A 144,179-nucleotide genomic window follows, 5' to 3' on the forward strand; every position below is an offset into this window, starting at 1 on the left:
GCTTTACAGAAACGGACTATGTTATTAGAATACTTCGATTTAAATAGGCGTGATCCACAAGCTAGACAATATATATATATGCAGAAATTCCATGTTATTATGTTTTTAAGAAAGAACGTGGTGAAAATACATTAAAATGGGTGAAGCGTAAAGGGTCATTTAATGTCATTGGACGGATGTATTCAATTTCGCCCAGTCAATCAAAACTGTTTCATCTTAGATTACTTTTAATAGTAGTTAAAGGCGCTACAAGTTATGATCATCTGCGAACTGTCAACAATATTGTACATGACACTTTTCGTAGTGCATGTTTAGCATTAGGCCTTATTGAAGATGATGAAGAATGGGAACGTGCTTTGACAGAAGGAGAAGTATGGATGATGCCACAACAATTAAGACGTTTATTTGTGCGTATTTTAATTTATTGCCATCCAGTTCATCCAAACGAACTTTGGGAAAAGTTTAAAGAGGCTATGTCTGAAGATTATCAGAAAAATTATCCATCTAATGAAGCTCATAAAAGAGCATATAATGATATAATTAACTTTCTGTTGCATGAAGGATCAAATATTCGCAATTTTTTTTGAAATGATACAGTTAAATGAAATAAGTATTGAAACAGAAAATCAAACGAACAACAAAATGTCATTACAACAACATAAAGAGATTGGTGAAATGCAATATGTGAAACTGAATTCCAAACAGAAGGATATTGTTGATGAAGTATTAAATGTAGTTATCCAAGATAAAAGAATACCATCTTCTTCATGTTATTACATTGATGGACTAGGTGGATCCGGAAAAACTTTTGTTTATACAACTTTATACCATTTGTTAAGAAGTAAAGGAAAATGTGTTTGTACTATGGCATTTACAGGCATTGCCGCAATATTACTTCCCCGTGGTAAAACTGTACATAAAACGTTTGGGATGCCTGTTCCATTGTTCTATGATTCTACATCAAATATTAAAAGTCAATCTAAGGAAGCTACATTTTTTAAAGAGGTTGATGTCTTTATTTGGGATGAAGCTCCAATGGCGCTAAGATATGCTATGGAATTAATTGATAGAACATTACGCGATTTTATGAATGTTGATATGCCATTTGGTGGAAAAACTATGCTTTTGGGTGGCGATTTTAGACAATTATTGCCTGTTAAAGTTAATGCTACTAGAAGCGAATTAGTTAATTTATCTATTAAATCTAGCACATTATGGAGTCATTTTAAGGTAATATCATTAACAGAAAATATGAGAATTTTACCTGGTGAAATAGAATTTTCAGAATATTTATTATCAGTTGGAAATGGTACTTTAAATGATAATGATAATAATATACTAGCACCAGAGCAATGTGTAGAGAATGGTGATATCATTCATAAAATATTTGGAGAATTAATTATCAATAAAAAATACGATGATTTAGCAAAAGTAGCAATATTGTCTGGTCGAAATGTTGACGTTGATGAAATTAACAACAAGGTACTCGAACTGTTTGATAATAAAAGTGAGCGAATTTATACAACTGTTGATAGTACCGAAAATTGTGATAATGGAAGTATAAATGATGCTATTTTAACAGAGTATTTGAATACTTTAAATCCATCAAATTTCCTGCCTTATGAATTACGATTAAGAGCCAATTGTATTGTCATGCTACTTCGAAATCTTAGTATTAATGAAGGTTTATGTAATGGAACGCGAATGCAGGTATTAGAACTATCAAACAATCTGCTACGTTGTCGTATGTTAACAGGTGATAAGGTTGGAGATATTGTATTTATAAATCGTATTACGCTGTATTGTGAGGATATTTATCCTTTACTTTCAAACGACGGCAATTTCCTATAAAATTAGCATTCGCAATGACAATAAATAAAAGCCAAGGACAAATTTTGACAAGATTGGTGTAGACCTTCGTAAAAATGTATTTAATCATGGGCAAGTATATGTTGCATTTTTACGAGTTAAATCTTGGGAATCATCAATTATATATTTAGGAAATCAAAGACCTAATTTACTAATCAAGAATTATGTTTACACTGAATTATTGAAATAAAAGTAAATATTTTTTCTATAAAAATGTCTGAGTCGTTATATATTTTTTTTTCTTAAAAAAGGAGTGTGTCTCAGTATGGCTGTCTTTACGCGTGAGACTTTCTTCGACGCTTCTTATTGGTAAATTGCGTCATTTTTTTGTAATAAGATTCACACGTAAGATTTCTTTACACGTTTCTTTCTTATCAATTGGTCAAAGACGTTTTAATTTCCTAATTTCAAATAATAGTTTAAACTTCAGATAATTAACACACTTATTTGTACGTATTTTAATGTACGAAATGAATAGAGTGGGGAGTTAAACTGTCTCTCTCACTCTCACTGCCCCACTCTTGTAAGCGGCCCGGTAAACTTTTAACCAGAGCCAGCAGCGCGACTAATACCTTAAAAATTTTAAACATATTTTAAACATATAACTTCTCAGATAAATTATCTAGGGAAGTACACACGCTTTTTAAGATTCATAAATAATTAAGATTGTTATAAACAATTTAAAGTCGATTTTTAGTTAGGGGATGGTAGGCTACATTGAACCGGATTTTTTTCTAAAGTCCAAGAACTAATTAAATTTGACAAATTTTGATCAGGTTTTTGTATCAAAATAAAACCGAAGTACTCCTTTAGTTAATACACATGTTACAAATACAAATTATTATGATTAAATAATAAAATTTAATTTTTTTCTAACCAGTTACACTTTTCTTATTTTGAAGGATCTGTGTCTATATTGAACCACCTCTAATAAAACACTACAATTTATTTCGAAAATAATATTTGCACTTACATATTGTAAAAAATCTTATTTTTCACTCAAAAAAATAAAAAATTGTTGTGAAATAGTTATTATTTGTTAATATAGGATATTAATATATTTCGATGTCAGATTTCGTAGCAGAAAAGACAGTTTAAGTTTATCTCGTTGACAATTGTGATGAAAGCATGTCTTCCAGTATTTTTCTTACTAATTAGTAGAGCAGACAACTTTACAATTCTTAAAATTAAAAATTCTTTGCTTTTTCGGGTGGTTCAATGATGCCGCACTCACTGTATACACATGACATTCACAACAAAAATTGTTTATAATAAATTTATTTAAGATTTTAAATTCTTTATTACATCGGAATATTGAAGTTGACACCCTAAGCGAAATAAATCACAAGTTTATTAATTTTTTAAACTTCCTATTTAAAAAAAAACTTGATTATATTTCCACAAAATTTTTTGTTTTGTACGTGAAAAACAGTTTTTTTAGTTATTCTTTATAAATAATAAACCTACGTGCCGGAAATTTTTGGACATAGTCTGCTTCGGTAATACTAAGTTACATATTGAATAAGAAAAAATTTCACTCAGTCATTTCTCAGAAAATTAAAGTAGTTCACTGTTTACGCTGGTTCAATGTAGCCTACTCTCCCCTAAACAATTTTAAAAAATGTTAAAAATGATGCCAGTTTGAGAATTTTTCGTAAAAACTTATAATCGTGGGTACTTCTTTAGCAAAAGTAATGTAGATTAAGGGGGAGTGAAATAATACTTTATGACGTGTGAAATAGAAATTATAAACCGACAGATTAGCTCAGTCGGATAGATGCCTCGCATTGGCGGTCGTTTAAGGACCAAGGGTATAAGTATCCTTGGTTTGCGCCCACTTGGCTTGGTATTTTTCCGGCACGTGAGACAATCTGAGCGGGAGGTTTGACGTCGAGGTATAATGATGTGCACCGTCGATTATTGTCCGGTACACACCATTAGAACTCGACTGTCGATAAACCGGTTGTACTCAGGAGAGGTTTTCTACAGTTTCCCTCTTTTCTGGCGAGAAAACCCATTGACGGGTGGTCCAGGCGGAATGCGAGTACTCCTAATAAAGTCGGCTGTAGACGCAAATTAGGTTAATATACAGAAAATTTCTAAGTAGAATGGTTATGCTTAATCCAAAAAGTATTTCTCGGGGACTCTTGTCGAAGTGCGTAAGGCCAATAGGGCAGGAGTATAAACAATAAAAAAAAAAAAAAATAGAAATTATATCATCAGAAGTAATTTCGAAGTTATTAAATGTAGAATAAAATCAAAATCTACAGAATATGTCCAAGAGCGCTTCGAGTGTTTTTCAGCGCTATCGGCTATTTTTTTCAAGAATACTGCTCAACAGTATTGAAAACAGCTTTAAATTGCTTAAAAGTATGGAAATGATGGAAACATTAATGTAGAAAGTCTCTTATATGGTGCAGGCATCAAAGGTGCCTAAAGCATTTACTAATGCTTCAGAGTACCTAGTGGATTTTTTTTTTGGTTTGTTTTTTTGACATTAATTTTTTTGAAAAATTGTAGCCCTAAAAATCGACTTTTTTCTTTAAATAGCTGTCAAATACACAAAAAATAATATTTTTGAAATATCATACGTACTCTAAAGCTAAATCTATCACAGATTCAGAAAAAGTTTGCATTTCTGATTTGGATTGAACGGTCTAGCCAGAATCTTGTCAACCGATTTGCACAGCAGAAAAACGAGATCAACTTTAGCGACCTCTATAGACAACAAATTGAAACTGTTTTATGTATAAATATATTTTCGTAAACTTAAAAAGTTAATAAGAAAAGCGCTCGAAATCAAGTTTTGTTTACTTTCTTCCTGTGTCTTGAAAAAATTCATGAAAAACAGGTTAAAAAGACACCTTAAAGGTGTTACTCCCTCTTAAAACGACAAATTTCGTTTTTTGTTCTTGGTGCTGGTTGGAAAATATTATGTTGTACGCAGATTCACTTCTCGAAAAAAACTCATTTTCCGTTTATCATTAGTCAAGACCCTATTTCGTATCAAAAGTTATAAATAAAAATTTTTTTATCCCACATGCACAAAAATGGCGCTTTTAGATAGCTGACGACAGGGAGTAAAGTCACTCATTTGTTCGACCATATGAAAATGGCGTCAATTTTCTCCCATGTGCAAACATAACCGCTGATCCCATGCGTTATTTTTGCCCAAGGGAGAAAACGGCCGCCATTTTCATATAAGTCGAACAAGTGACTGACTTTTATTCATTTTTTAGTGCGCCTACACGGAGAGAAATCTGTTAGGATTAATGCTCGAAACTTTTTATATACTTTTTCCATAGATTCTTTGATGCTAAAATCATACTATTTATTGCTCGAGTCCGCCTGAATATTAGGCGGACCTCTTATACCTTTCGCTAGTAAGTGCTTATGCTATATTCATAACCTCTACTCTATGCATTATTCGCAACAGATTTCTCTTCGTGTAGGTAATATATCCCCTTAATATGACAATGAAATTAAAATAAAAGTCTGTCAAAATAAAACTAAAAATAGAAATGTGTCAGAGTGAATGTGAAAATGAAGGAGAAAATATAAATGTCAAAGTAAAATGTACAATAAAAATCTGTCACAGTGAAAGTTCAAGTGACAATAAAAATATATCAAAGTAAAAGTGAAAATAAAAATCTGTGAAAGTGAAAATAAAAATCTATAAAAGTGAAAATAAAAATCTTTGAAAGTGAGAATATCTATTGAGAGTTAAGGAGGTTCTCCGGCTGCTACTCTTGAAAAAATCGATTTTCTTCCAATTTTATTTAAATTTTGAGGAAATGTTTCTTCGAGTGCGCTCTAAATGTGGTAGAAATTTTAGAACCCTTTGCCATGCTAAATTTTGAAATATTCAAGTTCAAACTTCAGCTTCTACATGCGATTACTTTGAAAATGAAAAATGCCAACTACGATATTTCGTTTTTTGACATGGCAAAGGGATCTGAAATTTCTACCACATTTAGAGCGCACTCGAAGAAACATTTCCTCAAAATTTAAATAAAATTGTAAGAAAATCGATTTTTTCAAGAGTAGCAGCCGGAGAACCTCCTTAACGTGAGAGTAAAAGTAAAAATCTATAAAACTGATAGTGAAAATCCATGACAGTGAAAGCAAAAGTGAAAATCTGTTGAAGTGAATGTAAAAGTGAAAGGGAAAGTTAAGTGAAAATTTGTGAAAGTGAATGTAAAATTAAAAATCTGTGAATGTGAAAGTAAAAGTGAAATTGAAAATCTGTGAAAGTAAAAATGAAAATCTATGAATGTGAAAGTGTAAGTAAAAGTGAAAATCTGTGAATGTGAAAGTGAAATTGATAGTAAAAGTGAAATTACGTAATCGACCTGGTTTGTTATTACAATCTTGTCCATCGCCTAACGAATCTCTTAACGACCTGTTAGCTGCGAATTATGAGGGATTAACTTGCATTTACACTGATGGATCACATGATCCCATTACTTGCCGTTCAGGATCTAGCTTTACGATTCCATCAATCAATTTTCATTTTGCTGTAAGAAACAGCGGAATTATGTCTAATGCCTCATGTGAATTTTACGCCATTCTTTCGGCCTTGAAGCAATCCATTACCTTAAACCTAGACAAAGTAATCATTATTACAGACTCACGCTCATCCTTACAGAATATCAATGAAAGGCTGTCCAATTCTAGACCACATCCATTTGTTTTGAAAATCATTAAACTCACCCTAAATCTTCTAGAGATAAATAGTTTGGTTCTCTTTTTGTGGGTACCTACTCATCGAGGAATAAAAGGTAATGAGGCTGCGGATAAATGGGCTAAATAATCCCTCTCGATGGAATATGGGAACTTTGCAACGATACCTGCATTGGATTTAATCCCTATTATAAAAAAGGACTTTGAGGACTGGAGGAAAATCCTCTGGCCTCACCTTGAAAACCAGTTGTCCACTAATAAATATTTTGAATGGGTAAATGTGAAAACGAAGCGTCCTTGGTTTCGGGGCATCAATGCACCACGACGTTATATTAATACTATAACTAGATTGAGAACAAATCACGTGAGAACTGGCGAACATTTCCTCAGGATGCATTGGACTCTCCCCGTGGGCTGTGAATGCGGCTCCGAATTTAAGGGGGGAAACCTAATTGTAACTTTCAAAAAATTTATTTTTTATTTTTTTTACCTAAAATGAGGTTCATATTCTTAGAAAATAAGTTAAGAATGTAAGAAAATTTTTTTTAATTTTAGTTAAAAATAAAAATTGCTACACGTCACGCAAGTCGAGAAAAAATATCAGGACCATCAGTGGTTACGACAGCATGTCTGCCTTATTTCTGGTTAAAATAAATCAAAAGAATTTATAAACATTGTTCAAAACACTAATAAAAAGATGCCTAAATGTAATTGAATTTTAATTTATATTTCCCCCCCAAAAATTTTTTTAAAAAATCCATAAAAATGAGCCACCTAATGTGGTTTCCCCTCTTGAGGACCTCAAACACCTCTTCGGCGAATGCCCGATTTTCTCACTGGGGAGGCTAAGATTGTTCTCGTTTTTGTCAACAAAAATCTCCAATATTAACCCAGACCACTTTGATCTGGATAATTTAGTGTACAACCCGAGCGATGAATTGCCCAAAGAAATTGTCCAGTTCTTCTCGAGGGGAAACATAATCATATAACTGTAATATCATTTGACTCCTTCTGGGGGATGTCTGAATGTTGTAGGGGAGGGGCGGGGGTGCTTGGTCTCTTCCGTGACTGACGCGGACTTGGTTGGGACTCGGTTTAATCAAGAGATAAGCAATTTATGGTTGCAAGTGTAAAGCAGGTGAAGCCTTGGTTGATATTGTAACGAAAGATATATAAAAAAATAAATAAAATTAAATTAATAAATAAATAAAAATAAAACTAAATAAAAAATAAACCAATACATTCACCCGCCTTAAGTTTCACGAGCAATCCTAATCATATTATAATAATAATCACAAAGTTAATAATCGATGAGTCGACTAACGACATGTTCAAATCCTAAAAGCCCGGCAGAGGGAAGCATTTGAATTTGAATCCTTTCCCGCCACTCCAACATTCAACTAAACCATAAACTATACTCACACAGAAGATGTGAAATCCCAGACACAACTGGAAATATATGCTTGAATCAACGAATAGCGGAACAATAGAACAACGGAATCTACAACATACGTACAAACTATATCACCGAATATTTTATGTACTGGCTATATGTAATATACACTTAATAACATATATATGCTGTCCTTCCAGTTTGGACAACTTTTTGAAAAGTGGTGTGCCTTCTATAAGAATTTTTTAAGTCTATGGCTTAAGTCTGTGGTTTAAGTCCATAGACTTAAAAAATTCTTATAGAAGGCACACCACTTTTCAAAAAGTTGTCCAAACCGGAAGAAAACGCGTTTGTGGCCGAGGAGACGGCTATATTTGATTTTCATTCTCGTTCTGGCCACAGTAGAGTGTACGTCACAATTGTGACATTTTAATTTAACGTTAAAAAAATTAATAGTTGTGTCGAACATGAGTCGTGGGTCGTTCCGAGGCAGACGGCGAATCGATGGTAAGTCCCCTTAATATTCAAATTAGCTGTTCCTCTGACCAGTCTCAAGTTAAATTGTCAAAACAGTAAAGTCGAGTTTTGTTTAGGCGGCTTGCCGCCGGCTAATGTTCACACTTATTGTTGTCTAAATAAAATAAATCAGTGTCAATTAGATTAACTAAGTTTTGTTCAGTGATCATCCTTACTTCCACCCTTTCAGCGGTCATGAATAATTTAATTAACAATTAATGAGCAGTCGGTGTAGTGTAAACATCTCGTGGTTTGGTCATTCCATGTCAAAATATCCTGGTACTATGGGCAAATCCATACTTTATGAATAATCGAACAAGCTAACAGGTTTTTTATTAATCTAATTTACCCTTGTGATTTCCAAAAAAAACTAAGTCAAAAATAATTATTAAAAGTTAGTTCAAAATTTAAAATTAAATTAAATAATAATCAAAAACCTGTTACAATGGTTACGATTCCGCAGCGGATGAACGTGCTTTCATTCGTCGGGCTTAACAAACCCGGAGTACCTAAATTTCAACGCCTGCTCTTAATGTTGTTGATTCGAATGGGGCTCACTAACTGCCGGGACATGTTTACTTGGTAAAGAGAATGGGTAATCCTAAAGCCACGGCGTGTAGTAAGAAGCCACTAAGTGGTACTTTATTTTTTTTCATTGGAACGCATTACACCTATTTAGATTGGGTATTATCGGAGTCAATGCGAATGCAACAAACTGCTTCTCTGTTTCGTCAGGCACAAATCTTCTTGCATTCTGGACATAGACTATCTTGTTGTGCTAGCATCCGTGGAGGGAATTTATTCCCTCTGCTAGGATCTTAAAAAAGGTCCTACAGGAGGCTCCGACCTCTTATTTAAGTAAGAGTATATGTATACCTAAGTAAAAGTATGGAACACATTTTGACATCAATGATATAGGTATTATGTTTTAGACTTCTTGATTGATATGGATTTTGAGATTTTAAATCAGTGTAATGAACCAACTTTTCTTACTGTTAACTGTGAATAGAAAATGTTAAATATCACGACCTGTTCTAAATCTGTGAGAGACTGGAGGGTGTCTCATGAACAGGGACTTTCACGAAAAATTCGTGTCGTGTCCGTGTCGTGCCTTGACACGACACAAAGAACGCTTAGTAATTCGTGTCGTGCCTTGACACGACACAACGTTCACACGACACAAATAACGCTTGCAAGATTCTAAAGTGTTTCATGCGTGTTCTTAAAACGTGTTTTGATACGACACGAATTACCAGGCGTACTTTGTGTCGTGTCAAGGCACGACACTGACACGACACGAATTTTCGTTTTTTTTCGCATCCGTGTAGGTCCCAGCTCATGAATATTCTCTTTTTGACCACAAACTCGTTATATTCAGAATAGAATCAAATGGAAAGGCATAGGCAAACAGAGAGAAAGCTTTCTAATAAAGGCAAGAAGCATAAAAATCAGCAAGCGTGGGATACATACAATGATGCTCGCAATTCTTGTAAGAAGAAGGTAAGAAGGCATGGGGCATCACCTGAACGAGTTTTTGCGAAAGAATTGAAGATGGTTAAGCTGTTTGCACATTTTTTGATATGTAGGGTACATTCCTTAATACCACAAGCAAAGCCATCAACAAGTCAGCCAGAAAACGAGGTATGCCTGAGCAGATGATGGAGTGGAATGGGCTGTAGCGTAAATGCGAAATATGGTGAGATAATACACCCTGATGCTTTAATGCCTTCCTTCCGGTTTTGACCGCGTTTTAAAAAGTCGTAACACATCTATAAAAATGTTGTTAGTTCGTGACGTATAAGTTCGTTCATACGTCACGGAGTAACTAAATTTTGATAGACATGTCACAACTTATTAAAACGGCGTCAAAACCGGAAGGAAGGCATTAAAGCATCAGGGTGTAATAAATAAAGTCGTAAATAAGGACACTCTATTGAGACTCTCTTGGACATTAAAGAAAGTGCACTTGAGATTGTCTAAAATTTGTGCAATCAAGCGGGACTAGTGAAAAAAATCTGAATCCACCCCAGTCAAAATTTAAGCCCTACTTTCACCCTGAATTTTCAGGGTCTGTTGAGTGTTAGGAGTAGTAAAGTAGGGTCTAATTCTAATACAATTAGATCCTACTTTGACTCCAAAAATAGGCGGAAATTTGCAAATCTTCCATTCGGAGAAACAAAGGAGGGTCTACTTCTAATAAACCTATACCGTACTGTCAAACCTCGTAGACCCTACTTTCATACTCCTAGACCCTACAATTAGAAAAAGAAAAATTTGAAGATTTGCTCAGATTCAAATAAAGCTCTTGGGATGAGTAAAAGTGGAATTTTATGTGTCAATTTATGTATCAATTTGGATTACTTTTTGCATTCGCAGTGTTTCAAGTAATGCATTAAAAAATAATTCAAAATTTTCTTTTAGAATGTAGGGTCTAGGAGTATGAAAGTAGGGACTACGAGGTTTATAAAATAAGGTATATTTTTTCGAATTAGACCCTACTTTACTTCTCCAAATGGAAGATTGGCAAATTTCCGCCTGTATTGGGAGTCAAAGTAGGGTCTAATTGTATTAAAATTAGACCCTACTTTACTACTCCTATCACTCAACAGACCCTAAAAATTCAGGGTGAAAGTAGGGCTTAAATTTCGACTCGGGTAGTGCATTGTCGCTTTCCAACTTTACGGAACTAGTCCGGAATTTATCCCATGATCTATCGTGACGAACGCTAGTAAGACGTGCACTCTGAAGAGATGATCTGCCTTCATTAAAACAGAACTAAACTCAAATATCGGGACGCTATCGATATTTTGTCGATATTCTTGCACTCTGAGACAAGAAATCATCTCCATGTCTTAGACGCATGTGTAAGAGTAGGACCTTTATACACCGGATGTGCAAAGCAGAAAGGAAGACTGGTTTCGCATTCTCTCGCAGTAGCACTTACAGAGAAACGCAAAAACCGGGAGTTCATGACGCAGAAAGTCCTACATTCAGGTGTACGATCCTTACTTCATCGATATTGCTCAACAATAAGTAGCACCTTGAGTAAACGTATTGAGGCATAGGGAGTGAGTTCATAACCTTCCTTCCCGAGGAGCTCCTCGAAGCATGGCAGGTCACGAAGACACGAACTAAATAGCTGAAAACGTTCAGCGCGATATAAAAGTCCGCTCTGTAGCCACACGAGTAGTGGGGACGAAGGCAGATGGCGCAAGTTTCGTGCGCTGTCGTTACTCTCTCTTTGCGTTCAAGTTGTACGCGACTGCGATAGCTGTGCTATATAGTGCATGTTATTGCTATATTAAGGCCAACGCAGAATAGATCTGTAACCGGAACCGCAATCGTAAGCGTAACCGTAAGAATGAGTTAAAGAAGGATAGGTATATTGTTTATCCTTCTCTAACTCATTCTTACGCTTACTCTTCTATGCATTGTCACACAAATCTTAATTTCGCGTTGGACCTTCTGCCGTAACATTCCATAATTACTAAAATCAGGATTTTCATTTATTGCAGTAGTCAACTTGTGCCTGTAAACAATAAATATTTGTAAATTACCTTAAACAAAAAAACTATGTTTATTCGAATCGCATTTCAGATGCAAATTAACAAATTAAACTTGCAACCTAAATGAAATTGAAGACTTTAAAATTTTTTAACTGTTTGTGAAATTTAAAAGAGTTAGTTAGGTATACCCTATAATTTCAAATATCCCACAAGCATGTCCAAGGAACATGAAAAGAATATTATCTCCATTTACTATGACAACAGCACAAACAAATCCAGTTAAATGACCATAAAGAAGTATCCAATAGTAGTATTTTTCTGAATCTACACCAAGCTCAAGAAGAAAAAGGAGCGGTTTAGGTTCGTCAGTATTTTTTATAAGCTTAATTGTCAGAGGAATTAAATGTGCCAATAAATAAATTATAAGATTTCCGAAGAATCCAACTGAAAAATAATAGTAATGAACAAACTGACAAATATTTTCTAATAAAACAAAACAAATTATATATTCAACTACAGAAACTCAAAAATTATTTGGAAAGTTTATAAATATTGAAATTAATATTTTAATAAAAAAATATTTACAAGCATAAATCATAGTATAAATTCTGCACTTTCTGCCATGTTTGTGTAAAATATCACTGTCACATTTTGATGTTAATGTACCCCAGTCATTTTGAATTTTCCCGATAATCACGTTTATCTACAATGAATTTGTATTTATTTTTATTACTCGTAGATAATTATAAAGGGGAAGAGTCCCTAAGGTCCATATTCAATCCCTAAAAATTTTTATTTAAATTATTAATATGCATTTCTCGGCAAATAAAAAGTAAATTTTTAATAGTTTTAGATAAAACGAACATTTTTAATCAAATTAACCCTTAAATAATAAAGAGTTTGTTAAAAAAAAATTGTCGAACATTTCGCTTGACACTTTGTGTTTGGGGGTTTTCGAGATCGATGATTACGAATCTGTTGTCAAATTTCAAAAATTAAAAATAGCGAATCTTGTAAAGCAGGCGAATTTATATAAAACTGTTAAACTTCTATGAAATGCCGACAATAACATTTGAATATTTTTAATCAAACTTTCAACAGAACAGACTATAGGCTTAGAGACTTTCCTTCTTATTATTGAAATAAAAGCATAATTATGCCAATGTTTAAAAATTGCTTTCCCTTAACATAATTTACTTTTATGTGTTCGTCTTCTTAATCAGACAAAATCAGAATAAAAAATCTAATCTGATTACTTGTTTTACTTGCAGATTTGTATTTGTATAAATAACTGCACCTATTGAAGCATAACAGGTGGGTGGAATGCATTCCAAAACCAAATCTATATTATCCTTTCGTTTTATCATTCCTGCAATCTAATTAAAAAGTTTTCTGTAATAATGTAAAAATAATTGTGAAATATAATATTACCTGAGCACAAATAAAAGAAAAAATTATACCAAACGTTAATGATTTAATTATAACTTTTATCATAATCGGTTGATTGCGACTTTGTCCTGACGAACTTACAAAATATCTAATAAGATTATAATCTGGATTCTTTAGCATCTCCATTTTCTCGTTGCTTAAACAATATTAACAAATACAGTGTAAGTTTTCGTTCCTTTCATGCATTCTCTATATTTTCGTAGAAGTCAAAAGCAAGCATTTAAATATTAACGTTGTCTTCAAATGTTTCCCACTAACTGTTGTATCTATCTATAATTGCGGTAATTATTATGTTTTCATATTCACAAGAAAGGTAGACAGTGTCTGCTATTATAATAATAACCGCTTGAAAAGCTTTATACTATACATGAAAAAGTATAATATAATCAATAAAATTGTACTGTAGTGACATAAAATTCAAAATATATAACTAAAGAATGGATTAGTATGCTTTCATATTTTGCAGCGCACCAATGCATTGATGAATGTCTTTAGTATCTTAGTTCTGAGACTACATTTAGATCGCTTTTCAAATGTCAAAAATTATTAGTATCTTTATGATATCAATATAAATTGTAGTAAAGATGTAAACTTGTTTTTGGATTTTTTTAAATTTAGTAAAGATTTTGAAGGTTGATTTTGTTCATAATCCACATTTATTTCAATTTAAAAATGTTAAGCTTTTCGTCTATCGAGGACAGACCTCTTCAGACACATTTCAGAAAACTGAAAAATATAAATTATTACTATGCACCTGATGGTCAAAATCTTATAACAAAAGTATGTAAAGAACAATTCATGTGTAACAGTAAAAAGATTTTTAAATATGAAAAACGAAAACAAATGTACATTTATTCTTACAGGTGGCTTTCATTTTTGGTATAGCGGGTGCGTGCAGAGGAGGTGAATTAATTTACGTAAAAGAAACGGTCATGGAAAATAGGGACAATTTATTATTTACTCACATTCCTAATACGAAAACCAACATTTCCTGTTTTTTATACGATCGATGGCCAATTTGTGGAAATAGTCATGAAATATGCTGCTCTGATTAAAAAAAAACTTTGGAAAAAGACTGGTTGGAATCTATAAAAAATTAAATTTACGAAATTTCACCAGCCAACGAAGTTGACGTGCGCATTATGTCACAGAATTCTCAAAATTTTTATCGGATTGCTTAGGTCTAGCGTTATCTAACTTACCGACGTTAAATCAGCTGACCTTCACGAGGCACGTTACAACTTCCTAAAAACTATTTCACGAATTATCAGTCGAGAAGAAATGACCAACCAGAATCTATTAAACATTAAGTATACTCACTAGAAGTATTTAGAAGATATCAACATTTACACAAAAGTAAATTGATAATTTGATTAAAAATGAAAAAATATATGGCACATCAACGCGAATGTAAAAAAGTAATTAATTTTGTCATAGATGATACAAAAGAAGAACCATGTTTTATTAGTTTTGGCTATGTTACTATGACAAATGTTTTCACTGGTTACGTTGCAACACTCATCGAACGTATTAAAAAACGTTTTCTAGATCGTGCCAGAATTTTAGGTGAAAATCAATTAAAAATTGTGACAGTTAATGAATTTCACACATGTTCCAGAAATTGTTTGAAATTCATTAAAAAATTAAAAACTCCACATAGATTTATTTGATGTAAAAATTGCAAAACTACATGAGAGAGTGATGTTAATAATGGAAGGAACATTCTAAATATAGGATTGATAGATGAAGAAACAATCCCTCTATATGGACCATTTGAGAATTGCACATTCAGATTTAATATTAATTGAAAAACAACTACATGATCGTGACATTTCCGGCCGAATTAATATTTTATCGTACATGATATTGAAGAACGTCATTAACAAAATATTTCTTTCTACAGGAAACTTATCTACAACATGTTTCTAAAAAAATGTAATGTTTTTAATTGGTCATAATTATATAATTTACTGTTAACTTTGACAGATCAACAATTTGTTAAATATTTATGTATAAAATTATGTCCTTTTTCATTTCATTCAAATAATTTTATTCCTTTTAAAACAATTTATTAAAAACGCCTGAAAAAACCACCTTTTTATGTGGTTGTCCAGTTGATAAAATTAAATGTGGATTAAGAAATAATATATTCTACAATGTTGATACTCATACGGTAATTATTACTGACATTATTTTACATTTTTTTAAAATTACAATTTAAAATAATATTCAATTTGTCTAAGACGACTTTCATATTCATTCACTTTGCAATTCATCTTTCGTCTAAAAATCCAATACTTCTTTGTAACATTAATAAATTTTAACCCTGTTCTTATAACGTCGTTACTCAAAATTTATAATTATAAATAAATATGTTACAATAACTTATTTCTTTACAATACATCATTATAATTGTATAATCCAAAATTAGTTGATTGAATGGAACATAAATATTTTGTATTTCATTCTTTCGAAGATTTATTATTATTTATAAAACTTTCTCACAATTGAAGTAATTGATTTCATTGAGCTTCGTTAAGTCGAAAAAATAATTAATTATTCTAAGGTCATTTTAAGATACATACTATCTATTTGATAAGTATTATTTACAAATCGATATAACTAACTTATATACAAAATTTAACGTCGTCAAGTAGATAACAGATTTTTTATAGAAACAAACTTTTCTCTGATCACACTCTTAATCTGAATAACATTAAATCATTATATGAGATTTTTCTTAACCTTTCATATTTTTTCCAAAAAATATTTATATTTCAAATGGCCTTACAGATGAAAAGCAATTTTACATCAGTTTGAAATATTTTTTTTACAATTCATGTTTCTTTACAGATATATAGAAATACAGAGAATTCTGCGAGAAAATCTAAGGAGAATATTTACAAATGAAATCTCATAATCTGATAGTAACATGTTCTTAAGATGTTAAATTTTTCCTTTTAAAAAACCATTTTGTTGAATATTTACATTCTGCAGTGTAGTAAGTCTTATTTTTAATAATTTTTGCTAAGCTGCACAAAAATTCAACACTTATTTTATTTTGCATTATTTCAAAATTCTTTAATTTTATACATTTTATTAGAATATTTGACAATATTTACAAGTTCTTAAAACTAGCAATCTCAAATGTACAATTTATTTATATTTTACAATCAGTTGAAAAGCATTCCGACAGACTTTTTCTCAATATTTACAGCAAAAACAATTTAATACTGATAGAACTATATTAAAATTTTGCATTTAACAGGAATGGTTAGAAGAAATTTTTCCAATAATCCTTAGATTGTTTATAAACAAACTGATCCATTAATTACTTTGGGTTACAAAAAAATTATTACAAATTTGCATTGAAACTAATGAGATTTATAGTCCCAATGATATTTTAAATAGTCTAATACTGTGAGTGTGCATTTTAATAAATAATTCCCTCACAGCACCGGGATATTCAGGATATCCCAGAGACGTCCTGGGGATATCGATTTGTTTTCGGAAGTTTGGATATCTCTGGGATATCCTAGGGACGTCCATGGATATCCAGAGGATAATCCAGGGATATCCAAACTTCCGAAAACAAATCGATATCCCCAGGACGTCTCTGGGATATCCTGAATATCCCGGTGCTGTGAGGGTTTGATTTTTATAGTAAGTCTTTAACGTCCGAGTTGTTTTTAATAGTAAGAAAGAAAAACGAAGATAATTTGATTTTTAATATACTATTTTTAGAATTTTGCATGAAGCGAAACTTATAAGGTCCACATTCCGCGACAGACAGGACAATACTGATAATACATACAATTATGTACTTAATTAAAACGCTTATAGAATATAAATAATTAAAAATTGTAAGTATCACTATTTGCTATGTAGTAATATTTCGTATTTTATAGTAATTCATGGATCAGTTACTTATTTTCAAATAAAATTATTAATTGTAACTCCAACTACGACAAAACTGTTAACAAAGTAACAAGAGCCAATTGAACACTGTATTTTTTCGTAAATAGAAAAAATAAATTATTTGATGCTATTGAGGGTCCCGAAATATCTAATCGAAATCCACCTCCAAGACCACCGCTTATTCTTTCTCTGGCATTATTTGTTGCCTGGTCATTAGGCGACCCTCGAAGTTGAAGTCCTGCAAGAAAAAACACTTTACCATCACTTTGCATAAATCACTTTACAAAGTCTAAAATTGAGTGAATTTTTGTTATAAATCACTTTAATACTCAAGAACAGGAGATTCTTGGAGCCAACTTTTAGTACAGAATGAAAAAGTTTCACTAGAAAAGTTTAAGTAAGTTTAGGTAACCCGACGCGCCACTACATGGTGCAAATCCAAAGATCTCGTAACAACATACATACTTGACAATCAAGACCACCAAGACCTACTATCAATATAATTTTCCTTTATAGCATCTCCTGAATATATATATATTTTTTTTAAATACGAAGTTTCAAGTACTGTCAAACCTTAAAATTAAAATTTTAAAGTTACTTAATTATTTTTATATTCGATTAATTCAGTTAACATTATTAAGATATAATGTAAAACGGTCCTTAAATTATGACTTTTTAATATAATGTAAGAACTACTTATTTTTTATAGGATCTGTCGAGAAAAGTTGAATAACAGTTGTGAAAAGGTATTTAGAAACTTTTACGAAACTTTTAATTAAATTTCAAGGAGTTAGATTATATCGGTCACTATTCAGTTATATGCGAAGAGACGATTTCTAAAAAGTTTTCTATAGAAGAGGAGTTATTTATTGAAAAGTTTTAAAAACACCATATTCTGAGTAAGATGTAATTATTTATGTTTGTGTGTATATACATTTTTTTAAAAACAAATTTACCAATTCTTTCTATGCTCTTTATAATGAATGACTATTAAAAGTTCGTTAAATAACATCTTGATAACAGAAGTCTTTTCTTAAAATAAGTTGATGTTTATGAATATTCTTCCTTATTATGAAATACTAATAAAACTCTAAAACTTTTATTTTATCAGAAAAACGTTAGCTATGATTTAGAGAAGAGGTACAATCATTAAAGAGGCGGTAATTAATCCTTTGAAAGAAGGAGGGCAACAATGCGTTGGGAGTACCATAGATCATCGTGGACAGGGAGAGACGAGGAAGTACAAGAAGCGTTACAAGTCAAGTTAGCTGCATTTCTGTCTTTAGTAATGCTTCTGCTAATGAGATTACTTGCTGCAATAGAGATCGAGATGAATCTATAAGGCTACTGGAGGAGGAAGCAGCTTGCATTCAAAAAATGAAGGAAGAGATCAGCAAAAATGCTGAAGTTCTGTGAAGTCCAGAAAAATGTCAATATGACAGACAAGAATGGACTAAAAATCATAACGTCGCTCATATAGAAAGTCAAGGAGAAGCACGCATCTGCAAAAAAAATAGACGAGAAGTTCTACCAACAATTGGCGTGGTCAGAGGAATCAAGGCAATATCGAAGAGTTAGACGTTACTGTTTTAACGCTGTAATGTTAAGAAATGTAGTCTTTGAAGGTCAGAAGTGGAAGAGAAGCAGTCCTGAGTTGAATAAAAACTCAAAGAAGAAGGATGAAGGACCTCCAAAAAAGGCCAAGGACCAAACCAAGAAGGATTATCAAATTTGGAGGTTCTTCTGATAAGGAGACGTTCGCCAAGGAGATGACAAGGGTAATTGGTGACCTGAGTAAGGTACAGATTGTGGACCGGCCAACTACATTTGAGATCCGCGATCTGGATTATCTTACAGAGCCAGCACATATTCAGTATAGGCTCTGGACAGGGTTTCGGAAATGCCAATAGGAAGCAGAAAAATAACGGTCATGGAACCTAATAAGCGAGGTGTAAAAATTGCTATTGTAGTAACCACATAGCAAGACGCAGATAAGCTGGAACATCTCGGTCACATAAGAGTTGGTTTTTGTCTTGTCCAGTGAGGAAGAGAATTATATGGTCATGAGTTGCCATAAATTACTTAATTACAGCCGTATAGGGACAGAATGTAAATCGGTCGATAGGTCAGCTGCGTAATTCAAGTGCGGAGAAGCCGACAATAAGATAGCAGATTGTAAGAAGAGCCCATGCTGCTTCTTATGCGAAGAGAAGTTCAACGGGAAGGAGAAAACTAACCACCTCACAGGGTCAGGAATCTGCAAAGTCTTCAGAACTGCCTTAAAGAAAGTAGAGAAGACTTTGTCCAGGACGCGGATAAAATAGGGCCAGAACAAGAACGGCACGGCAGGGTCGCGCAAGCAACAAAAAGGTATAGTCTTGCATGAATCAATTTGTAGCAAATTGGTTTTCTATAGAAGATTTAAATTTTTTATAACCTTTCCAATTGAAGTTAGTCGGTTGTAAAGTTTATGTTAACAACCCTTGCAAAGCGCAAAAAAAGAACTGTCGATTAAACAGTTTTGAAGTTAAGGATAAAAGATTTATCGGTAAATTGTTTGATATTTCAAATTATTTTAGTAGTCGACAATACTTTGATTTTTCAATAATTAAAGTACAAATACTTTAGAATAAAGATATCTTGATCGTCTAAATTGTGAGCCTGTTACTTAAAAAATCGTCATATTAGCTTAACTTTAAGAACGAATGCTAACCTGACTAGTTTGTTTTTAGGAGATTTTAATTGCATTTATCTTAAAAAAATTATATTTAAAAAAATATTCATTGACTAAAAATTATAGTTTCATTTTAGTTTAATATAGTATCTGAGTTATAATTGTCTCTAAATTATGTTGCAATCTAATGATAAACTTAGATACCTCGATCTCTGCTCTTCGCTACAGCTTGCAACTCGGCAACTTCATTCGAACTTGGTAAAACTGTAGGTATTGGCTTTTGTCTCATTCTTTGCTTCCTTTCTGCTAAAATGAAAATTTTACATCATATTAATTTAATTTTAGGATTAATTTAAGATTTACAATTAATATGAAATTTTCTCACTTCTAGTGACGACTTTTGGAGCTGTTGTTGTAGTTGTAGTAGTGGTAGTTGTAGTTGTAGTAGTCGTCGTTGTTGTTGACTGTGTAGTCGGTAATGGCGAATCTGCAAAGCAAAAATTTACTTAGATTTTTAAATTAAAAAATATATAATTAAAATAATTTTAAAAGTGTTTAAGTTGCTGAGTTCTTAATGACTTTAGGGCAACATTTAAAAGACTATTTTAGGATGTCTTTAGGATATTTCTAGAACGACTTTTATCCATTTTCCCAGGAACGTTCCCAAAAGGATATCTTAACAACACTATTATTATTATATTTGTAAAGTAAAATCAGTTAATTATATTTAAAATAATTTTTCCTCGTTGTTATCAATTACATGTTAGCTGTGAATTTCCAAACGAATGATGATTTCAGTTATCTCAAAAGTACCTCATGTAAACGAAAAATATAACCATCAAATTGTAATTTACCAAGTGGCGATTTATGACTACATTTCTACTTCTATCTCGTCTCTTCTTATCAGGCAACTATACTTAACTTCACATTCAGGATATTTTTCCTCAACTGAAGGAAATCGATATTTTCAAATAAAAAACTCAGACTTACTCACTCTTGGCTTATCTCACTTTCTTGGTTTGGTTAAGAAGACGAATTAATCAACGTAAAGTGGTTATAAAGTGGAAAGAAAGTCAATTTAAGTATCTGTTTAGAAATATACTGTAACATTAATTTACTCTCTCACCAGGGAATGATAGGAGAATTTAATATTACTTATTTTTGATATAATTGTTCCCTGAGTCACAATTGTTCGAAGAAACTAATAACTTCTAGAATAGAATATAAAAAAGATTTTATTGTCTTAATTTATAGGAAACTAGCCGTAATATTATAAATAGGAAGAACTACAATGAATAAACTTTTTCCAAAAATTTTAAGTTAGGAATAAATTAATTAAAAGATAAAAAAATCTTCTAGAAGGCGGACAGAAACTTAAATGAAAATTAAAAGAATACCCAATGGGCTAGATTTCTTAAACATCTACTAAGAACGTCCTAAAATGTCCAGGATAATTTTATATCTATTTAGAACATGAAAAAGACGTCTACAAGCGGTTCGTAGATCGTTCTACGTCAGATTAAGAATTATCTTTCAAATTTCTCTAAAACACTGTTTTGCAAACTGACAAACTTTTATATTGGAAACGATAAACTCAGAATTATTGATTTTTTAAGTGCATTTCTTGCCAAAAGCAAATTTTTAATCTTTGTAGCCATGAAATGTACCTTTGAATATTTAAAATAATTAATTATAAAATTCTTTATTTTACTGTAAAAAATTATAGTAAAATGTAACTGGAAATTTTCGAAGAAAACGTAGGCCAAATTTTGAAATTCCAAAAAGTCAATAAACAACGTAAAAGAAGGTGCCAAGAAACTGTCAGAGAAAAATTGAGAGGAAAGTTGTTACTTACGATAGAGCTTGATGGCTCCATCCGTAAACCCCAGTGGGTTCTTGGAAACACATTTGTATGTTTGAAAGTCTTCCATATTCACTTCTTTTATTGTAAGCTTCATGGTTATATTGTATGCATTGTCCATCAGAAGAGGTTCGTATTTGTCACCTAAAAAAATTTATAAATATTATTTTCTCAAACAAATAATAAATTTTTTAAAAATAATATCGAAACATAGATTAAAAATATTGAAACAGTGTTTGAATAGTCTAAAATCATTTCTTAAAAAAATCAGAACCAGCGTAAATCAAATCATATTTTTAAGTAAATTTTGAACCATTATTTTCAACTTGATTTTATCTAATAGTAATATACTTTAGCCACATATCGAGTAAAGATTCTTTCGTATACCTTCCTATACTTTATGCTATCAATAAACCAAGCATCATGAAAGGAAAAATTGTTTTAAATCATACTTCCAATGCAAAATAAAATAGTTCATTTATTCTACAAAAAAGAAAAATAAACGGATTTTTACGTCTCCTAAATATTTCTCTCGCAAATACTTCTTTATATTTCTTAAACATGAAACTAAATTTAGAATTAATTTTGCATCTCTGAATTTGACGTAGAGGCAAGAGGAAATTGTTTTCACAGCGGGAACATTGAAAAACAAGCAGTCAAAGTATTAGGTCATAGTTTTTTCTGATATTTATTGTCAAACGTTAGGAAATTATCTCGCACAAAAAAAAGGGTAGATGAAAGTCAGAGTATTGGTTCAAAAGTTTTTTCCTCAGTAAAGGAATAAACGTATTTATGTAAAGTACGAAAAGACAGGCACGCAGAAGCTTTTTTTTCTTCAAAGTTAAAAGCCAAAGTTCGATCCTCACAAAGAAATGAAAAAAAAAATCTCGAAAATAAAATTCCTCAATATCGTCGTCGGTTTCTTGTGCTGCATACGCGAACGTATATTTTCTGCTTGATAGAGTAGAAAATTAGGGTTCTTCGCATGATTACGAGAAATCGACTTCAGTTGGGGATGTACAGTTTTTAAAAAGAAAAAAATTCCTTTCTTTTTTTTGGGAAAAAATTAAATAAATATGTTCCTCTGATTTACCTCAAAGAGAAATATTTCACATTGAAACTCTTTTTATTTATTGATCATTAACAAAGTATTTTTTATTCTTCGATAAAGGGAAAATATTTTTTTCCACTATACCAGAAATATTTTAAATGGATTCAATGTTTAAATATTTTTTATTTTTTGATGAAAGTAGCTCAGAAATTCACCTGAACAGTTTTTATTTTGTCTTTTATTTTTCGGGATGTAATATAGGGAAGATTTAAAAAGACACACACACACACAAATAAATAAAGGAATGAGTAAAGGAGAGGATCGTAGATTTATTGATGTAATGATCCACAGTGAAGGTGGTAAAAGTATTTTTGTGTGACGAGAAAAAGTTATTGGTAGGAGATGCATTTATGGAGTGGTTGTGCGACCTCATGCCAGTGGGTAGAAGAAAAACTTTCATCGGCTCTAAGTTTGAAAACCAAATGAAAAAGTTGAACTACGTCAAACTGCAATCTAACAGTTGCTATCATAGAAATGTGTTTGTGAAAATTCAGTGGACAATACAGGTTAGTATGAGTTTCGTGAATAAAAAACAGTTTGAAATTCCATTATTTTTCATTGTCATGCAAATCGAAACTCTCAGTAAAGTTGAAAAATAATATAAACACATACTGTATAATTCACAATTACTTAACATAAAATATACATTTTCAATTATTGTGATTAAATGTTTCTATTATTATATTTTACTAGCAATAAACTATTGTACTAAACATGTATTAAATTTATAATCCATTTAATTTAAGTGTTTTGAACTCTGATGCAATATCTGATTTCCGTCATACGAGTTGTAAACGCATAAAGCAGGTAAACAAAAGCTCTGGATATAAACCTAGAGGGTTTTGGTTTATAGCTGTTAAACATGGTGTAGCAGTCAGTCTTGACAATCAGATGTCATTAAACTTTTACATGCAGGGGGGTTTACAACCAGATTGTTGAAGTAAATCAAGGTTGAAATTGGTCGTCGGCGGTTGTTTGAAAGTAGAAGACTACGCGGAGTAGGAGACGACGTTAATGGCATCAGTAAGTAGCTTACAACACGCTACATCTACCTATATAGATGCAGTCAAAGTACTACAAAATTACCTACACATTTTTCAAATTCTTGTTTTTACTCAAAATTTTACACCTTAAAAATACATCTATAAAACACTTAAAAGATGAAACAATCTTTTGAAATTTTCCTTTTTAAAGTAAACAAAACTTTAGTACTTGTACAGTGTAAATAAAACTTTTATTTAATGTGCATAAAAATATTTTTTATTATCTCCTTCAGAATTAAAGCAAAATTCATAATAAAAAGAGAAATATTTTTAATATTTCTGTAATTTAAAAATAACAACAGAAAAAAATAGAGGCAATTATTTTCTTTTTTTGCAAAAAAAATTTTGTAATTTACTTTTCTATTTTTTTCGAAAAAGAGGAATATAGAGAACAGAATGGTAAAAGAATTGGTGTGAAAAGCTGTGCAAAACTGTTCAACACGTAGTGGAAATTCGTTATTACAATGCAAGTGTAATTTGAAATAACTTTTGATAAAGTAGTGAATATGTGCACATGTACGTTATCGGTATGAAAACTGGAACAGATGTTGTAGGCCACGCACGCCAAATGGTATTAGATCCTATACGCAGAATGCTGAATGGTGAAACAGTGATAACACTTTAGGTCATTTTATCTTTTATGGATGTCAATCCTGACAGCCATACTTTGATTAGTAAAGTTTTTTTATTTTACTGATATTCTCATAACCAACTATAAATTAAAGCTCTAGTTTAATAAAATAGATTTTATGAAAAATTGTAGAAATTCTTCTGCAATGAAAAATAGATTAAAAATTCTATAACTATTATTTCTCTAGCTATTTCGAAATATTCAACTGAAAATGTAATATAAACTGTGATCCAGAAGGCCCCGTTAAACTCCCTTTTCTCCAAATCGTATAAATTAAGAGTATACGGAGGCCTATAATATACATTGTTATTTTGTGAGGTCCGTTCAACTAGTAGGGTGATGTGAAACATGGGGGGATGTGCAACACCGCCAATTTCTGATCTACAGTTCGATATTGAACAGAGCCAAGTATTGCCATTTGTTTGTGTCCTCAGTAGCTTGTTTTTTATATAAAACTCACGAGACAGCTCGCAGCTAGATTTGCTGTACGTAAGTTGACTTAAATTTCTCGAGAAGGAAATATTTCTCGCGCTTTACATTTCTAGTCGTTTCGTGAAGGGTTTTAATTTATTTTATAGATAAGAATGTGTTCATTGTTGGTTTTTTAAGTGTTTTTAAATATCTGTTTATATTTTGTGTTTCCATTGCATTGTATTGCGTACAAATCATTTTTCGCAAAATATCATATTTGGGGTGATGTGCAACACTTTTTTTGGGGTGGGCGTAACTACATTTTACGTGCCATAACTCCGATTCACATAATGAATAAAAAATTCTTAGTTATTTTCCTTTAATTTTATTCCTTATTCAGTTATGAATAAATAAAAAATTAAACAAAAAATTTTTTTTTTCTTTGGTGAAATATTCACTTTTTAGAGGTCAACTATATCTTAATAAATTTTTTTTGGCAGATTTCGATTAGTTTGCATTGAAAAAGCTTAAAATTAATAATTAAAGAAATTTTCATCGACATTTATGCATTACATACCTGAATTTTACTGGTGTTGCACATAACCCCAACTTTTTTGGAAAATGCAAAAACAGACGTTTTTGAAAAAGCGAAAAATTTGTAGGATAAATTTAAAATTCTGAAAATCTAATAATGCAGAAATATTCTATTATAATGCCTCTAAGTCATTCAATTTTGAAATATTTAAAAATTTTATTATTTGACATGTTTTTTGTTCAACGAAAAAAAACGTTGCACATCACCCCACATCACCCTACCTCCACAATCAAATTTCCAATAATATACTATTCTAAAAAGGGCTCTTTTACATTTTCAGAAAAATAAAATTTTGTGTTAGTGCCTCCACTAAACATAATACAAGAATTTAGAAAAAATGTGAAATGTTTGCAAATTCGAAATCATCGACTCCAAAAACCCCCGAGCAGCAATTTTTAAACAAATCCATTTATTGTCTTTAAACTTGTCCGCCATATTAGATCCGCCATTTTGAAGTTCTAAAATCTGATTTCAGAATCGAAATGCTTCTCTAATTATTATTTTCCCTCAACAGAAATTAGAACAATACGCAGCGTAAATTATTTCATTGTATTAAATCAGCGAGGCAAAAAGTACACGCATTTCTTAGAGCAGTGAACGGTTCTAGGTTAACCTAATTAACTAAGCGATTAGCAGTTTCATAATCAGAAGTTCTTATTATATCTGAAACGTAGCTTCCAACAGTTAGTCGCTTTCATGGGTGGGAGATTCATTATTCGGCTCGTTTACCACGTGAATCGTATAAGGGATTTGTTCATTTGAACACGTTTGTCTACTTTGTTGGAAAATCTAATGGTGCTCAAGTCTAAATTTTATGTGACGGAACAATTAAGCAGTGTTATTAACTTTAAATATGAGTAATTGAAATTATTAACAATAATAATATCTTCTGTAATAAGCTGATAATTTTACTTTTATAAATTATTCCATAATAGTACACAAGTATAATTAGAAACACTTGGGTAAAATTAATTTCAGAACTTAGGTCAATTAATATTTATTTCGTTCACAAGAGGGTTGCAAATCTGAAAATAAGTGATAAAATCCAAAGAAAAGAGTAATATTTACCATTTGAAATAATTTCATTGTTTTCCTTCATCCAGTAGTTGATTGACTTAGGATAAGCTTCAGATAAACACTCAAGGGTAATTTGTTGACCAATTTCAACACCAACTAGCTGATTTTGTATCCAAATCATTGGCGGAACTGGAAATTTGTTAATAGTTTATAAAATATTCATTGTAAAGTGGTTTATGTACTGTATGTAGTTCAATCAGAGTGGAATAGAATACAATACATACAATGAACAGCGAGCATTATTCGCTTGCTGACTGTAGGAGGTATACCATTAGATGCAATGCAGAGGTATGGACCCATGTGTAATCGATTAACTTTCGTTATGTTGAATACAGGACCTTCGACGTGCGCTACTGTAAAAAATATATTATCGTAAATTAAAGGATTTTCACTTGAGCCACTGGGACAGTTAGCTTGATTTAAATCTAAAGTATCTAAAACGACCTAGGAACCGGTATTATACCTTACTTATCTCTTTAAGCTTTGGAACAGGGATCAAGTTTAAAATCAAATATCCATTTATAGTAGTTGATATAATCTTCTTTTGTAATAATTTACGAAGCTCCTTTCAGTTAGAAATATTTAAAGATTAATCTTTAATTGTTAAAGGTAAGATTTTTAGTTTAAGTAACTTTTAATATTAATATCTAATAATAAATAATTATATTGTGAAGTTATTTTACGTTTGACGCCACAATAGCACCAATACGAAAACATTTTTTTTTTTTTTTTTTGTAGTAGAGTTTTGGCGTGTTATCGATTTTTTAGTGTAAAGTAAATTAGTCTTCTGGTAATTCTCCTGCACTTGACAAAAAGTCTAAATTAATCTTTGGTGCTCCATATTAAGGAATTTTGATAAATTAGTTTTAGTAAGCTTTGTCAAACGTTACAGATTGTTTGAACATTTGAGAATATTTATTCATTTGAAAAACATACGGACAAAGCCATTTCGTACAAAGTACTAAATAAAAGGTGTAATATACAAAATTAAACAGCTGCGTACGGACAATTAAATTCACGATTTTAATTAATTTAGATAAAAGGTGCAAGTTAGATTTTTTTCAATTTTGTCACAGGCAGTAATATAAATATACTTAAAGTAGATGCTCGCTTTTTTGAGGTGAGCTGCGAGCCCTGAGCAAGGGGCTCTAATTTCGTACATGAAAAGCCAGCAGCCTGCCTAAAATTCTTTCAGTGTACAACATTAGTTTATAAGTAAATTTTACAAAAATGTGTTCAATTGACTGTTCTTTTGTTACTAATAATGAAGTGTTAAGCAAAGAATCACAGGCTACAAACATTTCTCCACCCTGTAAGCGCACATTAGAACTGCTATTCTTATCACAACGAAAAATGTCAATTCAAAAACCCAAGTTCAGCAAAGTTGAAACATAAGTTTAGCCAGGTTTCAGTAAAAATAAAAATTTTAAAGACAACAAATGGTAATGATAAACAAAATTCAGAAAGTTTGCTTCTCAATCCTCTCATATTCTGATAATAAATGAAAAACACATGTGAGTCAGCTATTGAAGAACCTTGCGCTGAGTGAGAAGGGATGACACGACACATGATAGACCATCTGAACCATGTGATGGGTCCTCACCAATATTGCAATCTACAAAACTTGTTGACTTTGTGTATTAGATTTCACCTTCTTGCGTTGAGTGTGCGTAACAATTACTGATAAGCCGTGACGAAAGTCGATGCGCGCGTTTATTTCTCCAGCTTGTTGACACGTTTCCAAAATCCCTCTCAAAATTGGTATTTCCTCCAATTGTGCCTTTATCAAATCTTAGAAAAGACGCAGGTTTTGCAGAAGAGGACGATCAAGATCGTTCCTTTTCGCATCCAAGAAAGATTTGTCAAGCGCACCTGCATTTTCTACTGAGTTGTAAACAATTTTTACAGGTCGTGGATGTTTCTGATTCTGAGTAAATATACCAAGTATAAATATATTAGAATTTTGAAATAGTACAGAAGAAAAAAATTTGGAAAAAAGTTGTTTGATTTCATAATCAAAAAGATTAGTTTCAGAATGATTATTTAAGGTGTTTAAATTATCGATAAGACCAAAAAGAATAAGGTTACGAGAACGAGGCAAACGATCCTGAATTTCAGTCATGCAATCGCGAGCTAATGTTTGTACATTTGACTTTTCTAGAGTACCTTCAATAGGAGAAATTCTTTTGGAGTGGTTAATTACAGTTTCTCTAATATCGTCAACATTTTCAGAAACATTCTTCACTTAAAGGAAACTCCCAGGTTTTTTCTTTTCTTCCTCTTTTCCTAATCTTTTCTTTCACTTATTTTTACGATCTTCTCCGTAGGATCGAAATATAATCTTTTCCTATTTTCTTTATTTCACGATCCTTTCTCAGGATCGGAAATTAACCTTTCTTTTTTTCCTTCATCTTTCTCGATCCTCTCCGCAGGATTGGAAATTCTTTAACCTTTTGAAAAACTCCTTTTCATTCTCTTATTTCACGATCCTCTCGCAGGATTGGAAATTAACCTTTCTTTCTTATTTCTTCCTTCTTCTATTTTCTCGATCCTCTCCGTAGGATCAAAAATCAATTTTTTTAAAGGATAAAATAAATCGAAGATTCCTTCAACATCTCAGAAGAATACAAATTCTGGATAACAATTTAGGCGTCCCACGTTGGAATTTCCTTTTATGTGATGAATGATCTAATGAGATTTTTCCTGGAAGAAGTCGTGGAGTATTTTTCGGCGTTTAGAAGAAATAAATTTTATTTTACGTAATTTTATTTATTTTTTATTTATAATAAAGAACAATTATTTTGCTTAAGGGGTTACACCACTGTAGACATTAAAAAAAAATTTTTATTTTTTTATTAGCTTAAAAAATTTTTTGAACCTTCTAGAATAAGGAAAAAAAGGATTTATACATGTCTGAAATCGATTTCATTGAAATTTCAAGCTTTTTTACCGGAGAAGAATTTTAACTTACATAAAACATGCATTACAAAAATGGCTCCAGTGCGGACATTTTGGAATATTTATTAATTAAAATTTGTAATTTTTAAGTTGTATATATAAGTTAATAACTACTTAAAATATTGTTACTGTATTTCCTTTCCTTACACTAAAAAAAATTATTGAACAAATGCTTCTTACAGCCCGCTGTAGTAGTGTTGCTCTTTTAACGCGTTTTTCTCAAAACACAGTTTTTGAAATCTGCAAGCAGTATAACTCAAACAATTTTCAATATTTTCAATCGGGTTTTTTATTACATTTCTAAAATTAAATTTTGAACAGAAATACGTAGGGGTTTTTTGATAAGTTAATTTACACAATTGTTATAAACAATTAAGTGTCGTTTTTTTTGGTCGAAAAATGAGTTTTTTCTTCAAATGCTTGCCAATTACACAAAAATCAATATTTTTAAAATCCCCTACGTATTTCTGTAGCTATTCTCATGTAGATTAAGAAAAAAAATTTATTTGTTTCTAGACTGAAATTTACATTACTTATACTGCTTGCCGTAGAGCTCCTGGGAAAAAATATGCATTACTAAAATGGTTCCTGTGCCGCCATTTTGGAATATTTATTAATAAAAATTTGTAATTTTTTACTTGAATATACAGTCAATAACTTCCTAAAACATTATAACTATATGTCATTTCCTTCCATTCAAAAAAAATTCCTGAAAAAACGTTGTTTTTGAGGCATTTACAGTGGTGTAACCCCTTAATAAAATTCTTTGCGTATGTTTATCGAGTGAAGAGAATACAATTCGAACGTGTTGCTCTGATCACGGGTGAACAAAGAATGATTGCTGAAGTGTTTTCGTTTTAACACGAAACAATTTTTCTCATGCCATGACAACGCGATGCTTTTTGGTTATTCAATCTTCTAACTTTGCTCTTTAATGTCCAAATTGATTTTTTTTCTTTTGAATGATAAAAAAGAAATAATATTTAATTTGATTAATTTTTAATTAATTGATTATTTAATTAAATTAAAAAAAATAAAGCATAGCAAACATTCATTAGTTTGTGACGTAGAGATTAATCTATTAATCTCATCGGGAAATTCTTCCAAGACGATGTCGTGATGCAAACCGGTCAACTGAACAACGAACAACCAAACGAACTTTTCAAACACGACCGTTGATACGCTACCAATATTCTCTACTTTTTGGCACTCTTCTCCAGTCCGCAATAAACGCAAAACACATTACAACACAAATTAATAAACAATAACTATTTATTAATAAAACTCAGAACTCGAAATAATTAACAACTACAAAATTAATAAATCATATTCTTAAACTATAACTCTCGATTCTGACACTCGTCAAAACAGCGTCACGACTTCTCGGAAACCCGCAAGTAAGTGTCGAACCATCTGATTGTCCCCAAAAGGCTTTCCCGCTATCAAAATCGTTTCCTTGTTTTTCCTTCGCAATTTTCGGAAGAACCCTTCTTCTTATCTCCACGGAACGGCACCTGAAAGAAACCTGGAAAGGGTCGCTGACCATGTGACGTACGCTGACAATTAATCATGCGCAAAATCATTTAAATTCTGATTTCACGAAAACCACAGCTCCTCACACGCTGATACGAAAGAAATACGCAAGAGACTTGACAACAAACGAGACAGACCTTTGATAAGAAAAAGACAAACAAACGATTCTCTAAACTCTGAAAATACTTTTCCTACCCATTGCAAATTAGGCCGAGTAAGTTACGAAACAGTTCGTTACAAGTTATCACGGAACCTCTCCTGCACTTATTTTCATAAATGTACCATTTAAAATTTAGATTGGGCTTCTCTTCTGCCAAATGTAATCCGTATTTCGCCAATGAAATATTAGGATAATTTTTTAACAAATTTATCGTCAATAGTTTAACCTTATGTCTTCTTTATGTCTTCTTTATTGTTTATACGTCTCCTGCTCTATTGGCCTTACGCACTTCGACAAGAGTCCCCGAGAAATACTTTTTGGATTAAGCATAACCATTCTACTTATGAAATTTTCTATATGGGTGATTCTCCAAAAACCGGTCACTTTTAAGTTGATAAAATTTTTTTTTAATGTTTAAAAATTGAACTTTCTTTTATTAATTACTGTTCATTGGTATTTAAATAAACTATATTTGAAGTAGGTACGCTACAAAACTATTTAAAGTTTAAAAATAATATTAAAATTATTTAAATTTCACCAGGATCATTTTGAATTTTTTCACGTCGCTCTTTTTCGACATTTGCTTTTTTCTGTTTATTTAATTATTCTTTTATGTTAGACAATCCATATCAACTATATTTATTTTAAATTACATTTATTAATAAACATTAGTTTTCGTGTAATTAGCACTTTTCGCGTAATTGAAATGAGATGTGAGAAGTAAACAGAAAAACTAACCTCATCAGAGGCGTATCATCGAGGGGCACTGAAATTCATATTTCTTCTATATAGGTATTATTAATTGAATTAAATGATTTATTTTTATCATTTTTAAAATTATATTTAAAAATACCCTGTCGAAAATTTCACCAACAAATGTGGGTTTCATGATGTTTGAAAATAGTTTTATTTTGCTCAAACACAGATCTCAGTATCTTGAAACACACTTCTATAATTAGACATATTTTAAACACACTTCTGACATACTTTTTATAGTAAGTAAATCATTCATTCAACACTATTTAAACATGTTACTCACATTAAGAGTAAACAGTCATAAGACATTTTCTTGACATACATATCAGGGTTCATACCATGTTTTGAAAACACTAAGTTCACAAACTATTGTATATTTTACAATGAACATACTTGAAACTATCTTTTGACAAACATTTGTATGTTTGTTCAGTATTACTAAACAATGATTTCACATGCTTTGGAAAACAATGAATCACTCGAGTTGTATGTTAATAGTATGTTTAGAGAACACTATCTGAACAAGTATGAACACGGAAAGAAAGTTATTTTCAAATTTTATAAAAATATTTTACAAGTGTTGGACAAAATGCGACAAAGGTAAATATTTATATCAGAAGTATTAAACTTTAAAAAAACTTATATGATATTTAGTAAAGTTATATCAAGTATCATAAACTTCTAACAAATTTTAATATAACTTTACTAAATTTTATAAGTTTTTTTAAAGTTAAGTATTTCTGATATCAAAATTTACCTATATCGCATGTTGTCCTACACTTGTAAAATACTTTTATAAAATTTGACAATAACTTTCTTTCCGTGTATATGTTTCATTCGTATATTATTATCCCAGCAAACACGTTCTATAAGTATTCCATAACAGTGTGGTCACCGAAGTGGTCACAGTGTTATAGGACACTTGTTATAAATTCATTAATTAAGCTTAAATTTATTGCTTTAATATTTCATTTAAAAATTAACTTTTAAGCCTTTTCTTATACTTTTAACTTTGAAAATTAACATTCTTCAATAACATAACATGTTAAATATAATGTATATTATACGTAAAATAATTATACTATTGTTGCAAATACAGTATCCTTTTTTTAAGTTACATAGCACATTTTCATAGTTCCTTCGTTGCATATGTAAATTCTAAACTTCCTTTCATGAGCCTCCGTGGCGCAGTTGGTAGAGCGTGTGATTTCTAATCCACTCCTAGCTGCGCCTTGCGTTCGAGACCTCGTGATTGTAAATATTTAGATAAATAGCGAAACAAATTTTCGTCGACAGGTATAAACATTCCAAGTATATATGACATGCGAGAACAGAATGGAATATTTTTTTACTGTAATTTAAATATTTTTTTAATGGCAGATTACTATAAAAAAATAAAACTTTAAAAAGGTTGTAAAGAGAATGTTAAGTGTGTGTTTAATTAGTAGATCAGGGTTTCATGAATGTGAAGAGAGTGTTTCAAGAGTATTTTTACCTGAACATTGTGTGTTCTATAAACACACTTCTGACACACAATTCAGTGTTTTCCAAACACTCAAAGCGTTCCAAAATACACGGATTAGACACACTTTATTGTGTTCACAAACACATAATCGACACACAATAAACATTCTATAAAACACTATTTAAACACGCTTTGTCCAAGATATTTTCGACAGGGTATATGAAAAGATTAGATAAATTTCAACTTTATTACCTATTTTAAAAAAAGTTTTAGGCACGGGCACACTTTTTACTTGTTTCGCACCTACCACGTGCAAATGTTTTGACACGACAAAGGACTCAACGACAATGGAAATTTGTACGAAATCCATTAATACATATTTTAAACAAAAGTAAATAAAAAAATGGCTAGGTATACACTTTTGTCCTACCAAACTGTAAGTTTTCATCCGTTTTTTATTGATATTTATATTGAAATATTAAAGTTATGACAGCGCACGACAAAGGAATGAATAAAAATACGCAGTGTTTTTCTAGTGTTTTTTCTTAAAAATATGAAAAATATAATTTATTTTCCAATTTCTCTTGGAGATTTGAAAAGTGACATGTTTTTTCTTTAATTTCCAATTGATTTTTATATAAAAAGTGCACGTCTTATAGTTTATTTATACACGTTTATCCTTTGTCGTGCCAGCATGGAGATTTTTAAAGACACTTATATTTTAATAATTATCAATAACTATATTGATGTATTAAAAAATTTCATCGATAAAAATTGAAGCTTTTGAGTTAATCTTTCATAATATTTATTGAATAATTAAAGATAGTTCTTTTTTTATAAGTAATAGTACTTTAAAGTTTGGTACTCAGAGGTAAAGACTTATTGAATTGCTGTTTTCCAGCTGTTAAATGTTGTTTTCCACTAAATTTGTGTTAAAAAATTATCGTTTTTTATAAAGGGTATAATAAGTGATGTTTAAATAATATGTTTGTCCAATGTTAATATTTAAATGTTAAGTTGTTTAGAAGATATAATTCAAAGACATGAAATTGCCCACTTTCAGGAGAATCACCCATATACTAACCTAATTTGCGTCTACAGCCGACTTTTATTAGGAGTACTCGCATTCCGCCTGGACCACCCGTCAATGGGTTTTCTCGCCAGAGATAGATGCCTCGCTTGGCGGTCGTTTAAGGACCAAGGGTAAAGTACCCTTGGTTCGCGCCCATTTGGCTTGGTATTTTTCCGGCACGTGAGAAAATCTGAGCAGGAGGTTTGACGTCGAGGTATAATGATGTGCACCGTCGATTATTGTCCGGTACACACCATTAGAACTCGACTGTCGGTAAACCGGTTGTACTCAGGAGAGGTTTTCTACAGTTTCCCTCTTCTCTTGTATAGCCAAGTATGTAAGGCTGAAGACAGGTGTATAAACCAATAAATATGTCTTCTTTATTTTGTTAAACTTTGTTTTGTTCTTTTTAATATTTAAACTGTAATATGAAAAATGAAAATTCATATTTTAGTCTTCTTTGATAATATAGTATATTCATTTATGCAGTTAATTGTGGTTTCATTAAATTTGAACTCTTGAAATATTCTCAACTAAAACCAACTTCTCTCTGTTTTAACTACGTAACCACTGGCTGGCAAAATTAAATTTGGGTCCCGGTATATCAGGACCAAATTTGAAAATAATTAATTTTTTGTTAAATAACTATTGATAATAATTCCCTGTTGTTGCTTTTAAGTTTTATTTTTGATATATAATTATGTTGACAATGTTACAGATTTCAAAGTTTTTATAATATTATTTGTAAATATTTTAAGCAAATATAGATTGTTTCCAAGTATGGACTCGTAGGTTTAAGAATCTAAAGTTTTGTATAATATTTTCCATAAATATTATTCTATATTATTAACAAACTTTTCGGAAAGTAAAAATGTTCAAATTTAATTTCTATTTTGAATATAATAGCGGTGAGTTGAATGCAAGATTAATATAAATGTTGTGGTCAGGTTTCTGGTCCCGAGCTTCTGATACTAATCGCCACAAATAGCATGTCGCAGTTTTTGTGAAGTACTCTAATCTATGTAAATGTCCAATACCAGGTACATTGCGTGTTTTCATTCGCAAAACCGATTATTCTGTTTCTAGGTTATTCGCAATGTTTGTCGACACTTCTTGTCCCACTATGTCTTGCGTATAAAGCAATGTTAACACTGATATTATTTGAACTATAACAGATATTATACAAAAAAGGCTCTAGACATATTCATTAAAATAATTGCAAAAAAGTGTTGAAAAAAAGGTCATTCTCTTTTAATATTTATTTTTATCCAAACAGTTAAAAAGCAATTGTTTAAAAAAGTTGAATAGAAAATTATTCAGTTATTATCGTAAGGTTTATTAAATGCATTAAATAGAAACGATTAGAAATTTCGATCATGGGGAAAATTATTCATACAGGGATCGTTAGAACCATCGACTATTTCATCCACTGTGTTTGGTACGTAATTACGACAGTTAATCATACAACGTTTAATTTAACCACATGCAATGCTATCCTCATCTGTGATAATAGAGTTATGCGAATCATGATGGAGCTTAACAGGTAAGATAATCTGTAATGACATCGTTCTTGACATTTATTGGTAGTATAAATTATTACCTATTATCTATTGCACTTAATAACTTTTAGAAAATTAAAAGAATTGATTATCATTGACACTTTGATCGTGAAATAAAGGATCGAAAAAAATTGTCATCGCCAGATGCGGATGACAGTAACGTAATGAAAATTATAACTGATTCTGATTGTCGCTGAGAGCCTCTGGGGTCTTGTATCTAATTTCCATAAAACCCACAGCAAAATTGATTTTTTTACAATTAATTAAAACTAATGCAGGTAAAAATCGAAATTGCAAATTTCAATTTCAAAATTAACTATGTAATGATGAGAATTATATTTGTATGAATTTCCTTTGAATTAGACAAAATAAATGCATTTGCAAGCAATTGTAAAAATATTTAGGGTTGTTTTTACGATCATATTTACGGTCGTTTTTTCAGTAGGCAAAGAGTCAATGTTTGGGGTACTATATTCATAAGTGTAAAATCTATTAAATTCTATCAAAAATAATATAAAAGAATTATTTTCTCATACAATTTTCAAAAATAGTTTTAATTAAATAAAAAATTAGCGGAAACCTGTCTGTAATCCTATTTGAAAAATAATTTAAATGCTTTACAGGAATTTATTTATTAATAAACAAGAAAGTTTGCTAAAAGCAGATATTCCGAGAATGTATTTTCATTTCACTAACTCAACAGCTCTTTGGTGAGATAGGTTGCAGCTTAATTTGCACCCTACCATTTATGTTATAGAAAATACGACTCCCATGTTTTAATACATGCATTAAATTTGACAACTAAACCTTGAAATTCAAGAGGATAAGTGGCGTGTGTGCTTTTAACTAATTAAATACAAATAAATTAATATACATTCTTAAACTTTTCTCAAAGAAAAAGAAAAAATGCTAATAAAATTTTTAATTTTTGTTCTCTAAAATAACAGATTTAATTGAATATACTACAAGTGTAAATTAATTTACACTTGTAGTATATTCAATTAAATCTGTTATTTTAGAGAACAGATTTTTGCTTTTTCTTTTAGAAAAGTTTAATACATAGACTAAAATATGTTGAAAGTTATTAAACAATGTGCAATTGTATGATAAATTTTACTCAATTATATAATCACATCAAATTAATAGTAAATGATTGGTTTATTTTGGAGAGAAATGAAAATTGTTCGTAATACGTAAAGAAGTTTGAATTGTTTGTAAATTTTTGTGGAATTTATAGCATATTCCATTAAAGTGGAAATTTTGGCACCACGAAACAAAGGGAACTTTTATTTTAAATTTGAGATATTTCATGTATTTAAATTGAAACTTTTTAACTTTAAAGATTAAGTAGGTGTTGTATTGTCGAGTACATTAATCAACAACGAAATAATGGATGATGAGATAGTAGTAAGGATGCGGTTAAGTTTTAGATTGAAAAAGTCTTGGATGCGTTCAAGCACACAAAACAAATCGATTTACCGCGATTCGATACAATACTAGTGAAACTTGTTAAAAGTTTTATTTATAGTATATTCAACTTTTAGTATTTTGAATTAGATAAAAGGAAAAGATATATCCAACTTAGTTTAAATTCATATAAGTAATTGATTAATGATTTAATGTCGGTATTTATATCTGTTGTTGTCGACAGCATGTGACTCGTATGCTAGCTCGTATGCTTCACGAGGCAAAAGCATGTGCATATCCAGTTACGTGAGAGTGGAATTGTTTTCATTTCAATGTTCTTAAAGGCATAAAAAGAAATTTTCCTATTATATAAACAACACATTTCTCCAGGGGGTCTTTCAATTGTTCTCTACAGAGAGTACTGTTCACTTCAAGTGATCCTTGGGTATTTGCACTTTTTAAACTGTAATTCTTGCAATTACAGTACAAGTAGTCTAGAACAATGGACTTCTGTTCACTTGAATTGTGAGCCGGTTTTTTTAAAAATTTATCTTCTCACCCTCTAATCCCTGTAGTTATAATTATCCTCCAATTTAGTGGTTTCATAAACTGAATTCTTTAATGTAATTATAAATAATAAGAACAGGATTTTATGTAAGAAATTTATGACGCACCACTTTTAGAGTTGTCTGTAGTAGTTAATAATTTAATAATTATCAAGAGAGTTTCCATGCACATAATTCCCATTATCTCACCTTCGTTGCTTCCGACTGGTATCCGGTCACCAGACTCACGTCTCCAAATGATATTAGGAGCGGGAGAACCAGAAGCAGCACATCTCAAAGTTACATTGCTACCTTCCTTTACCACCATATCTGTACTTGTCGGATAATCCAGGATGTCTGGCGGAACTGCAACAATATAATAAATAGATATAGTTGTTGAATAAATGATCATGGGAAGGTGGAAATTGAATAAAATCCAATGTGTATTGTCAGTATAGCGACGTTTCGTTGGCTAAGGTTTGCCAACCTCATCAGGCTGAATTTATTAAAAGAATAAACACTTCAATATTTATAAAGACTTAAAGCACTATTTTTATAAAAGTAATGACAATAATATTATCATACCTAATTCATTAAAACATAGAGACACGTTTTAACTTGTCAAGAAATAAAAAACAATAAATAAATAAAATACAACACATGTTCCACATTAAATAGTTAAAAATAGAGTTAAAATTTAGAAAGGAAGACATTTCATTACACTGTCTCAGTGTCAACTGAAATAAAATTAGAATTTAACGATATAAGAAAGTCAAATTGATACGAGAAGGGGCAATGAACTTATATATAAACACAGGTTGTCAGAAAGTTATGTTATTGTTGTGTATCGTTAAAGGCAAGAGTCTATACGTCTGAGAAGAGGAAAGAAGGTTTTGTTTAGAGTGAAAATGTCTTCCTTTCTGTTGATAGTGGAACGATTAGTTTTAATATGGATCATTTCAGATATTCGTCGTTTTGTAAAATTTTTTTCATTGTCCAAGATTTTTGTGTTTTCCCAGTCAAAATCGTGATTAAAATTGGTTCGGTGTCGATAAACTACAGAGTTGTCATTCACTTTTTTGTGTTCATTTATGCGAGTAAATAATGATCGTTTCGTCTCGCCAATATATGTTGCAGGGCAGTTTTTACAATTAAACTTGTATACAACATTAGTTCTATCCCATTTTTTCGTCGAATCTTTACCTAATCTAACGATGGAGTTAGAGTTTTTATTTATAAGGGGGATAGAAGTGCAATGAAACTCTTTGAAAATATTTGACAACTTGAAAAAACATTTTTCATTGAAAGGTAGACAACTTTAGGAGTTTGGCTATAAATATTATTTTTATTATTATTATTTACATCAGAAAATTTTATTTTGTTCATACGAATTTTTATTTGATTTTCAATGAAATCGATAGGATAGTTATTATTTTTCAAAATAGTTTTAATTTTTTTCAAGTTATCAAAATGGAATTTTTTGTTGGACAATGAAATCGCTCTGTCGACGAGATTGTATACAATATTCTTTTTTTGTTGAATTGGATGATCTGAAAAATAATTGATAAGTCTATCCGATGAAGTCGGTTTTTGATACCAATTTGTAATAATTTTATTATTATCTCTAACAAGATTTAAATCGAGAAATTTAATAGAATATTCTTTTTCTTTTTCTACGGTGAATTGTAGTTTTTGATTATAAGAATTAAAAGTATCAACGACCAAATTAACATGTTCTTTTTTAACTGCTAAGATTGTGTCATCCACATATCTAAAATAGAACAGAGGGACACAATCATGTTTTTCTTTTAACTCTTTTAAACATTCAGTTTCCAGATCATCCATAACAATATCAGAGACAAAAGCTGAGATTGGAGAACCCATCGGTGTACCGTAAACTTGTCTATAGAATTTTCCATCGAACGAAAAATACGTGTTGTTAAATACGAATTTTGTAAAATCAATAATATCAGAAAAAGGGATCTTACATTTCTGATTTATAAAGTTAATTCGTCTATCCAAACTCTGAGTGGCAAGTTCACAAGACACATTAGTGAACATGGAACTTACGTCAAGTGAGATAAAAGTATAAGTATCGTCCATAGTAATATCATTCAATTTATTTTTGAGTTCTAAACTGTTATTAATGTGTGACTGAGGTAAAGGTATGCAATTTTTTAAAGAATTATATAAAATTTTAGCAAGAAAATGAGTAGGACTGTTTATTAAAGAAATAATAGGGCGGAGTGGGACATTTTCTTTATGTATTTTTGGTAGTCCGTAAGCCTTAGCCAAAACAGTGTCGGTCAAGGTCAATTGATTCGGGTGATAGTTTTTATCTAAGAAATCGTTTTCATTCAAATATTTAAGAATTGCTGATGTTTCTTTAGTGAGTTTTTTTAAAGGATTCTTTTTTATAAGTTCATAGGTAGAAATGTCAGAAAACATATTTGTCATTTTTTGGTTATAGTCAGATTTTTTTAGAAGGACTGTCACATTACCTTTATCAGCAGGAGTGAAAAAAAGGTCAGAATTGTTTTTTAAGACTTGTTTCTCCAATCTCAGCTTTTGTCTCTGATATTGTTATGGATGATCTGGAAACTGAATGTTTAAAAGAGTTAAAAGAAAAACATGATTGTGTCCCTCTGTTCTATTTTAGATATGTGGATGACACAATCTTAGCAGTTAAAAAAGAACATGTTAATTTGGTCGTTGATACTTTTAATTCTTATAATCAAAAACTACAATTCACCGTAGAAAAAGAAAAAGAATATTCTATTAAATTTCTCGATTTAAATCTTGTTAGAGATAATAATAAAATTATTACAAATTGGTATCAAAAACCGACTTCATCGGATAGACTTATCAATTATTTTTCAGATCATCCAATTCAACAAAAAAAGAATATTGTATACAATCTCGTCGACAGAGCGATTTCATTGTCCAACAAAAAATTCCATTTTGATAACTTGAAAAAAATTAAAACTATTTTGAAAAATAATAACTATCCTATCGATTTCATTGAAAATCAAATAAAAATTCGTATGAACAAAATAAAATTTTCTGATGTAAATAATAATAATAAAATAATATTTATAGCCAAACTCCTAAAGTTTGTCTACCTTTCAATGAAAAATGTTTTTTCAAGTTGTCAAATATTTTCAAAGAGTTTCATTGCACTTCTATCCCCCTTATAAATAAAAACTCTAACTCCATCGTTAGATTAGGTAAAGATTCGACGAAAAAATGGGATAGAACTAATGTTGTATACAAGTTTAATTGTAAAAACTGCCCTGCAACATATATTGGCGAGACGAAACGATCATTATTTACTCGCATAAATGAACACAAAAAAGTGAATGACAACTCTGTAGTTTATCGACACCGAACCAATTTTAATCACGATTTTGACTGGGAAAACACAAAAATCTTGGACAATGAAAAAAATTTTACAAAACGACGAATATCTGAAATGATCCATATTAAAACTAATCGTTCCACTATCAACAGAAAGGAAGACATTTTCACTCTAAACAAAACCTTCTTTCCTCTTCTCAGACGTATAGACTCTTGCCTTTAACGATACACAACAATAACATAACTTTCTGACAACCTGTGTTTATATATAAGTTCATTGCCCCTTCTCGTATCAATTTGACTTTCTTATATCGTTAAATTCTAATTTTATTTCAGTTGACACTGAGACAGTGTAATGAAATGTCTTCCTTTCTAAATTTTAACTCTATTTTTAACTATTTAATGTGGAACATGTGTTGTATTTTATTTATTTATTGTTTTTTATTTCTTGACAAGTTAAAACGTGTCTCTATGTTTTAATGAATTAGGTATGATAATATTATTGTCATTACTTTTATAAAAATAGTGCTTTAAGTCTTTATAAATATTGAAGTGTTTATTCTTTTAATAAATTCAGCCTGATGAGGTTGGCAAACCTTAGCCAACGAAACGTCGCTATACTGACAATACACATTGGATTTTATTCAATTTCCACCTTCCCATGATCATTTATTCAACAACTATATCAACTAAATTATGGAAGGATTTAACTCTACTCAATTACTAATATAATAAATAATTTCAGTATTTTGATTTATAACATTAGGAAAATATCTTAATGTTGTAACGAAGAATTTCGTTACATGAACCATGTATCGTTATTTTTGAAAAAAGCATTTTATTAATATTGAGAGATTGACTCTTTTTAGAGATCTCTATGAAAATTAATTGCACATGCGAGGTTCAAAATAATCAAGATGTACATTCCAATATAAAAAACGTGAAATTAATTTTTAAAAAAGCATGTGACAGTTTTATGAATATAGACTTTGTTTACTCCATGAAATGAACTCAATTATTATTTTTTGAGGCAATATTTACTCTCAAATATTTTGATAACTTACCCACAACATCCAAATAGCCAATCTGACTTTTCATAGGATCTGTATTTATCTGGCACATGTAATCTCCCCGGTCCGCTGGACGAACATCGCGGATATGCAAATACCATGTTCTATGATCGGTCTGTGTTACTCCGATCCTATGGTTTTTGGTGATCACATGACTGGCTATCGTTAAAATCGTTTGCGTATTTACTCGCAGCCACGCAACCTGCAAAAAAATTCACTATTATTACTCTTATCTCTATATTGAAAAAATAGAATCTCCATACCACTAAAATTATACAGGAAATAAATCTAAAATAAACATATATTAGACATCTGTCTATATGCTGATGCGATTAGAATGATACATTAATGGAAATTTGATTTTTATTATTAAATATGATTTAGATAAAAAAAAATTGCCAAAATCAAGCGGTATATTTTTCATCAATTATTCTTTTCAATATACCCGCAAAAATCGTTTTAGGCAAAGTACATCTATGGGAATTTTTCAAGAAATAAATTTGTAGTAACCACACGTTTTCTGTAAAGGATGCCAAATACGTGGCGGATTTATCAATTGAGACTAGCCAGTAGTTTAATTTTTTTTTTTTTTTATATAGTTTGACATTTAAAAATTCTCTAGTGAATTCGATAATTATAATGTTCAAACATCCCCTGCGCAATCAGGAAATTATAATTAAATTCTACCTACTATCGAGCGTAGTCTATGCACAATTCAGTGTTCGGACAAATTACGAGCTTTGTCGCTTAAATGGCTGTCCACAACACGAGCTTCAAATCTGAATGTGCTGTCAGTTAGGTGAAGCAATTTTTCTAAATCTAACCATTATATACGCTAAAGTTTTCAATTAAAAAATTAAAATTGAATTTGTATGAAATATTCTGTGACAAGTATACATGAAAATTTAACCATAATTAAAGATAGTCAAATGGTATTTCAGTAGTCAGAAACCAGTTCTGATAATATGACTGTATAGTTAATAAATTTAAAAAAAATGTTTTAGCAACTCAGTCTTATTTCTACCTTGAAACTGTAATATTACTATTAATAATAAAATTCGTAAAAACTGTGCTATCTTTTTATTTTTAATTACATCAAGAAACATACACCTCTGTTACCAATGGGTACATATTACTCCTACTCCAACGAATAACTATTGACATTAATTGTGACGACGGACTTAAAACTATTACAATTCACCATGCTAGTTTAATACTAGGTTCAAGATGTAAAGTATTTCTGGAAAACACAGAACTGTATCTCCCAAGTACACAAACAAAATTGTAAACATTAATGTAAGCTACGTATTATACCATTTGACAAAAATGAAATAGAGAATCTTAGACCTGAATTAATTTCGTTACCTCAAAAATTAGATCAGCAAATCAATAATTGGAAAGAAAAAGCGTAGACTTGTTACACATGGCAGGTTCTAGTATTTTAACTATTATATGAGTTTTTGTAATGTATAAATGTGGATTATTTAAAATAATACGAAAATGTTTACCTAAAAATTTATGCTTATTATGTATTAAAAACCAAATCACTAATGAACCCGTTGTAAATCAACCCTATTGACTTCATTAGGTAAATTTGTCATTAATTCACAAGGGATTACCTTATTTAATTTTAAATGAACAAAATTAAAAAATGTATACCAAAATCTAATCAGTTAGGAAATCTAGATTCTTCTATTTAAAAAGGTTAAAGTATTTTTCACTTCTTTGAAATAGAAAGTTTTCCGTCTGAAGTTGAATGAGAAACTGCCGGGGAAGGTTGAGGATTTGGGAAAGCTTTAGTTAGTTTTGGATTATCTGAAGTTGTGTGTCCGAATAGACCGAATTAGAGTATAGGATTGCGGTGGAAAGTCTTTACAAAATATTTGAAAGGCTTAGAAACTATTTTAAAGTTCTATCTTACAAATTCTCCTAGACTTAGGTTTTATAAAATTTCAATTTAATTACAGCAATTAAAAAAAAAGATGCTACTTTCGTTATTTTTGTTTTGTAAACAATATTTCTTTTTTTATTAACAAAATATTTATGTAATCAAAAAAAGGCATAAGTACTAAACAAGTGACTATAACTTTACGAAAAAGAATCGAAAAGACATTTATATATTTTACTTTTCAGATTCAAGTTTTTTTCAACTACATATATATAAAGAATTTGTTTTAGGTTTTGTTGTATATAATCGATTATTTTTACTGAACAATAGAAGAGTTCAACTTTGGGCTTGATCCCTTGGGAAATTATTGTTCTTTATTTTCTTCACGAACGTGCTGAATGAGACTGTCTTTTTGAATCGATGTGAACAAAAGCTACCTGAGCAATTGCACAATACTTACTTTCTTCGGTAAGACACTTCTTGAAACAAAAGTACAAATTAAAAGTAAATTTAAAAGTATCGAGTTGACAATTACTGAAAGAAATTTTGTGAAAACAAAATAAATTTTTACTTTTCTCGAAAAATAACTTTATGTCATCTCCAGTTTGATATCGATTACAATCTTGCTGCACTGCGCTTTGCATGCGTGCACAGAAAAAAACTGAACTCATATTTGTTGCAACTCATTATGAGTTCGGTATCAAAATGAGTAAACGACTAACTTCAAGTTACTCAAAATGAGTCTTACCCGGATCAAATATCAGGTTATGTTAGTTTTTATAGAAATTGGAAATTTTAAGAATATTATGTTAATAATAATTTGTTAATTATTATAAAAATTAAAAAGATTATGTTATTTTTATAATATTTATAATAAAGATGTTTAATTCAAAATTTTTTGGTATATAGGAGATTTTAAATAGTTTTAATTTTAAATTTGGCGCCATTATCTTTGGTTTTCATTTTCAGGTAGTATTAATATTTTTGTATTTTATTTTGCATAGTTGGTATTGATACTTTCCAGTAAAAAAAGAAGTATTGAGTGGAGCGTTTAGGAATTGAATGAAGCTCTGAGCCAATACGGATTCGAGTAAAAACCGTATTGGGACGTTTGACTCAATCTTTTTTTCATCCGCCGAATACTGTCTTATTTTAGCATTAAAATTAAAATCACATGACCAGAGTACACATTATAAATTGAAAGCACAATTGTCCTGGAATGTAAAAATGCCGATTTCGATAAGAAACAGTGAATATTTGTTAAAAATTGGTAAAAGCAAAGTTTGACAAGCGCGACTGAATTTACCATGTGAATAAATGAATTGGTAAGTTTAAATGGACGAAAAGAAATCTACTGTTACCGACAGAAAGTTCCTAGAGAATTGTGGTAAATTCAACAAAACAATGAAATTTCATTGTTTAACAATTCTCTAGGAACTTTCTGTCGGTAACAGTAGATTTCTTTTCGTCCATTTAAACTTACCACTTCATTTATTCATATGGTAAATTCAGTCGCGCTTATCAAACTTTGCTTTTACCAATTTTTAACAAATATTCACTGCTTCTTATCGAAATCGGCATTTTTACATTCCAGGACAATTGTGCTTTCAATTTATAATGTGTACTCTGGTCTTGTGATTTTAATTTTAATGATAAAATAAGACCGTATTCGGCGGATGAAAAAAAGATTGAGTCAGACGTCCCAATACGGTTTTTACTCGAATCCGTATTGGCTTAGAGCTTCACTCAATTCCTAAACGCTCCACTCAATACTTCTTTTTTTACTGGGTTCTAAATTCACAAGTTCTAACCTGAAAAAATTGTTTTCAATTCTCCATAAATACGATGAATCGGTTTAAGAAACAAAGTTTTTTCCAGTGCAATCTGTTTGTTTATTGAAAACAATGAATTTAATTAATATTTCTATGACAATCATGTTATTTCACTGTATGTAATTGTCATTTTATCTTGAACTCCAAATGAGTCAAATCCGACTCATATTGATACTTTTTGCCTGAAACTCAAAATGTTGATTGGGATCATTTTTGTTGCAACTCATAATGAGTAACTTTTCCGACTCATTTTGAGTTCAGTTTTTTTCTGTGTGACATTCCAACATACGCTATGACATATTGGACTCATATTTGACATTTCACTTTTTATAACTTACAAATTATATTAAGCGCCTATTTTGATTTTTTTAAGGGTCGCAGCTTTTATTATTAACAATTTTATGACCTTAGTACATCTTTTGGTTTTTACGACAAAATAAATTCTAATTTACATCTATTGACACCAAGGCCTCGTAAAAAATTTAATTCAACAACATTTAAGTACATTCAATTAATTTAAAATCTTGACAAAAATACAGTTTTCAATTCAGTTGGTAATTTCTCGTCTCTCTTTGTACTACTTCTATAAGGAACGATGAAACTTCTATATTTCCGTAAAACTGTTAGAAATTATAAAGTTTAAAATAGAAGAAGAGAGGGTTTGTTGGCGTAAGGCACATCACCTTTATGTTTCTCCTAACTATCCTTTTCACCTTGAAGTACACAAACTTTCAACTCCTATCACAAACCTTCATTCGCTAACTTACACCTATCTTAAGTTGGTTGGGATGTACCCTTACTCTATGAATAACATGAAAAGTTTCCGTTACTCTTGTTGTTTAAGACTTCAGGATTTCACGAGTCAACGTCAAAGGAAACAGAGATTCCAAATGACTTATATTACTTTTTGTAATTCATTTACTCTAGAAATTTTTTATATTTTTATGGAAAAATATTTAATTAACATTATATAGAATCAATTAAATTAAAAGAAAAGTTTGTAACCTACAAACTAAATATCATTACACGCATACACATTTATGTAAAAATAACAAAACTCTTACAAACCCTAAATTATAAAAAACGTTATTCAAATAGATTTGTTTATTGTAAAAATTGTAAAAATACATTGGAGAGAGATATTAATAGTGGAAGGAACATTTTAAATATCGGATTGATAAATTAAGGAATAATCCCTCGATATGGACCATTCAAGAAGTGCACATTGAGATTTGAGATCAATTAAAAACGACAACATGCTCCGGCAGAATAAAGAATATATCGTCGGTTGGGTGCAGAAAGGTGCCAATTCAGACTAGTCGTGAAAAACGTGCCGTTTCAAAAAACACGTTAGAAACCTGCCACTTCAGCTGCGATTTGGAAAACATGCCAACTCAGAATTGACGTTCATTTTTCTTATTTTAGGTTGACATTTGGCAGTACAGAAAAATTTGAAGCAAAGATTATAAAGTTGTACAAAAATTATTTTTTTAGTTGCATTTTGCATAATTGTTATTTTTCTTTGAAAAAGGAATATTTTTACTAATTTATTGAATTAATTTGTTGATTATTTATTATTTGATGGACAACTTCTTTCTTGTACCTAACATGAACAAAATGAACGTCAATTCTGAGTTGGCATGCTTTCCAAATCGCATCTGAAGTGGCAGGTTTCTCACGTGTTTTTTGAAACGGCACGTTTTTCACGACTAGTCTAAATTGGCACCTTTCTGCATCCAACCGACGATATGTAGGATGCCCGTAAAAATTTGCGAAAATAAATATTTCAAAAAAAAATTCTCCTGATTGCCAGAATGGTTTAGCCCGCTTGAAATTCATAGGAAATGTTCATAATTATTTCAAGAACTTGTAGTAAAAATTTGGATAGAAAAAAGGTGGTGTTTTTGAGAAAATTGATCTTATTTATTTTCAGAAAATCATCTCCTATTTTTATAATTTTAAATATTTTTTCAAATTTCAAACTGGATTTTTGAAGAGGACAAGACGATCTACAAGACCCAAGAAAGAAAATTAAATTATACTCAAAAGGAAAAAAATGACAAGCAAAACAATTTTTTTTCACTATTTATTCGAGTTTTACCACTCAAAGTTCAAATGTGCGTAAATTCTTTAAATTTATCTTTTTTGAAAAATAAAAAAATACGTGTCTCTTTATTTTTCATGTACTATAACATATTTTAGCGACAGCTAAATCTATAACTTGAAGTTAGTCGACCTGCCTGATTTAAAATGGATTCAGTCAGTATTAATATTTAAAAGCATATCAATGAAACTAGGACATAGAAAATGTCCGATTTCATATAAAGCTATAAGTTCTTGAGTATTAGCGAATGTTTGTCTTAGAAAGTTAAAGTGGCCATCCTACTTTCTCTCTTAAAGTAAGACCGAGGGTAGAAATAAGAACGATGGGAATTACTTGGAAAGAAAGACGTACTTTCTCGCGTCAATCCTTATTTACGGAGGATCGTTAGACTTTAGACAAAGTAAGTGCACGGAAGCTGCAGGCATTCGTTTCACAGGATTCTTTTCTTTGAAAAAGTTACAAGTCGAACTAGTTCCACTACTTGATACCTCCATTCTGTTAATTTTGCTGCAATCGTTTTTTTTTCCTTCTGATCGTAGAAAATCGAGAACAGACTTTCCGCATTTCCCTTCGTTTGCCGTCACGTCTTCGAAGCTTAATAGTTCAACCCGTATTGCATTTTTTCTCATGATTTCGATCCTAGAGGAATTACCGCAATTCCTTAGAAAAAAGAAACCTCAGCTTTACTTTTTATTAGAAAAGTTTTTTTCTACTTGAATTTGTAATCGAATCAAGAATGATTGTTTCCAAAAGGAATAATCCACTTCTTGTTAAACTTTAATGAGATATTTTTTTAAAACTGTAAATAATAATGGTTATGTTTAGTCAGTACAATTATTACAAATATTTATGTAAATATATGCTTATTGTAACGTTAAATTTTGTTATGAACAAAATTAATTACATTAAAATAAATGACAAAGATTAAACCACCTGTTGGTTTTAAAACAGTTCAATTTTAGTTCCAATGTTTAACAAATATTTATAAGTAACTCTCCAAACTGCTGAAACATTTATCTCTTATTTTTTTAATGAAAATGTAATTGAAAATTTTAAATCTAAGGCGATTAAATAATTCTACACTTAATTAACCTTCGATTTTATTTCTCCAACCCTGAAATAAGCCTTATCAACCTCAACAGATGCTGTTAATTTTATGACTATGAAGCAGGCGAACCTACTATCCGTCCTTTAATCCTAACAGCTATTACATTCATCGTCACCAACCTTGCTTGAACCCAAATAATTAGAATTCTTTAATCTCCATTGTTCAAAAATTTTCTTTTTTGTTCCCAGAAAAATACTATAAAAATAAAGACAATTATTCAAATAGATACCAGAGCATTTATATTAAATATAAAAGTTTTTTAGGCAACAATAGTATAAAAAAAATTTTGCTTTATTTTTGGTAAAAAAGTGTTACGTATATTTTTTTCATTTTATTCATTGTTGGTAAAAATTGACATTCCGATGTCCATTAAACTTCTTTTTGTTCAAATGCCACTATATCTCGTTTGCATGTCCCTTTGACAACAATGGTAAAACGTTAGTTGCATTTAATCAGCCGTCAATCGCGAAGCATCAAATATCTGTTTTCAATGAATTCTATTTTCAATATATTTTCAATATATATTTATACATATATATATATATATATATATATATACTAGGGGGGCTTCGCCCCCCTGCGCGCATCGCGCGCCAACCCCCTATATAAAGATGGTAAAATGCGATTTTATGATTTTGGCAAATCTGAAATTTTTAATTATCATATATAGTAAAGATTATTTCACATCTTTTTAAATTTGGTTTGCAATAAATTTTAACCAATTTTAAAGTTTAGTGTACCTCCTCGTGGTGCATCTTGGAAACAAATTTATTAAAACTCAATTTTAAAATAAATTTTAAAATAAATAAATGTATTTATGTGTATGCACTTACAATTTTCGAATTTTAAAATAAATTTTTAATTATATTTTGAAGCGGTTACTTCATGTATTTGTCGATTATTAATTATATTTATAATAGGGAGCTCCTGGATGATACTGACTGTCTAACATTTCTGCAATTTGGTAATTTCCGTGTTCTCTAGGAGTGGGGAATTGATTAATTTGGGTTTGATTGTCGATTTAGGAAAATTCATTTTTATTCGAGTTTTGCCTTTTGTCGACCACACCAGAAAAATGGTCATGCTCTCACGTGCCGGCCGAGGACACGGAAAGGTGCATTATTTAATTATCAAGTGTTTTATGTTTAATTTCTTTGAGTTGCGTTTATAAATTTTGTTTATTTTCTTTTATTTAAAGTATGGCCGTTATAATAGTCCCGAATTTTAATTAATTATCATCCATCATCTCTATCTTGGATTTCACAACATTCATCCAGGACTCCCATCGCAGGAGGAAAACTTTAGTACATTCCTGGAATATGGATAATTTTGGTAACTCCACACAAAATTGTTTGAGAGATGAGTACCATTATTTTTTAATATATATATATTTATTGTTTATTTAATTTTCGGGATTTAAGGGAAGTGTTCCGGTTGTGGGCACCCTTTTGTTTTTGCCTCATAACATTTGTCCATGTGCATATTATACAAATATATGTGTACGAATTTAAAGCTAGAGGTCTAAGGTGACTGTCAGTGAAGGAATTAAATTGATTCCTTTAAATAAAAAAGTTTTATTAGAAATTTAGTGAAATGGGAATTTTTTGACAAAAAAAATTTTGTACCCGGTTGTGGGCACCCTTGAAAAATCCGCTAAAAATGGAAAAATATTAAAGGAAACCAACACAAATAAAGAAGAAATGAAAGTTTCTTTATTTTAAGAGAATTTGCCGGGATAAAGAACAAAAATGATGACACGTTTTCACACTATGCTCATCGCTAACAAAAGTATAATGCTTGCATGTGAAGTAGCTAGTACGCATACCATAACGCACTTCTAATGCACTGAACGGCTATATTCATCGCATTTAATGGAGTTTGCGGCTGTCACTTTCCTTGGCAGAAAGTTTAGATAGATGAGACAGTAGTCCACATCATTGTCAGATGGTAGAGCCTCCTTAACATAAAGGTGCCCACAACCGGGAATGACAGTCATTTTTTAAAAAGACCAACACATTTTGTGATGCAGGATTTTGGTTAAACACGAAGGTAAATCACAAAATATAATGACAACACTGCAAAAAAAAAATTAAACCCTTCTTTTCTGAACGAATCTACACCCATATGTTGCTCTTCGAAAACAATACAAAATTACTTTTTTATTTATTTAATGCAAATTTTCTTTATTATGCTCACAGCTATTACACAAATGCATATATTTGTTTCGTTATCAATACGAAAAGTCCGTATTGTCAACGAACACGACTTGCAATACTTAGATCAGTAAAGTCTGCTTGCCGTCGAAGTTTACGTAGGGGTGCCCACAACCGGAGGGTGCCCACAACCGGCGCACTTCCCCTATGTAATGTATTGTTATTGAGAGCAAATTTAAATTTTTAGATAAAAGGTTGACTCGAATCATTTTGTTTTTATATTTGTATGCTTTATTTTATGTGAGATTTCATTGAAATATTTATTGTATATAATAATTATATTTATCTATTTATGTATGTATGTTTTGTGTATATGTGACTGAGACGCGTCTCCAAAATTAATTTTAGAGAAAGAATAAGTTTTTGACTTTAGATAAATATTAATAAATTGTTAAATGTTATATAAATTAATCTTGCTATTTTTATTTATGTAATTTTGCGTTAATCTGTGTTATATAAAGTGTTTATATGTGTAATTAATTTAATTGATCTTTAATTTAAATTGATTGTTTTTGTAATTTTACTGTTTTAAATATTTTCTCAAATATTGAGATAAAATATTTGTTACAATTTCAAACACATAAGTATATTTGACTTTTACAGAATTTGGCTAAAAACCAAATTTAAAAAGATTTCTAATCATTTTTATAACATATGATAATTTAAAATTTCAGATTGGCTAATGTCATAAGATCGCATTTTACCATCTTTGTCATCAATTTTGTAGTAACTAACAGCCTTCAAGGAAAAAATTTGTCTTTGGCATAGGCTTTGACGTCCTATTTGGCGCTCCTATTTGAGGGGACAAGCTCTGACCTGTAGGTAGAACACAGGTCAAATTTTGACGTAATGTTATGGTCCACATTAAAGCACCATTAAAACCTGTAGCTCAAAAAATAGGTAAAATTAAACATGGATTTTGACGTAATGTAAGGGCCCACATGGAGACCACTTTTTAACCTATAGGTCAAAAAATAGGTCAATTTTGACATAAGTTTTGACGGCCCCTTTGGGAAAGGGCGTCCTTACAGAATCTTGAAACAGCGGCGGCGGCGATATCTTTTTGTAATATATATAGCGTTAGAATTTTATATTTATTTACAAAATTTTAAGTTTACATAATATGTTAAATTGGTTAGTAATAAAATTCTATGTTAAAATTATGAATTTTATTATTATTGTTAAATATAATAATTATAATTTATTAATAATTAATATAAAAGTAAAAAAAAAAAAAAAAGGTTATTTTGAATGTACTATAGCTTTCACTTGCAGAGGCCTTGGAGGTTATGCTTGCCCTGTGACCTGTCCTTGGAGATAAAGAGGGAGGGGCAATTTTGCGGTTATATTTGACGTGTGACCTGTGAGTTGGAATAGAGGAGAGCGGAGATTAAGAGGTTATGATTGTCCTGTGAGTAGGGAGGGGGTTTTGAGGTTATGTTTGCCATGTTACCTATGAGTGGGGAGGGGGGTTTGAGGTTATGTTTGCCATGTTACCTATGAGTGGGGAGGGGGGTTTGTGGTTATGTTTTCCCTGTGACCTATGAGTAGGGAGGGGATTTTTAGGTTATGTTTGCCATGTTACCTATGAGTGGGGAGGGGGGTTTGTGGCTATGTTTGCCCTGTGACCTGTGAGTGGGAAGAGGGTTTTGAGGTTATGTTTGCCCTTTGACCTGTGAGTGGGAAGGGGGTTTTGAGGTTATGTTTGACATGTGACCTGTAAGTGGGAAGGGGGTTTTGAGGTTATGTTTGCCCTTTGACCTTTGAGGAGGGGGGATGGAATCTTGAAACAGCGGCGATAGCGATATATTTTTGTAATATAGGGAGATATATATACATATATATATATATATATATATATATATATATATATATATTAACCGACAGATTAGCTCAGTCGGATAAATGCCTCGCTAGGCGGACGCTTAGGCCCAAGGGTACTTGGTTCGCGCCCATTAGCCTGGGATTTTTCCGGCACGTGAGATAATCTGAGCGGGAGATTTGAACGTCGAGGACTTGGTTGTGTAATATTCGAGACTTCGAATTTATACATCCAGGACTCGGCGTCGATAAATCGGCTGTACTCAGTTAAGGTTTTCCGTAGTTTCCCTTGACTATGGCTAGAGAGGGCCATGTGAATACGAGTACTTCTATTAAAAGCCGGCTACGGACCGCAAAATAAGGGGGAATTTGGGAATCTGGGTAAATTTGGAGAATATATGGGCAATTCCACGTGAGATTTCAGTCGACCTCTTAAAATCGGCCAAAAATATTTTTTTTCTATTCTGTATTGAAAAAAAACAGATACGTATTTTTTTATTATTTTTTTGGAGGCCAAATTTTTGAGTTATGAATTTTCAAAATTTTCGCTTTTTAAATGTAGGTATATTTTTAATGTCAGATAACTCAAAAAATATTGCTTCTTTTCATTTTTTGACAAGAAAAAAAAAGTTTTGTTTTTCTCTCTACTTTTGAATAATCATAACAAAAAATTTTTTTTTTCATTTTTTATTAAAAAAATAAAAAAATTTTATAAACAAATTAATTTTTTTTAACTTTGGGTATGATAAATTTTTAATTTTCTTTTTTTAAAACATACCTGGAAATGATAAGAAGGTTTTGCAAAAAGTTTCAGAGTGGGCCTGACAAGTTTGATGGGTCCAAAAAAATAATTAAGCTGTCCGTGCAGGTCGCACGCACGTGGCACAATGGGATTTTTTTACAATTTATTATTAAAAATTGTCTAGAGCCTACAAATTTTATCGGATTTTGATTATTATTGAATTTTTAGGCTCTAAACAATTTTTAATAATAAATTGTAAAAAAATCCCATTGTGCCACGTGCGTGAGACCTGCACGGAGAGCTTAATTATTTTTTTGGACCCATCAAACTTGTCAGGCCCACTCTGAAACTTTTTGCAAAACCTTCTTATCATTTCCAGGTATGTTTTAAAAAAAGAAAATTAAAAATTTATCATACCCAAAGTTAAAAAAAATTAATTTGTTTATAAAATTTTTTATTTTTTTAATAAAAATGAAAAAAAAATTTTTTTGTTATGATTATTCAAAAGTAGAGAGAAAAACAAAACTTTTTTTCTCTTGTCAAAAAATGAAAAGAAGCAATATTTTTTTAGTTATCTGACATTAAAAATATACCTACATTTAAAAAGCGAAAATTTTGAAAATTCATAACTCAAAAATTTGGCCTCCAAAAAAATAAAAAAAAAAAACCTATCTGTTTTTTTTCAATACAGAATAGAAAAAAAATATTTTTGGCCGATTTTAAGAGGTCGACTGAAATCTCACGTAGAATTGCCCATATATATATATATATATATATATATATATATATATATATATATATATATATATATATATATATATATATATATATATATATATATATATATATATATTTGAATAAAATACTAAAATCACCAAATAAATTCATTGTCAATCGCAGTTTTTTGATATTTTTAAAATTTTTGTATAAATTTATTTTTTGTACAGAAAATAAGAAAAGAGAGGGAATCATTTTTTTAATAGCTCCTTACTAGTTTAAAAATAATTCTAATAGAATCAAATCAATGAAGAACCCACTGGAAACCAAAATGTACTATTAGTATATTTCAATCTACTTCAGGACAGAACTTATAATATTTACTATGTATAAATATTTAACATGTAGAATATTCATAAAAATTTTTCAATTTTAATATCAGTTGAAAAGTGCAAATTCTTTGTTTGACGTCCTTTCAAAGTCTTGATCCATTTTCCTTCAGGGATGTTAGTAAAGGTGACAGACACAAGTGCCACTCGCAGTATTTTCAATTTCCACTGCATATAAAGAGAGTAGACAGAGGGAATAGAGTTTCTTTTTTGTAACTGAATAAAACGATTTATGTAGATACTGAGAATTTATTTTTTCAAAAATTTAACTTATTTTGTAAGCATTTCTTTGTAAGATAATTATTTAGTATATTTGTCACTTCTTTAACCATTAATAATGGTTAAATTAATCTTAAACCCCATGCGGAGATTAGGAATTTTTAAACAGTATAAGAAACGTTTATAACTTTTATACTTTTTAAAAACAACAAAAACTGAATTACAATTATCAAATAGTCCAGATACTTTATAATTTAGCAAACAAACCGCGGAGAATGTAAGATAAGAAAAATGCACCTAAATTCATTGTTAAAGAAAATTCTGTTTTTATTTAAAATTGCTGTCTTTCATACTACATAATGAGAAACCTGCGCATTAGAACCAATTCTAATTGTGCGTATATTTCCAAGATCATCCAACTAAATGAATTTTTTCAGTTTAGTCGTAACCAGAGATTTCAAAGTATACTACCATCATTTTATAAGACAAAGTCTCATCTTCAGGAAGATTGAATAAAACAAGATTGTCCTTTCTTTCAATTCGATCAGTAAGTTCATTAATACAGACATTAGTTACTGAATTACAATCAACTTTCGTAAAATAATTTTCTTCAGATTTATCAAGTCCCGCTTTGACAACAGTAATACGCTCTGTCAAGTCAACAACTCTGCCCTACCTTATTAGTGAACCTAGACAGCGTTTCATGGAGATTGTTGTTGATATCTGACATATTTTCAGTCATGATGGAGTAGTTGTTAGACACTGTTGTGGGTAATTCCTTAATAGCTCTCGTAATACTATCCAAGTTAACAGAAGTTTGTGAAGATAAGGAATTAGTTGATGGAGACAATGACCTAGGTTTAAAGCATCTAGCGTACGATCAATTAGGCTGTTACATCTCAGTAAAGAGAGTAAATACATACTATATTATTATTCTATTTAATGTCCGCACCGGTGCTTTAAACCTGATTTATTTAAAGAAAAGAAGGCTCTGATCTTAAAGGACAGGTTTAAAAAGAGGAACTGGTAAAATGAAAATTAAAGTTTTTATTTGGTTCCCTTACAATTTAGAATGAGAGAGAGAGAGAGAGAGAGAGAGAGAGAGAGAGAGAGAGAGAGAGAGAGAGAGAGAGAGAGAGAGAGAGAGAGAGAGAGAGAGAGAGAGAGAGAGAGAGAGAGAGAGAGAGAGAGAGAGAGAGAGAGAGAGAGAGAGAGAGAGAGAGAGAGAGAGAGTAGATCCAGATGTTTTCAGGCACACTGAAATAAAATTAGAATTTTGTGGGATCAATCAAGAATTTTAATGGGGACAAAATTTAAAGTGTGAAAATTAGGAGTTTCTGCAGAAGGCTTTCTGACCAGCCAAAGAGAATTGTCCGGAGTCCAGCTGTTGTACACCTCTCTGATTCTTGTAGCAATTGAGTATAATTTATTAGAAATTGTCTGTGCAGCATGTTTAGAGATTCCGTGTCAGGAAAATAAAAGCAGAAATTGACTTCTTGTAACTAGACTTGCAGAAAGACACTCGAAGAAGTCAACTGGTTGAATTGTTGGGAATTTTTATAATGAGTCGAAGAAGACACTTGGTGATATACTTGGAGCTAGAATCGAAAAAGCAGCTAGTAGATTCTGTGGCGATTTATGGATTGGAGTCGAAGAAGATACTTGATGACAGTACACAACTAGTTAACTTGGTGGCGGTTGCTGGACTGACGAAATCCACAAGGGTGGAAACTTTTATACAGTTCGGGGTAAATATTTAATTACTGATTTAATTTAGACTCATGTGCTTAATCTCTGTATTAGGCAGCTGAGTGACCCTAAAGGAGGGTGACAGCTAGAATGATGAGGAAGATTACACTTCCTACACAATTTAATAAGGGCACGTGTAATGTTTTTAAAACACTTTGTACACTTTTCAATCCTAGTTACTATAACTTGTTACATTAAATAAAAAGCACAACAAATCTTTTACAGAGAATGAAATTAAAATATCCAATATGATTAATATACTACCAGTAAAAATTTGCTGTCTGCGATGAAAATTCTTTGACAGGAAAGTCTAATCGGTGACAAACCACTGAACCGTGTGAAACAATAGTTTCCCGTATATATTCAGTCTGGTGGTTACATGTTTGTCGCCAACGTGTTATTCAGTATTTATTGTTCGGCACGTCAATGATCGTTGAAGGGAAGTGTTATGCTTGTAGTTGTAGTGCGTAATATATATATATTCACACAGACGTTAGAGGCGTACGTTCCCACCCTTCTGATTTGAATCTGTTCCGCGAGTAGCTGCAGGCTCTCGGCTCGTTGCCAGCAGCCTAATTATTCCTGCCCCGTTAAACCCGTTTAGTGGATCGATTTGGCAATTGCCGGCATTTTTCGTTATACAGACAAACACTCACACATATTTTATATATGTGCATAAAAAAATACGCTGGCGAAACTCGTGTTGCGCTCCACCCTACGCACATTTGAATATCGCATCTTGTTCCTGGCGTCGCGCTCCATGTCGCACGACAAGCTCATTGGAAAATTACACCCTGTAGGTTCGAAAATGCTTTACATCGTATAAACATAATTTATAGATTATAAAGGTAATTAATTATTCGCGATTTCACAATAATGTACTAAATTGGTTCCACTTATATCGAAAAATAATTCTCATGTACCTTAATTTTTAAAACCAAATTTTGTAGAAGGTAATATAAAGAAAAAAATATAAAATAAGTATATAAAAACTATCCCATAGTTAGCGACTTACTACAAGTCAGAATTACTAAAACTTTATTTGAATCCCTTTATCCTCCCCTCTGAACCGCCCTGAGCCTTTAAGGATTTCTTTCATTATTGCTTTACTGTTAATAAAATTTTTAATCAATTTAAGATCCATGTTTTCACTTTTCTTTGCAGATTAAACCAGCAATCGTAACGATGTCTTGTGAAATAAGTGGATCTATCCATGCTACTTTTTGGCCTTTCTGCTTCACCGACCCTTTATGATACGACCTTCCCACCAACAAGATATTTCACGCGATCTATGGCAATTGAGTTCCTGTTTTCAATGGGAGAGCGTGCACCAAACGATTTCACCATTTTACAGTGAATATATTCGCATAAAACGGCAGCTCACATTTTCTATGTAAGAATATAATTCAATATTCTTAAGAGAGATTTTTGTTCAATTTTCTTAGATTTTGGTTCAAAGTTATCTGCAATAAAGTGTCATTTCAATAGGTGTATTTTTTATATTCAAATAATTTTTTATCCAATTCTTTATTTCTATGACTTATTCATTTTATGATATAATAATTTGATTTGGGTTATTTTCTTTTCTATAATTATTCAACTCAAGACACTAACAATAAATACTACGGTTGTAACATTAAGAATAAGTTATTTATTTTAATACTAGCCAATTTTTTGGGAGACATTGATTGATGTAATGAACAAACAGAGGGTTCTCTAATAATTGTTTGCTTTCATAATCTGTGCGCACTTGAAAACTAGTCCTAAGACTAGAGTTTATATTTTCCGTTTCTACCGTACTCACATAGGGTATTAATCTTGCATTCAAAGATTCCATTCTTGCCGTTTGGATGTTCTTTAGTGAAAAACATGTTCTTGGTATTTTTCTGGTTGAACACTAGCAAGCAGAAATAACAGGGACGAGACACGACTGGCACTGGACTAACTTGGAGTCACCAATGGCGATTGTATTTTGCTGTCGATTATCGCCGTTTTCTTTCTTCTTCAATCTGGCCCTGACCTCTAGTTTTCTCTCAACTGCTAATTGTCCGATTGGCATTCAAGGTCTCTAATTTATCCTACTTACTATCAATCACGCTTTGGGAAAGTTCTGACAGATGACGTCGTCACAAGGTTCTGCATGAATGTTGTTATACTTTTTCGATCATCTTATATTGAAAAATCATCTAGATGGTCATTTAAATTTTCTGGACATCACAGAATTGCAGCATCCCTAGTAAAAAATCCGCAGAATGTCAGTAAACTTTCCACAGACCTTTAGTCTGCGACAATTAACATATTTGAATATTTTATACACTATTACTGAAGAAAGGCTAATCGTTCCAAAAATATAAAAAAAAACTGTTATTCCATTGTTTTTGAATCATCCAAACTACCAAAATTTCTGCGAACTTTCTGGAGAGGGAGTAGTCCGTTGAAGGTTCGCGGAAAGTTTGAAGATAGTCTGTAGACTTTTTACTTTGGATCTTAATTACTACTTCTTCTGTGCCTTTTCTCGACAATGATCTGTTGAAACTTAAACACATTGTTACATTCCTAAAACCATGAGCTATTAGTTATCAACCCCACACTATCATCTAGTAACAATAAACCCGGAAATGGTTTAATTAAATGCATTTCACGCAGGGAAGTAATGGCTTTACTAGAAGGGCACATGAACATTAACTACATTATTTTATTTATGTATTTAAATATATTATAAAATCTGCTCAATTTCCAATTTAAATCTATACAATTTAACAGAAAATTTTCATTTACATGTATTCACACCACGGACAAAGTTCTCTTCCGTGTGATAAATAATTATCTGCTGCAAAGGAGATTAAAATTTCCGGCACTCCGTCGTTGTCAAGCTGCTTCCGCTTTTCTTAAGCTTTATCAGCTTTCCCGGACACGTGTTTTGTCTGTCTTTCTTTAATGCATAGAATTCTTTATGAGAGAGCTAGTGGGTTGTGTATTCTTCTGTGGGTGCATTTGTTAAGTCTGTTTTCAAATTTCTACTTTCACAAATCATTGTTAAAGACACTTTTTTGTTAGATTCCATAATCGATTTGATCGTTCTTACCTATTCTTACATTTCGACAGATTATTAAAGAAGTGGGCATAAGGTGAATAGGAAATCTTATCAATTATGAACGTGAAGCATGGAATATCGAGTGCCTCTTCTAGACAATCACATCTCTACATCAAGTACCTCTTCTGGCCAAAGAAGTAATTTGGAACTTTAAATGCGTTTTTCTCAAAATAGCATTTTCTTTATGCGGTGACCATCAATTGAAAACCGTAAAACCGATTTACTTAACATTATTCTACTACGAATTTACTTTTGATTTTCTTGCTTTACGACCGACAGATAAGCTCAGTCGGATAGATGCCTCGCTTGGCGGTCGTTTAAGGACCAAGGGTAAGTACCCATGGTTCGCGCCCATTTGGCTTGGTATTTTTCCGGCACGTGAGACAATCTGAGCGGGAGGTTTGACGTCGATGTATAATGATGTTCACCGTCGATTATTGTCCGGTACACACCATTAGAACTCGACTGTCGATAAGCCGGTTGTACTCAGGAGAGGTTTTCTACAGTTTCCCTCTCCACTGGCGAGAAAACCCATTAGACGGGTGGTCCAGGCAAATGCGAGTACTCCTAATTTTCAAGTCGCTCTGTAGGCGCAAAACTTAGTATTAGGAAATGTATATAAGAAATATTTGTGAAGAGAAATTGTAAGAGAAACACTTGTATAGCCAAGTATGTAAGGCTGAAGACAGGTGTATAAACCAATAAATAAAAAATCTTCTTGCTTTAGTTGTAGACGCAGTTTATCAGTGTTTACAAAATTTATTACAGGTAGTAAAGGTTATTTTTTTATTGTTCTTCATGTATACCCCATTTGGGTTTTTACATATATGACAACCCCTAAATATTTTCCAATTTTCCCCAGATTCCCAAATACCCCCTATTTGCGGTCCGTAGCCGGCTTTTATTAGAAGTACTCGTATTCACATGGCCCTCTCTAGCCATAGTCAAGGGAAACTACGGAAAACCTTAACTGAGTACAGCCGATTTATCGACGCCGAGTCCTGGATGTATAAATTCGAAGTCTCGAATATCACACAACCAAGTCCTCGACGTTCAAATCTCCGGCTTAGATTATCTCACGTGCCGGAAAAATCCCAGGCTAATGGGCGCGAACCAAGTACCCTTGGGCCTAAGCGTCCGCCGAGCGAGGCATTTATCCGACTGAGCTAATCTGTCGGTTAAAAGGTTATTTTTAAAAAACTTTTAAAATAAAGAATTCTATAAAATGTATTTGCTTCCAAATTGTATTTTTACTATTTTATTTATCGTAATTTTACTGAAACTAAAGTCTTAACGTATGTAATAATATTCTATAATAACATTTTGTCATGATAGTAATATTTTGATCCTGCAATTGTATTTTGTTAAATTATTATTAAAATATGTCGCTCATGTATGAAAGTAATTCTTTCGTGAGTGACATGACTTAAATGCAAAAATACTGATTGTATTTTCTATTATTTCTGTTAACATCTATGATTTCTCTATCAAAAAAATGAATACAACTAGAATTATAGAATTCAACAATATTTCACAAACTTGTATTTTTAGTTTTATCAAACACTGTCAATTTGGTTGAATGAATTTGTTATTTTCCTATCTAAAGCTATAAACTTGTCGAGCATCATATAAAAGAATAGAACGCAGTCTCTGTCTGACTACACGAGTGTTTTATCACTGAAACACACAATTGGAGCATTTCAACGATTGAAATTCAAATATATGACAAACATACTGCTTGTTTTTGCTTTTTCGTACTGTGTAAACTACAAAACAGAAAAATATACGAGAAGAAATTTTTTTTTTAATTTTCGACAGTTGCACTTGTTAAGAATTAGTAATTACAAGAAAAATGGTTTTACCCATAAATCGAGAATGTATGAGTGCAAAAAAAGAGAAGAATGTTGCAGACATTCTCAAGAGACTTTAAATCCCTTTATACGTTTTTAAAAAAATTATTCGTCAGTTGTACATAAAACAATGTTTAGGACAAGTTTTATTCAAAATTACGAGTGTCCTTAAACCTTTACCGCGAGTGGGAAATAAATAAAATTTTTCCTGTGGCCTTTGACATACCATTCTGGAGCAACTAAGCAGCCAACGTAAATTAGGTGTGAGAATTTGTGTAGTTTCCTGAGAGAATGAGAGAGAAGGGACGAGGGGTGAAGGTCTAGTCAAAGTGAACATGGCGAGAAGGGTCGAGAAGCTTTCTCTTGAGAGGAACAGATAGATCAACTGGCTATCAGATAATTAAATCCTACGTTCATGTAACGCTCTGAATATTTAAGGGTGCAACCTTTGTCATGCAAGTAGTTCCAGAAAACAAACAGAGTAATTAATTAGTGGACTCAGTGAACTTTGTCCTTTTGGCTCCATAACATATTGTTGATACAACCCTCATAAATAATATTTTTAATATAGGTCAATACTGATAACAATACATTTAGCAAATAATGAATAACGACAATAAAAATCCGAAATGAATAGAATATTCTTTTACAGTCAGGAATATTTATTGCATTGCAGAAAAAGCACTTCCTCTTTCTCTGTATTTCTTTGGGTATTACTCTTGTTAAATCTTCGGGACTAAATCGATTATTGAAACTTCCTTGCAAGTCGCACTTTCCTGCCCTCTTTTAACAAGACATTAATTATCAACTGATACGTTATACTGTACTCTCTTCTAATTAAGTGCTTCTAGAGCTTCCAATAGAGATTTCCTGTAGCGATTATCTGCAGAAATTAATCGAATAATTATTTTACCGTGAAATACAGCAGAAAGAATTGACTTACAAAAAGAAGTAGGTTTCGTATTATACGTTTTTTGTAATGAAATTTCGAAGTTGTTAAAACAAGTTTTATTGCACTTAATTTTAATTTTTACGAGTATTTAGTTACTAACAGCAAAGGATATTCAGGATATCTTATTGACGTTCTAAATTTATCTCGAAATTAGGATATCCATAAAATGTTGATGTCCATGGAAGAAAACTTATGGAAAGTATATGGCAAAAAAATAACCTAGCCCTCTTTAGTCGTCTCTTACGACACGCGGTAGATTACGGATAGACTATTCTGCGAGCGTCTCCACCACGTGAAAACAAAGCAACAAATTAAAGTTGTGTAATGGAAACCTTTGAACTAGTACGATTGATGCTGGTTTTCGTAATTTTTATAGACTTTGATAATCTACTTAACATTAACATTACAATAAATAATTCATATTACAAGCGCGATATTAATAACTATCTTTTATTTACAAACCTATGTGTCTTTACCGTTCCATGCCTATATTCATCCTAAATATCCCGGTGAGTAACTCACACAGTAAAAAGTAAATCTTATTTTAAGAACGAGCTGAAATTAAACAAGTCTTGTAACTAAGGCTGTGATTACATGCTTGCGTTCAAACGCTGCGTTTTGCGTTGAACAGTGAGTTTAAGAACGATAGAAGTATATGCCTTTCTTTCTCTGTCTCATTATTCAACGCAAAACTCAACGTCTCACATTTTATTCACATACTATTTTTAATTCTCAAGCAATTGACAGGTTTAGATTAGTTTCTTACTAAAAAAATACGGCCCTGCCAACTATATACACGTATTTTGCTTAGTCGCTCTCTACTTTTTCGGTTTTTACATTGATTTATTGAATTGTTTTTACTAGAGTGATATTGTTGGTTGCAAAGAAGTTTACTTTTTAAATTTTAAAATAAATCCAGTGATCATTTGTCGATTTAAACTTTAAAACTGCGTGTAAACTCCAATCCATTGTGCAACATGGTCGTGTGTACTGAGTGCAATCAAGTGGTGGCCCGTAGCTCTGCAGACTATTTAAACTGTGTTAAGTGCAAGTCATTTTCGCACCAAGAGTGCTTAAATTTGTCAAAAGTTGATATTGACAAACTTAAAAATGTTAAAAAGTCATTGTTTTGTGTATCTTGTGCTGGTTTGACAGGTGGTGACACCTCTCGTCCTAGAACATCAGTAACTAGCAATCCTGATGATAAAGAAGATAATTCAAAGGCGAATTTGACTCCATTGGGCCCTGCTATTGAGACTCTTATTCAAAAAACTGTTGATGCTGCTTTGCAGAGGATGGCTGATGCATCTGCTCAGCAAGTAAAATCGTTGTTTGATGAATTCGAGAAACGTCAGAAGGCATTTCATACATCGTTGGAAGTTACCTTGAACGAGGTTAAAGAAGAGTTGAGATCTAATTCGAGTAAAATTTCTAACATTGAAACTTCCCTTGAGTTTGCCCATGGTGAACTTGAACATATCAAGAAGCAAGTGACTGATGTTAAAGTTGATAATAATAAGCTGTTGTTGGAGTGTAATGACCTTACATCGAAATTGTCAATCTCTGAACGCAAAATTAATGTTTTAGAGCAAGCTGCTAACTTTGATAGCCTGGAAATTTTTGGCATACCTGTTGTTGCGAATGAAGATCTCCTGGAAGTAGGGGAGAGTCTCCAGTTGTGAGACACCTCCAGTTGTGAGACAGTCAATTTTTTTTAACATGCAATATTAAAAAGCCGATTGGTTTATATAAAAACATTTCTTTTTATATGAGCCAACTTTTTCGAGTACGCCGAAGCGGATACATAAACTGTTTTTGTTAAATACCAACACTGTGTGTGATAATCGACTAAAAAGCGTTTTTTCAATAAATGCAAAGTACTTTTTCCAAGTTAATTAATTGGAAAAGGTAAATGTAATGCATTTTCTTTTAGTGTTTTCCTTATATTTTGTGATGCAAAATTGCATTGTTCCAATCTACGCTTGAAAATAATTTAATTTTCCTTTTTCAAAATAGCGCCAATTTCTGGGTGTGAGACACAACATATCACCAGTTGTGAGACGGTGTCAACACCCATCTGGGCAGCATAAAAAATACGACTTTGCAGGCATGCTATTTAAATGTTGTTTTGATTTTTTTTCTAGTATTTTTGGCCATGTCAAGTGGAAAAAAGTCAATTGATTCAGAAGAAATCAATTTTAATGCTCTTGTTGAAGCTATTAAATTGTGTTTATTTGGTAGTCATATTTTGTCGAATAAATATTATTATTTAGTATATAATAATATATATTATTAATATATTTAATTATTTCTACTAAACATAACGTTTTATGTCAAACTTATTAAATTTTAGCAATTTTTAATGAGTGTCTCACAACTGGAGACATTTTTTTTTTTAAAAAGCGATGTGCTCGGAAAATGTATCGTAAAATTTTTTGAGTTCATCGAAACACTATACTTTCTTTTAATAAAAGTTGCGTATTTCTGTTACCTTTCGAACGGTGTATTTTATTTACAATTTCGTTTGCCCGTTTACAATTAACGGGTCAAAAATAAAACCCGTATCACAACTGGAGACTCTCCCCTAATTAATAACATTGCCGTTAAATTGAATGTGCCCTTTACCAAAGATGACCTTGCTACAATATATCGTTTGCGTATGGTTTCTGACAACGATAGGCCACCTATAATAATTGTGAGGTTTGCTAGTCAACTAGTTAGAGACAAGTTTATCGATCAACGGAAAAAATGTCGCAGTTTTTCGACGTCTGACCTTGGCTGGTCTGTAGACAAACAGTCTGTGATTAATCTGAAGGAGTCCTTTACCCCTCTCAATAGGCAGATTCATAGTGCTGCTGTCAACTTACGCAGCAACAAGAAAATTAAATACCTCTGGATTTCCAAAGGTAAAATTTTTTGTAGAAAGGATTATGGTACTACACGTATATTAATTACATCGCTCAGTGATTTAGACAATTTGTCTTAGCAATTATTGTTTTGGATCCTTACTTCTTCAGTTACAACATGGATAATTCTTCAGGAGATTGTTATTATATTAGTATTAAAAAAGTTTATTATAGTGTATCGTAATGTTTTTATTCTTTATTACAAAGTTCTATAATGATAAGGGTAATTTATTTTGGTATCAAAATTCCAGTATTTGTAAACACAACTTTTATACTGGCATATTTATTAAACTGATTATCTACTGTAAGTACATTTAAATTTTTTTTCTTTCATACATAGAATTTATATTTTAAAGCTTAAAAGAGATTAAATTTAATATTTTTCATGTCAATGCGCAGTCTCTGCGTGCTCATTTTATAGAATTCAAAGAGTTTTTTAATTCAGGTTACTATCAGATAATTGCGGTCTCTGAGACCTGGCTGTCACCTAATGTTGCTAATAATCTTGTTAGTCTGGATAATTATGTACTATTTCGCCAAGATAGAGCAAATCGTAGAGGTGCAGGTGCAGGTGAATTAGAATCTCAGATTTTTTCATTAATACAATATTTCAATAACATTATTATCATGGTGATTTTAATTGTAATTTAAATATCCCTTCTTCAATCACTTCTCATTTAACATCATTATTTTATTCAGCTGGAATGTCTATTGTCCCTCATAGCTCAACGCATCAGGAGAATACCTTTAGTACGAGAATAGATATAATGTTTGTCGATGATTTTGATAAAATTCAAGCTGTTAATCAACATGCTGTACCTTTTCTTCTAGTCACGATTTAATTAGTATTAAATTTAAATTTTTCGGCGGCCAACACCGTATTGTACATCAGTCAAATCTAGTTCGTAACTTGCGTAACATCTCTGAAAACGAATTCTTAACTCGATTGGCCAGCTATAACTGGCCCAGCATTTACTTAGAATCAGACATTAATGTTAAGGTATACAAATTGACTTCTTATATAACTTCAGCCTTTGACGTGTTTGCACCCCTGCACTTATCAAATACAAGACGTCGATTTTCTCCGTGGATGAATGAGAAAATAAAAATCCTCATCAAGGAACGTAATAAACTACGCAAAATTGCTAAACGTACTGGTAATCAATTTGATCAATCTAAATTTAAAAAACTTACTCTCTAAATTTGAATCAGCAAAAAGTCGCTGATTCACCAGCCCAGAGTATGCAGCTGATGAAACAGCGTATATACGCTGGAAAATCAGTGCATATACGCTGTTTCATCAGTGTATATACGCTATTTCATCAGCTGCATACTCTGGGCTGGTGAATCAGCGACTTTTCGCTGATTCAAATTTAGAGAGTAGAAACCTAGTAAAAACAAAAATTCGAGACTCTTATAATAAATACAATTTTAACGTAATTAAAAAAAAACTAAAACAGATGATATTTGGAGAATTTTAAAAAATTTAAATCTTATTGAAAATCAAAAAGCGTCAAATGACTACTCTTTTCAGGCTCATGAACTTTTGGACGTATTTTCTAGCACAACTATTTTAACTCCTACCCATATAACTATTCCTGTTAATAATGACTATAACAACACAGGGTGCATCACTTTCTTCTCTATTGTTTAACTTACTTATTTCTGAGCTCAGTAGCGATTTTAAATTCTGTAAATTTCATAAATATGCTGATGATTTTAAACTTTATCTTTCTGGTCCTTTATCTGATATTTCAAACTTGCTTAAAAATATTTAATACGACATTAAAATTGTTGAACAGTGGGCAGTAAGGAATGGCTTGCGTCTTAATCCTAATAAGACGCAGGCGATAATCTTTTCTGCTATTTACTTTTCATTGGATTTCTTATCATCTCTCCCTCCTCTACTGGTTAAAGGAACTCTCATTTTATTTGGCAAGACTGTCAAGGATCTTGGTCTGACATAGGATCGTACTCTATCATGGAGGGACCATGTCTTTGGCATTTCGCGCAAGACATACATGGTTCTTCAGCAATTAAATAGGAATAGGGATTCTCTCCCTACTCTAACCGGGTTACGTCTTGTCAAGTATTTGATTCTGCCCTTCTTTGATTATTGTTGTGTGGCTTATGACGATATCTCAGGAGAGCTAAATAATAAACTTGAAAGAGCCTTAAATGCGTGTATTCGTTTTGTATATAATCTACCGAAGAATGAATATATTACTGAATTCAGAATTAAATCTAGACTTTTGAATGTTGCTATGAGAGACAGTTTTTTATTGGAAACTTACTTTATAAAATTTGTCAACATAAAACTCCGAGTTTTCTGTTTGATATTTTTGAGTTCAGGGTATTTGATGATGCAGTTTTTAATAGACTTCATGATAGAAGATCCGTCCTTAAAATATCGTTTCATAGGACTTGTACAATTCATGTGGTCATTTTCTGAAACATCTAAATATTGAATTTTCTTTACCGACAGTCGAACGCTACCGATAAATTAGATAATATTTTAAATCGACTAAAATACGAATAAAAAGTAATTTCGAAACTGACTACAGTATAGTCCGAGCGCTAACAATAAAAAAACAAAATACATAACCTCAAAGTGTCAAATTTTTTGATACATGTAATAAAAAATATTTATAACTCTTTATGAATAATATGTTTAATGCAAAATAGTGTAAATAAATTTTGGAAAATAAGTAACTGTATAGTTACTTATTTTCCAAAATACCTAATAGAATTTCTAATGTAGAGATGTAAAAAGTTTACAACTGTTGATATTTTAACATGATTCCCTTAAATTCAGCACACTCAGTGCTGATAACACAGGTCAACAAAAAAAGACTTACTTTTTTTTATAAGATAGCGGAATGGTTTCTTACATATTTTTGGACGCTGAACACGATCCCGACTTCCAAAATTGACCATCACGTCAGGATTTTGAGAAAAGTGGGGGTAAAAACCCCAAAAACGCTTTTTTGAGGATTTTCAAAAAAAAATTTCTCTTTAACCTGACGTGTTAAAGACTTCCACAAGGTCTTTAATTAAAGCTTGTAATGTGAACTACAAGACCCATATTTATAAAATAAAAAAAAAATTAAAATTTTTTTCAAAAAATTGGGTTGAAGACACCAAAAATGTGTGTTTTTGGATTGCTTTAATAGACTTCTTGTAATTGCTTGGATTCGCTTGAAAATGGTTACTCGGGGTTTTTGAGGTCGCTGATTATGAATCCGATATTAGTTTTCAAAATTTCAAAATGGCGAATTCGTAATCAGCGACCCCAAAAATCCTGGAGTAACAATTTTCAAGCGAATCCAAGCAATTCTTAATTTTTTACATCTGCCATTTTGGTTCCGCCATTTTAAATTTTTAAAAACTAATATCGGATTCGTAATCAGCGACCCCAAAAACCTCGAGTAACCATTTTCAAGCGAATCCAAGCAATTGCAAGAAGTCTATTAAAGCAATCCAAAAACACACATTTTTGGTGTCTGCAACCCTATTTTTTGAAAAAAAATTTAATTTTTTTTTATTTTATGAATATGGGTCTTGTAGTTCACATTACAAGCTTTAATTTAAGACCTTGTGGAAGTCAGGTTAAAAAGAAAAAAAATTTTGAAAATCCTCAAAAAAGCGTTTTTGGGGTTTTTACTCACACTTTTCTCAAAATCCTGACGTGATAGGCAATTTTGGAAGTCGGGATCGTGTTCAGCGTCCAAAAATACATAGGAAACCATTCCGCTATCTCATAAAAAAGTAAGTCTTTTTTTTGTTGACCTGTGTAATTAGCATGCTTGGATCTTTAAATTCATCAAAAAATTATGATTTGAAATTAAGCGAAGGCTGTCTTAAAAATGTTGCATCTTAAATTAAAGTAACTTTCATGTCTTAAAATTAGACTTTCTTTTCATTGTGCAGATGCTTAACTCAAAGTTTATTTTTATAAAACCAGCAGCTGGTTAATGGTTGTCTTGACTATAGTACTAATTCTTTCTGATATTCATTGGTGCAATCTTCTGTCATAGTGACAAGAAACGTATTGACTCTACTACTGTCTTCTTCGGTGGAGGTATTGGATGGATGCTTCTGAAGAAGATTTCCTACAATCATAGCTGACCTTCATAATCCAAAAGAACCAATGTATCCTTGATGTTTTTCAACGCTGTACTCAGGATCATATCAGGGAATACTCGTTTTATTTGGTGGTCGGAGATCTGCAGGTTGAGTGATTCCTCAATTGTGCGTCTTTCTTGATTGTAGCTGAGTGTCTTACACGAGTGGTAATAAGCAAGTGAATAATTTCGCGAAGGATATGCTTTTATATAACCAAACCGTTTTACCCCTACTCTACCTTGATATCGTGTGGCTTAGCAAATGACAAGTGTAATTACATCATAATCTATACCGAGAGAACAAATGTTACTAATTTTTCTAGTGTGATAAAAAAACAAATTTATTACTTTAAGGACATAATATTCTAAATAAAAATCATTAACAGTTTGTAGAAGAAAACAACAAACGTACATTCTTAATTAAAATAAAAAATTATTGTTTCTCTTATATTACCTAAGAATTATTTCTTCTTTTGGAAACCTTAAATCAATAAGAAATCGTCTACTTTTGAAGAGAAGATCAAATCAAAAAGATGAAACAAGTAAAGTCTCTTGGGCAGCACACTGAAGTGTAAGGTTTTATTGAACTTATTGCCTCGTTTCTTATCTGGCTATAACTCGATCGACTTCAAAGTTACATCGAGCATTTTCGAAATGATTTCCTAGAAATTTATGAGGTTCTACAAACCGCCGGCACACAAACATGATTTTCACGATAGAATTGCAAGCAGCGTGTTTGCACAAACGACACACTGCTGGACCATCGTCGCGTTATTGTTTAACATACGAAGTTATATATCACCTGCATTGACGCTTTCTCGCTTTCGCGCTTTTGTGAAATATATGCACAAAGAGGAATCTGCAGTATCCACTGAAATTCCACATGCATCCCTACTACCATTCCTTTAACAAAAAAATTAAAATCTGTTGCTTACATAATAATCAGTAATTTTATCATTTAGAACTTAGAAACGGCATTTATTTGAATGTTAATTTTTATTAAAAGTTATTAATTTTAACTGTTTAGTAAATACAATATTTTGTAAAATATTATTACAATAGTTATACATATATTTATCAAATTGTAGTGAACTGTCGAATTATTTGTCATAATATTATCTGCAAACGTATTAACGGAACGATGAGTATATTGTAAAATAGAATAATCGATGTATAAAATACAACAAATTTCACCATGCAGAAATTCAGAATTTCATAATAGAGATAGAGTTTAACTTTTTGTGTAATGTTGACTCAACATTAAACAATTAAATCTAAATAAAAATATAATATTAAATAAATTTTAAAAGATATAAAAACTAACCAATAGTATAATTAACCCTGATATCAATCTGAACAAACTAATTCAGCTGTCCAGTAACGTCATTTTCAGTTCGTAAAAATATTTTTAACTCTATAAAAGAACAAAACTCATGCAGATTCGTATTAACATAAAGTTAAAATTTCGCGTGTAGATACCAAAGTAAATTGGCATACCAGAATTGTAATACGTGCGATACATTTTCTGTTTTACAGCTTGCATTGAATTACTATTTGCACTGAAAGCTTTTTGAGAAATTTACATTGCAGATGACTTTTTCATTTATAAACTTTCATTATAAAAACATTTTTAAATAACAATAAATTATGTATTAAACATAGGAGAAATAACTTTGTTTTATTTCCCTCAATTTTTGAGTATAAGTGGTTGAATAAATGTTCTTATTTTACAATTACAATCGATATGTAAATTAATTGTTATTGTTATATTGGAATTTAGTCTCATTATCATTTTGCCTCAAAGTAATTTACATGAACTTTTAGTAGACGCATATCTTTCATCAGTTTGCTATGTATCAATTAACTGATAGTGATTATTAAAGATAGTGTAATAAATGTCTGCATAAGTTTCTTAATATCTAGTACGCTTATTATCAATTTTGAAATTATTGATTAAAATTCTACAATTTTTGAAATTATTGATTACAATTTTACAATTTTGAAACTATAATTTAAAAATTTTTGCATTTTAATTGTATTTGAATTTACAACATTTATTCTCCACTGTTGTATTTAGTATTGTAGACAGAATTTATTTCGTTATTTTGAATTATTTTTCGCCTCATTGTTCTCTGAAAAAGTATTTTTTCTGATTGTGCGAATTATTCTGCTAAAATTATACTCGGTAACTATTCGTATCTCATGTGTATGCAAGAAGTATAGTGTGACATTTCATTAACGTAAATGAAGAAAGAACCTAGAATTTAAAATGTCTCTGTATAATTAAAACTTGGGAAAATTTACTGACAAGATAAAAACTGATTGTGACACTAATTGAAATATTTCTACGTACTGGAAGGGAATTATCACAATATATGAGGATTTATGAGAATTTTATGTTGCTAAATCCCAATTTATGTCTCTTGGAGATTTTTATTAGAAGTGTAAAACATTTATTATAAAAAGTATTGTATTAATTTATACTTTATTTCTGTTTAAATGAATTTGAAATCTTTATTATCGACCAAGAGACGAGATTATTTCAAACTTCATATCATAAATGGTAAATCTTGCTCCCCATATTTATAATATTCATTAAAATGTGCTGTGCAGAAAATTACGATGTCTCGAAACAAAGTGAGAACTTTTAAATCATAAAATTCAGTTTGAAAACTAAATTTACTCAATTAATTAAGAGTCTAGTTAAACGCGGATATAACGAGAAAAGTAAATGAGTGAACCCATTGATTGATCTGTCGAGAGTAATCATGACACGCTCTTATACACGTTGAATGTGGTTAGTGATGAAGAGAACTCGATCAATTATGCGTATTCAAATATAAGGCGAGTGTTAAACAATTAGCAATTGTTTCCCGACATTTAACCTGTAACGGACGCCAGGCGTTGTTAAATAGTGCACAAAAAGACCGGTAGTAGCTTGTTAAATTTTTTTTTAAATTTTCTACCTAGTTTAATACAATAGCTGTGAAATAATATTTCATCGTCATTCCAATCGGTTTTATCGATTTCATTAACTTTTATGATATCTACCGTCCACTTTTCGTACATTTTTTAGAAATACTAATTGCCAAGGCAATTAACAATTTAATACTTTTTGTTTTGATTGGCTGTCATTTTTGAATTGAGATCGTGAAATGACAAAAGCTATGCGTTACTTTCATGTTATCATGAATATTAATTAGGATATTAATGTAAAATAGCAGTCAATCTTTTTAAGTACAAATTTTATTTAGTTTTCCTTAAAATGAATATTCCAATGTCTATTGAAAAACACTTTGTCAGAAATTGTATACACAGTAACAGCAGAATACAATTTAAATAATTAATTTTTAATAAAAAGCAAAATATAGTCTTGAATTATTTCTACATTCTTCTGTTCATCTGCTAATGTAAAATTTTAATTATTACACATTTTAGAGATGAAAATTACTTTACGGGTACAAGTAAATAAGTTTAAAACAACTTGGAATTAGTAATTACGGTAAGAGGAGAGTATTTATTTTTATTTAGTATATTTTTTTAACTTCTTGCTTTTCCTTTACGCACAACCGCATCTCATATGCAAATGTACTGAAAAAACAAGAAAACTAGTAATTTTTCTGTACATGTTGTAACGTGGTATTTAGTCGCGTACGGAGTTAATTTATTGTAAAATAAATAAATAAAAATATAAACCATATTTCAACGTACAGCATGCATAATTCAAACTACGATATATTATACAATTAATCAGTTTTTTGAGTCCGTATTATCCTTTTTCTCAAAATCCTAATAGATAGAAGCATTTTTTTATTTTTAATTGTCTTTGTTTTTTAAATGAATTTAATGAATAAAATAATGAATTGACAATATTGTTTCATTGAAAAATTCTGGGAAAATAAATTTTGAAGAAATTTGATCTAAGTAGTGACTTGATGGGCACTGCAAAATTAATTTGACTTAAGATAGAAGGGCAATTTATAATTCCGTGAATATCGAATGACGATAAGTCAATAAGCCTACTAAAAGTTGAGAGAGAGAGAGCATTTACTTAAAAACCATCATTAAAAACGGTGAACAAAGAATGCCAATTTAAATATTATTTTTCTTGTAAGAAAAATAATCATCATCTTTCTGTGCTAAGAAATATAGTGTCTTTAAAAAGTTCGAATATCATTTAGAAAATTCACATACATAAATTTCTTGAAGACAGATGATTAAAAATACACATGTCGTCCTAGTTACCTGATATTGTCATATTATATTCAACGACTCTGATGGTAATGCAAAGAGATATTGCAGCTCGCATTGAAGAAAAACAGGAAAAACGAACTTCTCACAATAGACTCTATTCAACCTCTTTTTTTATACTCGTAAGTTTTAATAGGGCAGATAAGGTTCCTGGACAATCGAACATTTTATTCAAAGCACTTCTGCGTACTAATTATCCTTCCAGCAAAATCTTGCGAGCAAGATATATGTATAGAAATGTGGCTATGAAAAATTATGCATTCTTCCTAGGGCAGTTCTTTAATGGACGACTAATTAGAATTATTTTTTCTCGACTGCAAAGAACTATACTTTTAAGGAGCAGGATTATCTCAACATAAAACTTGAAATATTTCCGATGAGATAATAATTTAATAAATAAATGACGAGAATTTTACTTTTCAAGCTCTACAAACGTTTATCACTTATGCTAGATAATAACTGGGTTATTTATTGAGATCTAATCCAACAGTTGACGGACAAATTACAATAAAAATTAAATATTAGTTTTCCTTGATTTATTTATTTGAAAGTTTTTTGTTTTTTAAATCGAAAAATAAATTTGGAGGCGAAGGAAACATTTGAGAAATTTGTGGCACTCGGCACTCTTTTCCAAGTCACGAAAATCCAGATTATCCATATTCATTTCTTTAAAACTGTCATTTCTACAGTTGTTGAAGAAGAGGAGTTCTTCCAAAGCGTCCTTTACTAATTTATTAGTATTTTTGTCTCTGTCCTCGTCATCGTCACTGTAATTGTTGTCCTCGTTATGGACGTCTTTTTTCCGTTATGTTTCGTCTTTGTTTTCTTTCAAAAATGTGGCGAGATTCATAAAGATGTTGTCTTAAATTAACGGTTGTTGACTTTATCTCGCGACATTAGAAGTTCACAAGTACTATGACAATTGCTGACTTCACTAAGTTCTACTTAATTCACTGGTTGTTTGTGAACAAGACTAAATTCTTGATTTGGTGGCGATTCTTAGACTTAAGTTTTCAGCTTAATAGAATTAAATTCTTCTAAAACTAAATTCTTGATTTGGTGGTGATTCTTAGACTGAAGTATTCAGCTTAATAGATTGTCATTGACTACTACTTGGCAGTCATTCGTGGACTTAGAACTTTTGATACAGTGGTTATTCATGTATTAGTTCTTGTTGACTTCTTGGTTGTACACAGAGTATAACTGGTTCATCGACACTTATTCCAAATTTCGCCACCGAAATGGTGTCAGGGGTTAACGAATACCGCTGTAGAAATTTTATGTGTTGTTTTAAGATCCAGCCCCTGTTATACATACATAAAAAACCACTACAGAAATATCTATATAATTTGCAGGAAACAATATGCTAACACAAAAATTCCTAACAATAACAGATTATTTGTCTCTTTGATCATAAATATGTATCTTCTTGTTTTATTTTTCGTCATTTGTAAAAGATAATGCGAATTTGGGGTTCCGAGGAGGAAAAAGAGATGTAAATATTGTTGCGCTAGAGATGAGAAAAGCTTGAAATGGTAAAAATTTTCACGGAGAGTGAGAATATACAAAATAGATTTATGCATGTAGGTATTGTGGTTTTAGTCAGGTTTCTCTGCAAACAGCAGAAAATGTCCAGAAACGAGTAGCTATGCCAAGAGATAATTACACCTTATGTATCACGCTTTTACACAAGGCGCAATTACTTTATTTTGATTTAGAGTAAGTATTAAGAGTATATTTATAAATTCCACAGATTACTGCTTTCAATGGATCAATAACCGAAAAAGACAGTGATTTTATTAAAAAAAAAATTGTAACCCAAAATGGTTTCTCAAAATTTTTTATTAAACATTTTTGTAACATCAACGTATTCTAGAATATAAATTCAGGGAAAAAGTACTTTAGAAGTTTAATTAACAATATTTTACAGAATAGTTTAAATTTCATAAATCTACTAAACTCTGAAATAAACTCGAAAACAATAGAATAACGAGATTCAAAGTTTTTCCCTCTAATAGAATATTTCAGTATGTAAAGACAACTGACAAGAGAAAATTAAGTAAATTAAAAAAAGTCTGCAATTTTTTAATTTAAAAAGTAAAATTCACATTACAACATAAACTCGCATTCAAAGGAATAATTTTTATTTAGCGTATAGTTGAGAGATGAAATAAAAGTTAATTTTGCCCTCTGCTTGGAATGTGATATTATTTTAAAATTACATTTTCTATTAACTTTTACAAATTTTTTTAATTTCAATATCTAGATATACATTCTTTTCAAACTTCGAGAATCATTTTGCATTACAAAGTTTTTAAACTTAATGGTTTCCGAATCGATTTAACGTTTTTGTCAGATTTTTATTAAATTTTTGGCACAAAATAGAGATATAAAAGTTAACATACTTTTTATGTTTTATAATAAAATATCAGTTACTTTTTGGTATCGCGATTCCTTGGCTATTTTGTTTTTATGATATCTACTATAAACATTAGTGAAACTCATTGTACGATGAATCAATATTATCAATATTGAAAGTCTCTCTTGACTTTTATACCTTAGTTACTTTGTTTTAAATTATCATGAAAATTTTAAGATGTTGCTGAGGGTACCGCTTTTAGGAAAACTTTTACAAAGATCGTAACAAACTTTAAGTTATATAAGAAGTGAATTTCTTAAAGCTTTTTATTTATCAGTACAATATATCGGGTATCTTATATAAATGACACTTATTGGAGTATTTAACTTTTAAAATTTCCAATTTATGTGATGTTTTTTTTATTTGACAGCTTGAAGTTAAGTAACCGTTATCTACATTTTACTTTATAATTTTTGTGTTTAATATATTTGACGTTCTGAAGAATTTCAATTTCCGTTTTATGTATTTCTTATAGCAAGGAAACTTCAGGTAACAAAATAAAAATGTTTCCTTCTCTTCCTCTATCAATATTCTGAAGAATCTGCAGTAGTGTCGATAAATGAACGGTCGCCCGACCTTTCTATCTGAATGCAATGCTTCTAGTCGACCCCACTTTGTTTGTATTCTACAAAGTGTCCTACATTCTATGATACTGAATGCTAAATATCCAGCATTAAAACTTAACTAAACGTTAAGGAAAATATAAATTCATGTCCTTTTATGCAAAGTTTATATTTTTAAATAAATAAAATAGAGTCTTGTGAGTAAAGAAGAAAACTTTTCTTGTAGTATATCATAAACATTTTATCACTGATTTTACGAACTTTAGAAAATGTATTTTTTTAAAATATATTTTATTTACGTGTTAACAAAAATACATATTATGTAAATAAACTTTTTCTACAAATGCAGAAATACTAGAAGAGAATTCATATTCTTAAAATTTTGATTTGTTTTTTCGCTTTTTCTTTGTCTTTCTCTTTTTTCCTCTCAGGACTATAAAATTTTTGAAGCAGGTGCGGCATATTGTACTTTAGCACGTCGCACTCGTTTCTTCTGTAAACGGAACCGTTAACTCCACGTAGAATGTGGACCACGTTTTTCTGAAAAATTGGTAGCTAGTTCCTAAATGCATAAGGTCCTACCTAAGAGACTCTTATGTGCATATAACATTCTCTAAGATTACTATTTTCTTCTTTGTGTACGAATTCTATTACACTGCTTTTTCTTCTTGAATTTCATATACTGAGAAAAGAAGTTTCCTCTTTTGCAATAGTATATTTCTATTAATGCCAAATAATGTCGATTGACATTTAGCGAATTAAAACCAGAGCTTTGATTCTATTTTTATTACTTTCAATTGTCAAAAATTAATTTTTTAAACATATTTCGATCAAAGATTGAATTATCTTCTAATTTAACTAAATATGTTTAAAGTATTTTGTCGACTATAGTAATTACCACAAATCGTGGAGACCCTAACAGCAAAGGATATTCTAGGATATCCAACGGACGTACTGGTCAGTTTCGGAAATTTGGATATCCCTAGTATGTTCTTAAGATATCTCAGGAAATCCGTAGGATATCCTGAATATCCGGTTGATGTTAAGGTACACTCTCACCTCACTGCCTGCCTGCCTGCGCAGACAGGCGCCATAAGAGTGAGAGAGAAAAAACATTTAATTTGATTTTTCTGACTCTCTTACTCTTATGTGTTACCATGTCAACCTGCAGGCAGGCAGGCAGGCAGTAGGAGCTGTGCTAGCGCCTTTAGGGGATGATTGGAAATATTTAAAAAGTTAGGAAGCAATTTCGTAATTTTTAATGTTCCCATTCCTAATATATTAATTAGGAACTTTGAATTTGAATAATTTTCGCGCGACTACAGAGCAGACGGCAGAGCGCTCGCGCGCAAGAGCTAGAATACTCCAGGTCATGATAGAATACTCTCGACGGGATCAGCGTTATCCCAATATGAGGGACTTTATTACATTATCATATCGGTCATAAAAGTGAGTATACTTTTTCCATATTGTAGCAATAAAGTTTCATGAAAGACTTTGTTAATATTGCGAATTCCCAATAAAAAGAAATCATTTAAAAGTATAGATAGGGTAAATGCACTAGTAGTCGGACACTTAAGGATACAATCTTAAATTATGCTTTTTTTCTTGAAATAACAAATATCTACTGTGTTTATAAGCACATTATCAATTAAAGGAGTTCTTCAGGATTAAAAATCATATAAATTTGTTACAAATACTTGAGTATTTAATAAAATATAAACATTTTAATGAAAAATTACGAATGCTTTAGTAGTCGGACACTTTTTTCCCTTTTTTATATAGTCGGACATCTGTCAGATATTTTGGATTTATAAAGTAAAACAGATAATTTTTTAATTGCTAACTGCTGGAAAATGGAATTAAATCATATTAGAAGTTTTTAATATAATATTTAAATCCTGTAAGTTTTAATATTTATGATTAATTATCAACAAAACTTTGTGCTACTCATTGCGCTACTCGAAAATGGTTGTATCTATAGTCGCACACCATGATTTTTAAAACGTTAAATAAAATATTTCTTGTTTGATTATTTTCGAAAATAACACAATTTTCATAAAATATAAACTTTACACATTCTTCCAGTATATTTGTTAAAGTAATTATCACAATGCATTATTATTTATTTGCCAAAAAACACGAAAGTGTCCAACTATATCCGCACTTACCCTACATGAAATGAATTTAAGCAATAATTTGATAATTCATCATATCTTTTCAACCTTTTTATTATTTCTTTGATTACAAATTTAGTCAACAAGTCTTTTGACTATACAACGGAAAGAATTGCGTACGTGCCCCTTTATCTGTAGTGAGATGTTGGGTTGACCCACGACAATCAACTGTCTTTTTTTGACATAACTCACGATACAATTACACAGCCCCACAAAAAAAAAGTGTCGTGCGCGGCAGACTAGACTAGTCATTTCCTATGTATTTTGACGCGCTGAACACGAATCCGAAGTCCGTTTTGCTCCATCACGTCAGGATTTTTTTCTAACCTCAAAAAATCTGTCGGATTTTGAGAGGTAGGCTATTTTTTCTTAAATTAATGGATTTACTTCAAACTTGGTAACTAGGGGTTTTTTGGGTCGCTGATGACAAATTTGAAGTTAGATTTTCAAAATTCAAAATGGCGGCTCCTATATGGCGGACGAATTTTTTAAAAGTTAATGGATTTACTTCAAACTTGGTAACTAGGGGTTTTTTGGGTCGCTGATGACGAATTTGAAGTTAGATTTTCAAAATTCAAAATGGCGGATCCAATATGGCGGACGAATTTTTTAAAAATTGATAGATTTGCTTCAAACTTGGTATCTAGGGGTTTTTTGGGTCGCTGATTACGAATTTGAAGTTAGATTTTCAAAATTTAAAATGTTGGCTCCAATATGGGGGACGAATTTTTTAACTATTGATGGATTTACTTCGAAGTTGGTATCTAGGGGTTTTTTGGGTCATTGGTTACGAATCTATAGTCAGACTTTCACATTTTGAACCCCCTGCATGGAAAAAATGTCCGTGCACCGCTTGTCTCACTTCCAGTGCAGTTGATGCAGAGGTTGTCCGATAGAAGTGCGTTTGCTGTCTCTAAAAAGGGCCTAATATGATCCCTTTTCTAAGTGTAAGATTTGTACTGTAATTAAGGACCATTGGTGCACATATAGAGATAAACAGTGCACAGAAATTTTTTCCGTGTAGCTGCTCCGAAAGATTTTTTGGTAGAGTGTTGTGTAGCGGGAACTGTAATTTTTTGTTTTGTAATGAACTACTCTCAAGAACTGACAGTTGGGTCTCATTGCATCATAGAGATCAATTCGGCAAATGCACAAAACTTTTTTCATTGAGGTAATAATGTGACAATAAGATGTAAAAGTTAAATAATAAATTTTTAAGCAACGAGATAAAAAGGAACTTTAATATCCTCTATCCTTCACTATCTTATTCCTTAAAAATACATTGTTTACCTTGTACGCTTTGCACTTTTATTGTGTTTCAGCACAATACTAATCCTGCTGCTTCGATAAATGTAGTAGGCGATGACAACTGCCCCGAAAGGGGATGTGTAGAATGATTCGCTTCCTGTTTATCGAAGTAACGAAGCCAGCGTAGGCGCGCTGCCCTGCAGGGGGACGTTAGGGTGTGAGGATGATGCCGTAGTGTGTCCGACGACGAGTTGACTTTGTCCTCGTCAAAGTCAGAAAGCTCTCATACTTAGGCCTGGGGAGGTATGAGGGTTATCACCCCTAGGACGGCGGACTCACCTGCGATCGGGCCAGGATCCCTAACGTGTAGGTTTTCACATAAATCATGGCTTCTCAAAATCAAAACAATAATAAAACTCCAAAGGCTTCAAAACTTAATTTTGCAGTAACAACGTCGGAACACTTATGCGACAGCAATGCAGATGCATTTTGTTACATATGTGGACAATTCGATGTCCCCAAAAATCGTAAATCAATAAATAAAAATATCAAACAGATCTACAAAGATTATTTTGATCTTGAGATAACCAATCAGGATAAAAAATTTTGTTCCACACAAAATTTTCAGTTCCTGTTACACAATGTTAACTCGTTGGAATCATAAAAAAGAGGATAAACTAAAGTTTATAAAGCCAACTTTGTGGGAAAAACCATTAAATCAAAAAGATTGTTATTTTTGCAACACCAATGTGCAAGGATATAATAACAAAAATAAAAAGAACATATTGTATGCTAATGTCCCCACTGTAAAAAAACCAGAAATTTCATGCAATCCACCTTCTTCTCACAAAACCTTGGAAATTGACAGTTCAACTGAAGATGTTCTAGATTTTGAAAATAAAGACATGAGAACCGATGATGAGGACGACTATTACCTTCCGTATGATGAACAGGAGATAAAGATTCGACAAACGTTTAACCAAGAAGAACTTAGCAATCTCATTAGAGATTTAAAATTGCCGAAGGATTGTGCAGAACACCTAGCGTTAGTGTTGAAGAAGAAAAACTTGTTATCAAAAGGCACAACAGCTAGCTTTTATCGAGACAGAGAAAAAGAATTCCGACAATATTTTACAAAAGATGAAAATCCGTCGTTGGTATATTGCTCAGATGTTGTCCGACTCATGAATAAATTAAAAACAAATATATACAAAGATGAAAATTGGAGACTATTTATTGACTCTTCGAAAAGAAGTTTAAAAGTAGTACTACTACATAATACTAATATTTATGCTCCAATTCCAATAGCGCATTCAACGGAAATGAAAGAAAACTATGAATATATGAAACTAGTTTTGGATAAAATTAGATACCGAGAACACAACTGGCAAATTTGTAGAGATTTTAAGATTTTAAGCATACTACTTGGACAACAATTAGGTTTTACAAAAAAACACCATGTTTCCTGTGTTTGTGGGACAGTAGAGATCGAGCAAATCACTACATTAAAAAACAATGGCCAAAAAGAAATTCTTTCGAACCAGGTTCAAAAAATATAATAGAAAATCCCCTAATCGACCCTTCAAAGGTGATAATTCCATCCTTACACACGAAACTAGGAGGAATGAAACAATTTGTCAAAGCCAAAGGTATTTGTCAAATACCTGGAACAAAAGTTTCCAGAAAAATCTGATGCGAAACTAAAAGAAGGGGTTTTTGACGGACCACAAATTCGCAAATTGTTAAAAGATGAGCAATTTATCACCAAGATGAATAAAAAGGAGAAAGCCGCATGGCTTAGTTTCAAAGCAGTTGTCGAAAATTTTCTGGGTAATCACAAGAGTGAAAATTGGGAGGAAATAGTTAGTGATATGATTAAAAATTTTGGTAAGTTAGGATGCTTAATGAGCATAAAGATGCATTACTTAGACTCGCATCGGGATCGATTCCCTGAAAATTTTGGAGATTACAGTGAAGAACAAGGAGAACGATTCCATCAAGATCTTAAAGAATTTGAGCGTCGTTATCAAGGAAGATGGGATGTAAATATGATGTCCGACTACTGTTGGATGCTGAAAAGGGATATTGTACCTGGAGGCACCAATTTGAAACGAAAACCATTACACAGATCCTTTGAGGACAAAAGAGTGCGCTACCATAAAAGGACGTGAATACCTTACTTATGTATATAAGAATTTCCATTTCGAGTTTTGAAAATCTAACTTCAGATTCGTAATCAGCGACCCAAAAAACCCCTAGTTACCAAGTTTGAAGTAAATCCATTAACTTTTAAAAAATTCGTCCGCCATATTGGATCCGCCATTTTGAATTTTGAAAATCTAACTTCAAATTCGTCATCAGCGACCCAAAAAACCCCTAGTTACCAAGTTTGAAGTAAATCCATTAACTTTTAAAAAATTCGTCCGCCATATTGGAGCCGCCATTTTGAATTTTGAAAATCTAACTTCAAATTTGTCATCAGCGACCCAAAAAACCCCTAGTTACCAAGTTTGAAGTAAATCCATTAATTTAAGAAAAAATAGCCTACCTCTCAAAATCCGACAGATTTTTTGAGGTTAGAAAAAAATCCTGGCGTGATGGAGCAAAACGGACTTCAGATTCGTGTTCAGCGCGTCAAAATACATAGGAAATGACTAGTCTGGTCTGCCGCGCACGACACTTTTTTTTTGTGGGGCTGTGTTATTTGTCAAATAGTCTGTCTCTTGTTGCGTCACCTTGTACTTGTCCCACTTTAACTTAGCTACATTAATTTTCTCCATAAAAATCTACTGTTAAAAAACTGTCTGCAGGAGAAACTTTGTCTATATTATAATTTTCCTCGAGGCTTTGTAGTTATCTTTGTCTCTGTATTTGTCAGTCAGCAGCAGATCATTGTAATATTTGACTGCATTATGGTAGGGTGACCAGACGTCCTCCTTTTTTAGTAGCTGTCCTCTAAAAATAAAAAGTCCTCCTTTGTCCTCCAAAATGACGAAATGTCCTCCTTTTTTGAAATAGTTCTGTGTCTCATGTGTAATTCATATGTATTGAACTTTTTAATAACATCAATAATTAACGTTTTATAGTGAGTGGGGACCTTTTTTTTTGCTTATTAACCTATATTCTGGTGGCTGTCCTCCGAAACCATTTTCAAAATCTGGTCACCCTAATTATGGACATTTTTAAATAATATTCGTCGTTTGTTCTTCTGGGTGTGCCAACCAAAAGAAGCAGTTTTTGTTTTAATATGTTTGTCCACTGTGTTAATATCGAATTCGTTGGCCTGTGTTCTCTGAACACCACCCGAAACCCAAATTCAATCCTGGATCGAGACCTTTCATTTCATCACCTTGAATTCGCCAAGATGATGATGATTTGACGATTGTTGGTCAGTCGGATTAAAGTTAATCATTTCTTCCTGATTGATTAAATCAAAGATGATAGATACCCCAACACTATCGATCATAATAGTTCCTGAGAATTTCATGTCATTTTTATTTGTCACAAATTTAGAAATGTTTTACAGCATTTGATTGTTAGGTTCTCAATGGTAATTTTTTCGAACACTCTTCTCTTTAAATATTTAATAAATTGAGCTGAAACTTTGTAAGAATGTCTAAAATATAATAAAGAAGGACAGTGATGTGCAAAAGTTTTAATAATTTCAAAATAAATTATAATAAAACACTTTTAAATCGTTTAAGACGAGAAATTGATTAGAAGTGACTGTGGCAACTGATAACACATCCACACAAAAAAAAGTTCTGATCTGGGGGTCTCACTATGTAGACTTTATGTTTTTTGGGTCGCTGAATCCGAATCCGAGGTCCACTTAACCCCATCAGATCAGGATTTTGACATAACCTCAAAAACCCAATATGGCGGACACATTTTTGAAAAGTTCATTGGATTCGCTTGAAATTCGTTACTCGGGGGTTTTTGGGGTCGCTGATTACGAATCTGATGTCAGTTTTTTAAAATTCAAAATGGCGGATCCAATATGGCTGACACAGACATATTGGATCCGCCATTTTGAATTTTTGAAATCTGACTTCAAATTCGTAATCAGCGACACCAAAAACCCCAGAGTAACGAATTTTAAGCGAATCCGATGGATTTTTCAAAAACATGTCCTCCATAGTGGATCCGCAATTTTGAATTTTTGAAATCAGACTTCAAATTCGTAATCAGCGACCCCAAAAACCCCCGAGCAATGAATTTCAAGCGAATCCAATTTTTTCAAAAATGTGTCCGCCATATTGGGTTTTTGAGGTTATGTCAAAATCCTGATCTGATGGGGTTAAATGGACCTCGGATTCGGATTCAGCGACCCAAAAACCATAAAGTCTACATAGTGAGACCCCCAGATCAGAACTTTTTTTTTTTGTGTGGCTGTGTAATTTTAATTATTAACAGCATGTGATTGTTACAGAATTCAATGTTAATTTTTTCGACTACTTTTCTCTTAAAATATTAAATAAATTAAGCCAGTTTTTTGTGAATAACTTTAAAATATCATAAAGAAGGGCAGTGATGTGAAAAAGTTTTAATATTTTTAAAATTATTTATTAAAATATAACTTTAAAATTATCAGTTCTCAAAATCACTTTTAATCAATTTCTCGTCTTTTCCGATTTCAAAGTATTTTTTTATAATTTATTTTAGAATTATTAAAACTTTTGCACATCACTGCTCTTCTTTATTATATTTTAGAGTTATTCACAAAAAACTAGCTTAATTTATTTAATATTTTAAGAGAAAAGTGGTCGAAAAAATTAACATTGATTTCTGTAACAGTCACATGCTGTTAAATATAGGGTGAAGGAACCAGTTGTCGAGTCGACACCAGTTTTCGAGTCCTTGTGACTATTTATGCTTATAAATAGTTAATTATATTAAATACGTAAAATAAAATAATGTAACAATATTCCCAATTAATATAGTTATTCATAAAAAAATGTTTTATATTGTAATGTTAAAATGTTTTTTTAAAAATAATTTTATGTGCATTACTCACGAAATCAGAGGAATGACACCATTTGCTATTTTCATTCGTAATGTGACTTGTGTTATTTAACTTCTAGAAACAGTATTTTTTTAATATTTAAAAAACTTCTTTAATACCATCAAATTCAGAAGAAAACAAAGAGTATATAACTGTTAATAATTACTTTGTATGACTATTTATTAGTTTAAATAAAATTAATACTCGGTAATTGGTACTGAATTATGATTGCTCTCCAATTGTCGATTTATTGACTCGAGAAATGGGTTTGGCATATTTTATTATTTGACACCATTTTTCGATTGTCAATTAAAAACGTAAGTATAAATATTATCTGTCATTTTCGTAGGTTAATATATGATTAGGTTTATGTAAACATCATCTAATAACGTAAGAAATTTTCTTTAAATTAAATTTTTGATAGAAATCATTTTCAATTTAAAATTTATTTTTTTGGAAACATTTGTTATAAAATATTATATAATTAATTTCTATTATATGACAAAACAAAAACGACAACTGGGTCAAAAAATCGAGCAATTAGTATCTGAGCCTCGACAAACGGTACTTTACAAACAATTTCTTTTATATTAATTGTTTAATATATAATTTTTTTTTTAAACGAAATTTTATCAAGTATATAATCCGTGCAGAAAATGCCCCACTTTGCCCTATTTAAAACAGGGTTCTGGTCAGGGCCTCGACAGTTTTCCCTATTAAATTTTTTTTTTTAATAAAGTTTTTAGAATTCCTTTTTGTTGTAGAAGTTATTAACAATAAAAGGCAATCATTATTTTAGTTAATTTTTAAAGATGTTTAACTTTTTTGGATTGTTCTAATATAGTAAAAGATGTTATTTGTTTTTTAAAAAATCAATCCACATTTATTCAAACGATTATTTATGTCAAATGTGAAGCTTTTCGTTCATCGACGATGGACCTCTTCAGACAATATATGGAAACAATGTGGATATGTTTCATCACATATATAATTCTAACAAAATTTTACAAAACAATCATCATATAAAAAACAAATAACATCTTTTATTATTTTAGTTATTTAATATTTTTTTTGGGGGGGTTTGACTAGAATTCCTAGCCAGAACCCCAGGTAGGGTGTTCATTATATTTTAGATAGGGTACTGATCAGGGACTCGACAGTTTTCCTTGTTTAAATAAAGTGTAAAAAAATTAAATCTCTAAAATTACTTTTAATAAAAAATAATGAACAATTGAAGAATACAATTAAAGGGAGTAATTATACTATCGTTTTAATAATTTTTTTATTTTGTGGGTTTGACCAGAATTTCTGGCCAAAACCCCAAGTGAGATGTTCACTAGATATTAAATAGGGCTCTGATCAGGGCCTCGACAGTTTTTCTCGTTTGAATAAAGTGTAAATGAATTAAGTTTTTTAAATTAGTTTCCATAATAAAATTATAAACAATTGAAGAAATTAATTAAACGGAGTAATTAACCTCGTTTTAAAAGCATGTAAATAAATTTAATTTTTTTAAATTAACTTTTTTAAAACAGTTATTTAAGTTAAAAAAGCGTGTTCTTTTAAAACACTTTATAAAATAATTATGGTAATATATTGAAAAAACGAAAATACATATAATTTTTTTTTCTTTAAGTACAATATTATAATAAAGTTTATTTATCAATAATAACAACTAAATTATAAATAAAGAATAATAATAGTTATTAATTAAATAATTATTATACATTTATTTAAAAATAAAAATTATGAATTTAAAAATAATAATTAATAAACAGTTATTAATAAATTATACTTAATGAATTTTAATAATTATTAATTTATAGGATAAATTTATCATTTGGTTTGTATATATATATATTATATTATTTTAATAATAATAATTATTTTATATTATATTAGCTTAAAGTGAGAAAATGATTCGGAGAGATTGTTAAATTTAACACCTTCAATATTTAATAACTATTTTTTAAACATAATTAATAAATTTGAATAAAATATTTGTTAAATAAATATTAATTATTACTTATATACATTTGAAAACAAAAATTATAACCTTTATTAATATTATAAAATTAAGGAGTCAGAAAGGAGCGACAACCTCCAAAAGAAAAATGAATTAATCATAAAACCAAAAATTATATTTTTCAAAAATTTTTAAGTTTTTCTATTCTTGAAATTATATTATTTTTATAATTTTCACTTTTAAATTTGTCAAAATGACTATAATACCTCATTATGTTATGTATAAATATGTTGTATATATAATAAATATGTTCATTATGTTTCTAATATAATAATATTTTTAATTACAGTAATTTTATTGTAATTTCTTTTGAATAAAATTAACCTCACAAAATAGGGCAATTTTAAGAAAAACTGACGAGGCCCTGACCAGTTTTTCCCTAAGTAGGGCATTGGTCTGGAACAGCGTCACACACTAGTCGGGCACTGGTCAGTTTCTCTACCCAGAGCCACACCAGAGATCAGGAAAACTGTCTAGTACCCTATCAGGCCCACATTTTAATTTCTGCACGGGAAACTTAGATACTCCTTTTACTTGAATCATATTTTTTAATTTACATGGATGGCCTTGATTGTGATTAAAAAATGTGTAAATGTTGAACCTCACTATTTCCTCGACAAATGGTTACATCACCCTATTATCCACATTTATGTTTTTAAAACTGTCATTGTCACAGTTGTTGAAGAAGAGGAGTTGTTCTAAAGCGTCCTTTACTAATTTTTTAGTATTTTTGTCTCTGTCCTCGTCATCGTCAATGTAATTTTTGTCCTCGTAATGTTAGATTAGTAGATTAGCAAATGAGATGTTAACAAATTAAAGTACTCTACCACAAGAAAGAATTGACGTAACAATTTTAAATATAAATTGTTGAAGTCACAATTATTTGTAGAATTATTTAAAACAAAGTTTCGCGATTTGCATTTTCAAAGTAAAACAAAGAATCTCTTTAAGAGGAGTTCCTTTTACTTAAGAAGCAAGTTTATTTATGAACTCGATATAAACATGTTCTTAAGAGTTCACTCCTTTATCTTAATATAATTCTTCGCTGAAAACAACTATTTACTTTGAAAATACTATTTATTTATTTATTTTATCTTAAAAATTTTCAAATATAATACAAAACGTAGACTACATCTCTAATTTTCCTTATTAATTTAGTACACAAGTTTTTTTCATAATAATTATTAATAAAAGTGTGTTTAATAACCTTAATTTTTCTGTATTATCTATTATTAGGGAAATGTAAGGTATCGTGGCGTGTAAGGTATGGTGGCGGACTTGTCAAATCTGGCATGTAACGTCACATCTGAAGCGCCTAATTACTATGGTCGATGTCTTTTATCGTGATGACATTTTATATGCAGTAGTATTAATTATCAAACGCGTGCTTTGTACTTTAAGTGATTTTGAATAAAAAAGTTGTGAATAAAAGAAAAAAAGTTTTATTGGATATGTATGTTAACAGTGCCAGAGTGAAGATTTTTTGAAAATTGAGTCTGGTAAATGTATGGGACGTATTGCTTAGACCTTGGACAACAGTTTTTTGTATTTTACATTTTTCTCAATTCGCGCTGTATGAAAGTGACACCATCATATTTTCATCAATAGCTTGTAAGGTATGATGGCGCAATTTTTGTAACGTACAGTGGCGGATCATTTTTTGCACGAGTTTCAATTGTCTTTGCATTTTTTGTGTAAGGGGGAGTGGGGCAAAGGCGCTATGCGGGGCAAAGACGTTTTTTAAAATATCTCCTTTATTTTCTGTATATTCCAATTGGTATTAACAATTAAGTTGCAATGCAATCAGACCAATTGATTAAAAAAGGAAAACCTAAAAGTATCAAATATTTTAAGAAATTGAACAAAAAAATTGTTTTGCAAAAATAAAATGATAATTTTACTGAACAAACTTTTATTTTTTAAAACATAAGTTTAAGTTTTTAATTTTTAAAAACGTAACATGTAAATAAATTAAATATTTTTCTACACAACTGGCGTGGTGTTTTAGTTTAATTTTGTATCTAAATATTTTAAATTTAAAGTAAAAAAAAAGTTTGTTATGTGGGGCAAAGGCAATATTGAACATAATTTGGTTAAAAACAATTGAATATTCGAATTTTCTATGTATTAATTCACAATATAAGGTAAAAATCACTAAAAGTTTTTATTTTTTATATAAATAGTTTAATTAATGTAGGAAATTATTTGCTGATTAAGAATTTTAATTAAGGAAGATTTCGACTATATCAGCAATTAGTGACATCTATTAGACGTCAATTGAACTCTTTGGTTTAGAGTCAGGTGTTATTCTTAAAATAATTATTCCGATATGGTTGTCGGTAAATAATTATATTTTTGAATTTAATTTTTGATCTGAAAAAATAAGCTGCGTGAACGACTGGTGCATTGGTAGGCGTTAGTCCCGCGAAAGGCAGCTATTAACTGGGGTTCGAGTCCTCACAGATGCACAGTGCAGTCGTTCACGCAGCTTATTTTTTCAGATCAAAAATTAAATTCAAAAATATAATTATTTACCGACAACCATATCGGAATAATTATCTGAAGAATAACACCTGACTCTAAACCAAAGAGTTCAATTGACGTCTAATAGATGTCACTAATTGCTGATATAGTCGAAATCTTCCTTAATTAAAATAGTTTAATTCTTTTAATAATATGTTGTTAACCTTATGTTTCGTAAATATTATACTAATAAATATCACTTGTTAATTTTTTTAAGGCTTATAAATGCTTTCTTTTAGAAATAATAAGCGAAAACGTCGCTGCCCCAGCGTGTGGGGCAAAGGCATTTTTTGCATTGTTTTTAAATTTCATTAAATAATTTATTTATAATTATAATATACTAAATAACAACTATTAAAATTTCTTGTTCATTAGTTTTAGAATAATGAAATACAAAGACCGCATAAATTAATTGCTTAATTTAAAAAATATACATCGATAAATGTAAACCTAGCGCCTTTGCCCCACTCTCCCCTACTAATGCCTCATGTGCTCCAACGCAACAATTCTCGAATATGTGACACTTGCGGTCTTCTCTAAGGGTGCAGTCCCATGCTGAGCAGAAAACAGAATGCAAAGCAGAATTTCGTGAGTGCAACAGAGATAGTCAGATATCACTATCTGTTTTAGAATGTTAAGAAGGAGAATTGAATTTTATCTGACTTGTTAATTTCGTTGAACTTAAAGAATTTTATTTGAAGAACTTGTATTTTGTGGATTTTACAAAAAAAGCGGTATTAACTTGTGCGTTGTGAAAATGTATCTTATATATATATATATATATCTATAGCCCATAAGCTGGCCTTCTTCATGCTTCTCGCACGCATACTGCGCAAGTCAAAAATACATTTACATGAAGCTGCAGTTTGAATGGCGGCAATTACAATTCAAAATTAACTTAAAATAAATTTACATTTTCCTTTTAGCCTAATATCTTAACATACCGGCCACCTTGCGAACTTGTATCAAGATCGCAAAGAAAACACATTCATTCATAATAAAAATAAAGGTACATGATCTATAAGAGTAGAAATTAAATCGGTTTACAGTTAACTTAAACTATTAAACAGTCTCGGACAAATTGGAATCTTTCGAAGTCGGTAAAAGTACTAATTGTGAAATCGGTCGAACATATTCCGATTTACTAGTTTTAACGTGTACTACACGTACAACACCATCTCGTCCAAATATACATTTGATCACACGTGCTAAATCCCACTTCGCAGGTGAAGAATTCGCATTTTTTAATAAAACTATGTCGCCAATTCTTAGATTAGGTTTTTTCGAGAACCACTTGACTCGTTGTTGCAAGGTCTGTAAATAAACTCTACTCCATGACCTCCAAAATGTCTCTAAAATACGTTGATAAAATTGCCAACGAGTCAAGTAATTAGTGTTTACATTCAAAAGCGACGGAGAAGGTACAATTTTCAAGGCCGAACCTATTAAAAAATGACCCGGTGTAAGAACATCGAGACTTTCCGGATCGTCATTAATCGCGACTAACGGTCGAGAATTTAAGCAACTCTCAATTTGGCAAAGTAACGTAGTCAGTTCTTCAGCAGTTGGCGTCGAATTTAACAATAGTTTTCGCAAATGAGTTTTAACACTCTTGACACCAGCCTCCCATAGGCCACCAAAATTCGGAGCTATAGGTGGCATGAAGTGCCAAGTTGTTCCATCTGACGCAAAACAATTTACCAGATCTGAATCCTTCTTAAGAGATTGAAAGGTCTTCGAAAGCTCACGATCGGCACCACGAAAATTTGTGCCATTATCGCTATAAATGTCACTTGGAATTCCGCGTCGAGATGTGAAGCGCCTGAAAGCTGCCAAAAACGTAGGTGTCGAATAATCATGAACTAATTCTAGATGTATCGCTTTAATTGAAAGACACACAAAAATAGCGAGCCAAGTTTTATGGGATTTCGATCCACGACCAGAATTGTTTCTTACCATAAATGGCCCGGCATAATCAATACCCGTATGAGAAAATGGTCTTGAAGGAGAGACTCGTGGAGGTGGAAGTTCACCCATGATGTTATTTTCATTTTGAGCTTTATCACTTACGCAAACAACACAGCGATTTATTATATACCTTGTCATGCTTCTACCTCCAATTATCCAATACTGCATTCGAGACATGGAAAGGGTCAATTGAAGGCCAGCATGTAGCAAATTTTTGTGAAGTTGCTCTAATATAAGTTGAGACAAGACATGTTTAGGTAATATCGCGGGGGGAGTTTTGTAAATTTGAAGATTTGATTGACAAAGCCGGCCACCTAACCGAATAATTCCGTCCTTATCTAAAAACGGATTCAAATTTTTCAAATTTGAATTTCATGGAAGAGTTTCATTTGATTTCAATGAGGCGATTTCTCGAAAAAAAACGTGATTTTGAATATAACGAATCCAAAATATAACGGAATCGTGAATTTCACTTGCAGATAATCCTTTTTCGAATTTTAATTTTGATTTGAACGATTTTACTGCTCTCAAGATATATGCAGTAATTCGCAACAATTTTGCCCATGAGGATAGTTTTAACAATAATGTCATTTGCCAATCCTCATTGGTTGTTGCCACTGCGTGCGAAGAAATGCGTTTTTCATGCGTGGTATCTTGAATGTTAAAATTACGTCGGGGCCAAGATTCGGGTGTTTCGGAAAGCCAGGGTGGACCATTCCACCATAATGAAAAAGAATCAAAATTTTCTGCAGAAATACCACGAGATGCGCTGTCCGCGGGATTGTCCTTAGATGGGACATGATTCTATACGGCTGTAGGTAAGTCTGTTTGAATCGAAGACACCCTATTAGCGACGAATAATGTCCACGTGGATGGTTGTTTTTGTAACCAGCTGAGGACAATGGTAGAGTCTGTCCAACAAAAAATCGGTACATCGATAAATTTAAGAGATTTGATAACGAATTTGATAAGAGTTGATAAAAGAGTAGCGGCTAATAATTCTAGCCGAGGAATACTTACGGTTTTGAGCGGAGCAACTCTTGTTTTTGCGATTAACAATTTTACTGAAATATTTTTTGAAGAGTCGATGACACGACAATACACTGCAGCACCATAAGCGATACTCGAGGCATCCGAGAATCCGTGTATCTGAATTGATGTCAAATTGTTATTTGTAGTAAGCCACCTGGGAATCGAAACCTGAGACAAACAGGGCAATTTTTCACAAAATTCACGCCATTCGTGAGCCAAATCAGAGGGCAATTCATCATCCCAATCGAGTTTTCGTAACCACAATTTTTGTAAAAGAATTTTGACCGTAATTGTAACGGGAGAAATCCATCCCATTGGATCAAAAAGACTTGCAACAGCTGATAATAAAGTACGTTTTGATGGATTCTCGGATGACAATTTTGAAAAGCGATAAATAAAAGCGTCGGTAGAAGGTTCCCAAAAAATTCCTAGGACTTTAAACCCTAAAGATTCACCGAGAGGAATCTCTACTGCTATTCCGTGTTCCATTTCAGATAAATCTTGAAGCAAATCCGAATCATTGCTGCACCATTTACGCAAAGGAAATCCTCCAAGTTTGGTCAATTCGATAAGATTGTCTCTTAGTTTTATTGTCGAAGGTTTATCCGATCCTCCTACAAAAGTGTCATCTACATATGTGTCGTTATAAAGAACACAAGCAGCTATGGGAAATCTTTTTTGTTCGTCAAGAGCTAATTGGCGCATAACACGATTTGCCAGGTACGGAGAACTTCTCATGCCATACGTGACAGTATTTAATTCGTAGACTTGGAGCGGAAGATCAGGAGAATCGCGCCAGAGAATGCATTGATATTTCCGATCCTCTGGAGACACTAAAATTTGCCGAAACATATTTGCTATGTCGGCACAGAAAACGAATTGATGTTGACGCCACCTTAAAAGAATAGACAAAATATCATTTAGCAATTTGGGACCAATGTGTAAACAATCATTAAGCGAAATTCCATTAGCGGTTGGGCTTGATGCATTAAGAACAACCCTTAATTTGGTTGTTTGACTGAGTTCTCGCATTACACAATGATGAGGAATAAAAACCTTTTGCGAGTTGGAATCACTTAAAGACCCAAGCAAATCATATGTCCCATTTTTTCATAAATATGCAAAAAATCCGCATATTCAAAAGCGACATTGCTGTTGCGAGCGAATCTCTTTTCTAACTTGTTGAGAGAAGCAGTAGCAATTTTAAGAGAGTCACCTAACACCGTTGGAGGTTGATTAAAAGGAAGTTTGACTTGGAACCTACCGCTTGGCAATCTTTCAGTTGTTTCAGAAAAATAAGTCTCACATTCACGTTCAGCCTTAGTCAAAATGGGATTAGATGGAATTTCCTCCAATTCCCAGAATCTGCGCAGATTGTTATCAATTTCATTGATACAGAGGTGAACATTGACATGATGCGATTGAGTAAGGGTCACTTGAACTGGTACAGAAAGGGATCCAGCCGAAAACTGTTGATTGAGCAACAAGGTTTTCAGATTTTAAAGAAATTACATTGGTGCACAATGTCTTGCCATATAAATCAGCACCGATGAGAAGATCGATTGGTTCAGTAGACCATGGACATGGATCTGCAAATTCTAAATCACGTAAGTTTGGCGGAATATTTGCGAGAGCGAATTCTGTCGGAATGTAACTGGTGATTTTGGGCAAAACGAACGCTCTGGTTGTGAATAATTCAGATCCCGATTTGACAGGTTTCACTACAAGAGGGACTGAAAATAAGACTTTTTTCGAGAAATTTCCGCCCAATCCGGAAACAGAAACATTTGATGATTTTCGAGGAAGTCGCAACAATTGAACAACAGATTCAGACACGAAAGAAGCCTCGGAGCCTTGATCGAGCAAGGCACGAACTTGCACTCGGCGCCCATCAGCCGCTTCAACAATTACTCGAGCTGTCGCTAAAAGAACAGCTGTTCGTTTTTCTGTAGCATTAAGGTGATTAGAAAGTTTGAAAGATTCAGTTTCTGATTTGTTTTGTGAACTTGAAGCATCTTGTGTGTAGTCACTTTCTTTTAATTTCAATTCTTTCAAAGAAGCGGTATTTACATTTTGATCACGATGTAAAAGCGAATGATGTTGTTTCTTACACACAGAACAAACATTTTTACTCTCACACACATTGCGATGATGTTTTCCTAAGCAATTAAAACATCTTTGATTTGAGCGAATATACTCAGAGCGTTCATCAACTGATTTAGATTTAAATTGCGGACAAAGATATAAATTGTGATCTTTTTTACATAAAATACACGGAAATTTTGAAGAACTTTGATGCGCATGAATTTTTGATCGAGAGATAGATGATGACTGAAACGAATTATTTACATTTTTTACTTCAATACGCTTTTTTGTTGCTGCAGATGCTTCAAGTGCACGAATGCGTGAATCTAAAAATTTATTAAATTGATCGAGAGAGGGAGGATCTGTTGTATCACTGACGAGCAATTCCCACTGATCACGAGACAATTTGTCGAGTTTGTTTATTAGAATAAAAATAAAAAGATCGTTCCCCTCATCAATAGGGCGTTGTAAATTTTTCAAAGCGGTAGTAACAGTTATAATCAAATTGCGTAAACTTTTTAAGTTGTTTAAAAAATCAACAGTTATATCCGGAAAATCAGTAATCCTTTTTAAATAATCAAAAATTAAAGCTTTACTGTTATTATACCGTGATTCTAGATTTTGCCAAATTAATTTAAAGTCATCAGCATTACCGGGCTGATTTTGAGCGATAATTAATGCTTCGTCTTTTAAACTGAGTTTAAGATAATGTAATCTTTCTGCGTCGGAAATACAATTATTATTGATAATTAGCGAAGTAAATAAGTCTCGAAATGAAAGCCACTCACTATACGATCCAGAAAATGTGGGGATGTTGATGCGAGGCAGATGAACTGATGACGTCGATGACCTTGCATTTGTAGCCGTCGAATGATCTCCAGATGGAGACCTGTCACTTGCTCTCTGAATAATCGGTTGATCTGGTAGTTTGGATAGGATGAAGTCCACGGCATCCTCGTAAGTCTCCTCGATTTCGAAAAATTTGTCAGGATCATACATGTCAATAGTTTCGTCGATTTCAGTGGCCGATTGTGTGGTTGCAGTTAGCTGCACGTGATTTACTCGACATTTCTCCCAAAAATCTTGTAAATTGGATAAACGTCCAAGCAATAACTGGCGGGGTGGATTGATTGCAGATTGAACTCGATTAGCGATTTTTTGAATAGAACTAAAAAGAAGTTCTTGGTCTTGTTTTATGACCTCATATTTACGGTCCGACATTTTTGTAGAAAAACTTTGTAGCGATGATGAAACTTTAGAAAATTAGTAAATCTTGTAAAAGTTTGTAAAAGACACTTGTTTTTTGTTTTTGTTTATCACGAGACTTGTGAAAAAACGTTAAGAAATTGCAGGTTAGAATAAACACATGAAGCACTCATAACCTGAACAATGCGAGAAACATGGCGTCACTTCAGGACGCGAGAATGTGTTCAACGAAAAATCACTTTTCACTTCCTTCTCCCATCCGGCTCGAAGGACCATGTTTTAGAATGTTAAGAAGGAGAATTGAATTTTATCTGACTTGTTAATTTCGTTGAACTTAAAGAATTTTATTTGAAGAACTTGTATTTTGTGGATTTTACAAAAAAAGCGGTATTAACTTGTGCGTTGTGAAAATGTATCTTATATATATATATATATCTATAGCCCATAAGCTGGCCTTCTTCATGCTTCTCGCACGCATACTGCGCAAGTCAAAAATACATTTACATGAAGCTGCAGTTTGAATGGCGGCAATTACAATTCAAAATTAACTTAAAATAAATTTACATTTTCCTTTTAGCCTAATATCTTAACACTATCCTTTCCACTCTCACGAAATTCTGCTTTGCATTGTGTTTTCTGCTCAACATGGGACCGTACCCTTATTCTAGTTGCGTTAAAACAGCCACCAGCTACTTCACATGTCCAAGTTGTAACCATAACTGAAGTGAAACTTTTTTTTCTATAATGTAAAATCATCAGTTTTTTCTCTTTTTGTTATTTTTCATCATTTCTAGTAGTTTTAATAAATAATTTTAACATCTACATAATATTTTAGTTAAATACACCAAATGCGCCACCATACCTTACAACTTTCAAAAATAAAAAAATCAGTTTTTTGCGCCAAGAGCTGTAAAATTTCACTGAATTTAAATTTTCACAGCCGCTTCTGACAGAAATATGCTTAATAGATGTCAGCAACTGCCTGCTTTTGAAATTTTGAAAAATATTGTTTTTTGACAGAGAGAGAGAGAGAGAGAGAGAGAGAGAGAGAGAGAGAGAGAGAGAGAGAGAGAGAGAGAGAGAGAGAGAGAGACGCAAAAAAGAAAGTGTCCTCCACCATACCTTAAACTCCCCTATGTAATTAAAGATGATGGTAATTGTTAACCTACAACAGAACATGTGAGAACTTGCTTTTTAATACAGTAGCATACAGAAATCTCCCACTTGAATTTCAAAAGCACTTTCTCTAAAGTAGTACAGCAAGTACTTCTGGGGTTCCAAGGCGAGTTAAGGGTGAAAATGTTCAGTGAGAACATTTTCTTTTTCTAACTAGTATGTTACTCTATATTCACTGAAAGTCAAACAAAAAGAAAGAACTAAATTTTCCCCAAATTGAAAAGGAAATAAACTATTTTAGAAAATTTTTTTTACGTAGACAGCAATTTTTTACAATTTTCTAATAACTAACCACGAAATTCAGAACGGCACTTAATTATCACAGATCTGTGACTTTGATATTCGTACTTTCAAACTCACAAGTTCCGTAATATCTCTCTTTTCTCTAAAGTTTAAAATTGTCCAAGTTACAATTGTTTCCACCTTTTTAATTACGATTTCTCAAAAGATGAATATAATTCATGTCAGTTCTTTTTACTCGATTTTCAAGAAAAAAAACTTATAGATTTATTTTTGAAGAATTACTACATAAATGATTAGAAAAAGGAATGAAGTTGAAATTTAAATTTATCCAAGCATAATAAGACATTCGGATGGAAAAAAGTTTCATGAAAAGATAATAAAAATTTTTCTCATGACATTTGCTTAGTATGTATTTTTATCCGACAGTTGAGGAAATAGGGGAAAAAAATTCTGCATTATAAGAATGTAGGTTAGAGCGTCTCTTACAGTTTCGTAAATGCACCGTAAATTGTTGAAAACGCAAGTTAGAGCTCTAGAACGAGAAGTTTACATACGTGTATCATTCTCTCCAGTCTGAACATCACTTGAAGATAGAATTAGTAAACATGACAGAATGTAGCTACAATCTCTTGTCTCCATGATATCTCTGGGTTTAAATTAACTCACTTAGGATTAGTTAAGTCTGACACTTCTGCAATAATACTCACAGTATTTATAATTATTCTTTTTATTAATAACAATAATTTGTTATCATAATAAATTGGCAGTTATATTTGTGACATCAAAATCAGTTGTTGTTTGTTATAAACAATTATATTGTTAGGACCCACGTGAAGTTCGAGTTGCGCCCCCGACCCGACCGAGGTAAGGTCAATTCCAGTCCTTGTGCGCAGCTAGCCCGAGTCGAAATTTAAGTCCTACTTTCACCCTGAATTTTCAGGGTCTATTGAGTGTTAGGAGTAGTAAAGTAGGGTCTAATTCTAATACGATTAGACCCTACTTTGACTCCCAAAATAGGCGGAAATTTGCCAATCTTCCATTTGGAGAAGCAAAGGAGGGTCTACTTCTAAGAAACCTATACCGTACTTTTAAACCTCGTAGACCCTACTTTCATACTCCTAGACCCTACATTCTAAAAGAAAATTTTGAATTATTTTTTAATGCATTACTTGAAACACTGCAAATGCAAAAAGTACTCCAAATTCATAAATAATGATGTGTTTTATAGCGTCTATATACACTTCGTGTATATAGACGCTATAAAACACATAAAATTCCACTTTTACTCATCCCTAGTGCTTCAATTGAATCTGAGCAAATCTTCAAATTTTTCTTTTTCTAATTGTAGGGTCTAGGAGTATGAAAGTAGGGTCTACGAGGTTTAAAAGTACGGTATAGGTTTCTTAGAAGTAGACCCTCCTTTGCTTCTCCAAATGGAAGATTGGCAAATTTCAGCCTATTTTGGGAGTCAAAGGAGGGTCTAGTTTTTAAAAATTGTATTGAAATCAGACCCTACTTTACGACTGCTAAACCTGAATAAGCCCTACATTTTCAGAGGCTAAGTAGGGTCTAAATTTCGACTCGGGAGTACTATAACTATACTTTAATTTTGATTGTTGTTTCGTTTAGGTTACAAATAATTAAGATAAATGAATTTTTTTTTGTAAAAGTGATTCAATTAATCAAAAAAAGGTATAAATTTAATGTTTATGCATCTTCTTATATCACTCACTGCAAAAATAGGTGTCTTTTTTGATATCTTAAAATAAGATGTTTTCTAAAGCATCTTACTGATATCTAAGATGCTTTATACGTTTTAGCAGTGATAAAGATATTTTTTTCCATCTTAGAAAAGTAAGCTACTTCGGCAAGTTTTTTAAAGTATCTTAAATTAAAATGTTTCTTTTGCAATAAGATGTTTAGCGATAAGTTTCTTAAGAATCGTAAGATGCGCCAAAAGTGTAAGTTACTAAAAACTAAGATGCATAAATTGTTTTCCATATGAGCCCATAGTTAACCTCAAAACTTTTCCCCCCAAAAATATACTGAAAATGTGTACGAAGATACATTTAACATCTTAAATTAAGATATTTCAAGTAACTAAAAAGTGTCTACCAAAACATCTTAAATTAAGATACTTCTTTTTGCAGTGGCTTTTACAGACAACGCCTGGCCTGGAGCGTAACTGAATTTCAAACCCAGAGCGTAACTGCAATTCAAAACCAAAACCCAGTGTGTGAAGGCCACAGAACCGTTCTCTATACTCTTCCTGTTGTGTAGCAGATTATAACAACTATTTTTGATAAATATTACCTCACTAAATCTATTTTCAAACAAATTTTTGTTACAAAATGAGACATTATTTTTGTCTAAAAAGAATTTAATTTAGTATTGTTTATTATTATCCAATTTCAAAAATCAGTTTGCTAATATAGGAAGAATTTTTTATTCTGCTATGGGAAATTTATTGCAAATTTAAAAATAATAACTGAAATAAAAAGTCTGTTTAAAAAAGAGAGTTTAGAGCTAAAAACCTTTTTAAGCTTTACGGTTTTTATTTATTTTTTGCAGAGAAATTTTTGCAGATATACATACTTCATTGTGAGTATTACAAGTATAATTTAAACTTTTTACAACGCTAATGAAAGCAATTTAAATGTGAAAAGTTTGTAATCACTCACACACGCTAAAACTTTCTTTCCTATGAATGACATTTTTCTGAAATAACTTTTACATTATTACTATTATTCCATGTGCTTAATAATTATTTTACAGTACCATTACTTTATGTTGATTACATTAATTATTTATGGTTGCATAAATTTCTGGATATTTTATACTTTCGTTAAAAGTATAGCTATAGATTTGATGCCATAAAATATCAAATTATGAAATCAATACATTTGATATCCTAAAATATCAAATTATGTTAATCAACCCTTTTTAATGTTATCCATCACCATTATTTGTTTATTTTAGAATTTTGGTTTAATTGCAATATGTGAAAATTATAAAGCAAAATTTTGAAAGTGTACAACATATGTTATTATGATAGTTTACCTTGTAGACGGAGAGGTTCTCGACGACACAAACTAGAACAGCTTCTCTTCCCACAGGAACCGTCACGTTTGATATTGGCTCGCTGAAGGCAGGTCCCTCTGAAACATCGTGTCACATGCCTTTTAATACTATGTCAGTGTAAGAGAATAACAAAGGTGAGCATAAAAGGTACTAACTGCGCTGACCACAAAACAGAATATGTTACAAGCATGGTATTTCATGCATATAAATCGTTACATAAAGAATTCATAATTTTTAATATTAAAAAATAGTTTTAAAAACATAATTTCATAGACGAAAAAATTTTCCACAGAGAAAGAGAATACTGAAATTTCTATGCCTATAAACCAGTATTAAATATATGCTACCTATAAAAGAAATCGTACAACATTTCGTAATTAGATTTTGTTTTAAGATATACTTTTTAAAAATAAAAAACTTCTTCCATAATATTTTTTAGAACACATTAGGAGAAACAATCAATAATGAGAAACAATGAATAGTAAACATTTACGTAAATGTTTACAAATCGATTTTCAAAAAGAATTCCGAGAAGATAATGCATTCTCTAGGTAGTATTATCCCTGTATACCACTTTAAAGTCGAGAGAGCGATTTCATTGTACTCTTTCCAGGAATGTTGAAGTAAAGGAGCATCCATTGGCTGAGCCGAATAAACAACAATTGAAAACGAAAACGATGTACTTTCAGAAAGGAGCTTAGAAAGATATCTATTGTACCTTTTGTAATATAAGCTATATTCGATGAATCTTGAGCTATTCTCTGATGATGGGCTTTAGAAATTTTGCTAAGTATATATATATATATTTGCTCATGTATTTCAAGAACGTTAAGTAGGGTGACCGAAAGCAGAGTATTAGGAGAAAGGGTATAGAGAGTGTTAAGGGGAAGGGTTGAAATGGGAACCCCGTGTGCGCGCGAACTGATAAGCACTGATCCCAATTACATGTGGGTGATGCTACATTCTGAGCTGAGCGGATCATGGATTATTGACTTTATCACGATTACTTGCGGGGGTTTCCAACGTTTCTCATCTCGATCAATATTTCACTAACGAACAACGTTGCCTTTATGAAATTTTGCAATCTCATAACATTTGCTCAAGAAATTATTAATTTTTTGTTATTTTCAAAATAACATAATAAGTGTTACGTCAAAACTGAAACCTTTTTAAATATACCTAACATTCCTCGTTTTAAATTAGTTTCAGAAATTGAATCTAATTTGGGATGAGGATAAGTCAATGAGCCTACTAAATGTTGTGAGAGAATATTTATTTAAAACCAACCAAGAAAGAAAACAATTGACAAAAATACAATGAGTATAATTAAAATCTTATTTTTGGAATAAAAATTTAAATTTAAATTTGTTTGTGATTTGTTACGCTTGGGAATTTTCGGGATCCCTGGATACAAATATGATATTAAACGAGCAACATTTAAAGGGTATCCAGACAATGGGATCATCCATAAATAACGTTAAACTGATTTTCGTGTTTTTGACCCCCCCCCCCTTTCGTTGCATTTGGTTACAAATTACCAACACCCTTCCTAAATATAACATTGCAAAAATGACTTATACCCCCAAAAATAAGAATTATATTATTTTTCTGGATTAATGAAGTAATTTTTCTTATTTCTCATATATTTATTATTTATTAAAATTAACTCTGATAATGATTTACGCAACAATAATAATTTATAATAATATTAAGCAACATTTTGCAACGTTATATTTCAAAATCACCCACCTCCCCCTTGTTGCAATCAGTTGCATTTTTCAACCACCCCCTTCTCCTAATCGTGTAACGTTATTTATGGATGCTCCCCAAGAAGTCCAAAACAAAAAGTCTAAAGTCAGTGAAATCCCAAAAAGTAAAAAAACATTAGTTTCACTTTGGACTCATCCCAAGCAGCACGTAAGCTTATCTTGACATCACTGTAATATTACATTGGAGATTCATCATATTACACTGTAATATTACAGTGATCTTACTGGGATATCAAAATGTCCGCCTGGAGGTAATATTACTGGAAGTAAAAATATAGAAAGAGATAGAATTTTGGGGATAGAAAGAGATAAAGTTTTTTCTATCCCTTTGAAATAGCCACTTTGCATACCCGAAATATTATATACCTTTTTATCTCCGAATTTCTATTTCTTTTTATACCCTATTATTCCCTTTCTATCTCTTTTTATACCTATGTACTTTTATCTCTTTTTATTTGTCTTTGCTGCAAATTTTTATCCTTTTTAATATATAAAGAATTAATTAACCAATATTATTAACAATATTAAAGACTTTATGAAGTATTACAATTTCAATTGAATTTATTATATAAAAAAAATATTTTTACAGTTTTCGTACTTCTATTTATTACCTATTTTTAACAAATCAAGTTATTTATTTGTTATGAAATTATTATTTATTGTTTAAATCTATATTTCATTTCACATTATTAACCAACATTGTACACATAACACTTAAAACCAAATTTGAAAAATCTCGCACGCAGGAGGGCTCGAACCCTGAACCTTAGGGACACAAGTCGAATACACATGTCACTCAGCCACGCTAGCTTGGAAGATATTTTTCTTGAACTACCTTTAAATTTTGGGACTGTATTGATTTCTTTTTATCTCTTACTCTATCACTCTTTATCTCTCAGTTGATCTCCTTTTTAAAGTTTCAATTTCTCTTTATTTATCATAAAATCGTCACAATGAAAAGCGTATAAAAAGTTATCTTTGGGGATTGAAAAAGGATTCAATAGGATATAATGAAGGTTATTGAAAAAGATTAAGAAAAAAGAGAAAATCGAATTTTTTTTTAATTTAATAGAAAAGAGATAGACTCTGATAGAACCGAAGGAATAAAAAGAGACAAGTATGGACTGAGATTTAAATAGGGATAGAAAGGGAAAGAAGTGAATAGTAAGAGGATAAAAGGCAATAAAGTATAAGGGTTATTAAAAGAGATTGAATAAAAAGGGAAAATAGAAAGAGATTGAGGGGAATAAAAAGGGATAGCCTGGGATAGAAACAAGATTATTAATAGAGATAAGTATATTCTTAGATGAAATTAGAGATAGAAAGAGATAGGTATGAAAATAGAAAGTATTAAAAGAGATGAAATAAAGATTATTGAAAAAGATTTATACAGAAGGAGCGATAAAAAATGATTAAAGTGATAAAGTGGGGATAGACTAAGATAGAGAATCTTTATCTCTTTCTATCTCAGAGATAAAAAAATATTCAAAGAGATAGGATTTCTATCCCTTTACTTCCAGCAGGGGTATTAAGATTCTCGACGGTACACGGAGAGACCGAGATTGGAAATTTTTGTATAAAATCACACTAGAATTTACTATTTTCACATTGCAACCACCGGAAATAAGGGGACTTTTTGTATTTTTTACTATTTTCCACACTAAGTCACTAATCCGACAAATGTTCACCAAATTAGCAAAGTTTCTTACTATTTCGTCCAATAGTTCCAAACAACTGCAGTAAACTCCGAAATATTGTGCACGTAAAATTACTATAGTCGTTTGTAAATGCAGAAAGAAAGAGTGAAAGAAAAAGCACGGATTTTTATCGCCGGTTTCCCGTCAATTCTTGACTAATGGAGATAAACTGGAAGGATTTTTACATACACACCCTACTAAAAAAATAATGACAAAACATCAGAAAATTAATCAGAATGTCTGGTGTTTTTGAGCAGTTTTTCTTACAATTACAGCTCAAAAACATGAAAAAGACATAGAACCCTTCAAAATACTGCCAAGAATCATGGAAACTTTTATGACTCCCGAGTCGAACTTTTAGACCTGCTTACCTCCTGGTAAGTATAATTTAATCCTAACCTGCACCTAACAAACTCTTGGTGTTTTTTTCCTCCTGCGTAAGTTCTATTTAACTCTGGCAACTCCTTTTTAAGTCCTAATTGAACCTTAAACCCTGTATTGCTTCTACTACATTCTTACAATAGCAAATGTTACGCGCGGAACGAGATATACAACTTATTATTGTTATGCAAATTACAAAATTTTTATTTTGAAAATTTCACGAAAGAATTCAATTAATTTCTAAAATTTTAATAAATCCTTCGAAAAAATTCAATTATTTTTATAAATAGTAAAATACTTCGCAAGAATTCAATTAATTTTATAAATAGTAAAATTCTTTGCAGGAATTCAATTATTTTCAAAACAATTTTAATTGAATTCCTTAGATGAATTCAAATATTTTTAAATATTTTCATAAATTGCAATTAATTTCTTAAACTTTAATAAATTCTTCGAAATAATTCAACTATTTTTATAAATAATAAAATTCTTTGCAGGAATTAAATAATCATTAATCCAATTAAAATAAAATTAAACGAAAGAATTTAATTATTTTTAAAAATTTACATAAAATTTAATTTCAACAAGAATTTAAAATTCTCTAAAAACAAATTATTTATTCTCAAAATATTTTTAAAAAATTCTATATAAAAATTAAATTACTAGATATCAAAATGCAATTTTTAAATATATTCGTCAAAAGAATTGAAAGAATATTATTTCCAAAAAGTAATTCAATTATTTTGAATATACTTAATTTTAATAAAATTGTTTAAAGAAATTCAATTATTTTCGAAACAACTTTAATTGAATTTTTCGAAAAAATTTCATGATTTTTAAATATTTCTATAAAATTCTTCATAACAATTTAATTATGTATTTCTTAAAATTTTAATAAATTCATCGAAACCTTTCAATTATTTTGATAAATAGTAAAGTTCTTCGCAAGAAATCAATTATTTTCAATACAATTTTAATAAAATTCTTCTTCATAAAATGCAATTGCTTTCGAAATTTTCAATTAAAATTATTAAAGAAACTCCATTAGTTTAAAAAAAAATTCAAAGAAATTTTTCAAAAGAATTTAATTAGGATTTTTAAAAATATTAATAAAATTCTTCGCGAGAATTTAGTTATTTTTCTAAATAAAGAAATTCTTTGAAGGAATTCTATTATTATCAAATTTTTTGATAAAATTCTTTGCAACAATTCGAAGATTTTCAATACATTAATTTTAAAATTGAAAATATTTGAAAAGAAAAATTTAAAAAAAATTAAAAACAAAAATGTAAACAACAATTAACTTCAAACTGCGAATAGGTTACCGAAACATGTACTTTTTTATTATTAATTTATAAATATTATTTTTAACTGAAATGTTTTGACATTTTTTTTTAATAATAAAAATATTAATTTATGAATGTTTAACCCTAGAAGGAGTAACTGGGGTGTCTGGACACCCTAAGCAAAATTCAAAGTATTCCTATGGCTTAACCAATAATTTTTTTACGCTCAAAACTCGTTATGATAATTTAGTTTAAACCTCTATCTTTTGACACCTGTATGTGCCGCCAAAAGTTTTGCTCTAGGAAGAGCTCTATCTCCTGTTAAAATATGTCTGGGGTGTCTGGACACCCCAGTTACTCCCTAACGTTAGAAAAATTGTCAGGATAAGTAAATTCAAATTTTTTTAAAAAATCGTTTTTAATCAGTTAAAATCATCTGTTAAAGTATAAATTGATAGGTTATGCATGAAAAAGTTGTATTTTATAAAAAAGAAACATTTTTATACAAAAATTTTATTTTTATGAAAAATAGACATTCTGTATTTGTAACAACTTATGAAATTTGAGTTTAGATTTATTAAAAATTTCTGTGCTCTCTCTACAGTCAGACATTAAATTCTAATACAGAAAAATGTAGTATATGACAGTCAAATTTAAATTATAAATTCTATATTATTAATAATATTTTAACATATATTAGAGGTATTAAGAATTGTTATTTAAAACTTTGATTAAATATTAATTTACAGAATCATTTCATAAGTTATTAATTTTAATGTTAATATATTCAGATATATTAAGTTTGTAAAATTTTAAATCTATAACACCATTTTTAATAAATATTAATTGTTTAAGTCCATTTTATAGTTCATTTTTATGATTTTCACTATTCGTCAATTGTCTTTAATTTCTTTCACTTCAGATGTTCAAATAATTATGTTTTTTGGAAGTAATACAAAAACTAATTTTTTTCCCTAAAAGTGTATCTATTTAACTTTAAAAACCTAAAATAGTTTTTAAATTAGTCAAATTTTTAAGAAACTACAACGTTTTTTGTGAAAAAAGTCAATTTTGCAATTTTTTGGTGTTTTTTTGGGGTTTTATGATTTTCTTTCAAAATTTTTTTAATTTATTAAAATATGAATAATATTATTGTATTCCTTACTAAAAAACCAATCAATTCATTATAATAAATTTTTTTTACGTCAATTATAAATCTTATAAAACAAGTTTAAAGCGTGGGGTGTCGGGACACCCCAGTTACTCCTTAAAGGGTGAGTAAATTAACGTACTCCTTCTAGGGTTAAAGTAGGTTATTATTATTAAACAATTTATTTATTTGCTGTAGTGTATTAGTGTCAATAAATGCTTTATTGAATCACCAAAACCAATAACTCAACAAGTCACTGAAAATAAAGCGTCTGTGTTCAGTTAGGTTCTGTAGCATAGCCCGAGTCGAAATTTAAGCCCTACTTTCACCCTGAATTTTCAGGGGCTATTGAGTGTTAGGAGTAGTAAAGTAGGGTCTAATTCTAATACAATTAGACCCTACTTTGACTCCCAAAACAGGCGGAAATTTGCTAATCTTCCATTTGGAGAAGCAAAGGAGGGTCTACTTCTAAGAAACCTGTACCGTACTTTTAAACCTCGTAGACCCTACTTTCATACTCCTAGACCCTACATTCTTAAAGAAAATTTTGAATTATTTTTTAATGCATTACTTGAAACACTGCAAATGCAAAAAGTACTCCAAATTCATAAATACTGATGTGTTTTATAGCGTCTATATATACACTTCGTGTATATAGACGCTATAAAACACATAAAATTCCACTTTTACTCATCCCAAGTGCTTCAATTGAATCTGAGCAAATCTTCAAATTTTTCTTTTTCTAATTGTAGGGTCTAGGAGTATGAAAGTAGGGTCTATGAGGTATAAAAGTACGGTATAGGTTTCTTAGAAGTAGACCCTCCTTTGCTTCTCCAAATGGAAGATTGGCAAATTTCAGCCAGTTTTGGGAGTCAAAGGAGGGTCTAGTTTTTAAAAATTGTATTGAAATCAGACCCTACTTTACGACTGCTAAACCTGAATAAGTCCTACATTTTCAGAGGCTAAGTAGGGTCTAAATTTCGACTCGGGAGTGGTTAGGGCGTTAGTTTCGTAGTCCGTAGTTCGTAGGTCGTAGGTTCAAGTCTCGCGTGCGTTAGATTTTATTTATTTCGTAGGTTTGCGTTTATTCCGATTTTTCTGTATTGTATAGTTATAAGTATGCAATTTAATAATTATATACACCGTTAAATAATTTAATTAACAAATATTTAATTTAAAAAATTTTTTTATATATAAATGGATATGTATTAATCCTCACATATATACTAACATTATTTATGAATTCGCTATTAGTCACGATTAAATTAAAAAAATTAAAAATCATTAAATAATAATGCCATTTATTAATAATTAAAGTTATTATAAAAATTAGTTAAAAATGATCTCAAATATGCTATTAGCAGTTTTTCCAGGGTTTTGGGAGAGGAAAGAATTCTGTAAGTAAAGGGTCAAGCAGTATTTGATAAGGTTCTAGGAACACCTGCTTTCCTCCTTTTACCATCTAAATTTGTCGCTAACCAGGGGTTTGCAGGAGGTAATCAGAGTTAACTTGCAATGCAAATAAACTCTGCTTTCATCCTATTACATCCTTACAAACCCTCAGTTTTAAGGAGGTAAGCAGGTCTAAAAGTTCGACTCGGGATATCTAAGTATATTTTCTTGTGTATTACATATATTTTTCTGAATAACTTCCAATATTTTTACTTACCACTCACAAGTTTTCTCGTACACAAACTAACACTAAACTTTTTAATAATATTCAATTTTTTATTTAAAAACATTCGAAAATTATAACTAAGAAAAAGATTCAATCCATCAATTTATTTACATGACAACCCATTGCGCATGTATAAATTCAAAGAAGACTGGCTAATCGTGCACTAAATAGACTGTCTTGATTATACTTATAAAATTTTTAATTCTAGCGATGATAATTAAATCCCATATTGCATACAGTTAGACAGTCTAAATTAGACCGTCCAGATAAATCCCATATAGCACACAGTTAGACCGTCCAGATTAGACCGTCCAGATGCGTCTAGTTGGGGCAATCTCTGGACTCCAGACTGCCCCGAAATTTTTCTACACGGGTCTATTCCGAATACTTTTTTTTTACCGGGCAGCCATACGCAGTGTAGAACAGCCATATGTATGTGAAGACAGTAATATGTATGCAAAGAACACCACCCAGGCAGAAATTTCCGTAAACAATCGTAGTTGACGTCCGATCCACTACTAATACAATACTGTTTGTCATTACTGACTTTCCGTATAACTTGTACTATAAGGAACTCCGGTATTTTACTGGCTCAGTTCGTGCAATGCGTTATAGTGAAAAAGCTGCTATTATGACTGTTTTGAGGTTAAGCTATACTAATACAGCCGTTAATATGTTTATCAAATATCACATCATAATTACAAAATACAAATAATTTTACTATAACTTTAATCTATTCTTTAATAACATACTACACAGAGAAAAAAGAATTGTTAATATAGAACTAGCAAATTTTTTTTTTGTTACAGCATTTTTTGTTACCTCAACAGATTTATTGTTATTAGTAAAAATTTGAATTGTTATTAGGACAACAAAATAAATTTGTTAGTTCTATATTAAGAATCTTTTTGGCAATGTAACAATCCTTTTTCTTCGTGTACCCGTGTAGAAAAATTTCGGGGCAGTCTGGAGTCCAGTTATTGCCCCAACTAGACGCATCTGGACGGTCTAACTGTATGTTATATGGGATTTTTCTGGACGGTCTAATTTAGACTATCTAACTGTATGCTATATGGGACTTCATTGGCATCACTAGAATTCAAAATTTTTAAAGTACAAATCAAAGTACAATCAAGACTTTAGTGCCCGATTTGTCGGTCTTCTTTGAATTTATACATGGATTGTCACTTCAAAATTCAATGGAATAATTTAGTCAATCTAAAGAATCGTTCAAAAATAAATATTGTAGGTTTATATGAATTATTAAAAATAAAATTTTCAATAAATTTAATTAAAAATTCTAAAGAACTTAGATTTTTGAAAAATGCCTAATAATTTAAATTCTCCTGAAATTAGATAAATTTTTTAACATATTGTATTTGATTAATTATTAAAAATAATTTATCTGTAGAAGACTTTTAGTTAAAAACACTATTAACAATTAAGTATTGGAGAAGTTACAGATTATTGTAGAAATTTAATTATTTTCAAAAGTAACAAAATTCTACACAGAAATTCAATTATATTCAAAAATTTTTTTAAATTCTCATCAAAATTTCAATTATCTTTATAAATAACAAAACCGGACTCTGAAATTCAATTATTTTCCAAATTTTTAACAAGATTCTTGGCAAAATAAAATGTAAGCAAAAATTTAATTACTTTCATAAATAAAAAATCTTTCACAAAAATTCAATAAGAATTTACAAATTTTTTATAAGTTTCTTCTCAATAATTCAATTATTTTTATAAATAATAAAATTCTCAGAATTTTTTTATTATTCAAAATTTCTTAGTTAATCTCAGAATTTCTTAATTATTTTTAATACAATTTTAATCGAATTCTTAGAAAAGTGTATAATTGAGCGTGTCAATGCAAGAACCGGTCGTACGCCATATGTGTATCTCTAGCGTACGACCGGTTCTTGCATTGACACGCTCAATTATACTTAAGAATTCTATTAAAATTCGTCATAAGAATTCAATTATTTAAAAAAATTTTAATAAAACTAAAAGTAATACTTTAAAAAATTGTTTAATGATTATAATTGTAGTAAGAATTATTTATTTAAATATTCATATATAATAATTAAAATAATTGGCTGATTTTATCTCAATTCATGCAGGGCAAATAGGTTAAAAATTCTAAATCAAGTTAAAGGTAATTTTTCTTGTTTTTTTAGGACAAATAAAGAAACACGTATTTTTTTATTTGGCGAAAAAAAAATTTTTAGCTGAATTATGAGTGTTTGAAAATTTTAGGACATGTCGTGATTTTATAGCTAAACAGCTAACAAATTATTTTCAAATATTTCGAATTTTTGCAAAAATAAATATTTTTCATTTTTTTTTCTTGATTTTAGTAGTGTTTTTGATACTTTTTCTTTGCAAACTTAAAAATTTGAAAAATTTTGAAAATTAACAAAATGGCGGCCATTTTCCGAAAAATCAAAAAAGTCAATTTTCTCAAAAACATCATTTTTTTTTCTTAAAATTTTTGTGTGATTTCTAGATGAAAAAAGGAACTTTTTACAAAAGGTTTCATGTTCGCTAAAACTGTTTGGAAGTCGCTATAATTTTTTTCAGAAAATAACAAATCTCATTATTTTGAGTAATGTATCGGCATATATATATTTTGCATGTTTATGTTTTTCGATGATTAGTAGTGTTTTTGGTACCTACTTTTTATTTGCAAACTTGAAAATTTTAAAAATTAACAAAATGGTGGCCATTTTTCAAAAAATCGAAAACTAAAAACACTAAAAATAATTGAATAAAAATGTTCATTTGCAGGTTTTTGGGGTCGCTGAGTTAGAATATTTAGTTAAAATTTTGTAATTCAAAATGGCGACCAAAAAAATTTAACGGTCGCTATTTTGTTAATTTTCAAATTTTTCAAGTTTGCAAATAAAAAGTACCAAAAGCACTACTGATCATCAAAAAACATATATAAACATGCAATAAATATATATTATATACCGATACATTACGCGTATCAACTCTCTAAAACTGAATCAGTGAAATTTGACTGAGAACCAGTAACTGAAATTTTCAATATGTGTGACAGAAATTTTCAGTAGTTTTTTAATTAGCGAATCAGTGGAAAATGACTGAAATTTCAGTTATTTTTAACTGATTCTCAGTGAAATTCCACTGATTCAAATCGCGAGAATAGAGTCACTGATTCTCAGTCAAATTTCACTGATTTTCAGTGGAATTTCACTGATTCAGATTTAGAGAGAAAATAATAAAATTTGTTATTTTCTGAAAAAAATTAGAGCGACTTCCAAACAGTTTTAGCGCACATGAAACCTTTTGGAAAAAGTTGCTTTTTTCATCTAGTAATCACACAAAAATTTTAAGAAAAATAAAAGATGATGTTTTTGAGAAAATTGACTTTTTTGATTTATCAAAAAATGGCCGCCATTTTGTTAATTTTCAAAATTTTTCAAATTTTCAAGTTTGCAAAGAAAAAGTATCAAAAACACTACCGTCAACCGGGGCTATTTTGTGCACCAAATAGCTTTTTTTTGATTCAAAGATTTATTTAAATTCAGAATTAAGAGAATAAAGAAAATCAACTTTTGATATATGTTGTGGACATCCTTCTGAAGGTTTCCTATAAATTTTGCAAAGAAAAAAATTTTTTTGTCTTAGTTATAGTCATTGAAAGTCGTGAACACAATAACTCCCGGGATGGGGCTATTTTGTGCATCGAACTTTGTTTTTCTATAATGTTGCGTAAACAATTTTTTTAATCGTTTCTGCTTCATGAAATCTTTTGTGTATATATTTGAGAGTAAATTAAAAAAAGAATGACCTAGTAAAATTTTTTTTGTAGATATATTATACAAAAAATGTAAAATAAAGCACTAAAATTTTGCTAAAATCTGGATTTACTAAAAATTAACAATCTTTCTTTAAATTGTATATTACGCAGATAGTAAATAAAATTTTTTTCTTTTTTAATATATATTTTATAATAATATACTAATATAATTATAAAATGATCGTTTAAACACTTATAAATAACTTTAAAACATTATTTCAATAGGAGCTTTTTTAATGGTTTTGAATGATATTTTTAAAAAACTTGAAATAAATATTTTTAAGGTTAAATAGATAACATATTAATATCTAATATGACTTTCAAGTTATTTTAAGAGAAACGAGAAAATAGTTTTAAAACTAATTTGAAAAACTTATAAATATTAATTAAAGTTCATTTTTTGAGGTTACGTTGTGCACCGGTAGAGCTTTTAATCGTTTTAATGATTTTAATTAACGTATTTACAGTTTTTTGACAGAAAAGTAAGACAAAAATGTATTAAAATGATAAACAGAATCTTCTTTACTTACTAAATAAAATATTTATGAAAAATATTTGATTTTTTTAAGTGCACAAAATAGCCCCATGGAATCCTGGTTTTTCAGTTTTTTCCACTTTTCTCTTAAAATAATGAATAAAAAGTTAGCGCATTACGTATGTATCATCACAACACAATTGAAAACAAATATCTAACACAGTTTATGAGACACATTAAAACTCTAGAAGATCTGGTATAATTTTTCCGAACTTTCAAAATTTTTTAAACAAATTTTCCGTTTTTAGGAATTTTTTTCTCTTAATTGCCAAAGAATTAAATAATAACATTTAGTGCTCTCTATTGTCATGTAATCCAACTTTCATTTAACAAACCCGTGTGGAAAAATTTTAGGGCGCTGACCAAGCGCTTAATAGACTGTCTAACGTCTTTCTAGACCCAGGGCAGACGGTCTTGTCGAGCGGCTGTTCAGAATTGAAACGAAACTTCCACGCTATAGTCTAGAATAGACCAGCGTTTCTGGTCTGATCAGCAGTGCTAGTAAATTCTAATCTACGTCTATTCAAAATTTCTCATTATATGTTATGACAACTATTCTTAGAATGATAAAACTTAATTATATTTGAAATAATTTTGATGACTTTTTTTTACATAAAAAGTATAAAAAAATATTTTAATTTTCTGTATTTTTCACTTCAACTTTCTTTAAGCGAAAGGCTTTGTGTCCCTCCCAATCTTTGGCATTGGAGATATAGTAGTCTTTTTGTAAAATAAAATTTACTGCAAATCAAAACAGCCGGATGAAACTAGCAGTCGTACTCAGCACCAATATTTAGGCGTCAACCACTAATTAATGAAATTAATAAATAAAAACTTACTAAATTTGCTATTTAGTGTATATTTATTCTCAAATAACAATATTCGATGGTTTTTTAAATCATTAAGTATTACTAAATTTGAAGGAGAGGCATATTTGTAGATGACGCCTAAACATTGATGCTGAGTACGACTGCTAGCTTCAGCCGACTAGTCAAAACACATAGAAACACATCAAAATCTATTTTTTCAGTGCACATTTAAAATTAAATTATACAGAAAACAGCAACAACATAGCACATTATTATTCACATAAAACAGAAACCACAACGAATACTAAAATTCACAAAGAAAATGCACCATACGCTGACTGATCTAACGACGCCAAACGACGCGACGCCATTAGGCGCCATGTTACTTAACAGCTGGGCATACATCGACGCATGCGCATATAACATCCTAGACCAAATCTAGACGGTCTTAATAACACCGTACTAGGCGGACATATTTGACTTAGATTTTTTCTAATAAGCCCATCTGTTAAGTCACTGATTCGGGACTTGATGGACCGTCTAGAATTAGACGGACTTGATGATTGCTAATCGGGAAATCATTGGACTCTAGACTGCCACAATATTTTTCCACACGGGAAATAGCAGATTAAAATAATTCATTTTAATAATTTTTTTCATTAAAAAACTCGCGTGCACAAAATAGCCCCCGGATGCACAAAATAGCCCCAGTTGACGGTACTAAAATAAAGAAAAAAAATTGAAAAATATTTATTTTTGCAAAAAGTAGAAAGATTTGAATATAGTTTGTCAGCTGTTTAGCTATTAAATCACGATATGTCCTGAAATTTTCAAACACTCATATCTCACCTAAAAAATTTTCTTTTGCTAAATAAAAAATACGTGTCTCTTTATTTGTCCTAAAGAACAAGAAAAATTACCTTTAACTTGATTTACAATGTTTAACCTATTCGCCCTGCATGAATTGAAATAGAATCAGCCAATTCGGGATTATTATATGTACAGTCAGGTCTCGCCAAGTGTCGTTTTCAGTAAGTGTCATGACTCACAAAGTGTCATCGTTCAAGACCCAACAAGTGTCACTTTTCCCACTTTTTTTTACCCTCTCTAATGCTAAAAATGGACTTCCCCAAACCGGTTTGCAACATAAACCAATGAAATGGCCACTTTTATTAAAGGGGCGTGGCTTAGGCCACTGACACTTACTGAGACAGACGGTCTCAAAAAATTCCCAGTGACGACACTTAGCGAGACCTGACTGTAATAATTTTAGTCATAGTTTTCAATTCGTCCTTATAAGCAACAGAATATATGACACTGGCATTGATATAGTAAATTAGGACAGTTCACACCCAGACTTCAGTGGCCGTGCGGTTTAAATGCTTCGAGTCGGGTCGTCAAGGGTGGGGGGGCGTGAGTTCGATCCCACATTCGAGCGGATATTTTTCATTGTAAGTGTTATATAAAATAGTAAAATTACTATATTTAATCTGTATAAGTGTTATAAATTAAAATTGTAAACATGTTTGTAAATAATGTTAAAGACCTGTTAAAGAATGAATTAAAAAAATGTACCAATTAACGCAAATTGTTTTTTTTTATTAAAATTATTTTTCAATATTACTATTTTAAATGATATTTACTGCTAGTGCAGTATATTATTTATTTGAAAATAATATAATTATTATAATAATAAGTTATTGTCATTAAATACATATACACACATATATATGAATAACAATAATATTTATTATTATTAGGGGAGAGTGGTCCTAAGTTGGCCGCCTAAGCAAATTGGTCGAAAATAGTAACAAAATGAAATTTAATCACTTCGGCAAGTATATATTAGTGTTCAGAGATCGTTTTGCTATAATTTTGTGGTATTTGGAACGTTATAGAATGACTTTTGTAGTCTTAATACAATAAATCGTGAAAAGCTGCATTTTGGACATTTCAGAAATAGCGGTCCTAAGTTGGCCACCACTTTTTTTCGCTTGTGTATAAGGAAGAAATGCATATTCTTTTCAATTACGCAGAAATTTTACAAATTTGATACATTTAGGAGAATAAAAACGCATTATTTAACTATTTTTGTTTAGAAAAAGAAGCAATATTTTATTTCATTAATTTACAGTGGTGGATGGCTGTAGAGACAGGCGTTTTTGTACTTCATTTTTTCTAATGTTTTTTAAACCATTTTTTTTTTGTTTTTTGTCTTTGTTTAATTCCTACGTTACACTTTTACGGTCTTTCTCGTGATAAAAAACACAAAAAAGAAATAAAACATAAATAAAAACAAACAAAAACAATAGGTGGCCAACTTAGGACCACTGTAGATTTTTACAAGTTTCAAATTATTACGCTAATAAAAAAAATTTATTTAAAAAATCAACAGAACCTCTTATTACAACATTAAATAAAGGAACTAGCGCACACACTTATTTAGAAATTTTTAATTATTTATCTCTTGTAGCTGCTCTCGAAAAAACAAGAAAAATCAAATTTTTTTGGTCAAAAACAATATTATTGTCCTCACAATGCGTAGAAGAATCTTAGATTATAATTAGGTCCATAAATTATATCATGGTTTATCAATATATCATACCACAAAATTATAGATTCGTCCAGTATACCATCTCTGAGAAATGCAGGGTGGCCAACTTAGGCCCACGGCCAACTTAGGACCACTCTCCCCTATTAATTCATATTTTCACATTACATTGAATAAACGTGAGAACCGAGTAAATTTGGGTAAATTATTTAAAATTAAAAAACTGAAATATTGAAATCGAACCTAAAATTTTAAATATTAGCGCTGCTCATTAGCCCTGATTAGCTCGTCCAGTTTGGACCAACGCGTGGTCTTTTCAGCGCCCAGTTAGAGAATAGACTGTCTTTCTGGTACCACACTAGAACCCAACAATTTTTCTACACGGGTAATAAGATTTTCTAATTTCGAATCGTCCTGATTCTAATTTTTGTGAATACTACTCTAACAGTTAGGATTATTCTACACTGAGAGACCTTTTGGACTGCAGCGGAACAACGTATGAGATAGCAGCTCCACTATGGTTTTAGTGCGCTGCGATACAATTTTGGGCGCGTGACAGTCCAAAATGTTGGTGAGAAGCTCACCGAAGTAGTGGGGATGCCGTCATTGGTTTGCAGCTAATCAACTTTTGGACTGTCACGCGTCCAAAATTGTACCGCAGCAACCCAAAAGTATAGTCCTGTAGCGTACCACCAAAATGGTCAGTAGCAGCCTATCGAAAGTCTGCTGCTGACCCAAAGGTCTCTCAGTGTAATATAAAAACTTTTTAACTTTAGGATATTCTAATTTTTAATTTCTTTTACATTTTAAAAAATTATCTTAAATATATTTGAAAATATTCTCAGTTTTTAGTACTGAAGGCGCTCGCACAGCTCTGCATGCATGCCAGAGCATGCATTGTTGTCATAGTATCACATGAGAGTAAGTAGGTAAGTCAGAAAATTCAAATTTCATGTTTTTTCTCTCTTACACTCATGCAGGCAGTAGAGCTGTGCGAGCGCCTTTAGTGATCGTCGAACTGTGGCGTTACTGTCCTTCGGCGTCTCGCTTCCTTATTCCACATGTTCATTCTTTCTTAAATTTCGTCTGCTATACATACAGTAGTCACATGTTAGAGAACTTTTTTGTAAAGATTGTGTTTAATTTTATATACTGTGATTATATACAAACTTTTCGTTAATGAAGGAAGCATTTCGAATTCATCGAAAATATCAACGGTGAGTTATAATAATTATAAAACTACAAAAAATGTACTTAAAAAAGCATTATGAATTTTTCATAGAAATTATTTGTTTTCCGTAGACTAGAAAAGAATGGAGAAATATTATTCTTTGAAAAATAAAATCTTATATTAATTAATTGTAAATTTTTAATGCAATGATGGGCCTTTTTTTTCTTATTTCGATTAAAAGCTTAAATAACTTTTATTTAGAAAATATTTTAATGTTGGAATTTTACTCATCGTAGTAAATTCGACCTTGCATCAGCAGGGCCGCACTGTATGGTTTAAAAGATTTTGAAGGTATAAATGAATAAAGTAAAATTGTTTTCCTCTATTTACAATTTATTATTATTATTATCATTATTTATTATTAATGTTGATGGCTTGATCAAGTCATCAACATTATTAAATACCACCGAGTGATAAATTCAAATTAATATTATTGATTATTATTTTCCTCTATGCGTAGAAAGATTTCCAAAAATGATTAGACATGACACAAAAAATGATGACACATTTTGCTGTCGCTCGTGCTAATTTTGTAGCATGCGTGAGGGCATAAACGTAATACTTTGAAATGAGAAGTTGATAGTAAAAGTGGTAATTAGGAGCAAAAGTGGAATAAGTGACTTGGGCGCAAATTCGGGCTAAAATAATTTTGTAATTTATGGATAAATTAATTATAATTAATGATCAAAAAATATTTAAAATAGTAAAGAAAAACTTTAATATTTTGCAAGTCATTCGTGTAATAAACTTATTGATAAATATTTTAATTGTTTTAAACCATTTTTGCTACCAAGTCACTTATCCCACTTTTTTCCCAATGTTTTTTTAAACCACTTTATATCAGACCCTCAAATAATCTTATATTACATTAAATCAATAAAATTTATGAATTTATGAAAATTACTTTAATGATAACTTGTAGAAATTTTTAAAATTGAATTATTTAATAATTTAAAATTTAATATAAAATTTATATTTTATTAATTTATATAATATGCATATGAGCCATTCCATTATATTTCGACTAAAGTCGTTGCCGACTAATTTTAAAAAATTATAATATTTTGCAGGAATGATTTTAAAGATATTAGGATCATCGAACAAAAAGAATTTTTTAAATATTTTTTATATATATTGTAAAATAAGCATCTTATTATTATTGCCCAATTTTCGTAATTTTTCATTTTTGTGGGCAGAAGTTATTTACATTTTTAAATCGTGAAAATAAGCAAAGTGCCAGTTTTAATTGCTTATTTTTTAACATTTGTGAAGAAAAAAGGAAGAAAGTGATAAGAAAAACTAAAAGTTATTAAAAGTTTCTTTATATTTCATAAGGTTTTATTCAATTTAATGATTTCTCTTTCTCACATTTAGCGAATGAAATTTGCAAAAATAGGTTTTTTGCCAGGTGAACTTTAAATTAATTTTTATTTAATATTTCTTAATAATAATTGTTTCTATCAATTTATGATAATAAAATAATTCATTTATAATAAATTCTAATAATTTTTTTACGTTTTCATAGTAAATTATGTGTTTTCTTTAATATTTTCTGATAGACAGTTTTTACGACTTTATATACTTTAGATGCTTATTTTACAATAAATATAAAAAATATTTAAAAAATTCTTTTTGTTCGATGATCCTAATATCTTTAAAATCATTCCTGCAAAATATTATAATTTTTTAAAATTAGTCGAAAAGACTTTAGTCGAAATATAATAGAATGACTCATATATATATAATATTTATTATAGATTGTAATTTATAATTTAATTTAAATAATAATAAATTACTAAACGTTTTTAAATTACGACAAAAAATTTTTATTTAAAAAAATAAAACTTTACTGTAGAACGTTATTTTCATTTATTTATCTAAAGTTGATAATAAAGGCAGAAAAATATTTGACTTTATAATTTTTTAATATTCGCGGTCTCACCAATGCGCATGTGCACAGGGTGCACAGCCAATTTTTCCAATATGGCCGAAAATGTACTTGTTGATGTCCGTCTCGAGTCACATGACGTCCAGTTTCGCTCTGAGCATGTGTTTTTATCGTTGGGTGAATGTCGTGATTGTTTGTTATTTATAAAAAGTGCGTGTGCGAATCACAGTTTTGTTTCTTTTATGTTTTATAAATATTTTTTTTTTTAAACTCGTTTTTAAATTGAAAAATTAAAAAATATAACGGTCATATCGAACAAGAGCATTTATAGTTGATTTTCTTCGAATAGAAATGCTCTTAGACGCAGTCCAAATTGTTAATTTATTATATTATACAGTTGACTTTTTTTGAATTTGTGTTGAAAAGTTTATATTTATTACGAATTATGATCTCAGATAATGTTAATTATAGGTTATTTAGGAGGTTATGTATGTTCAAGACTAAAGAGAAAAATGTTTAGTATTAATGCCATGTTTATATTATTGAAATTAAAAATTTTAATGAAATATTTTTAAATTTAACCTTAGCTTTTTGTATTTAATGTTTTACAATATATTTATCATAAATAATCCTTAAAAAACGCACAAGACTCGCATTTCACTCTCATGCATCATGCACCTTTATTACATGCGAGCGTAATGCGTGTCATATGAGGACGCATCTGTCTGCATCAGTGAAGGCACGAGTGCGAAAAGAAACCTCATACATGCGAGCGATATGAGACGCATATGGGTGATTTTCACGTAACTGTAATATTTAGCGGGGTCACAAAAAACACATTCAAAATAAAAAATTTTTACTTGGGTGTGGATACATTTTACAGGTATATATAAAACCTATTCGCAACCACAAATATGTACAAATATATTTTATAATTTTTGATAAATTGCAGAATTCCATCCAAAATGCCAGCTCCGTGGCGTTTCCGTTTTTTAAAATTTTAAGTTAAAATTCAGAAATTTTACTGAAAACGTCGAAACTGGAAACGAGCATTTTTATAATATGAATTTTGTATATAGGTGAACAATTTGTGCATATAATGCATCTTCTAATACTTCTTATAAAGTTATAAAATGTAAAATAGTTTTGTCTACAAATTTTTTCAATTTTGTAATAAGATATTTTTCCCTATAATTTAAATGTTTATGGCACATTTTAATGTTATTTAAGAATTACAATCTAAAATAAGATCCATTAGCAACAAACATCTGTAAAAAAAAGTTCTAAAATTGGAAGTTCTACAGTTAAAAACAATTTTTTTTGTAAAAAAAATGTGAAGTTCACAAAAAAAGTGGTCAGTACCGTGGTATTACTATTATTCTTTTAATCTAAACACTCTCTGTGGTAATTATTACGATTTTTTCGAAGATAATATTAGAAACAAATTATCTGCCCAAAGAAAAGATTTATTTTGCAAAATTGTCGGAGTTAGGTTAGTTTAAATGTCAAATGTCAGCTCCGTGGTGTCACATAAAATGTCAGTTCCGTGGCGCCTGTGGCGTACAGTGTGAAGGTGCAAATTCATGGATTGCTACAACAACACATATTATAGAAGAGGACAGACATAGTTGTGTCCTTTTATATTTCAGTGCTTCGGCAACCGTTGACTCATTAAAAAATACCTTAATATTCGAAAAAAAGCCTTTACTTTTGGTGCTTAATTTAAAATGTCTTTATGTCAACCAAGCAGAAGCACAGCAGGCGCGGATCCAGAAGCAAATTTTGGGGTGGGGCGATTCGTAAATTAAAACCATATAGTAATGAAGGCATGGACATATTAATACCTAACATTACACTGTGAGTGAGTGTGTTTGGGGGGGGGGCGATTGCCCCTTTCGCCCCACCGTGGATCCGCGCCTGAAGCACAGTATTACTGTTGATCGTAACGCTCTTATTGGTGAATACTTTTCTGTAATTATTTTTATGCGCTAATTTTATAATATTATGTAAATGAAATTCTCTCGTTATGTCAAGCTGATAGTAAATATTTTTGCAGGGGCTATTTTGTGCATTAAAATGCTTTTTGTAACTCAATGCTTTATTCAAATTCAGAATTAAAAGAAAATCAACTTTTGACATATGTTATGGACTTCCTTCTGAAGGTTTCCTATGAGTTAGGCAATGAAATAAATTTTTTTGTCGGAGTTGTAGTCATTAAAAGTTGTGCACAAAATAGACCCCGGGATGAAGCTACTTTGTGCATCGAACTTTGTCTTTTTATAATGTTACGTAAACATTTTTTTGATCCTTTCTCCTTCATTAAATCTTTTGTGTAGATATTTCAGAGTAAATTAAAACAAGTTGTTCATTTCATGACCATTTAGCTTCCTCAACATATAAAATATAAATTCGTGACGTAATTCACTTACAAAATTTTAGTAAACTCCATCTAAACATATGTATAAAATTAAATTTATCACATAGAATCGGGATAGAATCCAATCAAACATATAAAATATTTACTAAAGTTAATAATATATTCATTACTTCATTTTAGGTACAAATCTCCATGAAAACCAAATTATGATTTTTCAAAAGCATAACAATCAAAGCATACATTCTTCTTAAGGAAATTTCTTTTTGATGCAGCAAGATATATTCATAAATTAAATGTAATTATATTGCGGTTTGCAAACTTTTGCAATTCGATATGATTCGAATTTTCTGTTGTCGAGTCGATTAATGTTCGGTTCGACTCGATTAAATGCACACCTCTATTTCATAAGCAAATTGCTTCTTTTTTTATGATAGAATAATCATTTAAAAATATTAATATTAAATAAATTATGAAAAAATACAAAATTTGAATTTTTTGTGAAAAAGAAAAATTTCTATTAATTTTATAAATTTTGATAAAAAATATACTTTGTATACATCAATCGATTCGTTTTCTTGTCAGGAATGTAATTTTAAGAATAATTAATTAAAATATTAACAAATAAAAAATTATTTACAAAAATACAAAAAAAATTTTTTTTTTGAATTTTAAAAAAATTGTATAAAAATTTTTTTTTAGATATTTTTGAAAATCCTTGTGTCAGATTTTAGGTATTAATGACTGCAATGAACCTGCAACATTTCAAGACAATCCATCAAAATTTGTTTGAGATAATTTGTACACAATTTTTGTGACATACACACACACGGAGAAAAATAGTTCGCTATTTCAGCTAATTTTTAGCTACCTTAGCTAACCTTAATTGCTATTATATGGATAGCAATTATTGTTAGCTAATGCAGCTAATAATTAGCTAAAATAGCTAACTTTTTTTGCTAAAACAGCTAATTATTAGCTGTAATAGCTAAAAATTCGCTATCCATATAATAGCAAACTCATTTTTCTCCGTGCACACACATACATCTGGACATTTGCTCAGAATTGAATATACATATGTTATAGATGAAAATGAGTCCATATAACCTTCTTTTGAAAAATTGAAAATCGTCACGAATGCAAAGCTTCCTTATGAGGAAGCAAAAAGAATGAGATATTAAAAAAAATGTTGTAAATATTATACGACAAAATGTAAAATAAAACACTAAGATTTTGCTAAAATCATGATTTATTAAAAATTAAGATCCTTTCTTCAAATTTTATATTACTCAGAAAATAAATAACACTTTTTCTTTTTAGATATACATTTTACAATAATACATTATGATAATTATAAAACTATCATTTAAACACATGTAAATAACTTTGAATCATCATTTCAATAGGAGCTTTTTTAAACGTTTTGAATATTATATTTTTCAAAAACTTGAAATTAATATTTTAAGGTTAAATGAATAACAATTTAATATCTAATACACTTTTCAAGTTATTAGAGAAACGAGAGAAATAGTTTTGAAACTAATTTGAAAAACTTATAAATATTAATTAAATTAATTTTTTGCCGTTATGTTGCTCACCGGTTGAAGTTTTAAGGATTTTAATTAACTTATTTATGGTTTTTTGACAAACCCGTGTAGAAAAATTTCGGGGCAGTCTGGAGTCCAGAGATTGCCCCAACTAGACGCATCTGGACGGTCTAATCTGGACGGTCTAACTGTGTGCTATATGGGACTTCATTGGCATCACTAGAATTCAAAATTTTTAAAGTACAAATCAAAGTACAATCAAGACTTTAGTGCCCGATTTGTCGGTCTTCTTTGAATTTATACATGGATTGTCACTTCAAAATTCAATGGAATAATTTAGTATCTAAAGAATCGTTCAAAAATAAATATTGTAGGTTTATATGAATTATTATAAATAAAATTTTCAATGAGTTTAATTAAAAATTCTAAAGATCTTAGATTTTTGAAAAATGCCTAATAATTCAAATTCTCCTGAAATTAGATAAATTTTTTAACATATTGTATTTGATTAATTATTAAAAATAATTTATCTGTAGAAGAATTTTAGTTAAAAACACTATAAACAATTTAGTGTTGGAGAAGTTACAGATTATTGTAGAAATTTAATTATTTTCAAAAGTAACAAAATTCTACAAAGAAATTCAATTATGTTCAAAAATTTGTTTAAATTCTCATCAACATTTCAATTATCTTTATAAATAATAAAATCGTTCTCTGAAATTCAATTATTTTCCAAATTTTTAACAAGATTCTTGGCAAAATAAAATGTAAGCAAAAATTTAATTACTTTCATAAATAAAAAACCTTTCACAAAAATTCAATAAGGATTTACAAATTTTTTATAAGTTACTTCTCAATAATTCAATTATTTTTATAAATAATAAAATTCTCAAAATTTTTTTATTATTCAAAATTTCTTAGTTAATCTCAGAATTTCTTAATTATTTATAATACAATTTTAATCGAATTCTTCGAAAAGTGTATAATTATACTTAAGAATTCTATTGAAATTCGCCATAAGAATTCAATTATTTAAAAATTTTTTGATAAAACTGAAAGTAATTCATTAAAAATGGATAATGATTATAATTGTAGTAAGAATTATTTATTTAAATATTCATATATAATAATTAAAATAATTCGGGATTATTATGTGTAATAATTTTAGTTATAGTTTTCACTTCGTCCTTATAAGCAACAGAATATATGACACTGGCATTGATATAGTAAATTAGGAGAGGTCACACCCAGACTTCAGTGGCCGTGCGGTTTAAATGCTTCGAGTCGGGTCGTCAAGGGTGGGGGGCGTGAGTTCGATCCCACATGCGAGCGGATATTTTTCATTGTAAGTGTTATATAAAATAATAAAATTACTATATTTAATCTGTATAAGTGTTATAAATTAAAATTGTAAACATGTTTGTAAATAATGTTAAAGGCCTGTTAAAGAATGAATTTAAAAAATGTACCAATTAACGCAAATTGTTTTTTTATTAAAATTATCTTTCAATATTACTCTTTTAAATAATATTTACTGCTAGTGCAGTATATTATTTATTTGAAAATAATATAATTATTATAATAATAAGTTATTGTCATTAAATACATATACACACATATATGAGGCATTATTCCTGAACTGTCCCAAAAATAAAAAAAAGTTCTTGGATTTCCTTTATACTTTGGAAATATGTTACCCTAGTAGGTACAAGTTACTACACCAATTTACAGGTCCAACCCCCCACCCCAATCAAAAGGGTGGGGGGTTGAAATTTCAGCTTCAACTCGAACATGCATTCTTTAAACATTTGTAGTTTCTACTTAAATTATTCAATTAAAAAAAGTAAGTAGTGTTTTAGAAAGGTTTTTTTGTATACTTTTAAAATATTTTATTTATATAATAAAAAAAAAATTTTTTTGAAAAAAGTTTTTAAAATAAATAGTTTTTTGCAATTTTGTGCAAGTTCGGTAGTTTTTATTTTCTTTTTAATAATCTCAAATGAAAGCTTGGGAATTCCCCTAAAAGAAGATATAAGTCTGAAAATGGGCCGAAACAATTTGCCAAAGATATAGTGTAATAAGTAAAATTTGTCCGTCCGCTCGCGCACTCCAGCGCGATGAACAGTGGGATTTTTTTTCAACTTACTATTGAAAATTGTCTAGAAACTACAAATTTTATCGGATGTTGATGTTCTTGATTTAAAATTACTAAGAGATCCATCAAAGTCGATTTTTGAATTTTTAATTGTTTATTTTTTTCTTGTTACTCAAAAATTTGACAAATTACAATATTTTTAGAAAAAATCATGTTAGTTTTTTTATTTTTCCATTACACATGATCGAAATCAATTTAAATTAGTCTAGTATGACCACCGGACAATTATTAAAGCATAATACAATTTATTTAAATTGTTGCAAACAATGTTAATTAACAAATAGATTACTTCGGACCTTCTTCATAAAAAAAATTGGTTTTTTTGCAGACAAGTTTAAATTTATGTCTAATTTAGTAAAACACTATTTTACAGTTAAAAATTATCATTAATATTAACAATTATATAAACAATAATCAACTTCCTTTTGTATTTGTAAACATTTTCGTCATTTTTTAAACTTTAAATATTTATATCATATGTACATTCTTTCAAAAACTTAAAAAATTTATTAGCTTAAACAATTACATTTGTTATAAACAAACTTTTCATTTTTAAACAAATAAGTAGCTTTTTTCATCAAACAAAATTTTTTCCTTTTTTTTATATTTACTATCATAAAAAAGAACTCCTTAATGAAATGGGAATACTATAAATTATTCATTTAATTCTAACGAACATTATAAGTTAAGAAATATTTATATTTTTAATGAAGTAAACCATTATTCAGTTAAAACAGTTTACATTTAAATGCATATAAATAAATATATTTTTTCTGTGAAAAAAGAACAAAGTTAAATATTTGTTAACTTATAATGTTTATTAAAATTAAATGAATAATTTATAGTATTCCTATTTCATTAAGGAGTTCTTTTTTATGATAGTAAATATAAAAAAGGAAAAAATTTTGTTTGATGAAAAAAGCTAATTATTTGTTTAAAAATGAAAAATTTGTTTATAACAAATGTAATTGTTTAAGCAAATAAATTTTTTAAGTTTTTGAAAGAATGTACATATGATACAAATATTTAAAGTTTGAAAAATGACGAAAATGTTTACAAATACAAAAGGAAGTTGATTATTGTTTATATAATTGTTAATATTAATGATAATTTTTAACTGTAAAATAGTTTTTTACTAAATTAGACATAAATTTAAACTTGTCTGCAAAAAAACCAATTTTTTTTATGAAGAAGGTCCGAAGTAATCTATTTGTTAATTAACATTGTTTGCAACAATTTAAATAAATTGTATTATGCTTTATTAATTGTCCGGTGGTCATACTAGACTAATTTAAATTGATTTCGATCATGTGTAATGGAAAAATAAAAAAACTAACATGATTTTTTCTAAAAATATTGTAATTTGTCAAATTTTTGAGTAACAAGAAAAAAATAAACAATTAAAAATTCAAAAATCGACTTTGATGGATCTCTTAGTAATTTTAAATCAAGAACATCAACATCCGATAAAATTTGTAGTTTTTAGACAATTTTCAATAGTAAGTTGAAAAAAAATCCCACTGTTCATCGCGCTGGAGTGCGCGAGCGGACGGACAAATTTTACTTATTACACTATAGCTTTGGCAAATTGTTTCGGCCTATTTTCAGACTTATATCTTCTTTTAGGGGAATTCCCAAGCTTTCATTTGAGATTATTAAAAAGAAAATAAAAACTACCGAACTTGCACAAAATTGCAAATAACTATTTATTTTAAAAAATTTTTGCAAAAAAATTTTTTTTTTATTATATAAATAAAATATTTTAAAAGTACACAAAAAAACCTTTCTAAAACACTACTTACTTTTTTTAATTGAATAATTTAAGTAGAAACTACAAATGTTTAAAGAATGCATGTTCGAGTTGAAGCTGAAATTTCAACCCCCCACCATTTTGATTGGGGTGGGGGGTTGGACCTGTAAATTGGTGTAGTAACTTTTACCTACTAGGGTAACATATTTCCAAAGTATAAAGGAAATCCAAGAACTTTTTTTTATTTTTGGGGCAGTTCAGGAATAATGCCTCATATATGAATAACAATAATATTTACTTATTATTAATAATTCATATTTTCACATTACATTGAATAAACGTGAGAACCGAGTAAATTTGGGTAAATTATTTAAAATTAAAAATCTGAAATATTGAAATCGAACCTAAAATTTTAAATATTAGCACTGCTCATTAGCCCTGATTAGCACTTCCAGTCTGGACCAACGCGTGGTTCGATCGTCACTGGTCTAATTAGCCCATGGTCAGACAGTCTTTTCAGCGCCCAGTTAGAGAATAGACTGTCTTTCTGGCACCACACTAGAACCAAACAATTTTTCTACACGGTAGAGGTTCTTTTTAATAATTTTATTTATTAAGTACCTCGCGTACATAAAATAGCCCCAGTTGAGCAGTATGATTCAATGCATAGGGTGGCCAGCTCCGTGGCAGCCAATTTTCGAAAATTTGTTATAATTTTTTTATAATCATAGCTGTAGTAAAACCGTTTAAATTACAACTATATTATGCCCTAATGATGAGGAAAAGTGATGTTTAACATTAAAAAAAAAAATTTTTTTTCTTTTAAAAGTGATTTTGAAATTGCACAGTTACGTGAAAATCACCCATATCAATCTCAAATTGTTATCTGAGAATTTTTGACAGTAAATAATTAAATTAAAGGCATTTCTATATATTTTTACATTAAGTAAGGTTTAAAATAATGTTTTTAAAATTTTTCAAACAGATATTGAAGTAGTTTTTGTTATTCGTGGTATGACGGTTTATTTTATGTCATTATATTCATTGTCTTAATTCAAATTATTCATTTACAAAATTTATAATTTTTAATATTTATTTATAATCTCAAAATTTATTAAAATATATATATTTTGAAAGAATATATAAAATTGTTCAAAAAAGCACAGTAACTGGAACATACGCAGCAGTTGGAACAATTACTCTATAAATTAAAAATTTTGATCGTTTGAATGAAAATAAAATTATTTTTTTTTATTATTATTATTTTTTTTATATGTTGTTTTTATAATTATTGTATATTTATTATTATTCTTATTGTATATATAATTATTCATTATTTTCCTCCAAGTGTAAAAATTCTCAGAAGTAATTTTCTGAAATTTTTAAAAATAGTTGAAATTAATTTCCAAAAGCCCGCTTCTAAATAATTTCTCAAAACTAATATTTATATTTTCCTGAAATATATTTTGTACTTGAAAACTGTAGTTTTCAGAAAAAACAAATTTTTTTTTGTTTACTAAAAATATTTGCTAGAAATCAAACGGAAATTTATGGTAAAATTGGTTACTCGGGGGTTTACGGGGTTGCTGATTAAGAATCCAATGTCAGTTTTTCAAAATACAAAATGGCGGATCCAATATGGGGAACGACTTTTGAAAAAACTTATCGTATTCGTCTAAAAATCGTTGCCCGGGGGTTTTCGGGGTTGCTGATTAAGAATCTAATGTCAGTTTTTCAAAATTCAAAATAATGGATCCAGTATGGCAGACAAATATTTAAAATTCACTTTAAAATCATTGGAAGCTACTTATTTGGGGCTTTTGTAGTGTCGCAGGTTACGAATTCGCAGTCAGTTTTTTGAATTTTAAAATGTCTGATCCATCTGTTAAAAGAATATTAAAAAAATTGTTCGATTTTTATTAAATTTGATTTTGTAAAATATATTTAAACGTTAAATAAGTTATTAACCTAGAGGAAAAGTTAGAACTAACAATTTACAAGTTACCATTATTTTCGCCACTTTTGAATCAGATAGTTCAAGATTATTTAAAATACGGAATACTTGATGCATACGGAAATTTCCGAGGACTAAAAAGTAATCGAGTACCCGAAAAAATCGAATACTAAATACTTTGAGTACACCTCTAGTTTTTAACGTTGAGTTTAATTTTGAATTTACTTTTTAATAATTTATTTTTATTTAATTTATTTAACTAATTAATAATTAATAATAATAAATTGGAATTAATTCATTAATTATGATTATTAAAAATTATTTAAAACTTATTTATTTAATTTTATACATCTATGAACTATAAATATAGTAGTAGAACTAAAAAACATAAGTGAAACAGAAAATCACCGAGTAACGATTTTCAGACGAATATGTTAAGTTTCGCCAAAATCGTCGGCCATATTGGATCCGCCATTTTGAATTTGAAAAATTTTAAAAACTGACATTAGGTTCTTAATCAGCAACCCCGAAAACCCCCAAGTAACGATTTTTACGAGGATCAATAAAAGTCATCGGTTTAATTAATTTTTGTTGTAATTTAATAATTAATAATTGTTTATAACAAATTACGGATGGTCTATTTGTTTCTATAAGCACAATTTCACAAATCATAGAATTGTAAGAGTAAGTTCAAGTGTCTAATAATAAAGAACTAGGGGAGACCGAGGTGAGTTGAAACGATTTTTACATTATCCAGTATAACTCAGACAAAAATTGTTCTATTTTTATGAGATTTGTATTTTTGGATAGGTAGTTTTGTGTAGTATGCGAATCAAAAATTAAAAATGTAAAAAGTTGTAAGGGTTTACGAAAAAATTGCAAAATCCAAAATAGTTCCCAGTGTTACAACTCACGTAGTACCAAGGTGAGTTGTAACACATGTCGACGTTAGTTGTAACAGTTGCAAATTTTGTGATTTTAATGAAAAAAAAAATTTTTAATGCTGAGTTTAGTTAGTAAAATAAATTTAATTAGTTAGTAAAGACATCTTATTAATAGAAACGAATAAAACACTTGTTTTAATACCTTAACTTATTTTTGGAATTAGGTTATCACATATTTCGCTTTCTTTAACATTAATTAGATATTTTAAACCAATCTTTGGTATTTAACTACGATCTATAATAACAATTCGAGCTTTATAATAGCATAAAGCATATATATATATTTTATAGAAATTTAAGAATAATAAATTTTTTTCTGCGAATTTTTAAATAATTAAGGAGTAAATTAGAGTAAGAAAATTTATGAGATTAATATAAATCAAATTAAACCAAAAACTAAATTAAAAATGAGCAACAAACTCAATAATAACAAAAAACCTATAGAAAGAACTTATTTTGACTTTTGTATATGAAAGAGCAACTCGAAAAATGTTTTTAATAATATTTTTTTTCCTTTGGAAAATATAAAAGTGATTTACACGAAAATTTGTAAAATTCTAAATACTTTTAAAGCCATAATATAAAACAATATACTTTAGCAAAAATCAAAACAGTCTCTATTCGATCAAGCACAAATTTTCGTAAACCTAGGTGAGTTGAAACAGCCTGTTACAACTCGCCTAGGTGCGAAAAACTGTGCATCGGTACGAATAATTATTTTTTATTTTAAATTTCGAGACTGACACAAAAAAACAAAACCATTTCATGAAACTAGGATATCCAACAGTTATTAAGGTAAATATTAGAATAACAAAAATATAATATGTGTCGAATAATAAAGTATCAAAATTTCGGCCGAAAACTTACTTTTAGCAATTTTTTTGCACACATATTAAATACATCTCAAAAACTTTTCTCAGGTGGTTAAGTAAATTTGCGTCAAATAGTGAATCAAAAATGTAGGGGAGAGGTACGCACGTTGAGACGGGTTCTGTTTTTCAGTTATAATTTTAAAAAAACAAAATTTAGCGAAAAATTCGAAATGCTTTCTTAAAAGTATTGTCCAGGGCTACAACATTGCCAAAGAAAGTTATTTTTTTGGACAAAATTAAAAAATTTATAGCTGATTTTTTAAACATGTTATTTTTGACCAAAAAAAAGAGGTACGCACGTTGAGACACCCATAGTAATTTATTTTAAATTAAAACAAAATGAATAATTACGTCAGATTCTAATTGTTTGTTGTTTATTTACTTATTCTGATGGTCTTAGCTCAAAGAAAAAAATTAAAACATTAAAAATTAACTTAAAAAAAATAATAAAAAAATAAAATTTTATTTTGCACAAAAATAATAAATCGAAATTTTTATATTCGCAATTTTTACAGGTGAAGAACATGTAAAACGCTTAAAAATTGTGGATTCAAAATCAATTTTAATAACAGTACTATTTTCAAACCGTGAGCGTTTTAACCCGCGTATCACAGTGTGTCTCAACGTGCAGACCTTGCCGTTATTTTTTTAAAGCTTTGAAATTATTTGTAGATGTTAACGTATGTCTAAATTTTCGTCGGAACTTTAAAGTAGAACCAAAATTGATATGTAAATGTTATCCGCAATTTTTTCTGCCACTAAAAAATACATGGTAAATACACTAAACAGAAATTCTGAAAAACACTTTTTTTAACTAAAAAATTGGTTCGCTCTAGTTCTACCGAAAAAAACAGGAGTTATTGCGCTTTTTTTGAATAAAAAGTTTGGTATTAATGATACGACAAAATGCCAATAAAATTTTTGGTATTATCAGTTACACAGGTTATAATATCTTAGTGTCTCAACGTGCGGACCGTCTCAACGTGCGTACCTCTCCCCTAATAAATTAACGCTTTTCAAAATTTTTAAGAGGTCATAGTTTTTCGAGAAATCGGCTTTGTTACAACTCACCTCGGTCTCCCCTACTTTGATTTTAGTGGGCTAAACTTTATTCATATAAAAAAATACTTATTCCATTTGTTTGTTTATGTCAATATAATTATTTATGCGAAATGAAAATTATTGAAAATTTAGTTATAGCAATTTCTTGTAAATTTAATTAGGATTATTTTAAGACCAGAAAATCGAACAATAGTTGAAAATTGTTAGTTTTACGCTGTTTTAAGTGACATAGTATACATCCTATCTCAAAAGTGCCAGACGAATGAGAACCAGACGAATGAGAATTTGGAATTTTTTGTTTAAAATATAAAAAAATAACATTAAATGAAAAAATCCTTTAGTACTATATCTTATAGAGAATAATAATCTACAAAACATAAGTCTATAGAATAACCAAAAAATAAAATATTTTTTAAAAATATGTATGTCAAACGAATGAGAATTTGTCTGGTCACAACACAATCTCCGTCACAAATTGAGAAATCTGGGTTAATAGATTAGAAGATTCAATAAAACCCGATTGGTATCACATTTAGTTTAGTTTAATTAACAACTACAACGAACAGTAACTTCATCAGAATGTTGATTTTTAATAATTTTTACATTTTTTGCACTGCCACACGAATGATAACAAATTCAGGGGTCAGACTTCGCGAAGATATTTTATAAATAAGATATAGAGAAACGTCATAATTATTTCCATATTAGTAATCTACAACTATTCAAAATTACTAATTCTGTATGTATTTTCCGCAAAACATTTGAAAAGTGATATTTATTCTCAATATAAACTGTCATTCTCCCAAAGGAACATGCCAGACAAATGAGAATTTAGCACTATGATGTGTATTTTTTGCAAAAAAATATTTTTTTTCATTGGTTTTTTTTCTGTGCCATAATAGAAACCAATAAGATTTACAATTTTCATTAAAAGTATTATTAGTTTATTTACTCTCCCTACAATAGGTAGGGTTCGAGACTCCCAAATACATACATAATAATCTTAACCTATATTTACAAAAATCCTTACAACTAAACATTCTCTAAATACAACTTAACCTAAACTCAACTCTCTCCACGCTCTCAACCTTACGCTCTTAACCTATCGCCAGTGCCGGGCTTCCGTTTCCAGTTCCTTCTATGCCCATGCTGGCTTCGACCCAATTCGCCCACCCTTTTTCAAAAACCTTCTACTCCTTTCTCACCTCTCTTACACCCTCCAGTCATCCACTTTTACCCATACATCTATCCATCCAAGCAAAATCTTCTCACCTCATTCTCAGCCTATCCCTGTCTATCACACTTTACACGCTTCCATCCCTCCACCCGTATCCTCCCTCACAACATACTTTACCCCATCCACCCAAATACAATCTTTACCCATTCTTACCTGTTTTCCATTCACTCTCTCCGTCCACGCTCTTTCTCTCAATAGCCATAACATTCTTCTCTCTCTCCAACATCTATCCTCATCTATTCTTATTACACTTCCTTTCAGTCTTCCTTTCACCCTCATCACCTCCATTTTCTCTTCCTCACTACCCAACTCCACCAACCATAACTTTGGTACCCCATATTCACCCCTTCCTAACGCTTGTACCATTTTCACTGAGACATTAACCCCCACCCACGCCAACACTTTTTCCACTGCTCTTTTACCCTCCAACACACCTACATTCATACCTCTGATCACTACATTCTTTTTCCTTTTTTCATTTTCTACTACATCCACTCGCCTTGACAAATCTCCCATTTTCCACTTTAACCTCTCATATTCACTTCCCTCAACTTTCTCAGTCCCCTCATTCCCTTCCTTTATAAATTTTTCCAATCCATTCATTCTTCTCCACATGCTTTCCTTTTCCTTTTTCCACTTACTATCCCATTCATTCCACATTTCCTGCAGTTTCTCCAACCTCTCTTCAATTTCCACTATCTCTTTGTCCCTTGATTCCCCATCCTCATACATATCCATCAAATTTCCCTTCACTCTTTTAGCTCCTTCATCCATCGCATCCTTCAACATCCATACTAATTCCAACAAATCCATGCAATCCTCACACGTCATCTTTTTTCCATTCTTTCCTATCCCCCTTTCAAATATTCGCGCCTTTTCCTCATTCTCGCTAACACTACTTGAGTCAAACTCAGCCATTCCAGAAATCTACCTTATCACTCCCATGCTCAAAATTTTTTCACTGTCTCTCTCTCCTCTCTCTCACTTCAAGCAACCTAACCTCACAAAACACACTTTTCTTTTTTACCTTTTTTATCACTCATACATTCACTACTCTATACAAACATACTTTTCCTTTACACTATCGCCAATTACACTACACACTTAACACTCTGCACTACCCACCCTTTTTTAAAACCTTTAAATTTCTCAAAAAAAATCTTAACACTTTCCAAACGCGTGTACACCGAAACGGTACCGGAAACGGAAGCCCTTCATTAAAAGTAAAATTATTCTTTCCAAAATTAATAATATACAAAATATGCTTCAGACATCAAAATTTCCTCTTTTGTAGAATCACCCATTAATTAAATAACATTTTTTTATTCTCGAAAATAGAAAAAGGGAATTTATTATGTTCCCCATTTGATTTTTTATGTTTTATTCATTTATCAAAAACTACCTGGAAAATTATAGTTGTGTTGATATATATTTGTAAATTTCAAACTTTATTAATGATTGTACTTTACTTTGAAAACTAGGACATTAGACAAATTTTGAGAAACATGATCCAATAGTAAATAGCCTCTTGGAATTTCTAATAATGACCAATTAGTTTAAACTAACAATTAGTGGTTTGAGTGTTGCTAGTGTTGCAAAGCTTTGTGTATCTTGAGGCGTTGCAAGCAACGAATTGGATGGAGAATAGGGTTACTAATTATTTTCTCTTAATATTGAAAATCTGTTATGAAATCAAATAAATTATTATGCTACTTAAATAAAAATTAATGGTATGTTATAATATTAATGGACCTATTGATCCTTTTAAAAACAATTTTTTTATTGCTTACAAAATTTGGTGTATTTTGTTTTACCTCTTGCTTAAGATTCATTACGTGTTCAATAGTTCATAACGAATAAATCATCGTTATAATATGAGATGGAATTATACTTATTGGTCTATCAATCCGAATATAATTGGAAAATTAGCTAATAGGTAAGGAGCATGTATTTAGAGAAAGCTCATATTTGAAAATGAGAACTCAATGCAGCACGTTACCTAAAATAACCACTCTGTTAATGTCCAAGAAAGCTTATCGGATCAATTGCCATTACCAAAGGCTTATTCAAAATTAAACAACGTGTCCGAATTGCAGGCTTCCGTTCAAATTCCACCAAATTACTCCTGTTTCGATTCAGTAATAATCGTGTTAAAGCAATGTCCTCTTAACCCGTTGCCTGTTTGCGACCCAACGTTGAGTCGTGAAAAAAGATGGCCCAGACTGTATGCGACCCAACGTTGGGTCGTGAAAGTTTTAGCAAAAAATAGAAATTTGTTATTTAAATTATAAAATAAATTCTTTTATATCATTATTCACATACTATAGGTATCAATGATACTAGAAAAAGTAATAAATAAATAATTGTTTATTATTTTTAAGTAATATAACAATTTAAAAGATTTTGATGGACATTTTGGGGCACTAAAATGAATATTTTTCCAAACAGTGAAGGGGTTAACAAGAAGTTACCTAAATTATCCTCTTTTATATAAAGAATCTAGTGTACCAACGATTTCTTTTTTTTGTCTCCTTTTTGAAACTTTTATATAAATTACCCAGAACCATTTTTTTAAAGATGGAATATAAGTTGACGGTAACGTTTGGTCATTAACTTTTTAAAACCAAGAGAACGTGCTTTTGATATTTATTTTTGAGAACCGTTGAAATATTATTTCTTTGTAGAAGTAAAGAGAAGACGCTTTGTCTTTAAAAAAAGAAATATAAGTCTTTTCACTTTTCGCTGTGAGAAAAGTGGTGAGGAGCTGAGTGGATTTTAAAGGCAGTAAGATTTCACAAAAGAACGTTTTAGTTGGTGTATCTAGAAAGGCATTTTAAAACTGATTTACCTTTTAAAAAGAATTATGAGTTTGTGAGTAAATATTTTAAATATTTCAAACAAAACATATATAAAAATACAGATTCACAAGATGATAAAAATAGAAGTAAGTTAAAGAGACAACTATATCTTTCTGTTATGCTTTGAATACGGAAAGATAAGTAGGATAATAATTGAAAAGTTGTAAAGTGAAGAAAAAAATTTTTCCCCTAAAATGAAAGCAATTTCATAAACGGAACAAACTTTATACTCCATTCTGTCATCAATAACAGGAAAACTTTTTTTTGCCTATCTTTTAATAAAATTATGTTTCAACTTTGAAATGTGCCTTTACAACCTGACTGGTACATTGTCTGAGGCTATTTTCCTTGTGAATGAAAGACGGAGCTATATTATTTTTATTTTTCCTTCACAATTATAAAAAAGCTGTGAAATATAATTACTCGCCTCTTTCTCTTAACATTAAAATCTGTCTGGCTGCTCTTTCGCAATTTTCACTCAACTTTTCTTTTTCTTGTTTCAAAATCCTTTTGCTACTCGCAATTCTTGTAGTTCTCGACGAGATGATTGCAAGCCCTAGGGTGCTTCTGTAATCTTAAGAAGAGACGGATAATTTGATTGACTAATGATAAAAGAAATTACATTATACAGAGAAAAAGAAAAAGAGTCAGAATATAAAGATCATCCTTTTAGTCTCTCTCTTTCTCTCTGATCCGAAAACAAAAAATTATCTTTTTTTCTATTATGATTATTTGCTTTGTGAAAAGTTTTTTTCTAAAAAAAATTTATCACTCTTTTTTGTTTTAAAAACATTGATGATTTCGTTGTTATAGAGAAAAATATGCACTCGGTTCCGGCACAAAAGTCAAAGAGAATTCTTTGTAATTTTCGGTCATGCAGCACGTTAACGAAACTTTTATCACCAATTCTCCGGAAAGTCATACTATCCCAATGGAGTTTTCATTGCCAATTTTCCACCAAGTGAGATTGCAAGGGAGATGAACTTCTGCCTTTGACCTTTTATATAAAACTACTTTGTTTTTTTGTCCCTTCACTCTGACAATGAGATTAATCCATTATAACTTTTGGAAAATATTTTTTTCCAAAACTTGTTTGTTTTTTTACATGAAATATACAAAATATGAAAAAAATAAAAATTTTTAGAGAAATGAGAAAAAATATTAAGTTTCCTTCGGGAAAATAGAGTCAGGTGAAAATGATTGCACTGGAAATATTAATAGTCAGTGTGATGAATCATTATTTAGATCCATTCTTAATGGCTGTATTTATTCTAAGCAATTAATCATTTCGACTGTGCAATCTGCTGGCATCGTTCGCGTGCTCTAACTAACTGCCGTAGATTAATGGCATGACCTCAGAAATTGAGTCTGCTACATATCAAGAAATATACTTTGTGCAGTTTTCAAACAAAATTGATATATATTTTTCAGCACTACACTATGTAGCAAACAAGTTAAAACTGTTATGTCCCAAACCACATTTATTTCACTTTTTTCGATTTAATAAATTTCTACAGTAGGACTGTAGTTATCCGAACAAGAATTCAAAACAGAAAATTAGATATTTCCTTTTTAAGAAAATTTGTCAATAATAACTTCAAACATTTTGTGAACACAATAATAAATTTGTATATCATTTGGATAAAATTTTATCGTAAATTATTATTGAAATGAAAACATATGAAAGTATATACAATTATCATCTATTGATGAAAATTATTAGCACTTTTGTCAATTTTATGTTATTAACCCATTAGAGATAAATCAATTAATGAATAGCTGGATTATTGCTACGGGAGCTTTTAAACTTTGCTTATTTACGTGCACGTTAATATCATAAATATATCCGCTTGCGTTTGCAGAAATATAAATTATTGAATACTTCAAAATATTGCCAATAAGATTTATGCTCGGCACAACTATAATTATTCATAAATGCAGTACACATACAATATAAGCGTGGTGAGGATTTATTCAATAAAAAAATATGATTCGATATTGAAAACGAAACTACCACGGTTTCATATATATAAAATGTTGTGAAATCAAGTTTTGTAAAGTGCGGTTTTGAAAGTTTACAACTCAAGTATAAATTCACGAAGTAAAATTTCTTATTGTCATTCAAGCGTTATTCAAGCATTATCGTGCCAAGACTATCGAACCAGCTTAAAGCTTCCATGGTGGATGCCACCCAGGCCAAGTTGAAGAGAAGGATTCCGCTCGTAATAACAATCACAAAGGCCCATTTGCATATCAAATAGCAATGCAAACTCTGTCCGTTTCACCATGCGAAACTAGTACCCTCTCGTACAACATTCCTCGTTCTCTTGCCTTCTCTCCAGCAACCAATACGAGAACGTTAATTACGCAATGATTAATTAAATTAAACATTGTAACATTATCTTACCTGTTTGCTCTTCTATTTTTAAATCATTTTTCAAGTCTTCTAATCCTTCTTTATGTAGGTCAACAAATTTTTTCCTTGGTGAAAATTGTTTGTTTAACACAAACGGTATTTTTGCAATTTTATTATGGAGTCCAATATTTAAACGAATGGTTAAGTAAATAGTTATTAAAATCTCCTTTGATATTTAATCATATAAATAATACCGCAGATTTATAAACAGTGGAAATACGTTAGTAAATATTTTCATAATTATTCTTAGAAAAATAGAATTCGTTCTATTCATTGTAATGTTTTCTTTTTCAAAATATGACATGGGACCACATAACGTAAATATCTGCGTACGTGCACCTTCATCCCAATGAGATTTTGGGTTGACCCACGACAATCAACTGTCTTTTGTTGACATCACCCACGATACATTATCATATACTTATCCTATTTTAATTTAGCTACTTTACGTTTCTCCATAAAAATCTGTTCAAAAAATGTCTGTAGGAGAAACTTTGTCGATGTTATAATTTTCTTCGACTCTTTGTGGTTCAGTTTGTTCCTTGTATTCGTCAGTATGTAGCAGGTCATTGTAATATTTGACTGGATTATGGGCATTTTTAATTATGCTGATTATGGTGCTGTTCGTTGTTTGTCCTTCTGGGTGTGCCAATGAAAAGAAACAGTATTTATTTTAATAAGCTTGTACATTGTGTTAATATCGAATTCGTTGGCCTGTGTTCGCTCAACACCACCCAAATTCAATCCTGGATGAAGACATTCCATCACCTGGAATTCGCCAAGATGATTATAATTTTCCAGTTGTTGGTCAGTTGGTTCAAAGTTGATCAAGATCTTGTTTCAATTTCTTATGTTGAAATGGTACAGTTTCTGTGACTGAAATGGTACATGAGCGGGACTCTGAGTAAGCGCGCACTATAATAGCGCCACTACAATAGTGCTCACTATAATAGTAAGCGCTATTATAGTGGCGCTATTAATGAGTACTATGGCACTATTATAGTGAGCGCTATTATAGTGGCGCTATTATCGTATCAAATACAAATTATTCAAATCAAATAAATATAATATTTCAAGCTAGTAAATAACTATTTGAATCAATTATAAAAATTATTTCATTCTATATTTAATACAAAATTTTTTTTTTAAGTACTTAGTTTTTTTTTAATTTTTTAATTTATTATTATGTTATATTTATTAACTGATATTTTAACAGACTTTTAATATTATTTACAAACAAGTTCACACAGTTTTTATTCACAACACAACACACAATTTTATTATTTTATATAACGCTTAAAACGAAGAATGAAAAATATTCGCTAGCATGTGGGATCGAACTCACGTCCCCCCGCCCCTAACGCACCTATTTAAACCGCACGGCCACTGAGACTTGGTGAGAATTCGGGCTAATCTACTATATCAATGTCAGTGCCGTATATTCTGTATCCAAATAACACATTTATTTGTCGAAAATTTTTTTATTTGTATTAAATAAATAAAATATTTAAGTGAAATAAATAAATGAACAGTTTCAAGTAATTCATTATTTTCGTTTCAAATAATTATTTAATTGATTGAAATATTTTTTTATTTGTCTTGATAAAATAGTGTATTAGCTTTGAATAACGAATTATTCGGATTAAATAATTAAGTTTATTAGAATCAATAAAATAAATTTATTGTGTCAAATAATTTTTATTTGCATCAAATATACGAAGTATTTGAGTGAAATAAATAAAAGAATAGTTTCAACTAACTCATTATTTGTATTAAACAAATTCATTTATTTAATTCAATTTATTATTTAATTGAATCAAATACGATTTATTTGGTTCAAATAAGTGTGATTCAAATAATTCAAGTTTTGTGAATCAAATACATATTTTTTTGATCCAACTAAAAAGTATTTGAATCAATTAAATATTTTTCAAATAATTTGAATTATTTGAATCAAATAAATTTTTTTTTCAGTGTATAGTAGCGCCACTACAATAGCGCTCACTATAATAGTGCCATAGCGCCACTATAATAGCGCTCACTATAATAGTGCCATAGCGCCACTATAATAGCGCTCACTATAATAGTGCCATAGCGCCACTATAATAGTGCTCACTATAATAGCGCTCACTATATTGGTGCCATAGTGCTCACTATAATAGCGCCACTATAATAGTGCTACTATAATAGCGCTCACTATAATAGCGCCACTATAATAGTGCTCACTATAATAGCGCCACTATAATAGCGCTCAGTATAATAGTGCCATAGCGCCACTATAATAGTGCTTACTATAATAGCGCCACTATAATAGCGCTCACTATAATAGTGTCATAGCGCCACTATAATAGTGTCATAGCGCCACTATAATAGTGCTCACTATAATAGCGCCACTATAATAGCGCTCACTATATTGGTTCCATAGTGCTCACTATAATAGCGCCACTATAATAGCGCTCACTATAATAGTGCCATAGCGCCACTATAATAGTGCTTACTATAATAGCGCTCACTATAATAGTGCCATAGCGCCACTATAATAATGCTCACTATAATAGCGCCACTATAATAGCGCTCACTATATTGGTGCCATAGTGCTCACTATAATAGCGCCACTATAATAGTGCCACTATAATAGCGCTCACTATAATAGCGCCACTATAATAGCGCTCACTATAATAGTTCCATAGTACTCACTATAATAGCGCCACTATAATAGCGCTTACTATTATAGTGAGCACTATTGTACTATGATATTGTACACTATAATAGCGCCACTATAATAGTGCCACTATAATAGCTCTCACTATAATAGCGCCACTATAATAGCGCCACTATAATAGCGCCACTATAATAGCGCCACTATAATAGCGCTCACTATAATAGCGCTTACTATAATAGCACCACTATAATAGCGCTCACTGTAATAGTGCCATAGTACTCACTATAATAGCGCCACTATAATAGCGCTTACTATTATAGTGAGCACTATTGTACTATAATATTGTACACTATAATAGCGCCACTATAATAGCGCTCACTATATTGGTGCCATAGTGCTCACTATAATAGTGCCACTATAATAGCTCTCACTATAATAGCGCCACTATAATAGCGCCACTATAATAGCGCTCACTATATTGGTGCCATAGTGCTCACTATAATAGCGCCACTATAATAGTGCCACTATAATAGCTCTCACTACAATAGCGCCACTATAATAGTGCCACTATAATAGCGCTCACTATAATAGCGCTCACTGTAATAGTGCCATAGTACTCACTATAATAGCGCCACTATAATAGCGCTTACTATTATAGTGAGCACTATTGTACTATAATATTGTACACTATAATAGCGCCACTATAATAGCGCTCACTATATTGGTGCCATAGTGCGCACTATAATAGCGCCACTATAATAGTGCCACTATAATAGCGCTCACTATAATAGCGACACTATAATAGCGCTACTATAATAGCGCTCACTATAATAGCGCCACTATAATAGCGCTCACTATATTGGTGCCATAGTGCGCACTATAATAGCGCCACTATAATAGCGCTCACTATAATAGTGCCATAGTACTCACTATAATAGCGCCACTATAATAGCGCTCACTATAATAGTGCCATAGTACTCACTATAATAGCGCCACTATAATAGCGCTTACTATTATAGTCAGCACTATTGTAGTGGCGCTATTATGGTGCGCGCTTACTCAGAGTCCCGCTCCTGGATCATTTGTCTAGTTTCTTCCTGTTTCATTGTTTTCGTCTTTCTTTTCTGTCTTGTAATGTTTGTTGACGTCGTCTGTTGCGTTCGTCGTTGTCGACGTCTTTTGTTTTTGCGTTAGACGGTTTTTTTTCAAATTCAAGTGCGAAAAATTATGCTAAACGAGCAAGAGGGAATTGATGATAACATGGATGAACACCGGTTCTTGGAAACTACAATATACCTAGGATTTTTAGAACTATTTGATTGGTTACCTAATTATAGAGATTAAAATTGTATGAAAATTGGAATAAGAACATTTAATTACGTTGGGTCGTAACATGTTTCGTTATTGTTAGTGTTGGTAATTCTAATATAAGCAAAATTATGTCCCTTGTATGTTTATTCGCGAATTTTACTGATTTAATGCTAGAAGCAACCTCTACATTAATATGGCAATTAAATAATTGTAATAATATAGCATTGAATGGAACAATATATTGATTTTATGCAATTAATCTATTTAGGCGATTATAAGCTTTAGTATTGTGACAATGATACGTTAGGTATCTGTTTTCAACTATTATTATTATCCATGGTTAGGAAATATTGTTCACTTTTCATTTTTTCAATTACATTTTCATCTGTTGGTTCAAATTCATGTTTTTCATAATGAAATCGTAAAATACAGGAATATCGCGAATAAAATTTGTAATTCCTACTGTAAGTGTAATTTCCAAATTATTAAAAAAAGAATTTGTACCTTCTGATAAAACCTTCATTCGACATCTTTTTATATATTTTCACATAGTCAAACGAATCCCGTTGTAAAAAGTCTTTAAACCAATCTGGTATTTATTGTAATTAGTGTCTTTTAACGCATAAGATAAAGAAAAATTGTTTTAAGAAAAGGAAAAGGGGAAAATACTTTCGTCGAAGACGAGAAGAGGATCAGCAATGATAACTCGAGTAACCTGAGAAAAGTCGTATGTTGACATGCTGGACAAACTCCGTATGTAAGGAAGTTAATCCAGACATTAACCACACGAAAGTTTTAGGAGAACAACTTGGATCACATAAAGATAGATATTATCTCTTACCCAATCAGGCAACGAGTGATGATCACTAGGTGAATGGTTTAAGTGCAGTTAAGTCCATCATA

The 144,179-nt window shown here is 30.5% G+C and overlaps 4 protein-coding genes across 6 annotated transcripts; all 4 read right to left on the reverse strand.

Annotated features, from left to right (window-relative positions):
• Positions 1-11,471: 11,471 nt before the first annotated feature.
• On the reverse strand, positions 11,472-13,334 carry LOC122500430. Its single transcript, XM_043609351.1, has 5 exons — positions 13,233-13,334; positions 12,553-12,670; positions 12,156-12,411; positions 11,876-11,990; positions 11,472-11,600 (listed from the first exon to the last, which is right to left on the reverse strand). The coding sequence occupies exons 1-5, from the start codon at positions 13,332-13,334 to the stop codon at positions 11,472-11,474; spliced, it is 720 nt and encodes a 239-aa protein (XP_043465286.1).
• A 3,703-nt stretch (positions 13,335-17,037) lies between these two features.
• LOC122500435 (lachesin-like) lies at positions 17,038-101,411 on the reverse strand. Of its 3 annotated transcripts, XM_043609360.1 has the most exons (9): positions 101,310-101,411; positions 42,614-42,821; positions 38,403-38,558; positions 26,962-27,090; positions 26,729-26,866; positions 21,864-22,013; positions 20,394-20,495; positions 20,213-20,314; positions 17,038-17,572 (listed from the first exon to the last, which is right to left on the reverse strand). In XM_043609360.1, exons 2-9 carry the CDS (start codon positions 42,669-42,671, stop codon positions 17,379-17,381), a joined length of 1,029 nt encoding a protein of 342 aa, XP_043465295.1. In that variant the 5' UTR covers positions 42,672-42,821; positions 101,310-101,411; the 3' UTR covers positions 17,038-17,378. The 3 variants fall into 3 exon arrangements, with proteins under 3 accessions (XP_043465295.1, XP_043465293.1, XP_043465294.1); XM_043609358.1 differs by lacking the exon at positions 101,310-101,411 and having other exon boundaries at positions 20,213-20,311; positions 42,614-42,801; XM_043609359.1 differs by lacking the exons at positions 42,614-42,821; positions 101,310-101,411 and adding an exon at positions 38,778-39,459.
• LOC122500431 lies at positions 91,602-92,576 on the reverse strand. Its single transcript, XM_043609352.1, has one exon. It carries the CDS (start codon positions 92,574-92,576, stop codon positions 91,602-91,604), a length of 975 nt encoding a protein of 324 aa, XP_043465287.1.
• On the reverse strand, positions 93,312-96,845 carry LOC122500432. Its single transcript, XM_043609353.1, has 4 exons — positions 95,906-96,845; positions 95,052-95,698; positions 94,719-95,008; positions 93,312-94,614 (listed from the first exon to the last, which is right to left on the reverse strand). Exons 1-4 carry the CDS (start codon positions 96,843-96,845, stop codon positions 93,312-93,314), a joined length of 3,180 nt encoding a protein of 1,059 aa, XP_043465288.1.
• Positions 101,412-144,179: the final 42,768 nt, after the last annotated feature.

This window comes from Leptopilina heterotoma, unplaced genomic scaffold (assembly GCF_015476425.1).
Source record: "Leptopilina heterotoma isolate Lh14 unplaced genomic scaffold, ASM1547642v1 Lhet_185, whole genome shotgun sequence".
Classification (NCBI taxonomy): domain Eukaryota; kingdom Metazoa; phylum Arthropoda; class Insecta; order Hymenoptera; family Figitidae; genus Leptopilina; species Leptopilina heterotoma.

What these genes read in the sequence shown, in the direction of transcription:
- LOC122500430 (XM_043609351.1), bottom strand. Translation starts at nt 13,334, where the DNA reads ATGATAAAACGAAAGGATAATATAGATTTGGTTTTGGAATGCATTCCA. An exon ending in ATACAAATACAAATCTGCAA is followed by an intron (nt 12,671 to 13,232) that starts GTAAAACAAGTA and finishes AATTCATTGTAG; the next exon opens with ATAAACGTGATTATCGGGAA. An exon ending in CAATGCATAGAAGAGTAAGC is followed by an intron (nt 11,601 to 11,875) that starts GTAAGAATGAGT and finishes GAACGTTTTCAG; the next exon opens with CTATTTAGTTCGTGTCTTCG.
- LOC122500435 (XM_043609360.1), bottom strand. Translation starts at nt 42,671, where the DNA reads ATGTGCCAGATAAATACAGATCCTATGAAAAGTCAGATTGGCTATTTG. An exon ending in AATAATGCTCGCTGTTCATT is followed by an intron (nt 26,867 to 26,961) that starts GTATGTATTGTA and finishes ACAAATTTCCAG; the next exon opens with TTCCGCCAATGATTTGGATA. An exon ending in AGCGAAGAGCAGAGATCGAG is followed by an intron (nt 17,573 to 20,212) that starts GTATCTAAGTTT and finishes TTTTTCTTGCAG; the next exon opens with GACTTCAACTTCGAGGGTCG.
- LOC122500431 (XM_043609352.1), bottom strand. Translation starts at nt 92,576, where the DNA reads ATGGGTGAACTTCCACCTCCACGAGTCTCTCCTTCAAGACCATTTTCT.
- LOC122500432 (XM_043609353.1), bottom strand. Translation starts at nt 96,845, where the DNA reads ATGTCGGACCGTAAATATGAGGTCATAAAACAAGACCAAGAACTTCTT. An exon ending in ATCTGCAGCAACAAAAAAGC is followed by an intron (nt 95,699 to 95,905) that starts GTATTGAAGTAA and finishes TTAATTGCTTAG; the next exon opens with GAAAACATCATCGCAATGTG. An exon ending in GCAAGACATTGTGCACCAAT is followed by an intron (nt 95,009 to 95,051) that starts GTAATTTCTTTA and finishes CTCAATCAACAG; the next exon opens with TTTTCGGCTGGATCCCTTTC.